This window comes from Lactuca sativa, chromosome 1 (assembly GCF_002870075.4).
Source record: "Lactuca sativa cultivar Salinas chromosome 1, Lsat_Salinas_v11, whole genome shotgun sequence".
Lineage (NCBI taxonomy): Eukaryota > Viridiplantae > Streptophyta > Magnoliopsida > Asterales > Asteraceae > Lactuca > Lactuca sativa.
The window spans coordinates 202078848-202223026 of record NC_056623.2 but is presented as its reverse complement, the minus strand read 5'-3'; positions in this window follow the sequence as shown (position 1 = coordinate 202223026).

Sequence of the window (144179 nt, the reverse complement as noted above, 5' to 3'; positions counted from 1 at the left end):
TAGAAACTTGTATGATTAAGCTTAGGACCACAAAAACACGAAGTGGATGATGCGCTAAAGGGTTTACGGCCGTAAACCCTAGTGTTTACGACCGTAAACTCCCAAGGAGTGGTCCAAGGACCGTAAACTCCAAGGGAGTGCCCCATTTGAACCCTAAACACCCCTCAAGCCTTGGATTTGAACCTAGAACCCTTCCTAGTGATACAAGAAACCTTAAGGCACACAAATATACTCCTCCCATGAGTTTACGGCTGTAAAATCATGGGGGAATTGGTCCCTCAACCGTAAACTCCATAGTGAGGCCTTACACTAATTCCTTGCAACCTAATAGTCTTCTAGCATTTAAAAAAAAGCGTTTTCATGCATTAAGGTGTAATTACTTACTTATTTAGTGATTAGATAACTAATTAGACACCATTATGTGTCACTATGTGTTTCATAGGATCCGTGTGAGTGTTCATATTCTCATTTGGCATCTAGCATTCTACTCGACAACTACACCCACTAAACTCACTGCAGGTGAGTTCATACCCTTAATGAATCTTTTCAAATGTTTTTACATGCTTTAGGGGGGGATACAAGTTAAATGCAACAAGTGTTAGTATCAAATCATATGTGATTTACAACTTGCAACTAAAAAGGTTCTTCTATACTTTTAGCTACTTATCAATAAAAACTGTTTTAAATAATTATCAAACGCATTTTCAAGGTTAGATTGTTGTTAAACTATTTTCAAACTGTGTTTAAACTACTTTTCTTTAAACTATATCTACACTAATACATTTATATAAGTAAGACTTGAAGGACTTAGGACCAATAGCTCGCCTTATTTCCTGTTCTTGTTTGATTGTGGTCTTAGGGTATATTGTTATCCGTCCGACTGTCGTTGATTTCTTAGTTATATATCATATATATCAATACCTTTGAAAATCAAAGGCATGCAATCCCACACTCTATTTAACTATAATAGGTATAGTTAAGACTACTGCTCGTTGCCTCTATTACTACTATACTCACTATAATTACTACTATTACAAGTTAAATGCACCTTAAAGAGAACACTCTATGTACTATACTAAAAGTTTACTATACTATAACACAAGAGAATACACTAATCCAGAGTATAACACACTATCCCTCTATACGACACTCTACTGCGCAAATACCATGTAACCAGAGCTTCCCGGAAGGAAAGCAACACTACATGTATAGATCTATACAGGACGGACGCTATTACATCCCGATTGTTAACTACAGTCCGAGCCGACTGGACCCTCTATTATTATTTCAGTTTGGTTACATGAGAAATCACATCCATATCTAAATTAACACACTAAGACTTAAAGTCTAAGCTAACTTCCCGAAGTAAAGAAATATATATTACTAATTGAAGTTCGCAATACTACTACAGCCAACCGACAATACTTTTCCTCATTTACGTTACTTGAAGGAAATTCATTACCTTATTTTTATGACTGAAAGTTTCAATGGAAATACTTTTACACACACGAAGGATTTAACTTAGAAATGCTCAATTTTGGAAAATATAAGATTTTCTAGGGATTTCTTCTATTCTCAAACAGTTATTACAGCTTTTACATTACATGATTCTAAACACTTTTATATAAATAACGACACTAAATTCTTATGAACTCACCAGCTTTATGATGATACTCGTTTTCAAAATAACTTGTATCCTCATGTCAAAAATAGACAGGTACTGGTGCAGCTTTTGAGAAGATGGAGCATATACAAGATTCATCTTTTATTTTTATTTACACTTTTGGGTGTCTATTAACTGTGCAAAACACGTTTGTAATTATAATCACTATATTAAAGAAATGGTTGTTGTCGCTTGTTTTTACTATTATGCAATTGTTATGATACTGTATATATAACGTCCTCCACCCCAGAACGTATTCCGCCGTTCTCGGTCTTGGGGTGTGACACAAACAAACGTATGCATCATTAAAAACTATATATATATATATATATATATATATAATAAATAAAAAGCTATATATGTTTCTCTTTAAGCCACAAATAACATCATTAAACAAATACACGACATACTAAACATAGTACATACATATGGTGTGTATGTAAATGTGTGTACTTATTTCTATTTGTGTTTAGAAAATAACTTGGATTTAAATAAATAAATAAATAAAAACTTTTAAATGAGTAATGGGTTCTAATGGTGCATATGTTTGTATGTAATTTTATGTTATGTATAACTCGATCAAAAGAAATCAATCAAATTATAATTAAGTTGTGAAAAAAGAAACGAAAAAAAACGACATTAGATCCTCGAAAAATAGAAAAAAAACCGTAGGTAATCTGTAGGTATATACCTACGAATTCCCTACAGATAAAGGTAATCTGTAGGTAATCCGTAGGTATTTACCTAGAGATTACCTACGGCATTTTATTATTTTTCAACTTTCAAAGGTCAAATATCATTTTTTTCGTTTCGTTTTTTTTCACAACTTAATTATATTTTGATTGCTTTGTTTTAACTAATTTATTCATAACATAAACTTACAAAAAAATGTATGCATCATTAAAAACCATTACTATATCTAAAATAAACAAAAAACTATCTATGTTTGTCTTTAAGCCACAATTAACATCATTAAATAAATACTTGATGTACTAAACATAGTACATACATATGTTGTGCATGTAATTGTGTGTACTTATTTCTATTTGTGCATAGAAAATAACTTGGATTAAAAAAAAAAAAACAAAAAAAAAACTTCTAAATGAATAATAGGTTCTAATGGTGCCTACGTTTGTATGTAAGTTTGTGTTATGTATAACTCGGTCAAAACAAAACAATCAAAGTATAATTAAGTTGTGAAAAAAAGAAAATGAAAAAAACAAAATTTGATCATTGAAGAATAGAAAAATAAAAAAAGACCGTAGGTAGTCTGTAGTTAATAACTACGGATTGCCTACAGATAAAGGTAATTTGTAGCTAATCCGTAGGTATTTACCTATAGATTACCTACGGTATTTTTTTTTTATTTTTCAATTTTCAAAGGTCAAACATTGTTTTTTTCGTGTCGTTTTTTTCACAACTTAATTATACTTTGATTGCTTTGTTTTAACCAAATTATACATAACATAAACTTACAAACAAACGTATGCATCATTAAAAACCATTACTATATATAATAAACAAAAATCTATCTATGTTTGTCTTTAAGCAAAAATTAACATCATTAAACAAATACATGATATATTAAACATAATACATACATATGGTGTGTATGTAAATCAGTGTACTTATTTAAAAAAAACACTTCTATATGAGTAATAGGTTCTAATGGTGCATACGTTTGTATGTAAGTTTATGTTATAAATAACTCTGTCAAAATAGAGCTATTAAAGTATAATTAAGTTGTAAAATAAAAATAAAAGAAAAAGACGACATTAGATCCTAGAAAAATATAAAAATAAAAAAAAGACCGTAGGTAATCTGTAAGTGAATACCTACGGATTGCCTATAGATAAAGCTAATATGTAGGTAATCGGTAGGTATTTTTTCTACAGATTACCTATGGTATTTTTTTATTTTTCAATTTTCAAAGGTCAAATTTTGAATTTTTTTCACAACATAATTATATTTTGATTGCTTTGTTTTAACCAATTTATACATAACATAAACTTACAAACAAACGTATGCATCATTAAAAACTATTACTATATATATAATAAACAAAAAGCTATATATATTTTTCTTTAAGCCACAAATAACATCATTAAACAAAAACACGATATACTAAACATAGTACATACATATGGTTTGTATGTAAATGTATGTACTTATTTCTATTTGTGTTTAGAAAATAACTTGGATTTAAATAAATAAATAAAAAAAACTTCTAAATACGTAACAGGTTCTAATGGTGCATACGTTTGTATGTAATTTTATGTTATGTATAACTCCGTCAAAACAAAGCAATCAAAGTCTAATTAACTTGTGAAAAAAAATAAAACGAAAAAAACGACATTTGATCCTTGAAAAATAGAAAAATAAAAAAAAAGACCGTAGGTAATCTGTAGATAAATACCTATGGATTGCCTACAGATAAAGGTAATCTGTAGGTAATCCGTAGGTATTTACCTACAGATTACCTATGGTATTTTTTTTATTTTGCAATTTTCAAAGGTCAAATATCATTTTTTTTTTCGTTTCGTTTTTTTCACAACTTAACTATACTTTGATTGCTTATTTATAACCAATTTATACATCACATAAACTTACAAACAAACGTATGCATTATTAAAGACCATTACTATATATATAATAACCAAAAAGCTATCTATCTTTGTCTTCAAGCCACAATTAACATCATTAAACAAATACGTGATATACTAAATATAGTACATACATATGGTGTGTATGTGAATGTGTGTACTTATTTCTATTTGTGTTTATAAAATAACTTGGATTTAAATAAATAAATTAAAAAAAAACTTCTAAATGAGTAATGGGTTCTAATAGTGCATACGTTTGTATGTAAGTTTATGTTATGTGTAACTCGGTCAAAACAAAGCAATCAAAGTATAATTAACTTGCGAAAAAATAAGATGAAAAAACAACATTTGATCCTCTAAAATTTGAAAATAAAAAAATATCGTAGGTAATCTGTAGGTAAATACCTACGGATTGCCTATAGATAAAGGTAATATGTAGACTGCAGGTAATCCGTAGGTATTTACCTACAGATTACCTACAATATTTTTTTATTTTTCAATTTTCAAAGGTCAAATAACGTTTTTTTCGTTTCGTTTTTTTTACAACTTAATTAAACTTTGATTGTTTTGTGTTAACCAATTTATACATAATATAAACTTACAAACAAACGTATGCATCATTAATAACCATTACTGTATATATAATAAACAAAAGCTATCTATGTTTGTCTTTAAGCCACAATTAACATCATTAAACAAATACATGATATATCAAACATAGTACATACATATCGTGTGTTTATAAATGTGTGTAGTTATTTCTATTTGTGTTTAGAAAATAACTTGGATTTAAATAAATAAATAATCTAACTTCTAAATAAGTAATGGGTTCTAATGCTGCATACGTTTGTATGTAAGTTTACGTTATGTATAACCCCGTCAAAACAAAGCAATCAAAGTATAATTAACTTCTGAAAAAAAAAGCAAAAAATACGAAATTTGATCCTTGAAAATTAGAAAAATAAAAAAAGACCATAGGTAATCTGTAGGTAAATACCTATGGATTGCCTACAGATAAAGGTAATTTGCAGGTAATCCGTAGGTATTTACCTAAAGATTACCTACGATATTTTTTTTATTTTTTGAATTTTCAAAGGTCAAATATCGTTTAGTTCATTTCGTTTTTTTACAACTTAATTATACTTTGATTGCTTTGTATTTACGCATATAAATTCTTGCACAATACTATACTATTCCTCATGTTTCCGCTAACGTTCCTGAGACGGATTTATGGTAGTGAGTATAAGTAGGTTTCGTGCGGGCGTTAAGCTTTTACTCATCTTAGAATCATGTTTGTCCGAACACGCTTGGCTGAGGAGTTTTGATGGGACCTGGTGATTTAGTGCCTGAACGATCACAGTCCATAGGTCTATGAAGAAAGCATCCCCTCAATCATAAGGGTTAAGGGGAGAGACGGTAACGAGTCTTTAGAATGGCTATACGTTGCGAGTTTTCTAACTAAGTTTATCGATCTCAGTTCAATTTATAACGTATTTCGGTTGTTAGGGGCTTTCTGAAAACTGTTCATAACGGGAGTCTTTATATGGTAAACCCATGAATTTTTAGTAGTTTAGTATCGAAGTGGAACCTTGTAACTTGACCCAAGCTAGGTCCTTATTATGACCAATTGATGTATGCTTAGTTATATAATTAAGGCTAAATAGACTTTCGAGTCTGTTAGGTATGTCCTAAGCCCATCTTGTTAATATGACTATAGTTATTCGGGTTTTGGTGAAAATTTTTGACCTAGATGTAGGTTTACCTCACATCTGTGCATGGAAAAGTTTTGATAGCAACTAGATCTCTTGTTTAGTATGATCGCTTAAATCACAGTGACATGCTTACGGCTAGAATAGAGTAGCACCAATGCATACTCACGAACCTAATTTACAAGGTCTTGTGAGCGGTATGAACTCTACATACGACGACCCGTCCCTTGCGATGCCTGAGGCAAAGTCGATGCACCTTGCAGTTCTGTCAATCGATGTTTGGCTGCAATCCTCCTCTCTTTGAATGCTGTGTGTCTACCCCGTTACTCTCTTGCCTCTGTCAATCGATGCTTCGATGCACCTTGCAGTTCCGAACTCGGGTTGTAGTCTACCTGCTTTAATCCCTGATGTTCGCGATTTGCCGAGTCTTCGCCGGGAGGGCTCTGTCAGTCGCCCCCCCGTGGTTGAGGTCATAGCACCCTCGTTGGTCTCCACATGGTGGTTGTTGTCATTGCTATCGACATTCAACCCTCGATCACGAATGCCCAACGGGGCACAGGTTCGATGTAGTCGAAACGGTTCGCGAGAACCCTTGCTATGCATGGAGGATTGATTACCTCTGGTTCCGCTTCTGATTCTCCTCATAACCATTCACCATTTCTCGGGTTCGGATTGGGAAAGTAGGGGTCGTCCAGTAAGTAGGATCTTGCTATGTTGTACTTGCGAGAATAAGAGTGGAAGGGATAATTACTAGGTGTCTAACTCTATAATTAATTACTTATAGGGGGTGATCCTTATTAGTTACTTCTATAATGACATAGTTCATACTAATTACATATAACAAGATATGATAGACCTTCGAATAAGTGATCCTACCCTAGATCCACATCCAAACAAGGAAAAGGAAGTAAGGCAATGACCACAAATTCTAAGTCTATGATTTCTAAGTTATATAATATCTTAGGGTATCCACTTAGGGACTATAGACCTATTATTAAGGATCTATGTACTTTTCATATAAGTTATGATATCACAAAATACTCCTATAGTATTTTAAACTCGTGTTCTGTTCTAATGTTCTCATTGTGGTAGTGTTGGTAAGTATTTAGACTTGTTGCCATATCACAACCATTCTTGGGCATGTGCTAATCACTCCTCGGACTAGCATAGTTGATCAGACTATGCCACTCCCAAGACTGACCATACATCCCCGAGCTTACCTGTGATATCCAACAATCATTACTTTTGTTTTGTTCTAGAATGATGCTGACCTTAGTATGTATGCATGCATGTATACTTTTAATAAGAAATTATTTATTTCTAAAAGTATAGTTGTTTTAAAAACTTTAATCAGAGACCTTAGTCCCAATGCATTTATAGTTTGTATATCTTATGTGGTTCGATATACTAAGTTCACTATAAACAATGCTCTGATATCAATGTGTCACACCCCCAAACCAAGGATGGCGGAAACGTCTGGGGGTGGAGGACTTCATGTAGAGTATCACAACAACGAGTATAATAATGCTCAAAGTTAATACAACCATCATAAATATAATTGAAAAAGTTACACCAAAGTATATGTTTACATGATTCAAATCAATTACATTATGATACAAAATGAACTATTTGACGATTTAGCGTCCCATCCTCAAAACGTTGTTGATTTCCTGTTTTCACTGAATTCCTGAGAATACAAGTAGTTTTGAAAAGTGTCAACACAAAGGTTGGTGAGTTCATAAGCTTTTGACAGTGAGAGTTTAAAAATCGATCTTTGTAAAGAGATGTTTGTTGCCAAGAAAAATCCAATATTTTCCTTATAAAAGTTATGTGGTCCTAAATGCCAGTACCGAAAAAGTACAAGTATTTGTCATACGTAAAGATATAAAAGTGGTTTCAAATTGGCGTAAAACCCTTTCTGAATTTGAGAAAAACTCTCGTAATGAATGGTGTGTAGTCTTAAATACTAAGACTAAAAATATACAACGATATTTGTAATTGATATAAAAAGTGATTTTAAATGAACATAAAACCCTTTTTAATATGAAGACGTAGAAGTATTTTTCCATACTTAAAGTAATTTCAGTGAGCTAAATAGACGTAACTTGCTATTTTGTAGTTAGAACCCGTAAATCTTATGATTTGTTAATACCACATGTGAGCTATCATAACCATACTTGACTTAGACGGCCTCGTAATTGCGACGTTCTTCAGGCGTCGCCGTTAAATGACACTTGTCACCACAGACCTACCGGTCTAGCTGTTGCAAGCAGCTCTGGTGTGGGTTTGTCAAACCCAATATAGATCTATACACAACTATCACGTTCTCCCTACAAGAGACTCTGGTTATAATTTACAGGACTTTTTGAATTGGTTACTTTGGAAGTAACCCGAAGCGAATGACTCACAAATTTATTCATTAACAGATTTACGTGATCTAAACTGAAAACCTTTGGTAAAAAGTTTGAGAAATAAATGATACATAAACTATACCTATTATAGTTTATCGAAAATGTTTGTAATGTATAAGAACTCTTTTATGAAACGCATTTGTGCTATGAATCCATAAACTATGCTTATTATAGCTTAATATACGTGTTCTAAATGAATGAATAATCTTATCATGAATGACTAAGTTTCAGTTTTTAATGATAAACTAACAAGGAAACACATTCAATATTTATAACTTATTGTTATACACTTTGCTCAACATAATACAAAGTGTCATGAAAGTTATAATGCTGTTAACTGAATTTAACCCTTCTGCGCTGTTTTAGAAAAGTCATAGAAAAATCATACGAAGTCGAAAACTAAATCCGTAAATTCTGGGAGTTCCCAAAATGTGTGTAGTTTACTCATAATTTTTATCATGATTTTTAATGGCCTCCAACTTGGGTGAAAAAGTCCATAATCACACACTGGTCCGGATTGGTGTTTGAAATGATAGGCAGTTTTGTAAAAATCACCATAAATTGTAGAAAAATCGTATGGAGATGTGCAAGTAGTCATTTTAAAGCTAAGAAATGGAAATAGTTACACCTAAAACAGTTTGTCAAACAAAAATGTGTAAGTTGTCCAAAACAGTCCGTGAATGGAGTCCAACTTTTCTGATGAAAGTTGTTAGAAGAATTTAGTTATGTTCTTGGTGTTTTAACTTGTATTCCCCCCCCCCCCCCTAAAAACTTGAGAAAACATGAAAATGTAGGGGTATGAACTCACCTTAAGTGATTTCAGTAGATGATTGTTGAAGAATGGAAGTGTTTAACTCAAGAACACTTGGAGATGCCTTGAAGATTTTTGAGAATCTAACATCATAGTTATGGAGTTTGTGTAAGCAATCAATGATTTCAGTAGAATGAAGTGCAATAATCACAAGGAGGGTGAATTATACTTACCAAGAGTGGAAGAACACTTGATGATCAGCCTTGGGATCTCGAATTAGAGAGAAAAGTTTGAGGGAAAAGTTGGAGTTGGATGTTTGGTGAAATGAGAGTAATTGAAAGAAAATGAGGAGAGAGGTTGAGTGACCAGCCCTAAAAACGTGGGGATGGCTTGTGAGAGAGGTAAAAAGTACAAGGAAGTGACAAGGTAAGATGGTGAGGAGTGTGGGTTAGCCATGGAGTGGGTATGGGGTTGCTTGTGTCATAAAATAAAGGAAAGTCAACACTCTACCTTTGTACTTCACCTACTCTCTTGTGGATAAGGTTTTATCCTTAAAACGTGATTAATCATTAATTAAGGGGTCTTATATGTTAAAATAAAGTTTTGGGTGAATATCCCGTGTTAAAACAATTAAAAACGGGCCTAAAACGCAAAATTAGTCGAAAACCGAGAGAAAAAGGACTTCCAGCGAGACCTCTCGGTCCTAGGCCGAGGTTCGGTCCCTAGGCCGAGGTTCGGTCCTTAATGATGCAAGGCGCGAAGCGAAGGAAACGAAAGCAGCAAGAAGCGAAGGCTCGGTCCGAAGAGTCAGAACCGAAATGGACCGAAGCTTCGGGTTCGAGCCCGAGAGGACCTTTCGGGTTCGGTTCAGCAGCCTTCAGCTCAGAAGGGTTCGGTTCCTTAAGAGGGGTTTCGGGTCCTTAAGAGGGGTTTCGGGTCCTTAAGCCATTTTTGTCCGTTTTTGCCCCATTTTAAGCGGTTTTCGACCCTGTCAAGGGTCGGAATGACCCGAATGACTTCAAAAAGTTACGGAAACTTTTGAGAGAGATTTGGGAGAGATTTCACATACTTAGAGAGATTTGGGAGAGATTTGACATTCTTGGAGAGATTTCTCATACAAAGAGATATTTGGGAGAGATTTCACATACTTAGAGAGATTTGGGAGAGATTTGACATTCTTGGAGAGATTTCTCATACAAAGAGATATTTGGGAGAGATTTGACATAGTTAGAGAGATTTGACATTCTTGGAGAGATTTCTCATACAAAGAGATATTTGGGAGAGATTTCACATACTTAGAGAGATTTGGACAATAGAGAGAGATAGAGTGAAAACGACTGAGAGTGGTTTCATGTGTGACAATAGTGACTGTTTGGCTCCCCAACGTAAGGTCCATGAACCCCTTTAAGCCATGTTTTAGGATCTTACACAATCCTGATGATTATGCAAGATTGTTTTATTGTTCTTGTTCATTGTTTAGTACTGAGGTTAATAAAAATTAAACACACAAATTTTTCCAAGTGATGTTTTCTCATTAAGATAGTGAGTTATACAGTAATTACATAACACAAACCCTAATATACAAGGTTTAATTGAGTTGACCGGTTTAACTCATTGACTTTGTTTAGCTTAGACTTGACCTGAATTTGACTATTGTCACACAAAAAAACGTATGCATCATTAAAAACCATTACTATATATAATAAACAAAAAACTATCTATGTTTGTCTTTAAGCCACAATTAACATCATTAAACAAATACATGATATATTAAACATAATACATACATATCGTGTGTATGTAAATGTGTGTGCTTATTTCTATTTGTGTTTAGAAAATAACTTGGATTAAAATAAATAAATAAATAAAACTGCTAAATTAGTAATGGGTTCTAACGGTGCATACGTTTGTATGTAAGTTTATGTTATGTATAACTCGGTCAAAATAGAGCAATCAAAGTTTAATTAAGTTGTGAAAAAAATAAAACCAAAAAAACGACATTAGATCATTGAAAAACAAAAAAATGAAAAAACAACAGTAGATAATCTGTAGGTAAACACCTACGGATTGCCTACAGATAAAGGTAATCTGTAGGTATTTACCAACAAATTACCTACAATATTTTTTTTTATTTTACAATTTTCAAAGGTCAAATATCGTTTTTTTCGTTTCGTTTTTTGTTCACAACTTAATTATACTTTGATTGCTATGTTTTAACCAATTTATACATAACATAAACTTACGAACAAACGTATGCATCATTAAACAAACGTATGCATCATTAAAAACCATTACTATATATATAATAAACAAAAAGCTATCTATGTTTGTCTTTAAGCCACAACTAACATCACTAAACAAATACATGATATACTAAAAATAGTACATACATATTGTGTGTATGTAAATGTGTGTACTTATTTCTATTTGTGTTTAGAAAATAACTTGGATTTAAATAAATAAATAAATAACTTCTAAATGAGTAATGGGTTCTAATGGTGCATACATTTGTATGTAAGTTTATGTTATGTATAACTCGGTCAAAACAAAGCAATCAAAGTATAATTAACTTGTGAAAAAAAACGAAAAATACGAAATTTGATCCTTGAAAATTAGAAAAATAAAAAAAAGATCATAGGTAAGCTGTAGGTAAATATCTACGGAGTGCCTACAGATAAAGGTAATCTGCAGGTAATCCGTAGGTATATACCTACAGATTACCTACGGTATTTTTTTATATTTCAATTTTCAAAGGTCAAATATCGTTTTTTTTTCATTTTGTTTTTTTTCACAACTTAATTATACTTTGATTGCTTTGTTTTAACTAATTTATACATAACATAAACTTTTAAACAAACGTATGTATCATTAAAATACATTACTATATATAAAATAAACAAAAAACTATCTATTTTTGTCTTTAAGCCACAATTAACATAATTAAACAAATACATGATGTACTAAACATAGTACATACATATGGTGTGTGTGTAAATGTGTGTACTTATTTCTATTTGTGTTAAGAAAATAACTTGGATTTAAATAAATAAATAAATAAATAACTTTTGAACGAGTAATGGGTTCTAATGGTGCATATGTTTGTATGTAAGTTTATGTTATGTATAACTCGGTCAAAACAGAGCAATCAAAGTTTAATTAAGTGGTGAAAAAAATAAAACAAAAAAAACAACATTTAATCCTTGAAAAAGACAAAAATAAAAAAAACCGTAGTTAATCTGTAGGTAAAAACCTTCGGATTGCCTACCGATAAAGGTGTTGGGTCTATTAGATTGCGTCATGGGCATGGTCCTTAGCCTAGTTTTGATTGTCGGTATTGGGCCTGTCCAACCGTGCATGTTTTTTTACTAGGGTTTAGTATATAAGCTGCATGTATGTAGTCTTAGAAGTTATCGCTTTTATCATTTATTTTCTCTAAGTTATGTAAAACCTAGCTCGCCTCTACAACGGAAGTTCTTCATCGAGCTCTGCTGAGGCGTGACTTTATTTTGAATCATAAGCATACATTTGATTCTATTCTATGTTCATTCTCTTACTGTTTTTGACTTGTTTGATTTCCATAATCATACATGTGAAAGATCTAATCGATCTAGAGTTTAATTCTCATCAATTACTATCAGAGCAGGAGACTGTGTAATTCATACGCATCTCTTATGTCGAAGAAGTTATTAGGGTTTTCAATTCCGCATTGATTGATATTAATTGACTCGTCACTCTATATTGATGTATCTCATTAATTGTTGATGTAACCCTAACGATATATTACAAGTCTGATCTTTTACAGGTTATCGATCAAAAGTCTTTACAATGTCCATGGTTGATTCACAAACCAATCCAAGCAACATCTCCAACAGCATAGGGTCTACGACAAGAATACCAATCTTGTATACACAAGACTATGAAGTTTGGACGCATCACTTTGAAGATTACGTGATTGGATCGGAGGATAATGGATACTTAATCTGGGAAGCGATTACTATAGGCCCATTCGCTCACTCAAGCACTTCTAAGATTGTCAAAACACAGAAAGAGTACAATCAGCTTGTTAACGATGTCAAAGATATTCCTCAGGATGAAAAGGAAAAGTTTCAATGCAACATCAAAGCCTTGAGGATGATAGGGTTTGCGCTGTAGTCAGATACGTTTTGGTTGGTAAGCTCATGCGCCACGGCTAAAGAGATCTGCGATAGATTAAAAGAATTGTATTCCACTGACGAAGATTTGGAACATTCTATTCAAACTCTATTGCTGTCTGAATTTGGAGACTTTAAGCAGAAGCCTGAAGAGAAGCTTGTTCAAACCTTTGATCGCTTCAATCATCTTTTGAGTATGATGATAAAGCATGGGATTGAAAGGAAGGTTATCGAGCAAAAAGTTACTTTCATGAATGGTCTCAAACCCGAATGGATGGCTATTGTATCAACAGTTAAAGCTCATGAATAGTTCAAGTCATATTCTCTGGCAAAATTAGTGGGTATTTTGAAATCCCATGAGAGTGCACTGTCTAAGGAAACGAATGTGGTTTCCAACCTGGGTTCTTTAGCTCTCATCTCTAAAGGTAAAAGTTTGGTTGAAGAAGAAAAGGAATTGGATCTTTCCAATTATGATCTAACCGGTGAAGAATATGCCTTGATGGTGTCCAATCCCAGAAAATTCATTAAGAAGAAATTCCCAGCCAACAAGAACCGAAACTGGCAGGGTAGTTACAGCGCCGAAAAGATCAAGGAGGAACCGAAGATGGGGTCAAAGTCTGAAGAGTCAAAGAAAGCAGTGAAAGTTGGAGGAGACTCGGGATTCGACTGCCATTACTGTGGAGGCAAGAATCATTTTGGTAAAGATTGTATGCCGAGAAAGAAAGAAAAGAAGACAAATGAAGAAGATGAGGAAACGAGCCTCCTGAGAAGACTGGAGGAAATCAAGAAAAGAAAGTCTGCTGCTAACAATACTACCATGAATGCTTTAATTGTGCAGGATACAAACAACAGTGATGAATTTGGTGGTGTGGAAGTCTGGTCCACAGATTCTGAGGATGATGAAGTCAGGAAGCCCAATCATGGGAAGGCTACGCTGGCAAAAGAAGAACATGCAACATGAAGGTGCGTTGTGGTGACCGAAGATGTGTCCCAAATGAGAGGATATACAACTTACGGGGGAGTTGAAGACGAAAGGGAGCGAGAGGATAGGTGTTTTGCTGCCAAACTTGTCAGTGCACAGATCAACGAATGTGATCAGTTGATAAAAAAGATACACAATATTCTTGCTTCTCTAAAAATACCTGTTACTAATTATGAAAAAAAATTAAATAACTTAAAGTCAAAATTCTCGAGCATAAGTAGCAGTCTCACCCAAACCCGTGTCACAAATTCTAACCTAACTGATCAAATCAGCAGGATTTCATCAAAGAGTGAGGAATGAAGGATGTGGATCGAGCAAAAGGAAAAGGAGTTAATTAGATCTAAGGATGATTCAATTTATTTGCAAAGAGACAATCTTAAACTTCTTAAACAGCGAAATGTGTTTTGTTTAATTGCTAAAAGACTCTATTTTAACATCACTCAGTTGCATCTTCATTGTGAAATAGGACAGAAGATACATCGCATGATTTTACCCTTCCTTGAGTTAAAGGAGGATGAAATCGATGCTGAAGCCTACAACTGTGAAAACGTTGTATCTTCTGACGAAGTTTCTCCAGCATACAAAATAGGTCTGGACAAAATAGAATCCTATATAAAGTCCAAAGACCACAAGGACATGCTCAAAAATCTGTTAGATGAAAATGATAGACTGAAATTAAGAACCGAAACCGTACATAAATTTGACTCTCCGAATGCCAAATTAAGTTCAGAAAATAAAATTGATGTTGAAAATGCATCAGAACTTAATGAGGATGATGATCTGAGTGAAATCTCTGTAGAGGATTTGGTGGACTGTTCAGAATTTGTCAAAAGCAAACCTAAGTCACGCAAAAACCTGATTTCTGAAAACTCAGTTGAGTTCGCGCGCTCATCTACTAACAAAACCAAAGTTCTCAAAGCTAAAGCTGTTGTGTACCAAAAGGTACAAACCACTCCAAATCAAGTCTATACAGTTCCAAGTGTCACTCCACAACAAACTGCAGAATTAACATCTATGGTAGAAGAAGACAATGCTGGCGGATGTGACGAGTTTTTCTAGTTGGCCCCAATAGACAACGCTGATGAGACTAAGGGTCTATCTCAGAAAACTTCATGGAAAGTGAAAGGTAGGTATATATCCGGACCACTAAATGAGCCTACAAAATATGATGTGTCGAGCACAAGTGGCACTAAAACCCCAGTGGGCGAACCTATGCAAACCACTTGTGAAACATCATCGGCAAAAAGTGAATGTTGTGCTCATACTTCAAAAAGAAAGGCCAACATTCACAGAAATCCAAAATAGGTGGCTGATAGAAAGCATCAAAGAAATCTGAGATACAAGAAGAATCTCTCAGAAAGAAAACAGTTTTGGAATTCTCAAAATCCTCACTTTATAAGTATAGAAAGGAAGCACAAATCACAAGAGGAATCAAGGAACCGAAAGGGAAGTTTCGGTCCCATGACAGGAATGAACCAAAAGAGTAGTTTTGGTCCTCACCACAACACCAACCGCAAGGATGGTTTCGGTCCCTCCACTGAAATGAACCGAAAGGAAGGTTTCGGTCCCTCTAACGAAAGGAACCGAAAGGAGAAGTTCGGTCCCTCGATCGAAAGGAACTGAAAGAATAGTTTCGGTCCTCAATGTAATATCAACCGAAAGAACGGTCTCGACTCTTCATCCAACTACAACCGAAAGAGCAGTTTCGGTCCCCATCCATACAAGTTCAATCAGAAACACAGGGGATCCAAAGTCACTTCTGAATCTAACTCTTCCCATTCAAACTCTCGTCCTTCAATTACTTCAAAGGGAAAAGGAAAACTCTTTCCTGAAGATAGCAATCTTCCAAAAGAGAATCAAAAGAATGCTGATGTCAACACCACAAACTCCAATCCTACCAAATCAACTAAAATTAAAGTTTTCACCATTAAAAGAAAGGATGAAACAACTTTAGTTAAACGCACATACATGGTTGATATTTCTCTTACTATTCCCTGTTCTATAAAAGGCTCACAAGGACCTAAGAAACTTTGGGTTCCTAAATCTACTTAATATTTTGCAGGTTATTCGTGAAGAGCAGTTTGACGAAGAATGGCACATTGATAGTGGCTGCTCACGTCACATGACAGGAAGGAAGGAAGAACTGAGGGAGTTTCGGTCTCTCAAGGATGGTGGTATTGTGAAGTACGGAAACAACTCATTTGGTACTATCAAAGGCTATGGAATGATTACTAATGGCGAGTTCTCTATAAGAAAAGTGGCCTATGTTGAAGGGTTCCAACACAATCTTATCAGTGTATCACAGCTGGTGGTTGTCACTGGATTGAAAGTATCTTTTGACGATGAAGGCTCAGAGATTGTCGAGAAGAAAACCAACAACGTTTTGCTGAAGTCAAAGCGAAAAGGGGAAATGTATCCTTTGAACCTCAACCCAATTCGAGGTAAACCAACAGTTTGCTTACAACCAAAGGCTCACTCTGATGAAAGCTGGTTATGGCATAGAAGGCTGTCTCATCTAAATTTCAAGGATATCAACAAGTTGGTTTTGGGTGATCATGTTCGAGGTCTTCCAGTTCTTAAATTTGATAAAGAACATCTTAGTGCAACATGTGAAATGGGAAAGCAGAGTAGGCAAAGTCATCCCTCTATTATCAATACTAAGGTGATAGAACCATTGGAACTACTACATATTGACGTGTGTGGTCCATCGTCCATTGAAAGTATTGGGGAAACAAATACATTTTGGTTATAGTGGACGATTTCTCTAGATTTACATGGGTATTCTTCCTGAAACAAAAGTCTGAAGCCACTCCAAAGCTTAAGCTCTTTATTAAACAGATAGAGACACAACTAAGGAAGGTCGTTTGTAATGTGAGAAGCGACAATGGTTTAGAATTCAATAACAAAGAATTTGAAGACTTTCTTGCTGAAAAGGGGACAACTCACAATTTCTCAGCCCCTTATACTCCACAACAGAATGGTATCGTTGAAAGACAAAACCGATCTCTATATGAAGCAGCTCGAACAATGCTATACTTTGCATCGTTACCTTTGTATTTCTGGGGTGATGCAATCGCAGCTGCATGTTATACTCAAAACAGATCATATTTGAACAAGAGATTCTCCATTACACCTTATGAGATTTTGAACAATCGTAAACCAAATGTGAAATTCTTTTATGTGTTTGGTTCAAGGTGCTTCATCTTCAACTCAAGAGAGAATCGAAATAAGTTTGATGCTAAGGCTGATGAAGGAATTTTATTAGGGTATTCCTTGAACTCCAAGGCGTATAGGGTTCTCAATAAGCGCTCAAAGAAGATTGAAGAAACATACTATGTCACCTTTGACGATAGTTATGTCAAGAAGTTGAAATCCATAGAAAGTGCAATGCAAGAGAACTTTCCAAACAATGGTCAAGTTACGATCTATGTCTCGAATCTTTTCGAGCAATACATGCTTCTATTTGATGAGCCTCAAAAGGCGATTGATTCTGAATCAACTGCAAAAGACAACAAAGTTGATAATCTGAAACAAGTTATCGACGACGCTCCTCAAAAGATAGCTGATGATCAATCCAAGGAAACTGAAAGGCCATAAGGAAGCGAACCTTCATGTGACCGTCCTAATGTCCAGGGGGAGGGTCCAACTCTTCATCATGATCAATGTTCATCGTTCCAGGGGAGACCTCATCGTCTCATTCTACAAGTTCTACTGAAATTCCAATTAAAGAAGGGAATACCAATACTGGTCCTGAACAGGAGTCATTCTTCGAGGGGGAGAACACCAATGTCAATGATGATGACGTTATGTCTGAGTTAGAAGAAGAAATTAATGCTGAATTGAATCCGACTTATGATCCGAATTACCCTCCTCTTATCAAATGGACCAAAGATCACCCTCAAAGTCAAATTATCGGGGAATCATCATAAAAAGTGTTAACTCAATCTCAAAGCAAAGCGAAGCAGGCTGCACTATTTTCTCAAGTAGAGTTTTGCATGTTCAACTCCTTTGTTTCCAAAGTTGAACCGAAGACTGTTAACCCACCACTTGATCATTCAGGCTGGGTTAAAGCCATGTAAGATGAATTAAATTAGTTTGAAAGAAACAAAGTATGGCATCTTATTCCAACTCCAAAAGATGCTTCGGTTGTCGGTCTCAAATGGGTATTCAGAAACAAGATGGATAAGGAAGGGAATTCCATTTGTAACAAAGCAAGGATGGTGGTCAAAGGATACTGTCAGGAATAGGGAATCGATTATGAAGAAACCTTCGCTCCAGTTGCCAGATTAGAGTCTGTTCGTATATTTCTTGCTTATGCAGCGCATAAGAACTTTGAAGTCTATCAGATGGACGTCAAATGTGCCTTCCTCAACGGGGAACTTCAAGAAACTGTATATGTTGAGCAACCGTCAGGCTTCGTGAATGAGAAGTATCCAGATCACTATTATGTCCTTGACAAAGCTGTATATGGCCTAAAACAGGCTCCCAGAGCATGGTATGAAACTCTCACTCGTTTCTTAAAAATGTCTAAATTCAAACAAGGTTCGGTTGACCCAACCTTCTTTCGTAAGCGAGAAGGTAACCACATTATGATAGTCCAAATTTATGTTGATGACATCATCTTTGGCTCCAGGAATCCTAGCTTAACAGCTGAATTCAGGAAATTGATGGAAACTAAATTTGAGATGAGCTCAATGGGTCCAATTAACTTTTTTCTTGGATTGAACATTAGACAGGGACCCGAAGGCATTTTTATTAATCAGGAGGCATACACCAAGACTCTATTAGCTAAATTTGGGATGATGGGAGACTCCAAAGTGAAAGTACCTATGGCCTTTGGAACTAAGCTTACACCCTCATTGGAGAAACCAGCAGCTGATATGACGCTCTATCGGTAAATGATTGGGTCTCTGATGTATCTTACAGCCAGTAGACCTGACATCATGTTCTCAGTCTGTTACTGTGCACGATTTCAAGCCGACCCACGTGAACCTAATCTTCAAGTCGTGAAAAACATCTTTCACTATCTGAAGCGAACCTCCTCTCTTGGTCTGTGGTACCCAGCCAACTCAGGATTCTTTGTTCAAGCATTCTCAGATGCTGATTTAGGTGGCTGTGGATTAGATCGTAAAAGCACCACTGGAGGATGTCAATTTCTAGATGGTAAATTGGTCAGTTGGCAATTGAAGAAACAAACCTGTGTTTCGCTATCCACTACAGAAGCTGAATACACTGCTACAACACCATGCATGTCTCAAGTCGTATGGATACAAAGTCAACTTAGGGATTACAGACTAAGCATATAGCATTGAGGTACTACTTCATCAAGGATCACGTCGAAGATGGTAACGTAGAAATTCACTTCGTCAGAACGACTGATCAACTGACAGATATATTCACGAAGGCCTTACCTGAAGCAAGCTTCAATAAGATTCTACAAGGCCTAGGAATGATGCAATCCGAATCTGTACCAAAATCGCCTTCGCTTTCATAAAGGTAACAAGCGAAATAGAGCGAACCGACATGAACCGAACGTTCGGTCTATTTCGGGTGAAGTTCGACCATGAACCGAAATGAACCGAACGTTCGTCTATTTTGGGTTCGGTCCTTCTGAACTCGTTCGCTTCTTTTTCTTAACGAGGCACTTTAACTGTTTTCTAATGTACACCATTTTCATTACTTCTTTTCTACTTATAAAATCCCAAAAATATTTCTCTCTTTTATTCTCATAAAAATACTTATGAAATCCAAAAATATTTTTCTCTTTCGTTCAATTGGTCAATTCTCACAAAATTCAAAAATATTTTTTTAATTTATTTTAGTTATTTTAGTTATATATATATATATATATATATATATATATATATATATATATATATATATATATATATATATATATATATAAAGTTTTTCTTTTTGTTTAAGTGTGATTCTCGATGGCGAAACTAAGGCAGGTAAATGGTTTTATTAGTTAGGAGTCCCTAGAAGCATGTAGCTGTATGTTGACTAAAGCCTCGAAAGATTTTTGAGTGAAGCCTTAATAACATGATATACACCAATCATGTTTTCCCAATCCAGGCTGTCAAATTCACTCTAATCATGAGCTACCTTACTCTACTCAAATTGAGTTTAGAGTTTTCTGCTTGGTCCTTCTTTTCTTTAAAGCAGAGGTACATTCGCTTCTTATACCATCTCCATCACTTTTCTCCATTATACTTCGTTTCACCAATATAACCCCTGAGACTCTCAGTATTCACCACTGAGGTTTATGGTTATACAACATCTGCGTTCATGATCTTAGTTTCATGCTACTATGTACTAAGTGAAACCCAAAGTTCAACACCCCTAATGAGTTGACGGTGAATTCTAATATTCAAGATCTTACTTGTTACCTAATGAAATCTCTTTTTTTTTTCTTTTGAGTGATCTTTATGAGTTTTTCTTTCACCAAGGCTTCTCATATCCTAAAAGATCCAGTTTATTTTTTTTGAGATTTCCTTACTTCCTTTTGTCACTATAAAATTTATCCTACCTACTTGTTCAACAGATCTCAATGATCTCACAAGTACTTCATTCAGTTTCGGTTTTATGTCAAGTATCAAAATTATGAATTGAAGCGAAAGCCACCCTTTTTAACCTTCAAAAGATGCCTTTCAATACTTCTCAACAAGTTATTGATCGTTATTTAATGGGAAACCAAGCAAGCACTTTAATGTCTCTCTTGACTTTCAAGGAAGTACTTTATGCCCAGAATCCATTGTTTTATGTCTACTTAAGACATCACATATTATCCCTTAAATTTTGCTTTATTTCTTTATCTTTTACACCCTATGCACGAAAATTTTTAATTTTCCAAACTCTAGTTCTTTTATGATTGTTCAATAAATCGCTATAGGCAATGGAGATTCAAACGTATTATGAAGAGATGCTTGAGATAAAGTGAAAGTTGACTCAGTGGCTATCCAAACGGTTTGGTGATTTGAAAAAAGTGCATTTTATGGAATGGTGTGTAAAGAAGAAACGTCCTTTCTCTTTCCTGCGTCATCTTCGGCATGCCAAATGTTCATCCATCAAGTCAGGCGCTATTTTTGAGATAATCCAAGATCTCAGCCGGATTTCTCTCTCTCTTCCTTGTACGTATAAAAGGAATTGGAACGGTAATCTCTCATCTTTTATCACTTACCAATTTCTCTCAAAGAATACCGGCAATTCTTGCAACTGTTCATCATCTTCTCTAAGCTACTACAATGGCAGACTCTTCATTTGTTCATGATACTTCAGTTCGTCAACCACTTCTCACAATCAAACCCCAACAGAACCTGATCATCGATCTCACCCCGTTTATCTATGAGCCATACATGTTGTATGTTGTTGAGTGTCTCAAATACTCACCTCTCGTCGACGCGCTGACTAAAGTCGAAGTTGTTCCAATGTCTTGTCTGTCTCTTGTCTACTCTACTGCCTACTATGAGAAGATTAATGAAAGGATTCACTTCGAACTCCACGATGAGAAGACCTCTATCTCCAAGCATCGATTCTGTGTCCTAATTGGTTTTTCTCAAGAACAATCTCTGGTAAACACTGACTCAATCACCACTGGTCAATTGTTTTCCATGTTTTATTAGATGGGGTATACCGAAACCCTAACCACTATCACAAAATTCAAGAAGTCCTGCCTTCCTCCTCAATGGAATGGCCTTTTCACGTTGCTATTTAAGGGACTTTCTGAGCGAATCGCTGGCTCAAATGGTGCGAGCAAGTCTTTCATGACTGTGATGTATGGGTTGTACCATGGGATCAACCTAGATTATGGGTCTATTATCTGGCAGCAGTTGGTTCAAAGCTTGGTCTCTTCATCCACGCATTCTGAGATCTCATGTGGGCGCTTTTGGTCGATCATCACCAACTGGGCAATGGACCGCCTTCGTGTTCCAATAATGGCGGATTCTCTGCTCTCATCCATTGCTACCTTTCACACTACAAAAATCATTGTCACAGATCCAACCAATTACTCTTTTATTGGATCCATTCCTGAAGCAATGCTCGGTCGTATCTCTGCGTCAAGTAACGTTCTACAAAAATATAGGAAGCGTCCATCATCTGGTCCAAGGGAGCTTACGCCAGCCATGGTTCGCTCTATTGAAGAGGCTGATAAGCCAACCAAAAGGGGTAAGAAGCCTGATACATAGAAGGAAGGAACTGTCATTAAACCAGCTAAGTGGCAAACCCCTAAGAAGCGAAAGTCTGATAAGGCTGCAACTTCTCAGGCTCAACCGAAGAAGCAGAAGAAGCCTGCTAGGAGGCTTATACTTCAATCTACAAGTGATTCAGATTCAAAGTATGTCCCTCCTAAGCATAGGAATGCTCCTCCTTCAGAATCTTAGAGCGAAAGCTCTGATGAAGAGGCTTCGGGCCGAGGTGATACTCCGCCTCGCTCCCCTACCCCAGAAATTCCAGTTCGCTCTAATCCTCCTTCACCTCCACCTGTAACCATCCCAGTATCCATCCCTCCTATATTTCCTATTCCAACTACTCAACCATCTACTACAATTCCCATCCCTCCTCCCATTTTCACAGATACCACTACTACCACTACTACCACAGGAGCTTACTTTATTGCTCCCAATCCACCAGTAACCGAACCACCTGTCACAACCGACCCTCTAGCTACTTCAAAACCCTTATCATCCACTCAATCTACCGAAACAACCCCTATTCTAGGCGGTGAGGACTTGGAATTTGATTCCACGTATTTCAGTCCTTACTATGTGCAAAGCGATGGTGATGACGATGAGCCTGTCACAAAGCGTCATCTCAAGGCGGTAAATGAAAGGCTTGATCAATTGCTTTCATCCTCTTCCTCCGACGCTTATTCTGAAGCTGCATTGAAGCCCTTGTTCTCCTCTGTTGTTACAGAACATAGTGCCACATTGACGCTTCTACTAAGGAGTGAAAGGAAGCAACCACAAAAGTCGATAAACTAGTCTCTGAAGCTCACCTGTTTTTAGAATCCTTGTATGCTGCCACTGTAAAGAACGCTCAAACTATCAATGCTTCAGTGGAGAACCTTCAACAGTCTCTTCAATCTGAACGATCAAACCTTGAAGCTGCTCGACAGGCCATTAAAGCTGCCAACGAAACTCTACACGCTAACGTCAATGACCGATTGACTCAGCTGGAGGCAGATTTAACTGTAGAGAATCGTATTATGGATGAGCTGGACAGGCACACCTCACAGCTCAAATTGCAAACCAACAAGCTGCGTACTGCTAATGCTGAGGTTAGTGACCTAAAGTCAGAAAGGGAGGTCATTAGGAGTTCTGCTGCTGATGTTCACTCCATCCTCCTTCATCTCATTGAGGCCCACGATCCGATCATTACCATAACCATCAGGTGTCATCTGGTAGACAAGCTCAGACCGGCATTGGACATCCTTAGTCGTATCGAGGGTGTTCCGGTGACTGGGGTCCAATCAAAACAAGGGGGAGAGAAGGTGACAACTCAACCTCCTTCTGGACTAAAACCATCTACTAAACCGAAGGGTAATGAAGCTTCGGTCAGTAACAAGGAGAAAAAGAAGAAGAAAATTGGCAAGGACGAAACAGACAATGAGGATGATGTCTATGCCGAGAATCCCAACAATCCCTTCAAGAAGGTAAAGACCTCTGAAAAGGAAATGGAAGAAAGTTTCAAGAAACAACGAGCTGAGCTAGAGCAGAAGCGAAAGGAAGCGGAGCTCCTAGAGAAGAAAAAGTCCATGTTTCTTGTCTGGACCATAGACTCACTTCAAAGATGTGCAATCGATGAGCCAAGCATTCTCTGGCTTGAGCCAGTAATGTCCTTTGGACTTGACAACTCTAAGGATGCACAGTTCGATATGCCAATCACACGAAAGGTATTTATCTTACATTGCTTCAATTCGACTGCTACTATTCCATCCCCAGATCCGAAGGTAGATAGGGATATGTTGGAGTTTTACTTGGAATTTGCTCAACCTTAGTACCTAACATGGAGTTCCAAGAAAATTACCACTGTCAAGGTTATGAAGCCCTATTCAGCGGGGAAGTTTATTAATGTCAAATTCAGGGTGACTCGAGGAACCGAAGGCTCAGTCTACCACTTCACCCTTGCTGATCTACCGAAACTTAATCCCCATGACTAGATACTCCTCAACAACATTCTTCTGTCAACTCCTCAGGAGTACCAGCCAATAATTGATCATGTGAAGTGTATGCTTGTATGCTACATTCACGAGGTAGCAAAGATGGACCAGGAGATTGCCTCTGCCATTCACAAGCGAACGGCGATAAAGACTATGAGCAGAGCATGCAACGTCAACACTATGGTCAAGGGGAAGATAGATTCAAAGTACCACACCGTTATGTTCATGAGAGGTGAAGGTCAGAAATGCTTGTTCGCTCTTGTTGACAAACGCCTCTTCTCTACGTCTTGTCTGGAGCATATCTTGGAAAACATTCACAGGTGCGATCAGAACAGTGCTGCTGATAAGAAATTATTCACTGACATGCTGAGATGGTACATACAGTTTAGACAGACACTTCTCGCAATAATTCCTCGTCTATTTAAAGTAATAAAGACAGTGAAGACAACTCAGAAGAAATGATCTCTCGCCTCACTTGACGCAAAGGGGGAGATTATTGGGTCTATTAGATTGCATCATGGGCTCGGTCCTTAGCCCAGTTTTGATTGCCGGTATTGGGCCAATCCAACCGTGCATGTTTTTGTATTAGGGTTTAGTATATAAGCTGCATGCATGCAGTCTTTGAAGTTATCGCCTCTATAGTGGAAGTTCTTTATCGAGCTTTGCTGAGGCGTCACTTTATTTTGAATCATAAGCATACATTTGATTCTATTCTGTACTCATTCTCTTACTAATTTTGACTTGTTTGATTTCCATAATCATACCTGTGAAAGATCTAATTGATCTAGAGTTTAATTCTCATCAAAAGGTCATCTGTAGGTAATCCGTAGGTATTTACCTACAGATTACCTACGGTATTTTTTTTTTATTTTTCAATTTTCAAAGGTCAAATATCCTTTTTTTTGTTTCGTTTTTTTTTTCACAACTTAATTATACTTTGATTGATTTGTTTTAACCAATTTATACATAATATAAACTTACAAACAAACGTTTGCATCATTAAATCCATTACTATATATATAATAAACAAAAGCTATCTATGTTTGTCTTTAATCCACAATTAACATCATTAAACAAATACATGATATACTAAACATAGTACATACATATGGTGTGTATTTAAATGTGTGTACTTATTTCTATTTGTGTTTAGAAAATAACTTGGATTTAAATAAATAAATAAAAAATAACTTCTAAAAGAGTAATGGGTTCTAATGGTGCATATGTTTGTATGTAAGTTTTTTTATGTATAACTCGGTCAACACAAAGCAATCAAACTATAGTTAACTTGTGAAAAAAATGAAACAAAAAAACGACATTTGATCCTTGAAAAATAGAAAATAAAAAAAGACCGTAGTTAATCTGTAGGTAAATACCTCCGGATTGTCTACAGATAATGGTAATCTGTAGCTAATCCGTAGGTATTTACCTACAGATTACCTACGGTATTTTTCTATTTTTCAGTTTTCAAATGTCAAATATCGTTTTTTTCGTTTCGTTCTTTTTTCACAACTTATTTATACTTTGATTGCTTTGTTTTAAACAATTTATACATAACATAAACTTACAAACAAACGTATGCATATTTAAAAACCATTAATATATATAATAAAAAAGCTATCTATGTTTGTCTTTAAGCCACTATTAACATCATTAAACAAATACATGATATACTAAACATAGTACATACATATGGTGTGTATGTAAATGTGTGTACTTATTTGTATTTATGATTAGAAAATAACTTGGATTTAAATAAATAAATAAATAAAAACTTCTAAATGAGTATTGGGATCTAATGGTGCATACGTTTGTTTGTAAGTTTATGTTATGTATAACTTGGTCAAAACAGAACAATCGAAATAATCTGTAGGTAATCCGTAGGTATTTACCTAAAGATTACCTATAATATTTTTTTATTTTTCAATTTTCAAAGGTCAAATATCGTTTTTTTCGTTTCGCTTTTTTACAATATAATTATACTTTGATTGCTTTGTTTTAACCAATTTATACATAACATAAACGTACAAACAAATGTATGCATCATTAAAATCCATTACTATATATATATATATATATATATATATATATATATATATATATATATATATATATAAATAATAAACAAAAGCTATCTATGTTTGTCTTTAATCCACAATTAACATCATTAAACAAATACATGATATACTACACATAGTACATACATATGGTATGTATTTAAATATGTGTACTTATTTCTATTTGTGTTTAGAAAATAACTTGGATTTAAATAAATAAATAAAAAATAACTTAAATGAGAAATGGGTTCTAATGGTGCATATAATTTTATTTAAGTTTTTTTTTTATGTATAACTCGGTCAAAACAAAGCAATCAAACTATAGTTAACTTGTGAAAAAAACGAAACAAAAAAACAACATTTGATCCTTGAAAAATAGAAAATAAAAAAATACCGTAGGTAATCTGTAGGTAAATACCTACGGATTGTCTACATATAAAGGTAGTCCGTAGCTAATCCGTAGGTATTTACCTACAGATTACCTATGGTATTTTTTTATTTTGCAATTTCCAAAGGTCAAAAATCGTTTTTTTCGTTTCGTTTTTTTTTTCACAACTTAATTATACTTTGATTGCTTTGTTTTAAACAATTTATATATAAAATAAGCTTACGAACAACGTATGCATCATTAAAAACCATTAATATATATCTAATAAACAAAAGCTATCTATGTTTGTCTTTAAGCCAGAATTAACATCATTAAACAAATACATGATATACGAAACATAGTACATACATATGGTATGTATCTAAATGTGTGTATTTATTTCTATTTGTGTTTATAAAATAACTTTGACTTAAATAAATAAATAAAAAAAACTTCTAAATGAGTAATGGGTTCTAATGGTGCATATGTTTGTATGTAACTTTATGTTATGTATAACTGGGTCAAAACAAAGCAATCAGAGTATACTAAAATTGTGAAAAAAAATGAAACGAAAAAACGACATTTGATCTTTGAAAAATTGAAAATAACAAATACCGTAGGTAATCTGTTGGTAAATACCTACGGATTGCCTACAGATAAAGTGAATCTGTAGCTATTCCGTAAGTATTTACCTACAGATTACCTACGATATTTTGTTATTTTTAAATTTTCAACGGTCAAATATCGTTTTTTTCGTTTCGTTTTTTTTCACAACTTAATTATACTTTGATTGCTTTGTTTTAACCAATTTATACATAAAATAAACTTACAAACAAACGTATGCATCATTAAAAACCATTACTATATATATATATATATATATATATATATATATATATATATATATATATATATATATATATATATATATATATATAATAAACAAAAGCTATCTATGTTTGTCTTTAAGCCACAATTAACATAATTAAACAAATATATGATATACTAAAAATAATACATACATATGGTGTGTATGTATATTTGTGTAGTTATTTCTATTTGTGTTTATAAAATAACTTTGACTTAAATAAATAAATAAAAAAACTTCTAAATGATTAATGGGTTTTAATGGTGCATATGTTTGTATTTAAGTTTATGTTATTTATAACTCGGTCAAACCAAAGCAATCAGAGTATAATTAACTTCTGAAAAAAAAATGAAATGAAAAAAAGACATTTCATCCTTGAAAAATTGAAAATAAAAAATACTGTATCTAATCTATTGGTAAATACCTACGGATTGTCTACAGATAAAGGTAATATGTAGCTAATCCGTAGGTATTTACATACAGATTAGCTACGATATTTTTTTATTTTTCAATTTTCAACGGTCAAATATCGTTTTTTTCGTTTCGTTTTTTTTTCACAACTTAATTATAATTTGATTGTTTTGTTTTAACAAATTTATACATAAAATAAACTTCCAAACAAACGTATGCATCATTAAAAACCATTACAATATATATATATATATATATATATATATATATATATATATATATATATATATATATATATATAATATATATATATATATATAAAATAAACAAAAGCTATCTATGTATTTAAGCCACAATTAACATCATTAAACAAATACATGATATACTAAATACAATACATACATATGGTGTGTATGTAAATGTGTGTAGTTATTTCTATTTGTGTTTATAAAATAACTTTGGTTTAAATAATTAAATTAAAAAACTTCTAAATGAGTAATGGGTTCTAATGGTGCATACGTTTGTATATAAGTTTATGTTATGTATAACTCGGTCAAAACAAAGCAATCAGAGTATAATTAACTTGTGAAAAAAAATGAAACGAAAAAACGACATTTGATCCTTGAAAAATAGAAAATAAAAAAAGACCGTAGTTAATCTGTAGGTAAATACCTACGGATTGTCTACAGATAATGGTAATCTGTAGCTAATCCGTAGGTATTTACCTACAGATTACCAATGGTATTTTTTTTATTTTTCAGTTTTCAAAGGTCAAATATCATTTTTTTCGTTTCGTTTTTTTTTCACAACTTATTTATATTTTGATTGCTTTGTTTTAAACAATTTATAGATAACATAAGCTTACGAACAAACGTATGCATCATTAAAAACCATTAATATATATATATATATATATATATATATATATATATATATATATATATATATATATAATAAAAAAAGCTATATATGTTTGTCTTTAAGCCACTATTAACATCATTAAACAAATACATGATATACTAAACATAGTACATACATATGGTGTGTATGTAAATGTGTGTACTTATTTGTATTTATGATTAGAAAATAACTTGGATTTAAATAAATAAATAAATAAAAACTTCTAAATGAGTATTGGGATCTAATGATTAGAAAATAACTTGGATGTAAATTTATGTTATGTATAACTTTGTCAAAACAGAACAATCGAAATAATCTGTAGGTAACCGTAGGTATTTACCTAAAGATTACCTACAATAATTTTTTATTTTTCAATTTTCAAAGGTCAAATATCGTTTTTTTCGTTTCGCTTTTTTACAACATAATTATACTTTGATTGCTTTGTTTTAACCAATTTATACATAACATTAACGTACAAACAAATGTATGCATCATTAAAATCCATTACTATATATATATAATAAACAAAAGCTATCTATGTTTGTCTTTAATCCACAATTAACATCATTAAACAAATACATGATATACTAAACATAGTACATACATATGGTATGTATTTAAATGTGTGTACTTATTTCTATTTGTGTTTAGAAAATAACTTGGATTTAAATAAATAAATAAAAAATAACTTCTAAATGAGAAATGGGTCCTAATGGTGCATATAATTTTATGTAAGTTTTTTTTATGTATAACTCGGTCAAAACAAAGCAATCAAACTATAGTTAACTTGTGAAAAAAATGAAACGAAAAAAAGGACATTTGATCGATGAAAAATTGAAAATAAAAAATACCGTAGGTAATCTGTAGGTGAATACCTACGGATTGTCTATAGATAAAGGTAGTCCGTAGCTAATCCGTAGGTATTTACCTACAGATTACCTATGGTATTTTTTTATTTTTCAATTTCCAAAGGTCAAAAATCGTTTTTTTCGTTTCGTTTTTTTTTCACAACTTAATTATACTTTGATTGCTTTGTTTTAAACAATTTATATATAAAATAAGTTTACGAACAACGCATGCATCATTAAAAACCATTAATATATATCTAATAAACAAAAGCTATCTATGTTTGTCTTTAAGCCACAATTAACATCATTAAACAAATACATGATATACGAAACATAGTACATACATATGGTATGTATCTAAATGTGTGTAGTTATTTCTATTTGTGTTTATAAAGTAACTTTGACTTAAATAAATAAATAAAAAAAACTTCTAAATGAGTAATGGGTTCTAATGGTGCATATGTTTGTATGTAACTTTATGTTATGTATAACTCGGTCAAAACAAAGCAATCAGAGTATAATAAAATTGTGAAAAAAAATGAAACGAAAAAACGACATTTGATCTTTGAAAAATTGAAAATAAAAAATACCGTAGGTAATCTGTTGGTAAACAGCTACGGATTGCCTACAGATAAAGTGAATCTGTAGCTAATCCGTAAGTATTTACCTACAGATTACCTACGATATTTTGTTATTTTTAAATTTTCAACGGTCAAATATCGTTTTTTTCGTTTCGTTTTTTTTCACAACTTAATTATACTTTGATTGCTTTGTTTTAACCAATTTATACATAAAATAAACTTACAAACAAACGTATGCATCATTAAAAACCATTACTATATATATATATATATATATATATATATATATATATATATATATATATATATATATATATATATATATATATAATAAACAAAAGCTATCTATGTTTGTCTTTAAGCCACAATTAACATAATTAAACAAATATATGATATACTAAAAATAATACATACATATGGTGTGTATGTATATTTGTGTAGTTATTTCTATTTGTGTTTATAAAATAACTTTGACTTAAATAAATAAATAAAAAAACTTCTAAATGATTAATGGGTTTTAATGGTGCATATGTTTGTATTTAAGTTTATGTTATTTATAACTCGGTCAAACCAAAGCAATCAGAGTATAATTAACTTCTGAAAAAAAAATGAAACGAAAAAACGACATTTCATCCTTGAAAAATTGAAAATAAAAAAAACCGTATGTAATATGTTGGTAAATACCTACGGATTGTCTACAGATAAAGGTAATCTGTAGCTAATCTGTAGGTATTTACATACAGATTAGCTACGATATTTTTTTATTTTTCAATTTTCAACGGTCAAATATCGTTTTTTTCGTTTCGTTTTTTTTTTTTCACAACTTAATTATAATTTGATTGCTTTGTTTTAACAAATTTATACATAAAATAAACTTACAAACAAACGTATGCATCATTAAAAACCATTACTATATATATATATATATATATATATATATATATATATATATATATATATATAAAATAAACAAAAGCTATCTATGTATTTAAGCCACAATTAACATCGTTAAACAAATACATGATATACTAAATATAATACATACATATGGTGTGTATGTAAATGTGTGTAGTTATTTCTATTTGTGTTTATAAAATAACTTTGATTTAAATAATTAAATTAAAAAACTTCTAAATGAGTAATGGGTTCTAATGGTGCATACGTTTGTATGTAAGTTTATGTTATGTATAACTCGGTCAAAACAAAGCAATTAGAGTATAATTAACTTGTGAAAAAAAATGAAACGAAAAAACGACATTTGATCCTTGAAAAATTGAAAATATAATATACCGTAGGTAATCTGTTGGTAAATACCTAGGGATTGCCTACAGAGAAAGGTAATGTGTAGCTAATCCGTAGGTATTTACCTATACATTACCTACGATATTTTTTTTATTTTTAAATTTTCAAAGGTCAAAGATTGTTTTTTTCGTTTCGTTTTTTTTCACAACTTAATTATACTTTGATTGCTTTCTTTTAACCAATTTATACATAATATAAACTTACAAACAAATGTATGCATCATTAAAAACCATTACTATATATATATATATATATATATATATATATATATATATATATATATAATAAACAAAAGCTATCTATGTTTGTCTTTAATCCACAATTAGCATCATTAAACAAGTACATGATATACTAAACATAGTACATACATATGGTGTGTATGTAAATGTGTGTACTTATTTCTATTTGTGTTTAGAAATTAACTTGGATTTAAATAAATAAATAAATAAATTCTAACTAAGTAATGGATTCTAATGGTGCATACGTTTGTATGTAAGTTTGTGTTATGTATAACTCGGTCAAAACAAAGCAATCAAACTATAATTAACTTGTGAAAAAAATGAAACGAAAAAACGACATTTGATCCTTGAAAAATTTAAAATAGAAAAATATCGTAGGTAAACTGTAGGAAAATACCTACGGATTGCCTACTGATAAAGGTAATCTGTAGCTAATCCGTAGGTATTTACCTACAGATTACCTACGGTATTTTATTATTTTTCAATTTTCAAAGGTCAATTATCGTTTTTTTCGTTTCGTTTTTTTTTCACAACTTAATTATACTTTGATTGCTTTGTTTGAACCAATTTATACATAACATAAACTTACGAACAAACGTATGCATCATTAAAAACCATTACTATATATATAATAAACAAAAGCTATCTATGTTTGTCTTTAAGCCCCAATTAACATCATTAAACAAATACGTGATCTACTAAACATAATACATACATATGGTGTGTATGTAAATGTGTCACACCCCAAAACCGGGAACGGCGGACTACATTCTCGGGTGGAGGATGTCATGTACAGTATGATAACAATTGAATAATAGTAAAAACAAGCGACAACAACCATAACATTAATATAGTAATTGTGAATACAAGCGTGTTATGTACAGTTTTTGATAAACACCAAAAGTACAAACAAAAATAAAAGATGGGTCTTGTATATGCTACATCTTCTCAAAAGGCTGCATCAGCACCTGTCTATTTTTGCCCTGAAAATACAAGTTATTTTGAAAACTAGTGTCAGCATAAAGTTTGTGAGTTCATAAGAATTTAGTGTCGTTGTTTGTATAAAAGTGCTTACAATCAGGTAATATAAAAGCTGCGATTAATGTTTGAGAATAGTAAAAATCCCTAGAAAATCCTATATTTTCCAGATTTGAGCATTTGTAAAATTAATTCTTCGAGTGTGTAAAAATATTTCCATTGAAACAGTCAGTTATAAAAATAAGGTAATAGATTTCATTCAAGTAAAGTTTATGTAAAGATATTGTCGACTGGCTGTAGTTGTGTTACAAACTTCAATTAGTAATATATGTATATGTATTCACTTCGGGAAGTTAGTTTAGCCTTTAATTCTTAGTGTGTTAATTTGAGTACGAATGTAATTTCTCATGTAACCAATCTTAATGATAGTAGAGTATCTGATGACCTTCTCGGTCATACGTAGTGTAGTAATGTTTCGTCACCCCTGGGCCTAGTCGGCTCGGACTGTAGTTAGCAGTCGGGATGTAATAGTGTCTGTCCTGTATAGATCTACACATGTAGTGGTTGCTTTCCCTTGGGGAAGCTCTAGTTACACGGTGTTTGCATAGTAGAGTGCCGTATAGAGGGATAGTGTGTCACATTCTGGATTATTGTATTCTCTTGTATCATAGTATAATGAACTTTTTAGTATAGTATATAGAGTGTTCTCTTTAACGTGCATTACTCGTAATAGTAGTAATTATAGTGAGTATCATAATGATAGAGGAAATGAGCAGTAGTCTTAACTATACCTATTATAGTTAAATAGAGTGTGGGATTGCATGCCTTTGATTTACAAAGGTAATGAATAAGATGAAGACTTTCATATCTAACACAAATATATATATATATATATATATATATATATATATATATATATGTATATATATATATATATATATATATATATATATATATATATATATATATAACTAAGAATTCAACGACAGCCGGACGGATAACAGTATACCCTAAGACCCCAATCAAACAAGAACAGGAAGTAAGGCGAGCTATCGGTCCTTTTTGATTTCAAGTTATCAATCACATATGATTTGATACTATAACTTGTTGTATTTAACTTGTATTCCCCCCTAAAACATTTAAAAGAAACATTAGAAAGGTTAATTAACGGGTATGAACTCACCTGTAGTGAGCGGATCGGATGAAAGTCTCGGTTGAGCGTTTGGTGTCAAGTTAAGACTTGAACACACTCTACGACCCTAGTAACATATGAATACATATGTTTACATATAATTAGTGATTAAAACACTAATTTAACACGTATAGGCATCCTAAAGCAAAGAAAAACGCTTTGGTTAAGTGCTAGGATGCTATTGGGTTGCATCTAAGGAGTATATGACCTCACTATGGAGTTTACTCCTCAAATACCCACCTTAGGCGAGTTTACGGTTGAGGGACCCTTTCCCACATGAGTTCACGACCATAAACGCATGGGAGGAGTGTATTTGTGTGCCTTAAGGTCTCTTGTATTGCTAGGAAGGATTCTAAGATCAATTCCAAGGCTTGAGGGGTGTTTAGGGTTCAAAAGGGGCACTCCCTTGGAGTTTGCACTCCTAGGACCAGTCCTTTGGAGTTTAAGGTCATGAACCCCATGGTTTACAGCCTTAAACTCTTGGACACACCTTATACTTCGATTTTGAGGTCCTTAGCTCACTCCTACAAGTTTCTAGGTGAAGGTATAAGGCTAAATAGGGGGTTTAGGGCTCGATTTGCATAGTTTGAGGGAGTTTACGGCCTATGAATGTTCTTGGGCCGTAAACCCTCTTCCAAGCCTCCAAACATAATGTTTAATGTCTAAAACACTTCAAGGTTAAGTTCTAAGCTAGTCTCTAAGCCTAAGGAAGGGATTTGTGGCATTTTTGGCACACTTTTAGGGGTTTACGGCCTAAGAGGGTTTTTGGGCCGTAAACTCCTTGTTTTTGGCATTCATGGATGATTTTCAAGATATATAGACATGTAATGAGCTTTAGAACAATCTAGGGTACGAGAACTTACAGTTTGGGAGCTAAAACTTGCGGATTTTTGGAAGAATCGAGCTTTGAAGAGAGAGAGAGAGAGAGAGAGAGAGTAAAGAGAGAGTGACTAGAGTGGTAAAAAGTTTAAGTTGGTGATCACTCAACCCTTATATAGGGCTTGAGTTGGTGGCCAGGTGGGGATCCACCCCATACCGACATTAAACAGAATTTAAATTTTTACCCGATTAAATGGTCGTAACCCGGCTTAGTCGTAAACTATAATTTTTCTAAATAAATTTTGAGGGTATCACTCGTGTTTTATTTGTTTCATATCGACACTAAAATAAAATAAAATATTAATTGGTTTGTCTAACCCAAATGTTAACGGAATCTTAATAATAAAAATGAAAATAAAAATATTCTATTAACGGAAACGGGTTACAGCGACGGAATAAATTTCGTGTTGTCACATCATCCCCCCGTTAGAGGAAATTTCGTCCCGAAATTTAGAATTCAAGCAGCTAAGTTATTACAACACGACTAAGCGAAGAGATGAGGATATTTAAGTTTCATTTCATCATCGCGCTCCCAAGTGAACTCCGGTCCTCGTATAGCACTCCAGCGAACCTTCCCAATTGGGATGCGGCTTAGTTTTGTTCATTTGACCTCTTGGTCCATGATCTCCGCAGGCTCTTCCACGAAGTTGAGGCCCTCTTTGACCTGGATCTCGTTGAGTGGGATTACGAGAGTCTCATCGGATAGGCACTTCTTCAGGTTTGAGACATGGAAGGTAGGATGTATGTTACTGAGTTTGCGAGGTAGATTGAGTTTGTAGGCTACGGGGCCGATTCTGGCGAGAATATCGAAAGGCCCTATGTACCTTGGGTCCAACTTTCCACACTTTCCAAAGCATATCGTGCCCTTCTAGGGTGAGACTTTCAAAAGGCCCTATGTACTCATGTCCAACCTCGTCCCTAAGGCGCTTTGTAGCGATTGCCAAAATGTCGAAGTGAACCTACTATCTCTATCGGAGATTATAGATATAGGGACACCATGCAGTCGTATGATTTCCTTAATGTATGTTCTTGTGAGTTTCTCCATCTTATCTGTCTCTTTGATGGGTAGGAAGTGTGCGGACTTGGTCAATCTGTCAACGATGACCCATATGGTATCAAGCCCTCCTATTGTCTTGGGTAGCTTGGTTATGAAATCCATAGTGATTCGCTCCCACTTCCATTCAGGTATTTCCGGTTGCTGTAATAACCCTGATGGATTTTGGTATTCGACCTTGACCTTGGCGCAAGTAAGCCATTTACTTACGAAGGTAGCAATCTCTGCTTTCATGTTAGGCCACCAATATGACTTCTTGAGGTCCAGATACATTTTATCTGAACGTCGGTGAACGAAATATCGGGTGTTGTGTGCTTACTTCATGACCAAGTCCCTGAAGCCACTGTGACGTGGTGTCCAGATTCGGTCCATGAGATATAAGTCGTCGTCACCCTTGATTTCCAAGTTCTTATCCATTCCTCGCAGGGATTCTCCCGTCACATTTTCAGGCTTCAACGCTTCGAGCTGAGCTTCCTTAATATGTGCGGAGAGATGCGAATGGATAGTCATCGTTAACGACTTGACTCTTCGACCAAAATGTTCTTTCCGGCTTAGGGTGTCCGCTGCCACATTGGCTTTACCTAGATGATAGCGAATCTCGCATTCGAAATCATTGAGAAGCTCGACCCACCGTCGTTGTCTCATGTTGAGCTCCTTTTGATTGAATAAGTTTTGTGGACTTTTGTGGTCGATGTATATCGTGCCCTTCGTACCGTACAGATACCGTCTCTAGATTTTTAGGGCGAACACAACCGCTCCTAAATCGAGGTGGTGCGTGGTGTAGTTGACCTCGTGTGTCTTCAGCTGCCTTGAGGTGTAGGCAATGACCTTACCTCGTTGCATCAGAACACTACCAAGCCCCTGGTTTGATGCATCGTAGTATACCACGAAATGTTCTGTCCCTTCGGGAAGGGATAATACTAGCATGGTGCATAGGGCTCGTTTCAAGGTCTGGAATGCCTTCTCCTATTTCTCTCCCCAGTCGAAGGTCATGCTCTTCTAGGTCAATGTGGTAAGAGGTTTCACGATCCTAGAGAAGTTCTGAATGAATCTGCAGTAGTAGCCAGCGAGGCCTAGAAATTAACGAATTTCTGTAGGCGTCTTCGGTGCTGACCAGTTCTCGTTAGCTTTAATCTTGGATGGGTCCACGTGGATTCCTTCCTTGCTAACCACGTGTCCTAAGAATTCAACTCTTCGGATCCAAAATTTGCACTTAGAGAACTTCGAATATAACTTCTCTAATCGTAGGGTTTCTAGGACTTTCCATAGGTGATCGCTATGCTCCTCCTTGCTTCGAGAGTAGATGAGTATGTCATCAATGAAGATGATGACGAATTGATCCAAGTAAGGACGACACACCCTATTCATTAAATCCATGAATACTGCGGGCGCGTTGGTCAGTGCGAACGGCATTACTACGAACTCGTAGTGTCCGTAACAAGTTTGGAAGGCTGTTTTTGGAACATCCTCGTCAAGCACTCGTAACTGGTGGTACCCGGACCTAACATCAATCTTGGAAAAGTAACTCGCCCCTTGCAGTTTGTCGAATAGGTCGTCTATACGGGGAAGAGGGTAGCGATTTTTGACTGTCAGCTTGTTGAGTTCTCTTTAATCGATGCACATATGGAATGATCTGTCCTTCTTCTTTACGAACAAGATCGGTGCTCCCCAGGGTGAGAAGCTTGGTCTTATAAAGCCCTTGTTGAGCAGATCATTAAGTTGATCGGATAGTTCTTGCATCTCAGCAGGCGCTAGACGATAGGGCGATTTAGCTACGGGGGTAGCCCCTAGGATTAGGTCGATTCTGAACTCAACCTGACGTTTGGGAGGTAAACCTAGGAGCTCCTCGGGAAAGACGTCAGGGAAATCGCATACGAAGGGGGAGTCTTTTAGATCTTTCGTTTTCTGGATCGTGTCAACGACGTGTGCAAGGAACGCGCGATATTCCTTACGTAAGTACTTCTGGGCTTGAATACTCGAGATGATACGAAGGCTCGTACTGGGTTTGTCTCCGTAGATTAACAGAGTCTCGTTATCCGATAGGTTTAAGCGGATGGCTTTGTCGAAGCATAGGATATCAGTACGATGGAGACTCAAGCAGTCCATGCCCACAATGACATCGAAACTCTTGATCGATACTGGTATGAGGTCGATTGGGAATGAATGATCATCTAGCGTGAGGGTGCAACCTATGTAGATTTCGTTACAGCTCTCTGTCTTTCCGTTAGCCATTTCAACGACGAATCTTTCTTTTAGTGGTTGTGGGGATTGGTTAAGTAAGTGTTTAAAGTTTCTGTTTATGAAGCTTCTTTCTGCACCATTATCGAATAAGACGCAACCATAAGAGTTGTTGAGAAGAAACGTACCTGTGACTACTGTGCGGTCCGCTACCGCTTCATTGTGGCCAATAGCAAGTAGTCTTCCTGTTCCTCCTGGGTTCCCGGCCTTCGGACAGTTTTTCTTGAAATGACCTACCTCACCGCAGCCATAGCAGGCCTGGCTCACTCCCGAGTTGGGGACTTTAGAGATAGGTTTGGGTTGGGATCTACAAAACCGGACGGTATGACCCTTCCGGTCGCAGTTGGTGCAGTGCAATTCACGGCAGGGGCCGTTGTGATGGAAGGGGCACTTGGGACACTTGGGCAGGTTTCCAACATAGGTTTTTGCTGGTACAGGGGTAGCAGGAGTGGTGGCAGCATGGACAGCCACTATCTGTTGGTTTTTGGAGGAGGATTGAGTTTTCTTGCCCTTCTTCTGATCCCAACGCTTCCTCTTGTTGTTAGTTGATTTGGGTGGTGCAGTGGTAGTCGCCGTGGTTGTTGATGGGGTGGAGGGAGTTTCATGATCAATTAACCTCTGGGCCAATTCCTTGGCGCTATCAAAGGTCGTAGGACGTGATGCTAACACGTTCCCTCGATACGGGGGCACTAAACCCCAGATGTATCGTTCTATCTTCTTGTTTTCAGAAGGGATCATGTTGGGGCACATAGCTACCAGGTCGCACAACCTGGTAGTATAAGCTATTATGTCGGTCCGCTTCATCTTGAGGTTCCAAAGTTCTTCTTCGAGTTTCTGAACTTCGCCCATAGGGCAGTACTCATTCATCAGTAGGTCCTTCAGTGTATCCCAACCCATGGCGTTGGCTGTTACCAAGGAGAGTGATTTGACATGGCCATTCCACCATGTCAAATCCCTCTCAGTGAAAGTGGCAGCAACGAACTTTATTTTGCTTTCTTCGGGGCATGAGCACATTTCGAAGACAGCTTCAGTCCTTTCGATCCATTGGGACAAAGCAAGGATTCCTCCGGTTCCATTGAAGAATGTCGGTTTGCAGTTCATGAAATCCTTATAAATACACCCCTAGGTACGTGAGGGAATTTCACCATGTCTGGAGTTGATGCCCATTCTAGCTCCACTGGCATCACCAGAATGCATTTGAGTCATAGTGGCCGCTACAGCCGCAGTTACAGCTGTGTGAAACATCACATGATCGAACTGTGGAGGAGGAGGTGGAGGTGGGGTTTGAGTCGTAGGTCTGCCTCTGTTCGGGCGCTTGCGAGGAGGCATATTTTACTGAAAGTTCATAGAGGTGATGAAAATAGTAAGAGTCTATTGCAAGTATGATAAGAGTGTTTCATGGACTAAATCAACATAGCCCAATAATCAGAGATAGTTCTACCAACGGAGTAGGTAACTTCCAGTTTTACTGGTATTAACGATGTAATATAAGTTCGGGAAAAGTGACCTAACAGTAGGCCTTACATCAAACTATAAGGGAAAATGTTGGCAGTCTAGGAGCGTAGGTAATGTACTTTCAAAGTTAGGAATGTTTACACACAAGTGCTCTACCGAGCATAGAAAAGAAAAGGATAGTCCTTAAACAAAAGAGGGAGATAAGTGGACATCTTTTACTGGCAACGGGTATCCCTTGGGCGAACCCTAAGATCAGCCAGTTGGCGCACAACTTCTTGAAGATCTCTTTCTTGTGCTCTCTGACGCACCCGTAGTTCCCTGACTTCGGCTCGGGATGCAACTAGCTGTTGCTGTAGAGCCTCATTGGTCCTCCTCGTCCTATCCATAGCTTCTTCCAGTTGGCGGATGCGAACAGTGTTAAGGTTAGAGTTCGCATCAACTTCCACAACTCAGCCAATAGCTACTTGACCTTGCTCGACGTTCCTAGAAATCCGTCGGACCTTGATGGGCAAGACTCAGTCCACTAAACCTCCCTCGCTTATGTTGTAGAAGCTTCGGTCTCTATTGAAAGGAAAAGGCTGACCCTGCTCATCGCTCCATCAGTTTAAGGTTATCGCCCACAAGGGAGTGGGACCTTGAAATGTCGGACGGGGGTTGGGTTTGGAGCTACAGGGGGTAGGTTGTTGACTTCTGGCTTGGAGTTGGAGCTATCCGAAAATCCTTCTGCATGGTGATCATCCAAAGGGATCGGGTGGTCATCTTCTGACTCCTCATCGAGCCATCCCCCATTGCCTTGGTTTGGATAGTACGGCTTGTCGGGATGGTGGAAGCCAACCATGCTATCTACGCGAGAATGGGGAAGGAAAGGTTAATAGACATACTAATCTAGGATACTTATAAGATGGTCATGATTAGTCGACCCAATACGTGCATAGTGCATACCAATTACATGTAACCGAAGCAAGATAGTCCTTCGAATAAGAGACCCTAACTCCAGATCCCCAATCAAACAAGAACATGAAATGAAGCAAAGGTCACAAATTCTAAGTCTATAGCGCCCTAGTCACATGTAACCGTGGTGTATCCACTTAGCAACTATTGCCCTACTAGTAACGACCCTTTTAGTTATCACATATGTAGTTAGTAGAATGCAGAATACTCCTATAGTATTCTTGTTCTAACATTCTTGTGGTAGTGTTGGTAAGTTTTTAGACTTGTTGTAACACCACAATCAGTCTTAGGCACATGCTAGTCACTCCTAGAAAAATGTAGTTGATCAGGCTACATCCATCCAGATGTGACTATATGTCTCTAAGCCTAATTGTGTTGTTCAACAATCTTAATGCTTTTGTTCTGTTCTAGTGTGATATTGACCCTTGTATTGGTGAATGTATTTATATACTTAATTAAATATTTTAGCATTTAAAAGTATATATTCTTGGTCAGAGTGTTTTAGTCCCGAAGTGTTTATAGTTCGTATATCTTTTATGGGTTGATACACTTGATTCACTATAAACAATGCTCTGATACCAACTTGTCACACCCTAAAACTGAGAACGGCAGAATACGTTCTGGGGTGGAGGACATCATGTACAATATCATAACAATTGCATAATAATAAAAACAAGCGACAACAACCATAACATTAATATAGTAATTGTGAATACAAGCGTGTTCTGTACAGTTTTGGATAGACACCAAAACTATAAACAAAAATAAAAGATGGGTCATTTATATGCTCCATCTTCTCAAAAGGCTGCATCAGTACCTGTATATTTTTGCCCTGAGAATACAAGTTATTTTGAAAACGAGTATCAGCATAAAGCTGGTGAGTTCATAAGAATTTAGTGTCGTTGTTTGTATAAAAGTGCTTACAACCATGTAATATAAAAGTTGTGATTAATGTTTGAGAATAGTAAAAATCCCTAGAAAATCCTATATTTTCCAGATTTGAGCATTTTTAAGATTAATCATTCGAGTGTGTAAAAGTATTTCCATTGAAATAGTCAGTTATAAAAATAAGGTAAAATATTTCATTCAAGTAAAGTTTATGAGGAAAGATATTGTCAACTGGCTGTAGTAGTGTTACAAACTTCAATTAGTAATATATGTATATGTATTCACTTCGGGAAATTAGTTTAGCCTTTAATTCTTAGTGTGTTTATTTGAGTACGAATGTGATTTCTCATGTAACGAATCTTAATGATAGTAGAGTATCTGATGACCTTCCCGGTCATACGTAGTGTAGTAATGTTTCGTCACCCCTGGGCCTAGTCGGCTCGGACTGTAGTTAGCAGTCGGGATGTAATAGTGTCTGTCTTGTATAGATCTACACATGTAGTGGTTGCTTTCTCTTGGGGAAGCTCTGGTTACACGGTGTTTGCACATTAGGGTGCCGTATAGAGGGATAGTGTGTCACATTCTGGAATATTGTATTCTCTTGTATCATAGTATAATGAACTTTTTAGTATAGTATATAGAGTGTTCTCTTTAACGTGCATTACTCATAATAGTAGTAATTATAGTGAGTATCATAATGATAGAGGAAATGAGCAGTAGTCTTAACTATACCTATTATAGTTAAATAGAGTGTGGGATTGCATGCCTTTGATTTACAAAGGTAATGAATAAGATGAAGATTTTCATATCTAACACAAATATATATATATATATATATATATATATATATATATATATATATACATATATATATATATATATATATATATATATGATATATAACTAAGAATTCAACGACAGTCGGACGGATAACAGTAAACCCTAAGACCCCAATCAAACAAGAACAGGAAGTAAGGCGAGCTATCGGTCCTAAGTCCTTCAAGTCTTACTTATATAAATATATTGGTGTAGATATAGTTTAAAAGAAAAGTAGTTTAAAGACAATTTACAAATAGTTTAACATCAATTAAACATAGAAAATGCGTTGATAATTATTTAAAACAGTTTTGTAGACAAGTAGCTAAAAGTATAGAAAAATCCTTTTTCATTTCAAGTTATAAATCACAGATGATTTGATAATATAACTTGTTGTATTTAACTTGTATTCCCCCCCCCCCTAAAACATTTAAAAGAAACATTAGAAAGGTTAATTAAGGGGTATGAACTCACCTGTAGTGAGCGGATCGGATGAAAGTCACGATTGAGCGTTTGGTGTCAAGTTAACACTTGAACACACTCTACGACCCTAGTAACATATGAATACATATGTTTACATATAATTAGTGATTAAAACACTAATTTAACACGTATAGGCATCCTAAAGCAAAGAAAAACGCTTTGGTTAAGTGCTAGGAGGCTATTGGGTTGCATCTAAGGAGTATATGACCTCACTATGGAGTTTACTCCTCAAATACCCACCTTAGGTGAGTTTACGGTTGAGGGACCCTTTCCCCCATGAGTTTACGGCAGTAAACTCATGGGAGGAGTGTATTTGTGTGCCTTAAGGTCTCTTGTATCGCTAGGAAGGATTCTAAGATCAATTCCAAGGCTTGATGGGTGTTTAGGGTTCAAAAGGGGCACTCCCTTGGAGTTTGCTGTCCTAGGACCACTCCTTGGGAGTTTACGGTTGTGAACCCCATGGTTTATGGCCGTAAACTCTTGGACACACCGTATACTTCGGTTTTGAGGTCCTTAGCTCACTCCTACAAGTTTCTAGGTGAAGGTATAAGGCTAAATTGGGGGTTTAGGGCTCGATTTGCATAGTTTGAGGGAGTTTACGGCATAAGAATGTTCTTGGGCCGTAAATCCTCTTCCAAGCCTCCAAACATAATGTTTAATGTCTAAAACACTTCAAGGTTAAGTTCTAAGCTAGTCTCTAAGCCTAAGGAAGGGATTTGGGGCATTTTTGGCACACTTTTAGAGGTTTACGGCCTAAGAGGGTTCTTGGGCCGTAAACTCCTTGTTCTTGGCGTTCATGGATCATTTTCAAGCTATATAGACATGTAATGAGCTTTACAACAATCTAGGGTAAGAGAAATTACAGTTTAGGAGCTAAAACTTGCGGATTTATGGAAGAATCGAGCTTTGAAGAGAGAGAGAGTAGAGAGAGAGAGAGTGTGTGACAACCCGTAAATTATTCCGTCGCCGTAACCCATTCCCGTTAGTAAAACCCGTTTGTCTTTCAATTTTCCCATTAACATTTTGGATTAGGTCATTTAATTTAAGACTTTTATTATGACCTCGTGAATATCCAAACCCATTAGAAACACATTAAAACATCCCAAGTTATTAATTAGAAATTTTTTAGTTTCAACCACGTCGGGTTACAACAACTAAATCGGGTACGACCAAAAGCCTTGTTTAACGTCGGTATCGGGTAGATTTCCCCCGAGCCTCAAACTCAAACCATATTTAAGGTTGAAAGGACCTCATTTGAAGCCTTTTTCCTCTCTCTCACTACTCTCTCTCTCTACAAACTCAACCTTTGATCCAAAATCACCTATTTCAAGCTCCAAATAGGTATTAAATCCATCCTAGCTCATAGTGTATCATCTTTAGCTTTCAAATTTGTGTTTAAATCATGAAATAAGACCAAGAACATGTGTTTACGGCCTAGGAATAGCCCCAAACCGTAAACACACATAAATGGGGTTGTGGAGCCCCAAAACCCTCCCAAATCACTTCTAGTACTTAGATATGACTTAGGGGCTTACAAGATTGGACTTAGAACACCAAAACCTTAACATTTGAGGGGTAAACATGAGTTTATGGCCCAAGTACATGCTTGGACCGTAAACACCCTTTCTTACGCCGTAAACACCTTTTAAGGTGTTAAGATGCCCCTTAAACACCTCCTAAGCCTTGGAATAATGTATAGAAACAGCCACCATTGTGTTAAGGGCCTTAAGCATGAAAGAAACCATCCCCTTAGGAGTTCACGGCCGTAAACCCCCCAAGGAATAGTTCCTGGGCCGTAAACTCCTATAAGGTGGTCAAATGGTGCCCTAACTTTCTTCCATGGCTTGTACTTTGGACTAGAAACACTTATGCTTAACCTAGGACCACCAAAGCACGAAAGGAATGAGTATGTGAGAGTTCACGGCCATAAAATCCTAGTTTACATCCGTAAACTCCTTTATATGGTCCTTATGTTGATCAAACCCATTCCAATGCCTTAGAACTAAACCTAGCATCATCCCTAATTGTTGTAAAAACAATTAGCAACCAAGAACCCACCACCCATGAGTTTACGGCCGTAAACTCATGGAGATATGGTATTTGGCCATACACCCCCTTAGATACTACTCGGATCACTCCTAACACTTGAAAGTAAGTGTTTTCGCGCCTCGGAGTGTATATTCTTATCTAATTAGTAGTTCAAAGTCTAATTAGATACAATTATGTATCTATTCATATTACATAGGAACCTCGCACGTGTTCAAGCCCTGAACTGATACTTAGCATCCTAGCCGACACATTTCTCGACCGATGAGTTCATACCCCTACACCTTTTTCCGTGTTTTTCAATGTTTTTAGGGGGAGTACAAGAAAAAGTACAAGGATATCTTGTACTCAAACTTATTATTTCATTTGAAATGTTTCATATTCCACATGCTTTTAACAATCGAAACCGTATTAACCAATAGTTTGACTTGCAGAGTTACTTTTCAAATCTTATTATATATTGTTATATTATATATTTCTCAGATGATTTTCCACTTTATTATTGTTAAAGGCATTAGTTTAGTACTTTTGATTCGTCCTCTGTAACACTCCACAAAGATACGCGAGTGGAGGACCGCCCTTTGTAATTAGAATCTAAAACAGGATTTTGCGCATTATTACTTGTAAATTCATTAATCTTAATAATTGGAGATACGCCGTCTGTAACACTCCACAGAGATACGCGAGTGGAGGACCGCCCCTGTAACTAGAATCTCCTGGAGGGAGAGCGTAACTTGAGTGTATAGATCTATACGGGGCTGACTACCTCGCACCTGGCCGCTAGCTACAGTCGAACCGAAAGGTTCAAGGGTGACGAAAGTCATAAAATGATATTGGACTTCTTATTGCCATATCTAGTCTATCGTATGGTTATAGAACTCGCAATTTAGATAACGGAGATTTACTTGTTGGTAATAATGAATTTGGTAAGCTAATAACCTTAAGAATTAGTTTACTTTCCACACAATAGTTTTATATACATGTTAAAACTAACATACATTTCAAGGATAACCGGACTTTCAGGAAACTTCACAAAAATACTTTAAGTATGGAAAATACTTGTACATTACATTCAGAACCAGTAACCAACCACAAAATTTTAAGGAAAATAAGGGTTTTTCCTAGGATAACAAAACTCGTTTTAAACTAGATCGTGTAGTAACGAGATAACAAACTGTTTTTAACTAAACCGTGTAACAAATGGATAAACTAACTTTACTTATAAGAAAATATGGGATTTTCTTGGATAACAGTTTTTCAGAAAACCAAAGGAATCTTGTTCATTTTCAGAAACAAATCGCTTATGAACTCACCATCTTTATGTTGATTTTCAAAATGCTTGTATTCTCAGGTTCTCCTTAGACAGGTATCCTGCGTTCTTTTGCAGAAGACGGAGCATATAGAAGTCACGTCTTTACTTTTGTTTAGACTATTATATCTATAAAACATGTATTACCTTACTTCAAACAAATGTAATGATTCTATGTAATGTAATGTTTTGTGTTTACTATGCTTACTATGTACATTGGTTGTGATACTTTACATGACGTCCTCCGCCCAGGAACGTTTCCGTCATCGGTTTCGGGGTGTGACAGATTGGTATCAGTGCCCTTGTTTATAGTGAACTAGTATACCAAACCTTACATGGTATAAGACTATAAACATTAAGGGGCCGAAGTGCTCTGAACTAAAAGTATACATTAAAATATAAGTATTTTTCAAAAGTATACAAGTATACCTAACCGTCGGAATCCGTAACCTCGAGTAGAACAAAACATAAGTAATTGGGTGTTGTACGCTGCGGTTAAACCTTGGGAGTTATGTAGTCGTGTCTAGGGTCAATATAGCCTAATCAACTATATTCATTCGAGACACGGCCAACATGTGCTTGGGAGTGACTGTGGTATGCAGCATGCCTAAAACTTACCAAATATCCAAACAATGAGTCGTCATCGCAACAAACCATAAAATACTATAGGAGTATTTAGACAAAGCCAATTACGTTGTAGAAATTCATTCCAAGTGTTGCTACTTATTCTTTCTTTAGTGATAATTCCCTTGTTTTGGTAGTTTTCCTATATATTATCGCTTAGTAGCACACTTTACCTGTTATAATGAGATATCTTTTGTTTCATATATCAATATTCAATTCAGAGGACTTACCATCCTCTCTTTCCTAATCATTCTAGATCATCATGTCACCAAAGAAAGGACCCAACTCAAGGAACAACAACTCCCCGCCACCGTATCCTTCTCAATTTGACCCTGTCCTATTTCATGCAACTGTTACTGCCGCAGTGACGACTGTAATGGCACTCTTGAACCCCGATAGGTCCAGTGGACTAGGAAGTAATGCCTATCCCCAAAACCATGAAGATAATCAAGAGCACCAGAATGAGCGTAATGAGAGTAAGAAGGTTTTCTGGAAAAAGCGAAAGGGTCAGAGTTCACAAGGACCCTCCAAGAAGCACAAAACGGTGGCAGTCAAGCTGCTACTACTCCTGTCGCTGCATCCACAACTCAAGCACCTACCACTAGGTATGCTGGTAACCTCCCTTGGTGCAACAGGTGCAATTATCACCATCGTATCCCTGGCCCGTGTCGTGAAAAGTTCTGCAATAACTGTGGCAAGAAGGGCCACCTTGCACGAAACTGCAAAGCACCAGCTCAACCAACCAATCAAGCTTTCGGATCGAGTACCGATTATGCCTGCTATGGTTGTGGAGAAGTCGGGCATTTCAATAGGAACTGCCCCAAGGCAGCAACAACTAGCAACCCCTGGATAGTTCTAGCTATAAAGCAGGAGGAGGCAGTCGTCGACCCCACCGTCATCGCAGGTACGTTTCTTCTCGACAATTCTTATGCTCGCATCCTTTTCGAATCTAGTGCCAAAGAAGTTTTATTAATCTTTCATTCAAACGTTTTCTTAAACATGGTCCTTGTCTAATAACCGAAACATATACCGTTGAGAGGGCTAACGGTGAGAAAGAATACACCAACGATAGATTCATAGGTTGTACCCTTACCCTGAACGATCATTCCTTTCCCATCGACCTAATGCCAGTTTCCATAAAGAGCTTTGATGTTATCATTGGCATGGATTGGTTGAGTCCCAATAATGCAGATATCCTTTGTTGCGAAAAAGCCATCCGTCTTAATCTCCCCTCTGGTCAGACTCTCATGATCTACGGCAATAATCTTAGTTCATATCTTCGCATCATTTCTTGCATCAAAGCTCAAAAACTTCTGCGAAAGAAGTGTCACGCATTTCTAGCTCATGTAATCAACAAGAAACAGGAAGTTAAAGACCTCGAGAGCATCCCTGGAGTTTGTAACTTTCCTGATGTCTTTCCCCGAAGAGCTTCCATGAATTCCTCCCGAACGTCAAGTCGAGTTTCGCATCGACCTAATTCCTAGAGCTACCCCCGTAGCCAAGTCCCCATATCACTTAGCTCCAACAGAAATGCAGGAGTTATCCAGCCAGTTCAGTGAGCTATTTAGTAAAGGAATCATTAGACCGAGTTCCTCACCTTGGGGAGCCCCGATATTATTTGTGTAGAAGAAAGATGGATCCTTTCGAATATGCATAGACTACCGCAAGTTGAAAAAATCGACAGTCAAAAACCGATATCCTCTTCCTCGAATAGACGACCATTTCGATCAACTTCACGGAGCGAGTTACTTCTCGAAGATAGACCTCAGATCAGGGTACCATCAGCTTCGAGTTCATGAGAATGATGTTTCCAATACAGCATTCAGGACTAGATATGGTCACTACGAGTTCGTAGTGATGCCCTTCGGTTAAACCACTTTCCTTGGTCATGTGGTAAGCGAGGAAGGTATACACGTGGACCCGTCCAAAATCAAGGCGATAGAGAATTAGTCAGCATCGAAGACACCCACAGAAATCCATCAATTCTTGAGTCTCGCTGGCTACTATCGCAGGTTCATCCAGAAATTTTCCAGAATCGTCAAACCCTTAACTACTCTGACATAGAAAGACTTAACATGAGGCAACAACGATGGGTGGAGATGCTCAGTGTTTATGAGTGTGAAATCCGCTACCATCCCGGGAAGGCCAATGTGGTAGCATATGCCCTGAGCCGAAAGGAGAGTTCAAGCCGCAAGGCGAAGATATAAAGAATGACCATCCATTTCCACTTGTCCACTCAGATCCGAGAAGCCCAGTTGGAAGCCCTAAAACCAGAAAACGTGTTGAATGAAGCCTTGAGGGGAATGGATAAGAAACTCGAGATCAGAGGTGATGGAGTTTACTGTTTCATGGATCGAATCTGGACCCTAAAGGTTGGAGGTTTCAGGGAAGTTGTTATGAACGAAGCTCATAAGACCAAATACTATGTGCACCCGAGTTCGGACAAGATGTACCTGGATCTCAAGAAGCACTACTGGTGATTAAACATGAAAGCCGAGGTCGCTACCTTCGTGGGCAAGTGTCTGACTTGCGCCAAGGTAAAAGTCGAGTATCAGAAGCCCTCAGGTCTGCTCCAGCAGCCTGAGATACCCGAATGGAAATGGGAGATGATTACCATGAATTTCATCACCAAGTTACCCAGATCTCCGAGGGGGTACGATACCATTTGAGTAATTGTCGATCGTCTGACAAAATCCGCTCATTTCATTCCGATTAAAGAATCATTCAAGATGGAAAGACTCACGTGAACCTACATCCAAGAGATAGTCCGACTACACGGTGTGCCTGTGTCCATTATCTCCGACCGAGATAGCAGGTTTACCTCAAGGTTCTGGCAGTCCCTTCAGAAAGCTCTTGGAACTAAGCTGGATATAAGTACAGCTTATCATCCTCAGACAGAAGGACAGAGTGAGAGAACTATTCAGACCCTAGAAGACATGCCGGGAGCATGTGTCATCGATTTAGGAAAGTCTTGGGACACCCATTTACCCTTGATCGAGTTCTAGTATAACAACAGTTACCACACCAGCATCATGGCAGCCCCGTTCGAAGCCCTTTATGGTCGTAAGTATAGATCCACTATGTGTTCAGCCGAGATAGGGGACACGCAGCTAGCCAAGAGTCAAATCTCCGATAGTGCTCTCACTAGTACTGAAATCATCCGCGAAACCACCGAGAAAATCATCTAGATCCGAGAACGATTGAAAACTTCACGAGACAGACAGAAGAGTTACGCCGATAAACGACAGAAACCCTTAGAATTCCAGGTTGGAGACCGTGCCCTGTTAAAGGTCTCACCCTGGAAAAGGCATAATACGCTTTTGAAAAGCGTGGAAAACTTAACCCGAAGTACATAGGACTTTTCGAGGTCCTCGTTAGGATCGATCTCATAGCCTACAAACTCCGACTACCTTCAGAACTTAGCAGCATCCATCCTGTATTCCATGTCTCAAATCTTAAGAAGTGCCTAGCTGATGAAACCCTAGTAATCCCTCTGATGAGACTGAGATCAACAAAAGTCTGCACTTCATGGAAGAACTAATCGAAATCATGGATAGAGAGATTAAACATACGAAACGAAGCTGTATCCCGATAGTGAAGGTTCACTAGAATGCCATGCAAGGACCCGAGTTCACTTGGGAGTGCAAAGACTTGATGAGACACAAATATCACATCTTTTCAATTATATGATTTGTATTTTAATTCTAAATTTCGGGACGAAATTCCCTCTAATGGGGGGATAATGTGACAACCCGTAAATTATTCCGTCGCCGTAACCCATTCCCGTAAGTAAAACCCGTTTGTCTTTCAATTTTCCCGTTAACATTTTGGATTAGGTCATTTAATTTAAGACTTTTATTATGACCTCGTGAATAACCAAACCCGTTAGAAACACATGAAAACATCCCAAGTTATTAATTAGAAAATTTTTAGTTTCAACCACGTCGGGTTACAACAACTAAATCGGGTACGACCAAAAGCCTCGTTTAACGTCGGTATCGGGTAAATTTCCACCGAGCCTCAAACTCAAACCATATTTAAGGTTGAAAGGACCTCATTTGAAGCCCTTTTCCTCTCTCTCACTACTCTCTCTCTACAAACTCAACCTTTGATCCAAAATCACCCATTTCAAGCTCCAAATAAGTATGAAATCCATCCTAGCTCATAGTGTATCATCTGTAGCTTTCAAATTCGTGTTTAAATCATGAAATAGGACCAAGAACATGTGTTTACGGCCCAGGAATAGCCGCAAACCATAAACACACATAAATGGGGTTTTGGAGCCCCAAAACCCTCCTAAATCACTTCTAGTACTTAGATATGACTTAGGGGCTTAAAAGATTGGACTTAGAACACCAACACCTTAAAATTTGAGGGGTAAACATGAGTTTACGGCCCAAGAACATGCTTGGACCGTAAACACCCTTTATTAGGCCGTAAACACATTTTAAGGTGTTAAGATGCCCCTTAAACACCTCCTAAGCCTTGAAATAATATCTAGAACCATGCACCAATGTGTTAAGGGCCTTAAACATGAAAGAAACCATCCCCTTAGGAGTTCACAGCCATAAACCCCCCAAGGAATGGTTCCTGGGCCATAAACTCCTATAAGGTGGTCAAATGGTGCCCTAACTTTCTTCCATGGCTTGTACTTTGGACTAAACAAACTTATGCTTCACCTAGGACCACCAAAACACAAAAGGAATGAGTATGTGAGAGTTCACGGACGTAAACTCCTAGTTTACAGCCGTAAACTCCTTTATATGGTCCTTATGTTGATCAACCCCATTCCAATGCCTTAGAACTAAACCTAGCATCATCCTCTAATTGTTGTAAGACCATTTAGCAACCAAGAACCCACCACCCAGGAGTTTACGGCCGTAAAATCATGGGGATATGGTCTTAGGGCCGTAATCTCCTTTAGGAGTTTACTCTTGAAGAGCAAACTCCATATTTAGGCCATACACCCCCTTAGATACTACTCGGATCACTCCTAACACTTGAAATTAAGTGTTTTCGTGCCTCGGAGTGTATATTCTTATCTAATTAGTAGTTCAAAGTCCAATTAGATACAATTATGTATTTCTTCATATTACATAGGAACCTCGCACGTGTTCAAGCCCTGAACTGACACTTAGCATCCTAGCTGACACATTTCTCGACCGGTGAGTTCATACCCCTACACCCTTTTCTGTGTTTTTCAATGTTTTCAGGGGGAATACAAGCAAAAGTACATGGATATCTTGTACTCAAACTTATTATTTCATTTGAAATGTTTCATATTCCACATGCTTTCAACAATCGAAACCGTATTAACTAACAGTTTGACTTGCAGAGTTAGTTTTCAAATCATATTATATATTGTTATATTATATATTTCTCAGATGATTTTCCACTTTATTATTGTTAAAGGCGTTAGTTTAGTACTTTTGATTCGTCCTCTATAACACTCCACAAAGATACGCGAGTGGATGACCGCCTTTGTAATTAGAATCTAAAATAGGATTTTACGCATTATTACTTGTAAATTCGTTAATCTTAATAATTGGAGACACGTCCTCTGTAACACTCCACAGAGATACGCGAGTGGAGGACCGCCCCTGTAACCAGAATCTCCTGGAGGGAGAGCGTGACTTGAGTGTATAGATCTATATGGGGCTGACTACCCCACACCTGGCTGCTAGCTACAGTCGAACCGAAAGGTTCAAGGGTGACGAAAGTCATAAAATGATATTGGACTTCTTATTGCCATATCTAGTCTATCGTATGGTTATGGAACTCGCAATTTAGATAACGGAAATTTACTTGTTGGTAATAATGAATTTAGTAAGCTAATAACCTTAAGAATTAGTTTACTTTCCACACAATAGTTTTATATACGTGTTAAAACTAACATACATTTCAAGGATAACCGGACTTTCAGGAAACTTCACCCAAATACTTTAAGTATGGTAGATGTTTCTACATAATATTCAGAACTAGTAACCAACCACAAACTTTTAAGGAAAATAAGGGTTTTTCCTGGGATAACAGAACTCGTTTTAAACTAAATCGTGTAGTAACCAGATAACAAACTGTTTTTAACCAAACCGTGTAACAAATGGATAAACAAACTTTACTTATAAGAAAATATGGGATTTTCTTGGATAACACTTTTTCAGAAAACCAAAGGAAACTTGTTCATTTTCATAAACAAATCGCTTATGAACTCACCAGCTTTATGTTGATTTTCAAACTGCTTGTATTCTCAGGTTCTCCTTAGACAGGTATCCTGCGTTCTTTTGCAGAAGACGGAGCACATAGAAGTCACATCTTTCCTTTTGTTTAGTCTATTATATCTATAAAACATGTATTACCTTACTTTCAAACAAATGTAATGATTCTATATAATGTAATGTTTTGTGTTTACTATGCTTACTATGTATATTGGTTGTGATACTTTACATGACATCCTCCGCCCCGGAACGTTTCCGCCATCGGTTTCGGGGTGTGATAGAGAGAGTGACTAGAGTGGTAAAAAGTTTAAATTGGTGATCACTCAACCCTTATATAGGGCTTGAGTTAGTGGCCAGGTGGGGATGCACCCCATACCGACGTTAAACGGAATTTAAATTTTTACCCGATTAAATGGTCGTAACCCAGCTTAGTCGTAAATTATAATTTTTCTAAATAAATTTTGTATGTAAGTTTATGTTATGTATAACTCGGTCAAAACAAAGTAATCAGAGTATAATTAATTTGTGAAAAAAATGAAATAAAAAAACCACATTTGATCCTTGAAAATTTGAAAATAAAAAAATACCGTAGGTAACGTGTAGGTAAATACCTACAGATTGCGTACAAATAAAGGTAATCAGTAGGTAATCCGTAGGTATTTACATACAGATTACCTACGGTATTTTTTTATTTTTCAATTTTCAAAGGTCAAATATCGTTTTTTTCGTTTTTTGTTCACAACTTAATTATACTTTGATTGCTTTGTTTTAACCAATTTATATATAACAGAAAATTACGAACAAACTTATACATCATTAAAAACCATTACTATATATAATAAACAAAAAGCTATCTATTTTTGTCTTTAAGCCACGATTAACATCACTAAACAAATACATGATATACTAAACATAATACATACATATGGTGTGTATGTAGTTGTGTGTACTTATTTGTATTTGTGTTTAGAAAATAACTTAGATTTAAATAAATAAATAAATAAATAACTTCTAAATGAGTAATGAGTTCTAATGGTGCATACGTTTGTATGTAAGTTTATGTTATGTATAACTCGGTCAAAACAAAGCAATCAAAGTATAATTAAATTGTGAAAAAAAAAATCAAACGAAAAAACGAAATTTGATCTTTGAAAAATTGAAAATAAAAAAATACCGTAGGTAATTTGTAGGTAAATACCTACAGACTGCCTACAGATAAAGGTAATGTGTAGCTAATCCGTAGATATTTATCTATAGATTACATACGGTATTTTTTATATTTCAATTTTCAAAGGTCAAATATCGCTTTTTTCGTTTCGTTTTTTTTCACAACTTAATTATACTTTGATTGCTTTGTTTTAACCAATTTATACATAACATAAACTTACTAACAAACGTATGCATCATTAAAAACCATTACTATATATAATATAAACAAAAAATTATCTATGTTTGACTTTAAGCCACATTTAACATCATTAAACAAATACATGATGTACTCAACATAGTACATACATATGGTGTGTAAGTAAATATGTGTACTTATTTTCTATTTGTGTTTAGAAAATAACTTGGATTAAAAAAAAACTTCTAAATTAGTAATGGGTTCTAATAGTGCATACGTTTGTATGTAAGATTATGTTATGTGTAACTCGGTCAAAACAAAGCAATCAAAGTATATCTAACTTGTGAAAAAAATGAAACGAAAAAACAACATTTAAAATAGCGTAGACAATCTGTAGGTAAATACCTACGGATCGCCTACACATAAAGGTAATCTGTAGCTAATCCGTAGGTACTTACCTACAGACTACCTATGGTACTTTTTTATTTTTCAATTTTCAAAGGTCAAATATCGTTTTTTTCGTTTCGTTTTTTTCACAACTCAATTATACTTTGATTGCTTTGTTTTAAGCAAATTATACATAACATAAAGTTACAAACAAACGTATGCATCATTCAAAACCATTACTATATATATATAGTAAAAAAAAAGCTATATATGTTGTCTTGAAGCCACAATTATCATCATTAAACAAATACATGATAATATACTAAACATAGTACGTACATATGATGTGTATGTAAATGTGTGTACTTATTTTTATTTGAGTTTAGAAAATAACTTGGATTTAAAAAAATAAAAAGAAACTTCTAAATGAGTAATAGGTTGTAATGGTGCATACGTTTGTATGTAAGTTTATGTTATCTATAACTCGGTCAAAACAAAGGAATCAAAGTATAATTAACAAGTGAAAAAAATGAAACAAAAAAACGACATTTGATCCTTACAAACAAACATATGCATCATTCAAAACCATTACTATATATATAGTAGACAAAAAGCTATATATGTTTGTCTTGAAGCCACAGTTATCATCATTAAACAAATATATGATATAGTAAACATACTACATACATATGATGCGTATGTAAATGTGTGTACTTATTTCTATTTGTGTTTTGAAAATAACTTGGATTTAAAAAAAATAAAACAACTTCTAAATGTGTAATGGGTTCTAATGGTGCATACGTGTCTATGTAAGTTTATGTTATGTATAACTCGGTCAAAACAAAGTAATCAAAGTATAATTAACTTGTGAAAAAAAAAATTAAACGAAAAAACGACATTTGATCCGTGAAAAATATCAATTAAAAAAATATCCTAGGTAATCTGTAGGTACATACCTACGAATTGCCTACAGATAAAGGTAATCTATAGCTAATCTGTAGGTATTTACCAACAGATTACCTAAGGTATTTTTTTATTTTTCAATTTTAAAGGTCAAATATCGATTTTTTCGTTTCGTTTTTTTTTCACAACTTAATTATACTTTGATTGCTTTGTTTTAACCAATTTATACATAACATAAACTTACAAACAAACGTATGGATCATTAAAAACCATTACTATATATATAATAAACAAAAGCTATCTATGTTTGTCTTTAAGCCACAATTAACATCATTAAACAAATACATGATATACTAAACATAGTACATATATAGGGTGTGTATGTAAATGTGTGTAGTTATTTCTATGTGTGTTTAGAAAATAACTTGGATTTAAAAAAAAAAAAAAAAAACCTTCTAAATGGGTAATGGGTTCTAATGGTGTATACGTTTGTATCTAAGTTTATGTTATGTATGACTCGGTCAAAACAAAGCAATCAAAGTATAGTTAAGTTGTGAAAAAAATAAAATGAAAAAAAATGAAATTTGATCTTTGAAAAATAGAAAAATAAAAAGACACCGTAGGAAAATACCTACGCATTTCCTACAGATAAAGGTAATCTGTAGGTAATCCGTAGGTATTTACCAACAGATTAACTACGGTATATTTTTATTTTTCAATTTTCATAGGTCAAATATCGTTTTTTTCACAACTCAATTATACTTTGATTGCTTTGTTTTAACTAATTTATACATAACATAAACTTACAAACAAACGTATGCATCATGAAAAACTATTACTATATATAAAATAAATAAAAAAACTATCTATGTTTGTCTTTCAGCCACAATTAACATCATTAAACAAATACATGACATAGTAAACATAGTACATACATATGGTGTGTATGTAAATGTGTGTACTTATTTCTATATGTGTTTAGAAAACAACTTAGACTTAAATAAAAAAAAAACTTATAAATGTGTAATAGGTTCTAATGGTGCATACGTTTGTATGTAAGTTTATGTTATTTATAACTAGGTCAAAACAGAGCAATCAAAGTGTAATTAAGTTGTGAAAAAAATAAAACCAAAAAAACGACATTAGATCCTTGAAAAATAGAAAAATAAAAAAAGACTTTTGGTAATCTGTAGATAAATACCTATGGATTGCGTACAGATAAAGGTAATCAGTAGGTAATCCGTAGGTATTTACCTACAGATCACCTACCGTATTTTTTTATATATCAATTTTAAAAGGTCAAATATCGTTTTTTTCGTTTCGTTTTTTTCTTAACTTAATTATACTTTGATTACTTTGTTTTAACTAATTTATACATAACATAAATTTACAAACAAACGTATGCATCATTAAAAACCATTACTATATAAAAAATAAACAAAAAACTATCTACGTTTGTGTTTAAGCCAGAATTAACATTGTTAAACAAATAAATGATGTACTAAACATAGTACATACATATGGTGTGTATGTAAATGTGTGTACTTATTTCTATTTATGTTTAGAAAATAACTTGGATTTAAATAAATATATAAATAAAAACTTCTAAATGAGTAATGGGTTCTAATGGTGCATACGTTTGTATGTAAGTTTATGTTATGTATAACTCGGTCAAAACAGAGCAATCAAAGTTTAATTAAGTTGTGAAAAAATAAAACGACAAAAACGACATTAGATCCTTGAAAAATAGAAAAATAAAAAAAAGACCGTAGTTAAACTGAAGGTAAACACCAACTGATTGCGTACATATAAAGCTAATCTGTAGGTATTTTCCTACATATTACCTATGGTATTCTTTTATTTTTCAATTTTCAAAGGTTAAGTATCGTTTTTTCGTTTCGTTATTTTTCACAACTTAATTATACTTTGACTGCTTTGTTTTAACCAATTTATACATAACAGAAAATTACGAACAAACTTATGCATCATTAAAAACCAATACTATATATATATATATATATATATATATATATATATATATATATATATATATATATATATATATATATATATAAACAAAAAGCTATCTATTTTTGTCTTTAAGCCACAACTAACATCATTAAACAAATACATGATATACTAAACATAGTACATACATATGGTGTGTAGGTTTGTATGTAAGTTTATGTTATGTATAACTCGGTCAAAACAAAGCATTCAAACTATAATTAAATTGTGAAAAAAAATGACATGAAAAAACGACATTTGATCCTTGAAAAATTGAAAATAAAAAAATACCGTAGGTAATCTGTTGGAAAATACCTACAGATTATCTTCAGATAAAGGTAATCTGTAGCTAATCCGTAGGTATTTACCTACAGATTACCTACGGTATTTTTCTAAATTTCAATTTTCAAAGGTAAAATATCGCTTTCTTCGTTTCGTTTTTTTCACAAATTAATTATACTTTGATTGCTTTGTCTTAACTAATTTATACATAACATAAACTTACAAACAAATGTATGCATCATTAAAAACCATTACTATATATAATATAAACAAAAAACTATCTATGTTTGTCTTTAAGCCACATTTAACATCATTAAGCAAATACATGATGTACTAAACATAGTACATACTTATGGTGTGTAAGTAAATATGTGTACTTATTTTCTATTTGTGTTTAGAAAATAACTTGGATTAAAAAAAACTTGTGAATGAGTAATGAGTTCTAATGGTACATACATTTGTATGTAAGTTTATGTTATGTGTAACTCGGTCAAAACAAAGCAATCAAAGTATAACTAACTTGTGAAAAAAATGAAACGAAAAAATGACATTTGATCCTTGAAAAATAAAAATTAAAAAAAGAACGTAGATAATCTATAGATAAATACCTATGGATTACCTAGAGATAAAGGTAATATGTAGCTAATCCATAGGTACTTATCTACAGAGTACCTACGGTATTTTTTAATTTTTCAATTCTCAAAGGTCAAATATCGTTTTTTTGGTTTCCTTTTTTTGACAACTCAATTATACTTTGATTACTTTGTTTAAAGCAAATTATACATAACATAAACTTATATATAGTAAAACCATTACTATATATATAGTAAACAAAAAGCTATATATGTTTTGTCTTGAAGCCACAATTATCATCATTAAACAAATACATGATATACTAAACATAGTACATACATATGATGTGTATATAAATGTGTGTACTTATTTTTATTTGAGTTTAGAAAATAACTTGGATTTAAGATAATAAAAAAAAACTTCTAAATGAGTAATGGTGCATACGTTTGTATGTAAGTTTATGTTATATATAACTCGGTCAAAATAAAGCAATCAAAGTATAATTAACATGTGAAAAAAAATGAAACGAAAAAACGACATTTGATCCTTGAAAAATATAAAATAAAAAAAGACAGTTGTTAATCTGTAGGTAAATAACTACGGATTGCCTACAGATAACGGTAGTCTGTAGCTAATCCGTAGGTATTACCTACAGATTACCTAAGGTATTTTTTTATTTTTCAATTTTCAAAGGTCAAAAATCAATTTTTTCGTTTTATTTTTTCACAACTTAATTATACTTTGATTCCTTTGTTTTAACCAATTTATACATAACATAAACTTAAGAAACAAACGTATGCATCATTCAAAACCATTACTATATATATAGTAAACAAAAAGCTATATATGTTTGTCTTGAAGTCACAGTTATCATCATTAAACGAATACATGATATACTAAACATAGTACATACATATGATGTGTATGTAAATGTGTGTACTTATTTCTATTTGAGTTTAGAAAATAACTTGGATTTAAAAAAAATAAAACAACTTCTAAATGTGTAGTGGGTTCTAATTGTGCATACGTGTGTATGTAAGTTTATGTTATGTATAAATCGGTCAAAACAAAGCAATCAAAGTATAATTTACTTGTGAAAAAAATCAAACGAAAAAACGACATTTGATCCGTGAAAAATATCAAATAAAAAAATATCGTAAGTAATCTGTAGGTAAATACCAACAGATTGCCTATAGATAAAGGTAACATGTAGCTAATCCGTAGGTATTTAACTACAGATTACCTACGGTATTTTTTTTTTTCAATTTTCAAAGGTCAAATATCGTTTTTTTCGTTTCGTTTTTTTTTCACAACTTAATTATACTTTGATTGCTTTATTTTAACCAATTTATACATAACATAAACTTAAAAACAAACGTATGCATCATTAAAAACCATTAGTATATATATAATAAACAAAAGCTATCTATGTTTGTCTTCAAGCCACAATTAACATCATTAAACAAATACATGATATACTAAACATAGTACAAATATATGGTGTGTATGTAAATGTGTGTAGTTATTTCTATTTTTGTTTAGAGAATATAACATGGATTTAAATAAATAAATAAAAAAACTTCTAAATGAGTCATGGGTTCTAATGGTGCATATGTTTGTATGTAAGTTTATCTTATGTATAACTTGGTCAAAACAAAGCAATCAAAGTATAATTAACATGTGAAAAAAATAAAATGAAAAAAAATGAAATTTGATCTTTGAAAAATAGAAAAATAAAAAAAGACCGTAGGTGATCTGTAGGTAACTATGTAGGCATTGCCTATAGATAAAGGTAATTTGTAGGTAATCCGTAGGTATTTACCTGCAGATTAAATACGGTATTTTTTTATTTTTCAATTTTCATAGGTCAAATATCATTTTTTTCACAACTTAATTATACATTGATTGCTTTGTTTTAACCAATTTATACATAACATAAACTTACAAACAAACGTATGCATCATTAAAAACCATTACTATATATATAGTAAACAAAAAGCTATATATGTTTGTCTTGAAGCCACAGTTAACATCATTAAACAAATACATGATATACTAAACATAGTACATACATATGGTGTGTATGTAAATATGTACTTATTTCTATTTGTGTTTAGGAAACAACTTGGATTTAAATAAATAAATAAAAAAAAACTTCTAAATGAGTAAGGGGTTCTAATGCTGCATACATATGTATGGAAGTTTATGTTATGTATAACTCGGTCAAAACAGAGCAATCAAAGTGTAATTAAGTTATGAAAAAAATAAAACCAAAAAAACGACATTAGATCCTTGAAAAATAGAAAGAAAAAAAGACCTTAGGTAATCTGTAGGTAAATACCTACGGATTGCGTACAGATAAAGGTAATTAGTAGGTAATCCCTAGGTATTTACCTAAAGATTACCTACGGTATTTTTTTATATTTCAATTTTAAAAGGTCAAATATCGTTTTTTTCCTTTCGTTTTTTTCTTAACTTAATTACACTTTGATTACTTTGTTTTAATTAATTTATACATAACATAAACTTACAAACAAACGTATGCATCATTAAAAACCATTACTATATAAAAAATAAACAAAAAACTATCTATGTTTGTGTTTAAGCCACAATGAACATCGTTAAACAAATAAATGATGTACTAAACATAGTACATACATGTGGTGTGTATGTAAATGTGTGTACTTATTTTATTTGTGTTTAGAAAATAACTTTGATTTAAATAAATAAATAAATAAAAACTTCTAAATGACTAATGGGTTCTAATGGTGCATACGTTTGTATGTAAGTTTATGTTATGTGTAACTCGGTCAAAACAAAGCAATCAAAGTATAACTAACTTGTGAAAAAAATGAAACGAAAAAACGACATTTGATCCTTGAAAAATATAAATTAAAAAAAGAACGTAGGTAATTTGTAGATAAATACCTACGGATTGCCTACACATAAAGGTAATATGTAGCTAATCCATAAGTACTTGCCTACAGATTACCTACGATATTTTTTTAATTTTTCAATTCTCAAATGTCAAATATCGTTATTTTCGTTTTGTTTTTTTCACAACTCAATTATAGTTTGATAGCTTTGTTTTAAGAAAATTATACATAACATAAACTTACAAACAAACATATGCATCATTCAAAACCATTACTAAATATATAGTAAACAAAAAGCTATATATGTTTGTCTTGAAGCCACAATTATCATCATTAAACAAGTACATGATATACTAAACATAGTACATAGATATGATGTGTATGTAAATGTGTCTACTTATTTTTATTTGAGTTTAGAAAATAACTTGGATTTAAAAAAATAATAAAACTTCTAAATGAGTAATGGGTTGTAATGGTGCATACGTTTGTATGTAAGTTTATGTTATCTATAACTAGGTAAATAACTACGGATTGCCTACAGATAACGGTAGTCTGTAGCTAATTTGTAGGTATTACCTACAGATTACCTAAGATATTTTTTTTATTTTTCAATTTTCAAAGGTCAAAAATCAAGTTTTTCCTTTTATTTTCTCACAACTCAATTATACGTTGATTGCTTTGTTTTAACCAAATTATACATAACATAAACTTACAAACAAACGTATGCATCATTCAAAACCATTACTATATATATAGTAAACAAAAAGCTATATATGTTTGTTTTGAAGCCACAATTATCATCATCAAACAAATACATGATATAGTAAACCTAGTACAAACATATGGTGTGTATGTAAATGTGTGTACTTATTTCTATTTGTGTTTAGAAAATAACTTGGATTTATAAAAAAACCTTCTAAATGAGTAATAGGTTCTAATGGAGCATATGTTTGTATGAAAGTTTATGTTATATATAAATCGGTCAAAACAAAGCAATCAAAGTATAATTAAGTTGTGAAAAAAATTAAAATGAAAAAAAAAACGACATTTAATCCTTGAAAAATAGAAAAATAAAAAAGACCGTAGGTAATCTGTAGATAAATACCTACGCATTGCCTACAGATAAAGGTAATCTGTAGGTAATCCGTAGGTATTTACCTACAGTTTACCTACGGTATTTTTTTATTTTTCAATTTTCAAAGGTCAAATATCGTTTTTTTCGTTTCGTTTTTTTCACAACTTAATAATACATTGATTGCTTTGTGTTAACCAATTTATACATAATATAAACTTACAAACAAACTATGTATCATTAAAAACCATTACTATATACAGAATAAACAAAAACGTATCTATGTTTGTTTTTAAGTCACAATTAACATCATTAAACAAATACATGATATATACTAAACATATTACATACATATGGTGTGTATGTAAATGTGTGTACTTATTTCTATTTGTGTTTAGAAAATAACTTGGATTTAAGAAAAAAAAAAAAAAAAAACCTTCTAAATCAGTAATAGGTTCTAATGGTGCATACGTTTGTATGTAAGTTTATGTTGTGTATAACTCGGTCAAAACAAAACAATCAAACTATAATTAAGTTGAGAAAAAAATAAAAAGAAAAAAAAACGACATTTGATCCTTGAAAAATAGAAAAATAAAAAAGACAGTGGGTAATCTGTAGATAAATAACTACGCATTGCCTACATATAAAGGTAATCTGTAGGTATTTAACTACAGATTACCTACGGTATTTTTTTGTTTTTCAATTTTCAAAGGTCAAATATCGTTTTTTTCGTTTCGTTTTTTCCCAACTTAATTATACTTTGATTGCTTTGTTTTAACAAATTTATACATAACATAAAATTACAAACAAACGTATGCATCATTAAAAACCATTACTATATATATAATAAACAAAAAGCTATATATGTTTGTCTTGAATCCACAATTAACATCATTATACAAATACATGATATACTAAACATAGTATATACATATGATGTGTATGTAAATGTGTGTACTTGTTTCTATTTGTGTTTAGAAAATAACATGGATTTAAAAATCAATAAAAAACTTCTAAATGAGTAATTGGTTCTAATGGTGCATACGTTTATATGTATGTTTATGTTATGTATAACTCGGTCAAAACAAGGCAATAAAAGTATAACTAACTTGTGAAAAAAATGAAATGAAAAAATGACATTTGATACTAGAAAATTTTAAAATAAAAAAATACCGTAGGTAATCGGTAGGTAAATACCTACAGATTGCCTCCATATAAAGATAATCTGTAGGTAATCAGTAGGTATTTACCTACAGATTACCTACGATATTTTTTTTATTTTTCAATTTTCAAAGGTCATATATCGTTTTTTTCATTTGGTTTTTTTCACAACTTAAGAATACTTTGATTGCTTTGTTTTAACCAATTTATACATAATATAAACTTACAAACAAATGTATGCATCATTAAAAACCATTACTATATACAGAATAAACAAAAATCTATCTATGATTGTTTTTAAGCCACAATTAACATCATTAAACAAATACGTGATATACACTCAACATAGTACATACATATGGTATGTATGTAAATGTGTGTACTTATTTCTATTTGTGTTTAGAAAATAACTTGGATTTAAGAAAAAACCTTCTAAATGAGTAATAGGTTCTAATGGTGCATACGTTTGTATGTAAGTTTATGTTATCTATAACTCGGTCAAAACAAAGCAATCAAATTATAATTAAGTTGTGAAAAAAATAAAATGAAAAAAACGACATTTGATCCTTGAAAAATAGAAAAATAAAAAAGACCGTAGGTAATCTGTAGATAAATACCTACGCATTGCCTACAGATAAAGGTAATCTGTAGGTAATCCGTAGGTATTTACCTACAGATTACATACGGTATTTTTTTATTTTTCAATTTTCAAAGGTCAAATATCGTTTTTTTCATTTCGTTTTTTTTACAACTTAATTATACTTTGATTGCTTTGTTTTAACAAATTTATGCATAACATAAACTTACAAACGAACGTATGCATCATTAGAAACCATTACTATATATACAAAATAAACAAAAAGTATCTATGTATGTCTTTAAGCCACAATTAACATCATTAAACAAATACATGATATACTTAACATAGTACATACATATGGTGTGTATGTAAATAAGTGTACTTAATTCTATTTGTGTTTAGAAAATAACTTGGATTAAAAAAAAACAAAAAAAAAACCTCTAAATGAATAATAGGTTCTAATGGTGCATACGATTGTATGTAAGTCTATGTTATGTATAACCCCGTCAAAACAAAGCAATCAAAGTATAATTAAGTTGTGAAAAATATAAAACGAAAAAAAAACGACATTTGATCCTTGAAAAATAGAAAAAAAAGGCCACAGGTAATCTGCAGGTAAACACCTACAGATTGCCTACAAATAAAGGTAATATGTAAGTAATCCGTAGGTATTTATCTACAGATTAGCTACATTATTTTTTTATTTTTTCAATTTTCAAAGGTCAAATATCGTTTTTTTCGTTTCTTTTTTTTCACAACTTAATTATACTTTGATTGCTTTGTTTTAACCAATTTATACATAACATAAACTTACAAACAAACGTATGCATCATTTAAAAACATTACTATATATATAATAAAAAAAAGCTTTCTATGTTTGTGTCTAAGCCATAATTAACTTCATTAAACAAATACATGATATACTAAACATAGTACATACATATGATGTGTATGTAAATGTGTGTACTTATTTCTATTTGTGTTTAGAAAATAACTTGGATTTAAAAAAATAACCTTCTGAATGAGTAATAAGTTCTAATGGTGCATACGTTTGTATGTAAGTTTATGTTATGTATAACTCGGTCAAAACAAAACAATCAAAGTATAATTAACATGTGAAAAAAATGAAACGAAAAAACGACATTTGATCCTTGAAAAATATACAATAAAAAAAGACAGTAGGTAATCTGTAGGTAAATACCTATGTATCGCCTACAGATAAAGGTAATCTGTAGGTAATCCGTAGGTGTTTACCTACAGATTACCTACGGTATTTTTTTATTTTTCAATTTTCAAAGGTCAAATATCATTTTTTTCGTTTCATTTTTTCACAACTTAATTATACTTTGATCGCTTTGTTTTAACCAATTTAACATAATATATACTTACAAACAAACTTATGCATCATTCAAAACCATTACTATATATATTGTAAACAAAAAGCTATATATGTTTGTCCTGAAGCCACAGTTATCATCATTAAACAAATACATGATATACTAAACATAGTACATACATACGATGTGTATGTAATGTGTGTACTTATTTCTGTTTGACTTTAGAAAATAACTTGGATTTAAAAAAAATAAAAAAAACTTCTAAATGTGTAAGGGGTTCTAATGATGCATACGTGTGTATGTAAGTTTATGTTATGTATAACTCGGTTAAAACAAAGCAATCAAAGTATAGTTAACTTGTGAAAAAAATTAAACGAAAAAACGACATTTGATCCTTGAAAAATATCAAATAAAAAAATATTGTAGGCAATCTGTAGGTAAATACCTACGGATTGCCTACATATAAAGGTAATCTGTAGCTAATCCGTATGTATTTACCTATGGTACTTTTTTATTTTTCAAATTTCAAAGTTCAAATATCGTTTTTTTTTTTCGTTTTGTTTTTTTCACAACTTAATTATACTTTGATTGCTTTGTTTTAACCAATTTATAGATAACATAAAGTTACAAAAAAACTTATGCATCATTAAAAACCATTACTATATATATAATAAAGAAAAAGCTATATATGTTTGTCTTGAAGCCACAATTAACATCATTATACAAATACATGATATACTAAACATAGGATATACATATGATGTGTTTGTAAAAGTGTGTACTTGTTTCTATTTGTGTTTAGAAAATAACATGGATTTAAAAATAAATAAAAAAAACTTCTAAATGAGTAATTGGTTCTAATGGTGCATACGTTTATATGTAAGTTTATGTTATGTATAACTCGGTCAAAACAAAGCAATAAAAGTATAACTAACTTGTGAAAAAAATGAAACGAAAAAATGACAATTGATCCCTGAAAAATATAAAATAAAAAAATACCGTAGGTAATCTGTAGGTAAATACCTACAGATTGCCTCAATATAAAGATAATTTGTAGGTAATCCGTAGGTATTTACCTACAGATTACTTACGGTATTTTTTTATTTTTCAATTTTCAAAGGTCAAATATCGTTTTTTTCATTTGGTTTTTTTCACAACTTAAGAATACTTTGATTGCTTTGTTCTAACCAATTTATACATAATATAAACTTACAAACGAATGTATGCACCATTAAAAAGCATTACTATATATAGAATAAAAAAAATCTATCTATGTTTGTTTTTAAGCTACAATTAGCATCATTAAACAAATACATGATATATACTAAACATAGTACATACATATGGTGTGTATGTAAATGTGTGTACTTATTTCTATTTGTGTTTAGAAAATAAATTTGATTTAAGAAAAAACCTTCTAAATGAGTAATAGGTTATAATGGTGCATAAGTTTGTATGTAAGTTTATGTTATGTATAATGTCACACCCCAAAACCGGAACGACGGAAACGTTCTGGGGTGGATGACGTCATGTTAAGTATCACAACACATGCATTATAGTAACCAAAGTACAACAAAACATTGCATTAATAGAATAATTTTACATGGTTACATTACACGGTATCAAAGTAGTACAAGTAATAGAATAAATACATCATGGTACTAAGCTATCTTCATCAACAGCTCCGGGGGTGTACCTGTCTAATACTAACCTGAGAATACAAGTTATTTGAAAAGCGAGTATCAACATTTTTACAAATGTTGGTGAGTTCATGAGCATTTAATGACATTTTCATACAAATAACTTTAATGAAAGTAGTAGTTTAAGAGATTTCAGTGTATTAGAGTTCCTTCCAGAAAATCCTATATTTTCTTTAATAATAGCAGCCTTCTACCAAGACTGGTCAGTGATGCGTGGTAAAAAGTAGTTTTCCCTAAGTTGCTATCATTATCAAAATACTAAATTTAATTATTGAGGAAAGCGGATGACATCAGGGAATAACATATGCCTCAGCAGTGAGGACTGCTGACTAAGACAAGGAATCATAGACTCCAGGAGAGTATCGAACGAACGACACGCCTGGTTTAGTCTAACAAATAGAGACATAGACCCCAGAAGGTGCCAAATGAAAGGTACAGCTGGTAAGGTCCAAAACAGTGAATACAGCAGATTCTGTGAATACAGTGGACACAGACCCCAGACAACATCAAATGAAAGATACGTCTTGTAAGGTCAAAACAGCGGAGACAGACCCCAGACAGTATCATATGAAAGATACGTCTTGTAAGGTCAAAACCGTGTGACTCTGAAAATGAGTTACCAGCATATAGTGTAAATTGCTGGCGAAATACCGTTACCTTAAGGCCATGAATTATAAGGTAACCCGGGATGCTCGTAACCATACTAACCGACACTAGAGTACCAGACGCCCTACAAGCGTCTATATAATGTGACATTTGTCACCCGTTGGCTTGGTGAGCCATGGACTGTAGCTAGCAGTCAGGGTGCGGGGGTGTCAATCCCGTATAGATCTATACACACAATGTCCGATCTCCCTTCAGAAGACTCTGGTTACCAACTAGACGACGAAGAAGACCGTGTCCTGAAGATGCATCCCAAATAGTGGGTAGAGACTTCCAACTAGTAGGTTTCTAATGAAAGTGTAGACTAGAGATAGAGACTCTAAACTGAATTGACTGAAGAAAACTCATATGTCTATGCTCGTGTACATAATATATAATACTAATGAATCGAACGACTTTCAGATGGACATCCGATCCCACCAGACCACGTCTCAACGAAGAAAAGGAAATAGGGCGGACAAGCCTTCCTAAGTCCTTCAATCATTATTTATATACATCCATACAAGCATAAACATACATCTAACTACGCTTGAGTGCGTATTAAGTGGAATCATACAGTGAAGTATAAGTGTACAGTGAAATATCCGAGTCGTGAAGTATAAGCGTACAGTGAAATATCCGAGTCGTGAAGTATAAGCGTACAGTGAAATATCTGATTCGTGAAGTATAAGCGTACAGTGGATCATCCGAGACGTGAAGTATAAGCGTACAGTGAAATATATGAGTCGTGAAGTATAAGTGTACCAAGTATAAGTGTATTACGAAGCAGAGACGACAATAAGTGAAGTAAGAACGTCTATCAAGTATAAGAGGCTACAAGTATAAGCGTTATAGAGGCAAAATCCGGTATAAGCGTATCGCGAAGTGAAAGCATTATCGAGTAGGAATTTAAATAACTAAAAGTGAAGCAGCAGTAACTAACAAGAGAAAGCGTTCATGAAAACCTTGGAAAAGCTTATTATTCAGGAAAATCGCATTTGTATCCTTTGATAAAATAAGTGTGAAAGCCTTTAGAAATCTTTGGGAATCTTTTATAAATCAGTTTGAAAATGGATCTTTGATAAGCAATAAAAGTAAGAACTTGAACAAGTGAAAAACCCTTTTTGAAAGCCATTTATAGTGTCCTACTCGGTAAAACAGTGTACAGTGGTAAAATCTTGTGCATGCGGGTTATCAATCACATGTGATTGATATGATAACTGGCATGTTTAACTTGTATTCCCCCCTATAAAACATGTAAAAACATTTAAAAGGTTCATTCAGGGGTATGAACTCACCTGGTGTAAGTAGGTCCGACGAAGGCGCCGTTTGGGCGTTCGGTGTCACGCAAGGACTTGAACACACACAATGACCTATTTTAACATATGATAACATATGTTCACATACAATTAGCATATTATATACAAATTAAACAAATATACACGCTCACAGGAGCGGAAAACACTTTGGTTAAGTGTTTGGGTGTCCCGTGTAGCGTTTAAGGGTGTGTGTGGCTAAGAAATGGTGTTTTCCATGCGAGAGTAAACCCTTATCACCTAGTTTACGGCCCAGGGACTACCCACCATGAGTTTACGGCCGTAAACTCATGGTGATGGGTTCTAGGGTGTTTTAAGGCTTCTACTAGCATCATAGAATTATTCCAAGCACTTTTCCTAAAAGGCATGAGTGGATTTGAGGCTTCTAAGGGCTTTATAATGGAGTTTACAGCCTAGGAACAACTCCTAAAGGAGTTTACGGCTGTAAACTCTAAATCATTGAGTTTTGTGATGTTTCAAGCCCCTATTACCTTTCTAGTAATTTCTAATGAAGTGTGATGCTATTTTGGGGGATTAAATCTAACATTTGCATGAGTTTTGGGGAGTTTATGGCCTAGGTACTTGCTTGGGCCGTAAACTCCAAGTCACCCCATATTTCCTTGTGTTTAAGTCCTTAAATCCTTCCTAGCATTTTATAGAAATAGCCTATGGTCATTTGGGGGGGGGGGGCAAAAACCACATTTTGGGTATGTTTTGGGGAGTATACGGCCTTGGTATAGACCTGGGCCGTAAACTCCTTTTTGTCCTTCATTTTGATGTGTTTAAGTGTTCTAAACCCAAAGTACTAAGTCCCCAATTTATGTGTTAAGCCCTAGGGAGGTTTGGGAGTGTTTTTGGGGCCTTTATACAATATTTTGAGGTGTTTACGGCCTAAGCTTGTGCTTGGGCCGTAAACTCTCCTTTGTCCCCTAAATCCATGAGTTTTAATGTTTAAACACTCCTAGGCTAGATCCTTAATTATTTTCCAAGCTTAAGGGCAAGTTTAAAGGCATGTTTGGCACCATTTTAAGGGTTTACGACCCTAGAGTGTTCCTGGGCCGTAAACTCCTTATCCCATGCCTTCTTGGATGATTTTTGGGCTATAAACATGAATCACTATGTTTAGAATAAGTTAGGGTAAGCGGACTTACAGTTTGGAAGCGTTTGGTTGCGGATTCGGGGCGAAAACGGGACTAGAGAGAGAGAGTATATATAGAGAGAGAGTGTAAAAAGTCTCCAATGGACTCCACTCACCCTTATATAGGTTTCACAGTCGGGGCTCAGTGGAATTTTACTAGATACTGCCGTTAAACGGGGTTTTTGGTCGCACCCGATTTAGTGGTCGTAATGATAAAACTTAACATTTTCCAAATAAATGGAAATGTGTGTCCTGTGTTTTATTTCCTTTTATCACGACTTATCGGCATGCTAAATGTAACCCAAAGGAATGTTTATTAAATTGACGCCCTCTAATTAACTGAACTTTTATACAGTGGAATATTCCGTTAACGGTAACGGGGAAATGCAACGGGACAACTTGGGTTGTCACATCATCCCCCCGTTAGAGGGAATTTTGTCCCGAAATTCAAGTCTAGACAAGGAAGTAGGTATGAATGGCCGAGTAGGTGTAAGGGAGCACTTCCTATACAGTTGTCCTCGCATTCCCAAGTGATCTCTAGTTTGTGTTTGTCACTCTCACAGACCTTCACATACGGGATGCGGATTTCGTCTAGTGTAGCTAGTGGGTTCCAACTGGTGTATTTACATGGTTAGGGTTCTCGATGGTTTCAAACAAGATGATTGAGGCATGAAGAGTGTTGTCGGGAAACACATATCAAGTCTAAGAAGTGGATCGATCGGGTGTGAATCTTGCGGCATATCCGAAGGTAGTAGTGGCCTGAAAAGGGTTAGACCATGTCTCCATGAGTATTCTCGGATGGTCCTACGCTCTCGGAAGAGTAGAGCCTTTCAGTACTTAGAACATAGTGTACTTCTATGGCAAGATCATCACTGGTGTGATCGCTATTCCGAAGTTCCTAACATTCTCTCTCGTACTGGTAGTGTAGTCCTTCGGGTTGGTTCTTAGAAATCTCGAGGGGTCTTTGGTTTCGTGTTTTCTGTCAGCTGGCTGATAAAGACTTTCTAGATCGCAGCGTGGATTGCGTGACTATGGTTATCGGTTTGTTGTAGAGTGTCTATCTCAAGCTTGTGCAAAAGGAATCTACATTAACGGAACTTTTATACAGTGGAATATTCCGTTAACGGTAACGGGGAAATGTAACGGGACAACTTGGGTTGTCACATATAACTCGGTCAAAACAAAGCAATCAAAGTATAATTAAGTTGTGAAAAAAATAAAATGAAAAAAACGACATTTGATCCTTGCAAAATAGAAAAATAAAAAAGACCGTAGGTAATCTGTAGATAAATACCTACGCATTGCCTACAGATAAAGGTAATCTGTAGATAATCCGTAGGTATTTACCTACAGATTAACTACAGTATTTTTTTTTATTTTTCAATCTTCAAAGGTAAAATATCATTTTTTTCATTTCGTTTTTTTCACAACTTAATTATACTTTGGTTGCTTTGTTTTAACAAATTTATACATAACATAAACTTAGAAACGAACGTATGCATCATGAGAAACCATTACAATATATACAGAATAAACAAAAAGCTATCTATGTATGTCTTTAAGCCACAATTAACATCATTAAACAAATACATGATATACTAAACATAGTACATACATATGATGTGTATGTAAATGTGTGTACTTATTTCTATTTGTGTTTAGAAAATAACTTGGATTTAAAAAAACTTCTAAATGAGTAATGGGTTCTAATGGGGCATACGTTGGTATGTAAGTTTATGTTATCTATAACTCGGTCAAAACAAAGCAATCAAAGTACAATTAACTTGTGAAAAAAATGCAACGAAAAAACGACATTTGATCCTTGAAAAATATAAAATAAAAAAAGACCGTAGGTATTCTGTAGGTAAATACCTGCGGATTGCCTGCGGATAATGGTAATCTGTAGCTAATCCGTAGGTATTTACCTACAGGTTACCTACAGTATTTTTTTATTTTTCAATTTTCAAAAGTCAAATATCATTTTTTTCGTTTCTTTTTTTTTTTTCACAACTTAATTATACTTTGATTACTTTGTTTTAACCAATTTATACATAACATAAACTTAGAAACAAACATATGCATCATTAAAAACCATTACTATATATAAAATAAACAAAAAGCTATCTATGTTTGTCTTTAAGCCATAATTAACATCATTAAACAAATGCATGATATACTGAACATAGTACATACATATGATGTGTATGTAAATGTGTGTACTTATTTCTATTTGTGTTTAGAAAATAACTTGGATTTATAAATAAACCTTCTAAATGAGTAATAGGTTCTAATGGAGCATATGTTTGTATGTAAGTTTATGTTATATATAAATCAGTCAAAACAAAGCAATCAAAGTATAATTAAGTTGTGAAAAAAATGAAACGAAAAACGACATTTGATCCTTGAAAAATATAAAATAAAAAAAAGTCCGTAGGTAATCTGTAGGTAAATACCTACAGATTGCCTATAGATAAAGGTAATCTGTAGCTAATCCGTAGGTACTTTTGTGACAACCCGAAATTTCTAAATTATGCATTCTTCAATTTTATTAACTATAGCCTCGTTTTGCCATTTTGTAATAAGTTTTGGGTCTATTTTGGGTGCTTGACGCTTAGTATAACCTAAATCTAAATCTTAAGAAGGGTGAGAATGTGTGTAGCATCATAAAATCGGGCCAAACTTACCCAACAAGGTGTGTGCGTCCACACACCCGAGTGTGCAGCCAGCCAGCCGCACACAGCTAACCGCACACCCCCCTTAGCCTCACACTCCAGCCTATATAAAGGACCTAAGTCAACCTTACACCCTTTTTCACACTCTTTCATGTTGGAACATTCTCTCTCAAGAGTTCTTCAAGTTTTCCTCTCCAATCATCAAAACAAGTAAGTAAACACCCTTAGATCTTTACTAAAACAAGTAGGAAAGCCTTTGCCTTGAGTTGGACCCATGAAATCATCATTTTAGATGATCTTTATGTGTGTACGGCCGCACACACATCATGTGTGACCGCACACACATCTTTTGGCCCTAAAATGGGCTTAACATCGACCAAAACACCTTCTTAGAATCATCACAAAGCCTTGGAGAATCGATTTGGACAAGTTTGTAGGAGTGTGTACGGCCGTACACACCATGCGCAACCGCACACACCCTTTTTAGGGTCCAAAATGTCCCTAAACTCCCTATCCGGCCAATCAATTGTCAAAACACCTTCACTAGAATTCCCCAAAGGCTTCGAAACATGATTTTGACACACTCCATAATGAGTGTGTGGCCGCACACACGCTTGGCCGCACACTCTGGCCGCACACACACAAAAGCCATGCTTTTGTGGCCTTACACTCCAATATAGGGCTATACACTCCTTATGTGAAACGATATGGGTTGATGACACTTAATTCTAAGTGTTTTATGTCCTTAGTACATGTCCCTCTCGTCATTAGTGGCGATAACTACTAATGTATTCACATATATGTAATTATATGTTGAATAGGATTCACTTGCGCTCAATACTCCATTTGACACCAACAATCCTATAGCGATCTTTCATTCGAGTTACTCACTGCAGGTGAGTTCATACCCCTTAATTGACCTTTTAAATGTTTTTAAATGCTTTTATGGGGGGGGGGATACAAGTTGAATCCAACAAGTTATAGATTCAATCACATGTGATTTATGACTTGCAACCAAAAAGGATTTTCGATACTTTTAACTGCTTTGCTAACAAAACTGCTTTAAATGTTTATCAAAATCATTTTTCGTGTTAAATTGTTATAAAACTATTTCCAAACTCTTTTAAAACTTCCTTTGTTCCCAAACCATATCCACATCAATATATTTATATAAGTAAGACTTGAAGGACTTAGGACTGATAGCTTACCTTACTTCCTGTTCTTGTTTGATTGTGGACTTAGGGTATCTTGTTATCTGTCCGACCGTCGTTGAATTCTTAGTTATATGTCATATATATTTTTGTTGGATATAAAAGTCTTCACTTCAGTTCAATACCTTTGTGTATCAAAGACATGCATCTAATACTTCTATTTAACTATAATGGGCATGGTTAAGGTTTACCGCTCATTACTACTATTACCATGATTCTTACTATTATGAGTCTATACATGTTAAATACTATGCAAAGAGATTACGACATACTGTACAAGAGAACACTCAATAAACTATACCAAAAAGTACATTATACTATAATACAAGAGAATATACTAAAACAGAATGTGACATACTATTCCTCGATATGACACTTCACTATGCCATCGCCGTGTAACCAGAGTTTCCTGGTGGGAGAGCGGTCGTATTGTGTATAGATCTATACGGGACAGACACTCCCACATCCCGACGGCTAGCTACAGTCCGAGCCGACTAGGCCCAGGGGTGACAAAATGTCACCATACTACATGTGACCTGGAGGGTCATCTGTTATTTGATTGTCAAACAACATGGTTACATATGAGTTCACATTCAGACCTTTAATTAACACATTAAGAATTAAAGGCAAAACAGACTCCCCGAGGTGTATTGTACATTTAAATACCACCTGGAGTCTGCATTTTTATTATATTCAGCCGACAGTGACACGGCTGGGGTAAAACATTATTTTCCCAATTACCTTACATGATTGAAGTCTAAAACTATATTTTCATACTGATAGTTCCAATGGGAAAACTTTTACACTTTCAAAGGATCAAACATACAAATAACAGAGTCTTGGTAAAAGAGTACTTTTGCTGGAAAATATAGGATTTTCTAGGGATCACACTATTTTCAAACATTGATAACAACTATTATATTACATGATCGTAAACACTTTTATACAAGCAATGACACTAAATACTTATGAACTCACCAGCTTTATGCTGATACTCATTTTCAAAATAACTTGTATTCTCAGGTTATCAGTAGACAGGTACAGATACAACTTTTGAGAAGATGGAGCACATACAAGACTCCTTTTATTTTGATTATACTTTTGGTGTCTAATAAAATGTACATAACACGCTTGTATTACAATTATTATATTAATGCAACGGATGTTGGTTGCTTGTCTTTACAATTATGCATTGTTATGATACTGTACATGCCGTCCTCCACTCCAGAACGTATTCCGCCATTCTCGGTTTTGGGGTGTGACATATTGGTATCAGAGCATTGTTTATAGTGAATCAAGTATATCAACCCATAAAAGATATACGAACTATAAACACATCGGGATTAAAACACTCTGACCAAGAATATATGCTTTTAAATAATAAAATATTTAACTAAGTATATATATACATCCATTAATACAAAGGGTCAATATCATGCTAGAACAGAACAAAAGTATTAAGATTGTTGAACAACACAATTAGACTTAGAGACATATAGTCAAATATGGGTGGATGTAGCCTGATCAACTACATCTTCTTTCCTAGTAGTGACTAGCATGTGCCTAAGAGTGGTTGTGGTGTTGCAACATGTCTAAAAACTTACCAACACTACTACAAGAACATAGGAGCAAGAATACTATAGGAGTATTCTGCATTTCTGTAATTTACATATGTGAGAACTAAAAGGGTCGTTACTAGTTGGGCAATAGTTGCTAAGTGGATACTCTACAGTTACATGTGACTAAGACGCTATAGACTTAGAATATGTGATCTTTGCGTTACTTCTTGTTCCTTGTTTGGTTGTGGATTTAGAGTTAGGGTCACTTATTCGAAGGTCTATCCTGTCTCGGGTACATGTAATTGGTATGCACTATGCACGTATTGGGTCGACTAATAACGATTGTCTTATAAGTATCTTAGATTAGTACGTATATTAACTTTTCTTTTCCCATTCTCGTGTAGATAGCATGGATGGCTTCCACCTTCCCGGTGATCCGTACTATCCGAACCAAGGCATTGGAGGATGGCTCGATGAAGAGTCAGAAGATGATCACCCGATCCCTTTGGATGATCATCGTGTAGAAGGCTTTTCGGATAGCTCCGAGTCCGAACCAGAAGTCAACAACCTACCCCCAGTAGCTCCAAACCCCAACCCCCATCCAGCATTTCAAGGTCCCACTTCCATGTGGGCAACAACCTTGAATCGATGGAGCGATGAACAGGGCAAACCTTTACCTTTCTACGGAGACCAAAGCTTTTACAACATAAGCGAGGGTGGCTCGGTTGATCGATCCCTACCCGTCATGGTCTAGAGGATTGATAGGAATGTCGAACAAGGTCATGCAACCATCAGCAGAGTTGTGGAAATTGATGCCAACTCTAACCTTAACACTGTCCTTATCCGCCAACTTGAAGAAGCTATGGATAGGACTAGGAGGACCAATGAGGCTCTACAGTAACAACTAGCTGCATCCCGAGCCGAAGTCAGGGAACTCAGAGTGTGTCAGAGGGCTCAGGAACGACATCTTCAAGAAGTTGTACGCCAACTGGCTGACCTTAGGGTTCGCCCCAGAGATACCCGTCACTATTAGAAGATGTCAACTCATATTTCTCTTTTGTTTAAGAAATAACCTTTTCTTTTCTATGCTCGGTAGAGAACTTATCTGTAAACATTCCTAAACTTGAAAGTACTCCAACTAGGCTTCTAAGCTGCCAACATTTTCCTTTATGGTTTGATGTAAGACCTACTGTTAGGTAGTTTTTCCCAAACTTATTTGCATCAGTAATTCCAGTAATGTTGAAAGTTATCTAATCTATTGGACTATGGCGATTTAGTCCATGCAACACTCTCATCATATTCATGGTCGATTCTTACTGTTATCATCACCTTTCATAATTTTTTAGTAAAAGATGTCGCCTCGTCCTCGTCCGAACAGGGGCAGACCTGCAACTCCAACTCCACCACCTCCTCCTCCTCCTCCTCCGCAGTTCGATATGGTGATGTTTCAGACAGCTATAACCGCAGCTGTGACTGCAGCTATGGCCCAAGTAAATTCCGGTGATGCAAGTGGAGCTAGAATGGGCACCAACTATAGGCATGGTGAAATCTACCCGCGTACACAGTGGTGTACCTATAAGGATTTCTTGAGCTGCAAACCAACATTCTTCAATGGGACCGGAGGGATCATTGCACTTTCCTAATGGATCGAAAGAACTGAAGCTGTTTTCGAGATGTGCTCGTGCCCCGAGGAAAGCAAGATAAAGTTCGTTGCTTGCACCTTCACTGAAAGGGCCCTGACGTGGTGGAATGGTCATGTCAAATCACTCTCCTTGGTAACAGCCAACGCCATGGGCTGGGACACACTAAAGGACCTTTTGACAAGGGAGTACTGCCCTAGAGATGAAATTCAGAAACTTGAGGAGGAACTCTGGAACCTCAAGACGAAGGGGACCGACATAGTGGCTTATACAGCCAGGTTCTGCGACCTGGTAACTATGTGTCCTAACATGATCCCCACTGAGGGCAAGAAGATTGAATGATACATCTGGGGTTTAGTGCCCCCGTATCGAGGAAACGTTCTAGCCTCACACCCTACGACCTTTGACAGTGCCAAGGAATTAGCCCAAAGGTTGATTGATCATGAAGTTCCTTCCACACCATCAACAACCACAACGGTTGCCACTGCACCGACCAAGACAGGCGACAACAAAAGGAAGTGGTGGGCCCGAAAGATGGCAAGTCAACTCAATCTTATTCCAAAAACCAATAGATTGTGGCTGTCCATGCTGCCACTACTCCTGCTACCCTTGTACCAGCCAAAACATATGCTGGAAACCTACCCAAGTTCACCAAGTGCTCTTTTAATCATAACGGCCCCTGCCGTGAAATGCACTACACTAACTGCGATCGGAAGGGCCGTACCGCCCGGTTTTGCAGATCTCAGCCCAAACCCATCAATCAAGTTCCCAGCACCGGAGTGAGCCAAGCCTGCTATGGTTGTGGCGAGACAGGGCACTTCAAAAGAAACTGTCTGAAAGTTGGAAATACGGGAGGAATGGGAAGACTACTTGCTATTGGCCACAATGAAGCAATAGCAGACCCCACAATAGTCACGGGTACGTTCCTTCTTGATAACTCTTATGCTTGTATCCTATTCGATAGTGGGGCAGAAAGAAGCTTCGTGAACCAAAACTATAAACACTTACTTAAACAATCCCCACAACCATTAAAAGAAACCTTCATCGTAGAAATGGCTAACGGAAAGACAGAGAGTTCTAACGAGATCTACATAGATTGTACCCTCAAGCTAGATAACCATTCGTTCCCAATCGACCTCATACCAGTATCGATCAAGAGTTTCGACGTCATCGTGGGCATGGACTGGTTGAGTCTCCATCGTACCGATATCCTATGTTTTGATAAAGCAATCCGCCTAAATCTACCTAATAACAAAACCTTGTTAATCTACAAAGACAAACCCAATACGAGTCTTCGTATCATCTCCAATATTCAAGCTCATAAGTACTTGCGTAAGGAATATCGTGCATTCCTTGCACACATCGTCGACACAGGCCAGAAAATGAAAGATCTAAAAGACTTCCCCGTAGTATGCTACTTCCCCGACGTCTTTCTAGAACAGCTGCCAGGTTTACCTCCCCAACGTCAGGTCGAGTTCAGGATCGACTTAATTCCAGGAGCTACCCCCGTAGCCAAATCGCCCTATCGCCTAGAGCCTTCAGAGATGCAAGAACTGTCCGGTCAACTTAACGAGCTGCTCAGCAAGGGATTTATAAGACCAAGCTTCTCACCCTGGGGAGCGTCGGTATTGTTCGTAAAGAAGAAGGACGGATCGTTCCGTATGTGCATCGATTACAGAGAACTCAACAAGTTGACGATCAAAAATTGGTACCCTTTTCCTCGTATAGAGGATCTATTTGACCAACTGCTGGGGGCGAGTTACTTTTCCAAGATTGATCTGAGGTCCGGGTATCACCAGTTACGCGTGCTTGAGGAAGATGTCCCGAAAACAGCCTTCTGAACTCGTTACGGACACTACAAGTTCGTAGTGATGCCGTTCGGACTGACCAACGCACCCGCGGTGTTCACGGACTTAATGAATATGGTGTGCCGTCGTTACTTGGATCAGTTCGTCATCGTCTTCATTGATGACATACTTATCTACTCTCGAAGTAAGGAGGAGCAGAGCGATCATCTACGATAAGTCCTGGAAACCCTACGATCGGAGAAGCTATACGCGAAGTTCTCTAAGTGCGAATTCTCGATTCGAAGAGTCGAATTCGTAGGGCATGTGGTTAGCAAAGACAGAATCCACGTGGACCCATCCAAGATTAAAGCTATTGAGAACTGGTCAGCACCGAAGACGCATACAAAAATTCGCCAATTTCTAGGCCTCGCTGGCTACTACCGCAGATTCATACAGAACTTCTCTCGAATCACGAAACGCCTTACAACATTAACCCAGAAAGGCGTGGCCTTTGATGGGGGCGAAACAGGAGAAGGCATTCCAAACCCTGAAATGAGCCTTATGCACCGCACCGATACTATCCCTCCCCGAAGGGACAAAACATTTCGTGGTATACTGCGATGCATCCAATCAAGGGCTCGGTTGTGTTCTGATGTAACAAGGTAAGGTCATTGCCTACGCTTTAAGGCAGCTGAAGATACTTGAGGTCAACTACACCACACACGACCTCGAACTAAGAGCGGTTGTGTTTGCCCTAAAGATCTGGAGACACTACCTGTACGGTACGAAGAGCACGATATACACCGACCACAAAAGCCTCCAACACATATTTAACCATAATGAGCTCAATATGAGACAACGACGGTGGTTCGAGCTACTCAATGACTACGAATGCGAAATTCATTATCATCCCGGTAAATCCAATGTAGTAGCAGACGCCCTAAGTCGGAAAGAATATTCTGGTCGAAGAGTCAAGTCATTAACAATGACTATCCATTCGCATATATCCGCACAAATTAAGGAGGCTCAACTCGCAGCTTTGAAAGCTGAAAATGTGGCGGGAGAATCCCTGCGAGGAATGGATAAGAATTTGGAAGTCAAGGGTGACGGAGCCTTATATCTCATGGACCGAATCTGGACACCGCAACACAATGGCTTCAGAGACTTGGTCATGAAGGAAGCCCACAACACTTCATATTCCGGTCACCCAGGTTCAGATAAGATGTATCTGGATCTTAAGAAGTCATACTGGTGGCCTAACATGGAAGCAGAGATTGCTACCTTTGTGAGTAAATGCCTTACTTACGCCAAGGTCAAGGTTGAATACCAGAAACCATCGGGTCTACTACAGCAACCGGAGATACCTAAATGGAAGTGGGAGCGGATCACTATGGATGTCATAACCAAGCTACCCAAGACAACAGGTGGGCTTGATACCATATGGGTCATCGTCGACAGATTGACCAAGTCCGCGCGCTTCCTACCCATCAAGGAAATAGACAAGATGGAGAAGCTCACAAGAACATACATTAGGGAGATCGTACGACTGCATGGTGTTCCCATATCTATTATCTCCTATAGGGATAGCAGATTCACTTCGAGATTCTGGAAGTCATTGCAAAACTCCTTAGGAACGAGGCTGGACATGAGTGCAGCCTACCATCCGCAGACCGACGGACAAAGTGAGAGAACTATCCAGACTTTGGAAGATATGATACGAGCCTGTGTGATCGACTTTGGTAAGGCATGCGATACCCACTTACCCCTTGTCGAGTTTTCCTACAACAACAGTTGTCACACGAGCATCAAGGCTACTCCATTCGAAGCCCTCTACGGACAAAAGTACAAGTCCCCTCTATGCTGGGTTGAGGTGGGTGACACTCAGTTAGCTAAAGGACGAGTTCCTGACAGCACTCTCATGGGTCCGAAGATAATTCGAGAAACGACCGAGAAAATCGTTCAGCTTTGTGAACGATTGAAAGCCGCTAGAGACAGACAGAAAAGTTACACAGACAAACGGACGAGTCTCTTGTAATACCACTCGACGAGATTGAGATCAACGAGAGCCTCAACTTCGTGGAAGAACCTGTGGAGATTATGGATCGAGAAGTCAAACGAACGAATTAAAGCCGCATCCCAATTGTGAAGGTACGCTGGAACGCCAAGCGAGGACCGGAGTTCACTTGGGAGCGCGAGGACCAAATGAAACTTAAATATCCTCATCTTTTTTACTTAGTTATTTGTTTTAAACTTAGCTGATTGAACTCTAATTTCGGGACCATATTCCCTCTAACAGGGGGATGATGTAACAACCCGAAATTTCTAACTTGTGCATTCTTCAATTTTATTAAAGATGGCCTCGTTTTGCCATTTTGTAATAAGTTTTAGGTCTATTTGGGGTGCTTGAGGCTTAGTATAACCTAAATATAAGTCTTAAGAAGGGTGAGAATGTGTGTAGCATCATAAAATCGGGCCAAACACACCCAACAAGGTGTGTGCGGCCGCACACCCGAGTGTGCAGCCAGCCAGCCGCAGCTAGCCAACCGCACACCCCCCTTAGCCTCACAATCCAACCTATATAAAGGACCTAAGTCAACCTTACACCCTATTTCACACTCTTTCAAGTTGTAACATTCTCTCTCAAGAGTTCTTCAAGTTTTCCTCTCCAGTCATCTAAACAAGTAAGTAAACACCCTTAGATATTTACTAAAACATGTAGGAAAGCCTTTTCCTTGAGTTTGATCCATGGAATCATCATTTTAGATGATCTTTATGTGTGTACGACCGCAAACACATCATGTGTGACCGCACACACATCTTTTGGCCCTAAAATGGGCTTATACACTCACCCAAGCTTAACATCGACCAAAACACCTTCTTAGAATCATCACAAAGCCTTGGAAAATCGATTTGGACAAGTTTGTAGGAATGTATACGGCCGAACACACCATGTGCAACCGCACACACCCTTTTTAGGGTCCAAAATGTCCCTAAACTCCCTATCCGGCCAAGCAATTGTCAAAAAACCTTCACAAGAATGCCCCAAAGGCTTCGAAACATGATTTTGACACACTCCATAGTGAGTGTGTGGCCGCACATACGCTTGGCCGCACACTCTGGCCGCACACACACAAAAGCCATGCTTTTTTGGCCTTACACTACAATATAGGGATATACACTCCTTATGTGAAACCATATGGGTTGATGAGACTTAATTCTAAGTGTTTTATGTCCTTAGTACATGTCCCTATCATCATTAGTGGCGATAACTACTAATGTATTCACATATATGTAATTATATGTTGAATAGGATTCACTTGCGCTCAATACTCCATTTGACACCAACAATCCTATAGCGATCTTTCATTCGAGTTACTCACTGCAAGTGAGTTCATACCCCTTAATTGACCTTTTAAATGTTTTTAAATGATTTTATGGGGGGGGGATACAGGTTGAATCCAACAAGTTAGAGATTCAATCACATGTGATTTATGACTTGCAACCAAAAAGGATTTTCGATACTTTTAACTGCTTTGCTAACAAAACTGCTTTAAATGTTTATCAAACTCATTTTTCGTGTTAAATTGTTATAAAACTATTTCCAAACTCTTTTAAAACTTCTTTTCTTCCCAAACCATATCCACATCAATATATTTATATAAGTAAGACTTGAAGGACTTAGGACTAATAGCTCAACTTACTTCCTGTTCTTGTTTGATTGTGGACTTAGGGTATCTTGTTATCTATCCGACCGTCGTTGAATTCTTAGTTATATATCATATATATTTGTGTTGGATATAAAAGTCTTCACTTCAGTTGAATACCTTTGTATATCAAAGGCATGCATCTAATACTTCTATTTAACTATAATGGGTATGGTTAAGGTTTACCGCTCATTACTACTATTACCATGACTCTTACTATAAATAGTACTGTTATGAGTCTATACATGTTAAATACTCTGCAAAGAGAATACCACATACTGTACAAGAGAACACTCAATACACTATAACAAAAAGTACATTATAATATATTACAAGAGAATATACTAAAACAGAATGTGACATACTATTCCTCGATATGGCACTTCACTATGCCATCGTCGTGTAACCAGAGTCTCCTGGAGGGAGAGTGGGCATATTGTGTATAGATCTATACGGGACAGACACTTACACATCCTGACTGCTAGCTACAGTCCGAGCCGACTAGGCCTAGGGGTGACAAAATGTCACCATACTACGTGTGACCTGGAGGGTCCTCTGTTATTCGATTGTCTGCATTTTTATTATATTCAGACGGCAGTGACACGGCTGAGGTAAAACATTATTTTCCCAATTACTTTACATGATTGAAGTCTAAACTATATTTTTATACTGATAGTTCCAATAGGAAAACTTTTACAATTTCAAAGGAACAAACATACAAATAACCGAGTCTTGGTAAAAAACTACATTTGCTGGAAAATATAGGATTTTATAGGGGTCGCACTATTTTCAAACATTGATAACAGCTATTATATTACATGATTGTAAACACTTTTATACAAGCAATGACACTAATTACTTATAAACTCACCAACTTTATGCTGATACTCGTTTTCAAAATAACTTGTATTCTCAGGTCATCAGTAGAAAGGTACAGATGCAACTTTTGAGAAGATGGAGCATATAAGAGACTCCTTTTATTTTGATTATATTTTTGGTGTCTAAAAAACTATACCGAACACGCTTGTATTACAGTTATTATATTAATGCAGTGGATGTTGGTTGCTTGTCTTTACTATTATGGATTGTTATGATACTGTACATGATGTCCTCCACCCCAGGAGGTAATCTGCAGGTAAACACCTACAGATTGCCTATAGATAAAGGTAATATGTAGGTAATCCGTAGGTATTTACCTACAGACTGACTACGTTATTTTCTTATTTTTCAATTTTCAAAGGTCAAATATCGTTTTTTTCGTTTCGTTTTTTTTCACAACTTGATTGCATACGCTTGAGTAATGGGTTCTAATGGTGCATACGTTTGTATGTAAGTTTATGTTATGTATAACTCGGTCAAAACAAAGCAATCAAAGTATAATTAACTTGTGAAGAAAATGAAACGAGAAAAAGACATTTGATCCTTTAAATATATAAAATAAAAAAATACTGTAGGTAATCTATAGGTAAATACCTACGGATTGCCTACAGATAAAGGTAATATGTAGGCAATCTGTAGGTATTTACCTACAGATTACCTACAATATTTTTTTATTTTTCAATTTTCAAAGGTCAAATATCGTTTTTTTCATTTCATTTTTTTCACAACTTAATTATACTTTGATTGCTTTGTTTTAACCAATTTATATATAAAATAAACTTACAAACAAATGTATGCATCATTAGAAACCATTACTATATACATAATAGATAAAAAACTATCTATGTTTGTTTTTAAGCCACAATTAACATCATTAAACAAATACATAATATACTAAACATAGTACATACATATGGTGTGTATGTAAATGTGTGTACATGTTTCTATTTGTGTTTTAGAAAATAATTTGGATTTAAAAAAAAAACTTCTAAATGAGTAATAGGTTCTAATGGTGCATACGTTTGTATGTAACTTTATGTTCTGTATAACTCGGTCAAAACAAAGCAATCAAAGTAAAATTAAGTTTAAAAAAACTAAAACGAAAAAAACGACATTTGATCCATGAAAAATAGAAAAATAAAAAAGTCCGTAGGTAATCTGTAGGTAAATACCTACGAATTGCCTATAGATAAAGGTAATCTGTAGGTAATCCATTGGTATTACCTACGCTCTTTTTTTATTTTTCAATTTTCAAAGGTCAAATATCGTTTTTTTTGTTTCGTTTTTTTTCACAACTTAATTATACTTTGATTGCTTTGTTTTAACGAATTTACACATAACATAAACTTACAAACAAACGTATGCATCATTAGAAACCGTTACTATATATATAGAATAAACAAAAAGCTATCTATGTTTGTTTTAAAGCCACAGTTAACACCATTAAAAAAAATACATGATATACTAAACATACTACATACATATGGTGTGTATGTAAATGTGTACTTATTTCTATTTGTGTTTAGAAAATAACTTGGATTTAAATAAAAAAAACTTCTAAATGAGTAATGGGTTCTAATGGTGCATACGTCTGTATGTAAGTTTATGTTATGTATAACTCGGTCAAAACAGAGCATATGGTGTGTATGTAAATGTGTGTACTTATTTCTATTTGTGTTTAGAAAATAACTTGGATTTATAAAAAAAACCTTCTAAATGAGTAATAGGTTCTAATGGAGCATATGTTTGTATGTAAGTTTATGTTATATATAAATCGGTCAAAACAAAGCAATCAAAGTATAATTAAGTTGTGAAAAAAATAAAACAAAAAAAACGACATTTAATCCTTGAAAAATAGAAAAATAAAAAAAGACAGTAGGTAATCTGTAGTTAAAAACATACGGATTGTCTACAGATAAAGGTAATCTGTAGGTATTTACCTACATATTACATACGGTATTTTTTATTTTTCAATTTTCAAAGGTCATATACCGTTTTTTTAACAACTTAATTATACTTTGACTGCTTTATTTTAACCAATTTATAGATAACAAAAACTTACAAACAAACGTATGCATCATTAGAAACCATTACTATATACAGAAGAAAAAAAAGCTATCTATGTTTGTCTTTAATCCACAATTAACATCATTAAACAAATACACGATATACTAAACATAGTACATACATATGGTGTGTTCGTAAATTTGTGTACGGAAATGTGTGTACTTATTTCTATTTGTGTTTAGAAAATAACTTGGATTTAAATAAATAAATAAAAAAAACTTATAAATGAGTAATGGGTTCTAATGGTTCATACGTTTTTATGTAAGTTTATTTAATATATAACTCAGTCAAAACAAAGTAATTAAAGTATATTTAACTTGTGAAAAAAATGAAACGAAAAAACGACATTTGATCCTTGAAAAAAAAAACCGTAGGGAATCTATAGGTAAATACCTACGGATTTCCTACAGATAAAGGTAATCCGTAGCTAATCTGTAGGAACTTACCTACAGATTACCTATGGTGTTTTTTTATTTTTCAATTTTCAAATGTCAAATATCGTTTTTTTTTCGTTTCGTTTTTTTCACAACTTAATTATACTTTGATTGCTTTGTTTTAACCAATTTATACATAACATAAACTTACAAACAAACGTATGCATCATTAAAAACCATTACTATATATATAATAAACAAAAATCTATCTATGTTTGTCTTGAAGCCACAATTAACATCATTAAACAAATATATGATATACTAAACATAGTACATACATATGATGTGTATGTAAATGTGTGTACTTATTTCTATTTGTGTTTAGAATATAACTTGGATTTAATTTTTTTTTTAAATGAGTAATGGGTTCTAATGGTGCATACGTTTGTATGTAAGTTTATGTTATGTATAACTCGGTCAAAACAAAGCAATCAAAGTATAATTAACTTGTCAAAAAAATGAAACGACAAAACGACATTTGATCATTGAAAAATATAAAATAAAAAAGTATCGTAGGTAATATATAGGTGAATACCTACGGATTGCCTACAGATAAAGGTAATCTGTCAGTAATTCGTAGGTATTACCTACAGATTAGCTACGGTATTTTTTTATTTTTCAATTTTCAAAGGTCAAATATCATTTTTTTTTTTCGTTTCGTTTTTTTCACAACTTAATTATACTTTGATTACTTTGTTTTAACCAATTTATACATAACAAAAACTTACAAACAAACATATGCATCATTAGAAACCATTACTATATACAGAATAAACAAAAAACTATTTATGTTTATTTTTAAGCCACAATTAACATCATTAAACAAATACATGATATATACTAAACGTAGTACATACAGATGGTGTGTATGTAAATGTGTGTACTTATTTCTATTTGTGTTTAGAAACTAACTTGGAATTAAAAAAATAACTTCTAAATGAGTAATAGGTTCTAATGGTGCATACGTTTGTATGTAAGTTTATGTTATGTATAACTCGGTCAAAACAAAGCAATCTAAGTATAATTAAGTTGTGAAAAAAATAAAATGAAAAAAACAACATTTGATCCTTGAAAAATAGGAAAATAAAAAAGACCGTAGGTAATCTGTTGGTAAATACCTACGGATTGCCTATAGATAAAGGTAATCTGTAGGTAATCCGTAGGTATTAACCTACAGTTTACCTATGATATTTTTTTATTTTTTAATTTCCATAGGTCAAATATCGGTTTTTTCACAACTTAATTATACTTTGTTTACTTTGTTTTAATCAATTTATACATAACATAAATTTACAAACAAACGTATGCATCATTAGAAACTATTACTATATATCGAATAACAAAAAGCTATCTATATTCATCCTTAAACCACAATTAACATCATTAAAGAATACATGATATACTAAACATAATACATTCATATGGTGTGTATGTAAATGTGTGTACTTATTTGTATTTATGTTTAGGAAATAACTTTGATTTAAAAAAAACTTCTAAATGAGTAATGGTTTCTAATGGTGCATACGTTTGTATGTATGTTTATGTTATGCATAACTCAGTCAAAATCAAACAATTAAAGTATATTTAAGTTATGAAAAAAAAACGAAAAAAAAAACGTTTGATCCTTGAAAAATAGAAAATAAAAATAGTCTGCAGGTAATCTGTAGCAAAATATCTACGGATTACCTACAGACAAAGGTAATCGATAAGTAATCCGTAGGTATTACCTACATATTACCTACGGTCTTTTTTATTTTTTAATTTTCAAAGGTCAAATGTTGTTTTTTTTTTTCGTTTCAGTTTTTTAATAACTTCAATATATTTTGATGGCTTTCTTTTAACCAAGTTACATATAACATAACCTCACATACAAACGTATGCATCATTACAACCCATTACTATATACATAATAAACAAAAAGTTATCTATGTTTATTTTTAAGGCACAATTAACATCATTAAACATATAAATGATATACTAAATATTGTTATTTTTAAATGTTTGTGTTTTATATATGTAAAAAAAAGGATCAAAAAAATAGTTGTAATACTCAAATAATGAAACATAATAATAATAATAATAATAATAATAATATAAAATTATTTTATAGCTATTCTGTAGTCAATCTTTTCCGTCGATAGTCCGTAGCTAATCTATAGCGAATTACCTACAGAATATCGACGAAATTATTTCCGTCGTTATTCCGTAGCAATTGTGTAGCGAATTACCTACAGAATCTATGGATTTTTGTCTGTAACTATTCCGTAGCTATTTTGTAACGATTCTGTTACTAAATTAGGGTTTCGCATTCCGTAGGTATTGTGTAGGTTTTTCCTACGGAAATTTGCCGTAGCTATTTTCCTGTAGCAAAAGCCTTTGTTTTCTAGAAGTGTGTAAGACTGACCATTCTTTGTTCCTGTTATTTCTGTTTGGTGGATTTGGAAAGGAAACCAAGAAAGTATTGTTATTTACATGAAGTTTCTGATGAAGTTTGTGGTGTATAAAAATAACATGAATGATTTTCATGGTCTTCAGCATTGGCATGAATGTTGATGATGTGGTTGTAATTACAAGAAAGTATTTTTATGTTTATCATGTAATGGCATTCGATTACCCAATAGTTTAATTGTGTACACTCATGTGCATTTTTTCGGGGTATTGCTAATTCTTGTTGTAAATAGCAGACTTATGCTAACTTGGAACAAGCTGTTCTTGGGAATGACCTGAATGAGCTGCTTCGCTTTTACTTCTGCCTTACAAAACCTCTCATGTCACCACATCTTTATGAAGAACTCCAAAAATGTTTGTCATGAGGTAAGACGAAATTTAAATTTTCAAATTCATGCTTCCTGTGTGTACTTTCTTAATCATTTTAATTTTGTGCTTTTAAAAGAAATTATAAAATATTAGTATTTAAGAGAAAAATCAAAATGAAAAGTTGTTATATAATTAAATTGTTTGTTTTATTGTATTATAGGTCAGACAAAAATGATGTACCAAAAATTGGAATTTTTTTTCAACAAAAGTAGGATGCTATTACAAGCAAACAGAACAACCAAAACTTGTCAAAATCAATAAATCGACGAAACGACCATTTCTAAAGAATTTGTTTTGAGTTTTTCTTATCATTATAATGATTTTTGGTTCGGTTTAAAGTAACACAAATTGCAAAATTAAGAATTTGCACTTAGCAAAAATGGTCAAAATTAACAAATTGACCAAAAACCTAAAAACCGTTGTTTTTCATTAAAAATTAACTTTTTGTTTTGACTAATTCAATAAATTACAATTCTTTTTAATGCATTTAAAGTATGAATCAGCCATATACAATAAATACCAATATACTTTTAGTTTGCACACATAATCAAATAGCAATATATTTTTGTTTTTAATTATTTATAACCTCTTTCCCCAACTAAAAAAGTAAGAAAAGTAACATGATAATAGATGCGAAAACTACATTGGAAAAACAACATTGACCAAAAAGAACCAAAATATACAAAATGGTTAAATTTGACCAAAAAGGTTAAAATTGCCATTAGTTTAAAAAATAATTATATGCCATGTTGTAAGTCTTTCGTATCATTATAAAGTTATTTTTTGTATATTTGTAACTGGTTGAAATAGCAAAAAAGAACAAAAATTGTGAAATTTACCAAAGAGTCTAAAATGGTAATTTTTTTGTATATTAGTTAACCAAGGACAATTTATGTTAACTTATTTTATCATGCTATTAGATGCAAAAACAACAACCAAAACTGGTCAAAAACCACCAAATTAACCAAATGCTATTAGATGCAAAAACAACCAAAATTGGTCAAAATCCACCAAATTAACCTGATGACCATTTCTAAAGAATCATTTTTTGGTTTTTTCTTATAATTATAATGTTTATTTGTTTGGTTTAAAGTGACACCAATGAACAAAACTAAATAATTTATAAGTAGACAAAATGGTCAAAGTAACTAAATTAACCATAAAGGTAAAAATGGTCGTTTTCACTAAAGGAATTACTTTCAATTTTTGATTAATTCAATAAAGTATATTGTTTTTTAGTGCATTTAAAGCATGAATAAGTCAAATGCAATAATACCAATATACTTTTAACACACATAATCAAGTTCTTCCGAACCACCTCAACAACATAATTATATTTAATGTGATAAATAGGAATTTACTTTATAACATTGTAGATTATTTTGTATGAAAGTTTGTTTTTTTAACAAAACATAACTTTTTGTGTGTGTTTTACGTAAGGGGTAGGTACAAAAGATATCAATCTACTTTAAATAGAAGCTTCAACGTTATTTAATGCATTTATGTTGTGTATGGAGTAAATATAACAAATACCAATTTATTTTATAATAATCAAGTTTTTTTGTATACATTCTTTTAATATGTTTTTAGGCATTGTATAAAAACTTGTTTAACAAATTTATAAAACTATTTTTTTGGTATAACAAGATGTTTATAGGAACTAATACTTTGATTCATGATCCAATTGTTCTCATGTTCCAAACCAGGTATCCCAGTACAAAACTAAACTTCTACACTTCCTCCGAAAGAGATGAGAACGATTACAAGGAGTCTTTCCAAAAAAGGAGAATGTTGGTCTTGAGGCAGAAGAGATCTTTGGCCCTGATAACTCTGATTAAGGTCATGAGGAAGATAAAAAAAAATGATAGTGAAGAGTAAGGTGATGTTCCAACTTCCTCTATTGGCTTAGATGATCCACTTACAAATGAAGAGAAACAATAAAAAAGAAAATGAGGGAGGAAGAAAAGACTGGAGAACTGGAATCTTTGTTCGGTTCTAATAATGATACCGAACAATCAAATGAAGAAGAAACAATAGAAGAGATCGTGTTTGAAGCAAATGAAACCAACATAGAAAAAGCTCAAAATCCACTTACGAAGATAAAGTTTCTTAAACCCTCCTCATCCAAATCGTTCATGGATATTGATCTTCCATCCTCATCGGATGATGTTGAGGTTCGGACAACTGAAGATTCTTGGGATGAAATCCTGAACGAAGAGAAGAAGAATGAGAATACCAAAGTTTAGATAACCTGAGTCGGATACCAACTCCTCGGATGGGATTATTTTTTATCCATCCAAGTTCATCCACATGAAAGAGAAAGTCTACTCGGTCAAAAAAAAGTCAGATCCTTAGACTACAAGATCGAATTAGTTATCAAATCTTTGTCAAAGATCAAGTCTTTTCCCCTTCCATCCAAGACAGAGAGAAACAACTTGACGAGCTCATCTCTTTGTGGTTGAAGCACTCTATGGAAGAGTCAGAAGTTCAATATAATCACACCATCAAGCATCATGACGACACTGTTGAAAAGATGTTTCACATTTATGATGAACTAGTCAAAGCTACAAACAAACTTATCAAGCAGACCTATATTCGTCATGAGAAAAACATTCAAAGATTGGAGAGAGAAATTCATGCTAATGACAACATGAACCTTGTGCTTCATCAATTGCTAATCCGAACTATAAAATATGCCCAACACTATGTCCATATTCCAAACTTTGATTCCAACTAAGTTATCAAAATTATGGTGGATACCCTAGAAGAGTTAAAGCAACAAGCCCTAACTGCTAACACTTATGATAACCTGACAAAGGTCATAAATGCCAATTTCAAAAGGTTTTTGAGAAACTCAAACACCTCAAAGAACAAGTAGAAGGATTTAGTGGTTAGGCCCTCCAATTTAAGAGTGAGAGAAGAAAATTTTAGTGGTTGGAATCGAGAATACAAGCTCCAAGTTGAAAGAATGAATGAAGAAATGCAAGTTCCTCCCTCCAAAGAAAACGTCTCAAACGAGAAGGTTTTATCTAACAAAGAAAGGGAAAAATGGTCCACTATTCCAACATCACTATTGAGGTTGTAAAATGAAGCATTTAAGAAGCAAAGGTGAGGACATTGGAAAATGTTCATGCATTTAGAGCTTCCTAACCAACACCCTTTGTAAAGCCTCCTTGAAGCATCCCAAAACTACCAAGTGAAAATTTCATTTTTAATCATTCAAACCATTCATTCATTTGTTTCAAAAGAAATTGCAAATAGTCAATGCGGATTAAACTCTAGGTGATGCAGTGCGATCACGTCGGGCCCTTCCCTCTTGAACTGAAAGTACCTAAAAAATGTTTAAACCACAAACCGTAAGCAAAAAGCTTAGTGTTTTTCGCAAAATACCACACACTACAAATATAACAACAGATAACTATACTGGATCCGTATCATCCCCGAGTCCATATTACCTTTGAGTCCAGATCGTCTCCATCAGGTCCGCATCAATCTTAGGTCCATATCAACCCCGAGTCCTTATTGACTGCGATTTTAGTTCAACTCCATCAGGTCCGTATCAATCCCGGGTCCGTACCATCCCACATGCACATTACATACAAGCATACCAGAAAAAGTCCCGAAGATAACATGCACATAACGACACCTAGTGTCCTATAGTATAGTGAGAAGACTCACGTAACTCACGAAATCAGCTAAACCATATCTCAAAGCCCCGCAACAGATGCTATAACACTCATATCAAAACATATAAGGTCTAATCTTAATCTACACACTAGAACCATTAATCCTTTCCAAAAGTCAACACAAGTCAAGAAGTCAACGGTCCAAGGTCAACCTTCAAAGTCAATGGTAAAAACTAAAGCCAGAACTACCAATAGCGACCCTCCATGTCGTGACCTCCCTTGTCCACGCCATGGGCACAAAAAAGCCAAAACAGTCGATGATTCCCCAATCACCACACCTTGGGAGTCTAAGGCCATGTCATGGGAAGTAATCTGAATAGCTCAATTGAGCTTCATCTGTTTTCTTCCAATTTCAAGAGCTCTAAATCTCAAATCTAGTACACCCCAAGGTCTTAATAGATAAATTTTCCAACTTTATCCCTTAAGTCATCCCAAAAATCCAAAACTTAAAAACCTAAGTCCTTAATGATATCTAGAGGAATGAGTTAATCCTTTATGCTATTAATCACTAAAGCCACCCAATCAAACTTTCCAGAAGACTTTTTCACTCCATAAGCATCATAAATTTTCTAATGCATGTCTCTCCCAAACTAGGTCAAAACCATGGAAGAAATGAACTCAAACTTGTGCATGAGGCCAAATACACCAAGGGACACTAGATCTGAAACATATAAATTCAAATTGACATCAAGGATCCATAAAGTTGTCAACTTTATGGAATCCATTCATTCAAATTCTCACAATATGAAGAAAAGGGACAAGAAACCTATATATGGATACATAAACCAAAAAGATTGGAACTTGAATACTCACAAGGGTCCATAATATGCTCAAGATGGTGATGAAGAAGTTTTCTTACTGGATTAATCCACCAAAAAGACCTTCTTCTTCTTCTTCTTCTTCTTCTTCTTCTTCTAGTGCTTCTTCTTCTTCTTCAAGGATCCAAGAATATCAAAATGAGACAAAATTCTCAAAGGGAGGCTATGGTTTTGAGGCTAAAGAGGATTCCCTAATCCTCTAGATATGTTGCTTAAATGTGGTAGGAAACCCTAAAATTACAGGCTTAGGCCAGAACAACTATTACGTCATAGCCAACCTACTACCATGTCGTAGCACTCATTAAAACATGCATTCCATTTAATCAATGCCACGTTGTAGGCATCCTTGCACCATAATGTGACACAAAGTTTTTCCCAAAACATCATCTTTGGTCCTCGATAAATAGTTACCTTAACCACTCTAGAACACGGGTGTTACAACTCTCCCCCACTTAAAGTAGATTTCGTCCTTGAAATAAATCCTTACAACTTACTCAATTACACTGGCCAACCATGACTAAACTTTCTTGCAACCATAACAAAACCGAGAAATCATCTCACACAGACGGCTACCCTTCACCACTGCTACTGAACCAATCTTCGTAGGAACATATACCCTAACAGAGGAACGAAACCGAACATGCTTCCCTTAACCAACAAAGAGAAAACCCAACTACACCACCTGAAAACTGAAAACCTTATACTATGCGAGACTTCTAGAAAGACCGAACCATTCACACCACATCCATGCTGACTCTAATCTGCAACCCGAATCGAACAAGACTCCTCCAACCTTGAACATCTAACTGATAACTGATAAACAAAACCTTGACCATTCACCGATGCTGAAAATCTCTGACTAAAAAATGAAGGCGGCTCCCAATACGAATCTCAACCGTCGGCACCAAAACAATACAAACCTCACATCTTGTTAAACAAAATTTTGCAAATTCGATCTATCTGAGATCTCCTGATTGCGCGTTGAACTTTTTAATAAACGGGGATACAAAATCAATGTCCATTTTCTAAGACTGACAACCCTACACACAGTCACACAACGAAACTCCGACCATGAGTCCAACTGAAAAAGGGTACCCTAGCCTACGTGTCCCACGAATCCAACCCCCTGACCTCTGAACATTCCTACTCCAACTTGATCTAACGCGCCAACCATGCCTGACATTACTAGGTCCACCCTCATGAGTCATACACTGATTGATTCACGATACATCATGACACTATTTAATCTGCTTGAATGTTAAGATCATAGAACACCCTGATCTTGCATTCCATCACTGGCCTAGGGACTCACAACCAATACCACATGCCTTGAGCATAACCTCAAACATCTGAATGGTCCGATCACCCAAGATAGCATAACCAAACTGGCATCACCTTCAATTTAGAGCTACAAACCCCTACCTGAACATGGAGTAACTAAATATCAATAACAAGCATGACTCAGCCCAAACAAAGACTATGATCCCCTCACATTCTTACAACCATTCCTGCAATGGCGAACTCATCCTAGCATATACTTATTGGATTAGGTGTCTAAGAGCATAACTACAATTGGTATGTACTTGACCCAATAGTAGCATGGTCCTTTTGGGTTGCCTTCACCATAGCAATTTGATAGGATGAGTTTTAGAGAAAGAGGTTAATTAATGGTTTATTAATATACTATAAGAATAATATATTAATTGAGAAATAATATTATTTAATTAGTATTGATCAGAAATTAATTTGGAATTAACTTAGTGATAAAAAAACACTGATTAAAAGAACAAGGACTGAATATTAAAATCAATTATAGTTGTAGTTTGGGCTAATGGATCCTGTTGGTATAGGATGAATGAAACAGAGGAAGCCAGTAGAATTTTCGTCCAAGTCTTACCATGTGGGGGTCGATGTCTTTCTTAGGGCCTAATCAAGGGAATTAGGGTTTTTAGTTGAAACCCCTAGCAGCCTCAACTATAAAAGGAACCTCCGGCCTCATGAAATCGACCACTACTTCCCTAGAAGAAAAACTAGCCGATTTCTACCTCTGCTTCTCCTCATTCTTTTCTTATGTTGTTTGTGACTCCATTAGAGGCGCAATGCTTCAGGCACTAAGCTCTTGAAGGTCAACATCAATGAAAGGATTGCTTGTTATTACTAGTTAACAAGAAAGGTATTCTTCTAGCTGTTTTTTATTCATTAAATTAGAAAATTGTATGCCAGATTAGGGTTCATGCTTTGGAAAATTTCTTTGTATTTATAACTTGAGAAAAACCTAGATCCAAAGCAATTAGGGTTGCATGTGCACCATAGGAATGTTGTAATGCTCAATACCCATCAGTGGTATCAAAGCTTAGGGTGTTTTTCCATTATATTTGATGCTATTATGTTTTTCAAAGCAGGAACAAAAATCAATTTTTGGCTTCTGACTATAGAACTCGACAAGTCATAAGATGGACTCGATGAGTTGGACCTACTCGATGAGTCCATGCCCTGAGTCAACGAGTTGGTTCGTCAGATGGCAGATTTTTCGGATTTAAAGCCTAATTTAGATAAGGATCATTACCTTAAATTGTTTTAACTGTTAAAATTCGAATTTTATGTTATGGTAAGGATTATCCTCATTTAATTGGAAGATAGTGAACAAATTTTTAGATAATGTCCAAAATTATGTGATTAGTTTAAATTATTTAAAATTTGATCTAGAAGTTTTGAAAAGTTTCAAAATTTTCCATTGAGTTTTGGAATATAAAATTTGATTAAAAGTTTTAATTTTGAAATATTTTATTCTAAAACCCTAATGTTTTAAAAGATTAAAATACAACCCTTATACTATTATAATATTCAAAGCTTAATACTTATATGTATAAGATGAGTCAGTCTTACCGTTAGTAGGCCTCATTCATGAAGTTGGTCTATAAGGGGTGTTTAAGAAAGCAACCTGTAAAATGACCGCCATTGTGTATCCACTCTTACCCACCCCACTCTTGACTAGTGGAGGGTCGTTAGCCGATGTCACACCCCGAAACCGATGGCGGAAACGTTCCGGGGCGGAGGACGTCATGTAGAGTATCACAACCAATGTAGATAGTATGCATAGTAAATACAAACAATACATTACATAGGAATATTTACATTTGTTTGAAAGCAAGGTAATACATGTTATATATATATATACATCAGTATAACAAAAGTAAAGACGAGACTTCTATACGCTCCATCTTCTCCAAAATAAAGCGGGTTACCTGTCTAACGTGAACCTGAGAATACAAGCAGTTTTAGAAATATCAGCATAAAGCTGGTGAGTTCATAAGCGGTTTGTTTCTGGTAAAAGAACAAGTTTCCTTTGGTTTTCTGAAAGAGTTGATATCCAAGAAAATCCTATATTTTCTTATAACAGAAGTTTAGTTATCCATTTGTTAGACAGCCTGGTTAAGAGAAGTTAAGTTATCCCAGGAAAAACCCTTATTTTCCTAAAAGTTGGTGGTTGGTTATCCTTACACGAATGTCAAATATCTATTATACTTAACAAGAATTTTATTTTCGAAACTCTAATTTCGCTCAGAGGAGTATATTAATAGACGTATTTTTGAAACTCTGGCTTTACTCAGAGGAGGATATTAGACGAAATTTCGAAGCTCTGGTGACACTCAATGACGTACATTAGCTGTATTTTCGAAGCTCTGGTGACATCCAAAGGCGTATTTTAGACGTATTTTCGAAGCTCTGGTGACACTCAAAGACGTACATTAGCTGTATTTTCGAAGCTCTGGTGCCACCCAAAGGCGTATAGTGTTAGTAATAATCTTGTTTTATGATTAGCATGAATCCTTCGTAAAGTATAAAATATAACATAAATTATAACATTTTATAATGAGTTTCACAATTAGTCTGAAAGCTAACTCTGCAAGTTAAACGTTTGGTCAATACGGTTTCCAGTGTTAAAAGCATACGGAATATGAAACATTTCAAATGAAATAATAAGTTTGAGTACAAGATTTCCTTGTACTTTTGCTTTTATTCCCCCCCCCCCCCTGAAAACATTGAAAAACACGAAAAAAGGTGTAGGGGTATGAACTCACCATACGAGAAATGTGTCGGCTAGGATGCTAAGTGTCAGTTTTAAGGCTTGAACACGCGCGAGGTTCCTATGTAACATAAGTAGATATATATTTGTATGTAATTAGACTTTGAACTACTAATTAAGTACGATAAAATACTCCGAGGCGCGAAAACACTTAATCTCAAGTGTTAGGAATTATCTGTGTTGCATCTAAGGGGGTGTATGACCTAGATATGGAGTTTGCTCTTCAAGAGTAAACTCCTAGGGGAGATTACGGCCCATAGACCATATCCCCATGAGTTTACGGCCATAAACTCATGGGTGGTGTGTTCTTGGATGCTTAAAGGTCTCACAACATTAGTGGAATTAGGCTAGGTTCAGTTCTAAGGCAATGGAAGTTATTTAACCATCAATTGGACCATTATGGGTAGTTTACAGCTGTAAACATAGAGTTTACGGCCGTAAACTCTTACTTGCACTTTCCTATTGTGTTTTGATGGTCCTAGGTTAAGCACATGTGATTCTAGTCGAATGTACAAGCCATGGAAGGAAGTTAGGGCACCATTTGACCACTTTATAGGAGTTTATGGCCAAGGAACCATTCCTTGGGGGGTTTACGGCTGTAATCTCCTATGGACATGGTTTCCTTCAAGTTTAAGGTCCCTAACACAATGGTGATTGGTTCTAGACATTATTCCAAGCCATAGGAGGTATTTAAGGGGCAATTTAACACCTTAAATGGTGTTCACGGCCTATGAAGGAGGGTCTACGGTCCAAGAATGTTCTTGGGCCGTAAGATCATGTTTACTCCCCAAATGAGAAGATTTTGGTGTTCTAAGTCCATTCATGTAAGCCCCTAAGTCATATCTAAGCACTAGAAGTGATTTTGAAGGGTTTTGGGGCTTCAAAACCCCATTTATGGGTGTTTACGGTTTGGGATTGTTCCTGGGCCGTAAACACATGTTTTTGGCACATTTGGTTGATTTAAACACGGATTTGAAGGCTAAACAAGCTAATCTATAAGCTAGGATGGATTACTTACCAATTTGGAGCTGGAAATGGGTGATTTTTGGATCAAAAATGGCTTGAAGAGAGAGAGAGTAAAGAGAGAATGGGAAAAAGCTTCAAATGAAGTCCACTCACCCTTGTATAGGGTTTGAGTTTGAGGCCCGGTGGAAATCTACCCGATACTGACGTTAAACGAGGCTTATGGTCGTACCCGATTAAGTGTTTGTAACCCGACGTGGTCGTAACTAAAAATTTTCTAAATAAATTTTGGGGGTGTTTTCACGTGTTTCTAATTCGTTTGGACACTCATGAAGTCACAATAAAAGTCTTAATTCAATTACCGTAATTCAAAATGTTAACGGAAAATTTTAATACAAACGGGTTTTATTGGCAGAAACGGGTTATAGTGACGGGAAAATTTTCGGATTGTCACATTATCCCCCCGTTAGAGGGAATTTCGTCCTGAAATTTAGAATTAAGACACAAATCATGGATTTGGAAAGAGATGTGGATATTTCTGTTTCATCGAGTCTTCGCGCTCCTAAATGAATTCGGGTTCCCGCTTAGCATTCCATCGAACCTTCACTATCGGGATACGGCTTTGTTTCGTACGTTTGATCTGTTGATCCATGATTTCGATTGCTTCTTCTACGAAGTTCAGAATTTCGTTGATCTCGATCTCAGCAAGAGGGATCACGAGGGTTTCATCGGATAGACACTCTTTAAGATTAAAGACGTGGAAGACAGGATGGATGTTGCTAAGTTCTTGAGGTAGTCGGAGTTTGTAGTCTACGGGACCGATCCTAGCGAGGATCTCGAAAGGTCCTATGTACCTTGGTTAAGTTTTCCGCGCTTTCCAAAGCGTATCATGCCTTTACAGAGCGAGACCTTCAACAGGACACGGTCTCCAACCTGGAATTCCAAGGGTTTTCATTGTTTATCGGCGTAACTCCTTTGTCTGACTCGTGAAGCTTTCAGTCGTTCTCGGATCTGTGTGGATAAATGGGAATGGATGGTCATTGCCAATGTCTTCGCCTTGTTGCTTGAGCTATCCTTTCGGCTAAGGGCATCTACTACCACATTGGCCTTTCCGGGATGGTTGCGGATTTCGCACTCATAATCGCTGAGCAGTTCTACCCATCACCGTTGTCTCATATATAAGTCTTTCTGGTCGAAAATGTGCATAAGCGATAACCTTTGCTCTCTGCATAAGCACACAACCTAATCCCTGATTGGACGCATCGCAATAGACAACAAAATCCTCTATCCCTTCGGGCAGGGATAGGATAGGTGCGCTACACAAGGCTCGCTTCAATGTTTGGAATGCAGTGTCTTGCTTTTCACTCCAACAAATGGGCACGCCTTTCTGTGTCAGAGTGGTTAGGGGTTTGGCGATTCTGGAAAAATTCTGAATGAATCTGCGATAATAGCCGGCGGGACCCAAGAATTGACGGATTTTTGTGGGTGTCTTCGGTGCTGGTAATTCCCTATCGCCTTGATTTTGGACGGGTCCACGTGTATACCCTCTTCGCTTACCACGTGACCAAGGAAAGATACCTTCCGAATCCAGAATTCGCACTTGGAGAATTTCGCGTACAACTTCTCCGTTCTAAGAGTTTCCAACATTAACCTCAAGTGTTGTTTGTGATCTTCTTCGCTTCTGGAGTAGACAAGTATGTCGTCAATGAACACAATGACGAACTTGTCCAGAAAAGGGCAACACACCCAGTTCATCAGGTCCATGAACACAGTCGGTGCATTGGTTAGACCGAAGGGCATCACTACGAACTCGTAGTGTCCATATCAAGTCCTGATTGCTGTCCTGGAAACATCATTCTCATGGACTCGAAGTTGATTGTACCTTGATCTAAGGTCTATCTTCGAGAAATAACTGGCTCATTGAAGTTGATCGAAAAGGTCCTCTATTCGAGGAAGAGGATAACGGTTTTTGACGGTCAATTTGTTCAACTCGCGGTAGTCTATACACATCCGAAAGGATCCATCTTTCTTCTTCAAAAATAATATCGGGGCTCCCCAAGGTGAGGAACTCGGTCTGATGAACCCTTTGTCGAGCAGCTCATTGAGCTGAATGGATAACTCATGTATTTCTGCTGGAGCTAAGCGATATGGGGACTTGGCTACGGGGGTAGCTCCAGGAATTAGGTCGATGGGCAACTCGACTTGACATTCGGGACGAATTCCCGAGAGCTCTTCGGGAAAGACATCAGGAAAGTTGCAGACTTTGGGGATGCTCTCAAGGTCTTTAACTTCCTGTTTCTCGTTGATTATATGAGCTAGGAATGCGTAACATTCCTTTCGCAGAAGTTTTTGAGCTTTGATGCATGAAATGATGCGAAGATTGGAATTAAGTTTATCGCCGTAGATCATGAGGATTTGACCAGAAGGAAGATTGAGGCGGATAGCTTTTTCATAACAAAGGACATCAGCACGATTGGGGCTCAACCAATGCATGTCAATGACATCAAAGCTCTTTATGGAAACTGGAATTAGGTCGATGGGAAAGGAATGATCGTTCAGGGTAAGGGTACAACCTATGAATATATCATTAGCGTTCTCTTTCTCACCGTTAGCCGTCTCGACGGTAAATGTTTCGGTTACTAGTTAAGGACTATGTTTAAGAAGATGTTTGAATGAATAGCTAACAGATTTTCTTTCAGCACCAGAATCGAAAAGAATTGCAAGCATAAGAGTTGTCGAGGAGGAACATACCTGTGGCAATGGTGGGATCGGCGACTGCCTCATCTCGTCCCATAGTTTCAACTCTCCCAGTGTTGCCAGTTGTTGCTGTCTTGGGGCAGTTTCGCTTTAAATGCCCGACGTCACCGCAACCGTAGCAGGCATGACCGACACCCGCTCTGGAAGCTTGATTGGTTGATTGGGTTGGTGGTCTGCAGTTTCACGCAAGGTGACCCTCCTAACCACAGTTTTTACAAAACTTTTCACGAAATGGGCCAGGGATACGATGGTGGTAACTGCACCCTTTGCACCACGGGAGGGTACCAGTATATCCACTGGTAGGTGCTTGAGCTGAGGAACTGACAACAGAAACTGCAGTAGGGGTAGTAGCAGCATGGACTGCCATAGTTTGCTGTTTCTTCGAGGACTCCTGCGAAGACTGACTCTTCTTCTTCTTCCAAAATTTTCATTTCTCACCACTCCTCTTTGTCGGTTCAGGAGTGGTGGCTGCTTCCTCAAGGTCATCTCTGTGGTCGATCAAAGTTTGCGCTAGGCATTTGGTACTGTCGTAGGTGTCTGGATTTGCAGCCAAGACATTACCCTTGGTTGGCTAGGTCAACCCCTAAATGAACCTTTCAATCTTTTTGCTTTCCGGGGTAACCATACACAGACATAGAAGCGCCAAGTCATCAAATCTGGAAGTGTAAGCGGCGATATCGGAACCCTTCATCTTTAGGTTCCAGAGTTCATGCTCTAGTTTTTGCATTTTGCCCCGAGGGCAGTACTTCGCAAGCAGAAGTTCCTTCATGATCTCCCAACCCATAGCATTGGCTACAGGTAGGGTTAAGGATTTGACTCGGACATTCCACCAAGCCAGAGCTTTATCAGTGAACGTGCAGGCGGCGAACTTCACCTTATCAGTTTCAGAGCAGGCACAGATTTTGAAAACGGATTCAATTTTCTCGAACCATCGAGTTAGGGCAATGACACCTCCAGTGCCATTGAAAGGTGTGGGTTTCGTGTTCAAAAAGTCCTTGTAGGAACACTCCTTCTAGTGTCCCTGACTACTTTCTTGGTTTTGAGGCTGAGTACCACCTCCTGGCCCGCCTGAACATCCGGGTTCACTTGTGACATACCAGCAGCCACAGCAACAGTAACAGCTGCTTGGAACATGGCGGGATCAAATGGAGAGGGGGGTGGTGGTGGAGGAGGATTGTTGTTCTTTGAGCTAGGTCTTTTCCTCGGAGGCATCTTGATCTAAAATGATCAAGAAAGAGAGAATTATAATTCCTCTGAATTGAATCAAGAGATATGGAACAAGAGATATCTCATTATGGCAGATATAAAGCTCTACTTAAGCGATAAAACAGGAAAGAGTTATCAAAGTGGGTAAACTATCGCTAAGGAAAGAATGAGTAGCAACACCCGGAATGAATTTCTACAACATATTCGGCTTTAGCTAAAATACACCTATAGTATTTTATGTTTTGCTGCTACGATGACTCATTGTTTGGGTATTATGTAAGGTTTAGGCATGCTGCACACCACAGTCACTCCCAAGCACATGGTGGCCGTGTCTTGAATGAATATAGTTGATCGGGCTATATTGACCCTAGACACGACTACATAACTGCATAGGTTTAACCACAGTGCACAACACCCAATTACTTATGTTGTGTTCTATTCGAGGTTAAGGTTTCTGGCGTTTCGGTATTATTGTATACTTTTTGAAAATCCTTATATTTTAAAGTATACTTTTAATTCAGAGCACTTCAGCCCCTTAGTGTTTATAGACTTATACCATGTAAGGTTCGGTATAATTAGTTCACTATAAACAAGGGCTCTGATACCAATCTGTCACACCCCAAAACCGATGGCGGAAACGTTCCGGGGCGGAATACATCATGTAGAGTATCACAACCAATGTACATAGTAAGCATTGTAAACACAAACATTACATTACATAGGAATATTTACATTTGTTTGAAAGCAAGGTAATACATGTTATATATATATATATATATATATATATATATATATATATATATATATATAAACACACACATCAGTATAACAAAAGTAAAGACGAGACTTCTATACGCTCCATCTTCTCCAAAATAAAGCGAGTTACCTGTCTAACGTGAACCTGAGAATACAAGCAGTTTTAGAAATATCAGCATAAAGCTGGTGAGTTCATAAGCGGTTTGTTTCTGGTAAAAGAACAAGTTTCCTTTGGTTTTCTGAAAGAGTTGATATCCAAGAAAATCCCATATTTTCTTATAACAGAAGTTTAGTTATCCATTTGTTAGACAGCCTGGTTAAGAGAAGTTAAGTTATCCCAGGAAAAACCCTTATTTTCCTAAAAGTTGGTGGTTGGTTATCCTTACACGAATGTCAAATATCTATTATACTTAACAAGAATTTTATTTTCGAAACTCTAATTTCGCTCAGAGGAGTATATTAATAGACGTATTTTTGAAACTCTGGCTTTACTCAGAGGAGGATATTAGACGAAATTTCGAAGCTCTGGTGACACTCAATGACGTACATTATCTGTATTTTCGAAGCTCTGGAGACATCCAAAGGCGTATTTTAGACGTATTTTCGAAGCTCTGGTGACACTCAAAGACGTACATTAGCTGTATTTTCGAAGCTCTGGTGCCATCCAAAGGCATATAATGTTAGTAATAATCTTGTTTTATGATTAGCATGAATCCTTCGTAAACTATAAAATATAACATAAATGATAACATTTTATAATGAGTTTCACAATTAGTCTGAAAGCTAACTCTGCAAGTTAAACGGTTGGTCAATACGGTTTCCAGTGTTAAAAGCATACGGAATATGAAACATTTCAAATGAAATAATAAGTTTGAGTACAAGATTTCCTTGTACTTTTTCTTGTATTCCCCCTGAAAACATTGAAAAACACAAAAAAAGGTGTAGGGGTATGAACTCACCAGACGAGAAATGTGCCGGCTAGGATGCTAATTGTCAGTTTTAAGGCTTGAACACGCGCGAGGTTCCTATGTAACATAAGGAGATACATATTTGTATGTAATTAGACTTTGAACTACTAATTAAGTACGATAAAACACTTCGAGGCGCGAAAACACTTAATCTCAATTGTTAGGAATTATCTGTGTTGCATCTAAGGGGGTGTATGACCTAGATATGGAGTTTTCTCTTCAAGGGTAAACTCCTTGGGGAGATTACGGCCCATAGACCATATCCCCATGAGTTTACGGTCGTAAACTCATGGGTGGTGTGTTCTTGGATGCTTAATGGTCTTACAACATTAGTGGAATTAGGCTAGGTTCAGTTCGAAGGCAATGGAAGTGATTAAACCATCAATTGGACCATTATGGGGAGTTTACGGCTGTAAACATAGAGTTTATGGCCGTAAACTCTTGCTTGCACTTTCCTTTTGTGTTTTGATTGTCCTAGGTTAAGCACATGTGATTCTAGTCCAATGTACAAGCCATGGAAGGAAGTTGGGGCACCATTTGACCACTTTATAGGAGTTTACGGCTAAGGAACAATTCCTTGTGGGCTTTACGGCCATAATCTCCTAAGGACATGGTTACCTTCAAGTTTAAGGTCCCTAACACAATGGTGGTTGGTTCTAGACATTATTCCAAGCCATAGGAGGTGTTTAAGGGGCAATTTAACACCTTAAATGGTGTTCATGGCCTGTGAAGGAGGGTCTACGGTCCAAGAATGTTCTTGGGCCGTAAAATCATGTTTACTCCCAAAATGATATGATTTTGGTGTTCTAAGTCCATTCATGTAAGCCCCTAAGTCATATCTAAGCATTAGAAGTGATTTGGAAGGGTTTTGGAGCTTCAAAACCCCATTTATGGGTGTTTACGGTTTAGGATTGTTCCTGGGCCATAAACACATGTTTTGGCACATTTGGATGATTTAAACACGGATTTGAAGGCTAAACAAGCTAATCTATATGCTAGGATGGATTACTTACCAATTTGGAGCTTGAAATGGGTGATTTTTGGATTAAAAAATGGCTTGAAAAGAGAGAGTAGAGAGAGATTGGGAAAAAGATTCAAATGAATTCTACTCACCCTTATATAGGGTTTGAGTTTGAAGCCCGGTGGAAATCTACCCGATACTGACGTTAAACGAGGCTTATGGTCGTACCCGATTAACTGTTTGTAACCCGACGTGTTCGTAACTAAAAATTTTCTAAATAAATTTTGGGGGTGTTTTCACGTGTTTCTAATGAGTTTGGACACTCGTGAAGTCACAATAAAAGTCTTAATTCAATTATCCTAATTCAAAATGTTAACGGAAAAATATGAATACAAACAGGTTTTATTGGCAGAAACGGGTTACAGTGACTGAAAAATTTTCGGATTGTCACAGCCAAACAGGTAGGATAAGACATTAATTCCTCATTAAGATGTATAATTAAAGTTATTAAGTTACTAAATGTTTTTATAAACTCCCAATCTTAGTTAGTTTAGGAAAATGTGAAAATGATGCTAGTCCATGAAATTGCACTTTGGACCTTGCCAAGTTGTTAGTGGAGCATGTGTGGTTAACCAACACACTAAATTGGACTAACAAGGGTGCCATAGGGTTGCTCGAGAATTATCATAGATCAGTGGAGCGTGTGTGGTTAACCGGAAGATTGATTGGGTGGTAAATGACTCGAGAGTGCCATACTAATTTGCGTGGTTATTCACACCTTGTTTGTGATCCTCGATATCACAGTCACAAACTTGAAGGGCATAATCGAGATTAAACATGCCATTGAAAAGTTCAATGAATCTCAAAAGAGTTTTAGGAATTTCATTTCATTTAAAACCTATTTTTTGTTTCCATTTTTCATTGTAGAATTGGTAAATCGTCATTTACCTACCTTTAAATAAATGGCAATTGGATTAAGGCATCCCTCTTCTGAATTTTGAATAATTGTGTTGGGTCCTAGCCTTGATATTTCATTTGGGTGTTATATTAAGCATTCTTTATCTAATCAAAACTTTTTTCTCTTTCCTTTTCAGATGTCTGGCTCAACCAACGCTTCTGTCTTGAACTCTAACTCCTCAAGCTCCTTTTATGTTTTGAACATTTGTGGTAGGGTCACCTTTGATGAATCAAATTTCAATGATTGGATTTGCAACATTCATATGACCTTGCGATACGAGGAGAAATAATATGTCCTCGATAGAGAGCTCAAAGATACAGATGAAACCAAAGCTTCTGGTGAACAATTGTTGAGTATAGGGCTCATGAAAAAGACATGACAAAGGTGTCATGTATAATGGTAGCCACTATGACTCCTGAGCTACAAAGATTCTACGAGGACTACTGGCCTTATGACATTTTCCAAGATTTGATGGAAAAGTACCATAAAAGCGCGCATCAGGAAAGGTATGAGATTATTGCCTCACTGATAACTTCCAATATGAAGGATGGAGAGTCCATCACGAGCCACTTGCAAAGGATTCAAAGGTATGTGGATCGGTTTCATAAGTTGAATGTCAGCTTCGAAGAAGATTTGGCAGTTGATATATATCATTCTCCACTATTTACCTCCATGTTATGATTAGGTCAAGATGACTTATCATATGAACAAGGATGAACTCAGCTAGAGAAAACTTCAAGGATTGTTAAGAACTGCTAAAAGTGGACTCAAAGGCAAAGCTATCAAGTCCACCCCTACTACTGTTGCCCGCGTCCTCATTATAGGACATGGAAAAGGGAAGAAGAGGAAAGCTCCCTCAAAGATTCACAAGGGAAATTCCCATGATGGGTCCTTCGGATCCAAGGTAAAACCAGCTCTACTACTCCCTCATCCGATCCTAAAGAAACAACGTGCTTCTACTATAATGACAAGGGACATTGGAAAGAAGTTGCCCAAAATACTTGCAGGGCATCAAGGATGGGAAGACAAAGCCCTCCTTCGCAGGTATTTATACTATTCAATCTAATAACTCATCACATGCTAGTTCTTGGGTCGTTGATACAGGATGTGGTTTTCACACTTGTTCTTATTTGCAGGGGCTAAGAAAAAGTAGGGATGTGGAGCATGGGAAGGTGAACCTGATAATGGGGAATAGGAAATCGTTGCCTGGCACTTCGATCGAGATTTATTCTTTAGTGCTTAGTAGTGGGTTAGGATTAGAGTTGAATGATTGTTACTACTCGTCAAAGATGACGAGGAATATTATGTCTTTTCATGGTTTGTACAGACAAGTTTATAGATTTTCATTTAATAATGAAATTGGTTCTATTAATGCTTTCTATAATGGTACTTTACATTTTGAAGCATTTCCTTGTAATGGTGTATATGAAATTATGATGATTGTAGATAACTTAGAAAATAATGTGTTGCACATCGATTCATCTAATGGTTTAGACAAGGCATGTTTGTGGAATTTTCGTCTTGGACATGTAATTAAGAAGCACATAGCCCAACTCCAAAAGGATGGAGTGTTGGAGTCGTTTGACCTAAATTCAGATGACATGTGTGAATCTTGTTTGCTTGGAAAGATGACTAAATCACCTTTCACTAGTACTTGTGAAAGAGTTGAGGGATTGTTTGATCTTATACATATAGATGTGTGTGGGCCCTTCATATCCACCACAACGGATGCTAACCACTTCTATATGACTTTTACCGATGATTATAGTAGATATGGGTATATCTACTTAATCAAGCACAAGTCGGAAACCTTTGAAAAGTTCAAAGAGTTTAAGGAAGAAGTGTAGAATCAATTAGGCAGGAAGCTAAAGATGCTTAGATCCGATAGGGGTGGTGAGTATCTTAGTATCGAGTTCCACGGCTATCTTAACGAATGTGGGTTAGTTTCATAATTGAGGCCACCTAGGGCAATGCAACTTAATGGTGTAGATGAGAGGCACAATCGAACCTTGTTGGACAAGGTTTGTTCCATGATGAGTCGAGCTTCGTTACCTATCTCATTTTGGGGGTATGCCTTAGAGACTACCGCCCATATTCTTCATCTAGTCCCAACTATGAAGTTTGCCAAAATACTTCATGAGATGTGGACAAGGAAGTTTCCCTCGTTAGCATATATCAAGGTTTGGGGTTGCGATGCTTTCATTAGACACGAGACTGACAACAATCTTGGAGCTCATAATGAGCAGTGTATTTTCATCGGCTACCCACAGACATATTTTGTACATATTTTTTATAGACCTAGTGACAACGTTGTCTTCGTAGCAAGGAGAGGGGTTATCCGCAAAAGAGAACTCATAGACCAAGAGGACAGTGGGATGCAAATTGATCTTGAAGAGCTTCAAGAATCAAGCGATGAAGGAACCTCTACCACTAGCGCTCCACCTGAGGAAGAGATTCCTTTTGAACCGATTGACGATTCATTACCTCTAAGAGGTTCCTATCGAGTAAGGATGGCACCGGAGTTTTATGGTTTTCAAATTACTATGGAAGGTGATACGTTTATCAGTGATAGTACACTAGTAAATTTGGATGAGCCTACCAACTATAAGGAAGCCATGGCAAGCCCGGAGTCTGCAAAATGGAAAGAGGTAATGGACAGTGAGATTCATTCCATGTATGATAATCAAGTTTGGAAATTGGTTGACAATGTACTAGGTCATAAGATGGTCAGGTGCATTTCATGATTATGAAATTTAGCAGATGGACGTCAAAACCGCTTTCCTTAATGGGAAGTTGGCTGAAGATGTTTACATGTTTCTGATGGGTTTGAGCCATAAGAACTTTCCTATGTGCACATGCAAACCCTAATGCTTGGATCTAGGTTTCTCTAATTGAACATGCATTGTATCCAAGGCTTACAATTCTAGATCTAGTGTATACAATTGAATCTTATCATATGAAATCGGATCTAGAACAATACCTTGAGTTACTTGCTTGAAACTTCTTCTTATTGGAGCTCAGAGTCACAATTGTCACTCCTCTAATGGCTTACAAACACCAACTAGCAAGAGGATGATCTTGAGAGAGAGAGAGAGGAGGGTGAGAAATCGGCTCTAGGGTTTCTTGCCTTGCATGAGTGCCGATTTCCCTCACCCAAGGGATCTATTTATACTATGAGCTACTAGGGATTCACCTTTAACCCTAATTGAATAACTTAGGCCCTAAGCAATCCAAGATCCTCCTAGATATTAGGCTTGGACGATTTTATGGTCTCCCAACCCTGAAATTCGTCCACCCTTATATCCATAAGGATACATAGCCCAAAACACAACTATCACACATTTGACAGTTTATGCCCCTTTATTCAATTAACCTCTTTAAGTCACCAAATTAATTCTTAATTAATATATGACTTATATTAATCAAATAATATTATTATTACTTCAATATATTATTCTCATAATATATTAACAATAGTATCTCTTCTCTCTTTACAAATCATCCTGTCAAGTTGCTATGGTGAAGGCAACCCAAAAGGACTATGCACAATCAGGTCAAGTACTTACCAAATATAGTTACGGCCTTAGACACTAATCCAACAGTCTCCCACATGGATAAGTCTATTAACTATATATGCAAACACAATCCGATTAGCAATCATAGCTCTCAAAGACGTTGTCAAACTCTGATCTTATCAGTATCCTGTCCTTTAGATAAGGGATCATACAGTCCTCTGTTTAGATATTGCGCGAACAATCTCATGGAAATTATTGTCCAGCAGTTGGTTTCTCGATCTCAGATTCATTTGATATAGAACTTAATTGAACACATCAATTCAGTCCTGATCGGGCCCGGAACATAAGTCAAATCAAATCATCGAGGGGCCCTGATATCGCTTTTACTCTCTTAGGATAAAAGTAACAGATAAACTTCGATTTATATGCATTTACTATTTACTAATCAACCGCACACGACAATGCGTTTTATGACATCAATTTACTGATGCGGTTTCGCATTGTCAATGCACAACCAATTAATAAACAATAAACCATATATCTTGGTTTTAAGACCATATGATATTTTCGTCTTGCGATCACTTGCGTTACGTTCCATATTGTGATTCCAGCAAGCATGGGTTTATTCCAATGCTCAAAACTTGTTCATAAGCACTCATGAACGTTGCAACAAACCTTTGCTATGTCTAACACCTTTTAGACAATCTACACACCAATTCATGACAATCTTCATTCATACCTACTTCCAACATATGAACGATTGTGGACCATTTGAATAATTTGATTATTCTTAATAACTCAATTATTCAGGAAGTCAAAACATGCAAAGTGAAACAATAGTTACACAATTAACATAAGACAATAGCTTTACTTATAAATAATACTCCTTTATTTAATCATCAAATGTCAATTACATTTATCTATTACATGTTTCCAAAACTATCTAATCTAAACTAATATCGTCTTTCAGCCCAATGCTCCTAGCGTGCTACAAATGCTTAACCCTACTCAATCCCTTCGTAAGGGGATCTGATGGGTTATCCTCTGACGATACCCTCTTTACTACGAGGTGTCCTTCTTCTACTCGATGTCTAATAAAGTGATATATTCTGTTGATATGCTGAGATCTACCATGATCCCTCGGTTCCTTGGTCAAGGCAACCGCTCCTTCATTATCACAGAAAATTTCCATAGGCTCCTATATGGTAGGCACAAATCCAAGATCACCAATGAAGTTCTTCAACCGCATCGCCTCCTTTGACGCTTCGCTCGCTGCAATCTACTCTGATTCGCACGTTGAATCAACTACAGTTTCTTGTTTGGAACTTTTCCAATTCACTGCTCCTCCATTAAGGGTAAAGACCCAGCCTAACTGCGAATGTTAGTTGTCCCTATCGGTCTGGAAGCTTGCGTCACTATACCCTCACACCTTTAATTCATCACTCCTTCCAAGGACTAAGAACCATTCCTTGGTCCTACGAAGGTACTTAAGTTTATTCTTAACCAAAATCCAATGAGATATGCCAGGGTTCCCTTGATATCTACTGACCATGATCAAAGCAAAGCCACATCAGGGCGAGTACAAGTCATAGCATACATGATTGAGCCAACTACGGAAGCGTAGGTTACTCGGCTCATCTCAACTATCTCGACTTCTGTACTCGGACTTTGAGTCTTACTTAATTTGACATTACTCTGTATCGGTACTTCTCCCTTCTTCGAGTTTTCCATACTAAAACGTTTTAGTACTTTATCCAAGAAAGTATTCTGACTAAGTCCTATTAGTCTCTTACTTCGTTCTCTCACTATCCTTATTCCCAAAATATAGGAAGCCTCTCCGAGATCCTTCACAGCGAAGCACTTCCTGAGCCAGGACTTAACCTCCTGCAGAGTCGGGATGTCGTTTCCTATGAGTAGTATGTCATCGACATACAAAACAAGAAAGATAACTATACTCCCACTGGCCTTGACATATACACATGATTCATCTTCACTTTGTACAAATCCAAACTCTTTGACTTTCTCATCGAAGCAAAGATTCCATCTGCGAGATGCTTGCTTAAGTCCATAAATGGACTACTCAAGCTTGCACACTCTATTGGGATGCTTCGGATCGACAAAACCTTCTGGCTGAGCCATGTAAACATCCTCAGCCAACTTCCCAATAAGGAAAGCAGTCTTGACATCCATCTGCCATATCTCATAGTCATGAAATGCAGCAATGGCTAGCATCAACCTAATAGACTTTATCTTAGCAACTAGTGAGAAGGTCTCATGATAGTCAACTCCGGGAGTTTGAGTAAAGCCCTTTGCCACCAATCGTGCCTTATACATGTTCACATTCCCATCCACGTCGATCTTCTTCTTGAAGATCCATTTGCATCCAACTGTCTTGCGTCCGGGCACATTGTCAACCAAATTCCAAACTTGGTTGTCTTACATGGACTGAATCTCGTTGTCCATCGCCTCTTTCCATTTTACAGACTTTGGGCCTACCATGGCTTCCTTATAACTATTAGGTTCATCTATATTTATTAGTGTACCATCACTAATATACGTGTCCCCTCCGGTAGTAATATGAAAACCATAGAACTGGCGGTGAACTCTAACTCTTTCGGAACGTCTAAGAGGTAAGGAATCGTCAATCGGTTCAAGCAGAGTTTCCTCCTCGGGTTGAGCGCCAGCGTTAGAGGTTCCTTCATCGCTCAACTCTTGAATCTCTTCAAGATCGATTTGCCTCCCACTGTCTCCTTGGCGTATGATTTCTCACTCTCGGAAAACCCCTCTCTTCGCAACGAAGACAACATTGTTACTCGGTCTATAGAAGAGATATCCAAAATATTTTTGCGGGTAGCCGATGAAAATACACCGCTCACTACGAGGTTCAAGCTTGTCGTGAGTTTCTCGTCTTACGAAAACTTCACAGCCCCAAACCTTGATATGTGCCAACAAGGGAGCTTTCCCTGTCCACATCTCGTGAGGTGTTTTGGCAACCTTCTTCGTAAGGACTCGGTTAAGGATATGGGCGACAATGTCTAAGGCATACCCCCAAAATGAGATAGGTAGTGAAGCACCACTCATCATAGAACGAACCATGTCTAATAGAGTTCGATTACACCTTTCTGCCACACCATTCAACTGTGGTGTCCTAGGTGGCGTCAATTACAAAACTATTCTGCATTCCTTGAGATAGTCGTGGAATTCAAGACTTAGGTACTCTCCTCCTTGATCGGATCGAGACATCTTGATTTTCCTGCCCAATTGATTCTCCACTTCATGCTTGAACACTTTGACCTTTTCAAACGTTTCTGACTTGTGCTTGATTAAGTAAATATGCCCATATCTACTATAATCATCGGTGAAAGTTACGTAGAAGCGGCTCCCATCCTTTGTGGTGGATCTAAAGGGCCCACACATGTCGGTGTGTATGAGATCCAATAAACCCTCACCCCTCTCACAAGTACCAGTGAAGGGTGACTTGGTCATCTTTCCAAGTAAACAAGATTCGCATGTGTCATCCTCCCTAAGGTCCAATGACTCCAGCACTCCAACCTTTTGGAGTTGGGCTATGCACTTCTTCTTGACATGTCCAAGACGACAATGCCACAAGGATGCTTTATCCATACTATTAGAAGAATCCATACACAACACATCATTTCCTAGGTTATCTACAACCATAACAGTTTCATAAATTCCATTACAAGGCGTAGCTTCAAAATATAAAACACCATTTAGATAAGCATAAATCGAACCATTCTCATTATTAAACGAATATCTAAATCCTTGTCTAAATAAACCATGAAAAGAAATGATGTTTCTTGCCGTGTATGGCGAGTAGCAACAATTATTTAAATCTAAATTCAATCCATTACTAAGCACTAAAGAATACACTCCAATCTTGGTAACAGGCGACGATATTTTGTTCCCCATGATTAGATTTATTCTTCCAAGCACCACATCCCTATTTCTTCCTAGTCCCTGCAAATCAGAACAAATGTGGTAACCACACCCTGTATCAAGAACCCAAGAAATAATATGAGATGAATCATTAGGTTTAATTGTGTAAATACCTACGAAAGATGGCTTGATCTTCCCATCCTTAATGGCTTGCAGATATTCCGGGCAGCGTCTCTTCCAATGCCCTATTTTGTGGCAATGATAGCACTCTGCCTCCTTTAGGTTTGGGTTGGGCTGAGTAGGACCAACCTTGGTCCCACTAGAAGAGGAACCATCTTGGGAGTTTCCCTTGCGTTGGTTCTTTGAAGAAGCCTTCGTATTCTTGCCCCTTCCCTGCCCAATAGCCAAAACAAGAGCAGCGGGTGGATTGGGAGTTAGTGCAACAGACTTGTCCTTGAGGTTGCTCTCACCAGTCCTTAGGAGCCCTTGGAGTTTGATTAGGGTGACCTCTTCCTTGTTCATGTGGTAGGTCATCCTAAATTGTTTGTAGCATGAGGGCAAGGAGTGAAGAACAATGTCGATAGCCAAATCTTCCCCAAAGTTGACATTCAACTTGCGAAGACGATCAACATACCTTTGCATCTTTTGCAAGTGCACGGTTAGAGACTCTCCACTTCCCATTTTAGAAGTGATCATATTCATTATGATCTCATAGCGCTCTTGCCTCGCGCTTTTGTGATATCTCCCCATCAAGTCTAGATGCATCTCATAAGGATACATGTCCTCATAGGACTTTTGGAATTCGAAGTTCATCGTGGCTAGCATGATGCAATGGACTTTCGTTGCATCACACTCATGGGTCTCAAAGACAGCCATTTCTTCGGGAGTAGCAATTTCTGGATTGATCTTCTCGAGCTTCTCATCGAGAACATACTCTTTGTCCTCGTAACGCGCAATCGTGCAAATGTATCTTATCCATTCGCTAAAGTTCGATCCATCAAAAGTCACTTTTTGACAAAGGCTCATTAGCGTGAATGAGCTAGCAGCAGCGTTGTTCTCGTTAGACATCTACAAATAGAAAGGAACAAAGTTTGATTAGAGTTAAGTCCCTAATTAACACCCAAAATGAAAATTAGGGCTAGGACCCAACAACATTATTTACACATTAGAAAAGGGATGCCGTAATCCAACATGCAAATAATTTGGAGGTAAGTGAATGACGATTCACTAATTCTTCATCATGAAAACCATAAGCTTTAAGTTTTAAATGTATTGAGAATTCCTAGATTTCTTTGAGATTCATTGAACCTTTCAATGACATGTTTAAATCTCGATATGCCCCTCTAGTTTGTGACTGTGATACCGAGGATCACAAAGTGGGTGTGAATAACCATGCAAATCTACATGGTGCCTTCATTTTTTAATCACCTATTCGATGTGCCGGTAAACCACACACGCTCCACCGGACTATGACAAACAATGAATCACCTTTTGCCACCTTTGCTTAGAACCAATTAGCGTGCTGGTTAACCACACACACTCCACTAACTTCTCAGCAAGGGTGCAAAGTGTAATTTCATGGGATTGCATCAATTCATATTTCCTAAAGTAACTAAGATTGAGAATTTTATGAAACATGTTTAGTTACTTTATATAGATTCATTATACTTTTTAATGAGAGGAGGTTTTCCCTATCCTACCCGTTTAGCTAACGACCCTCCACCAGTCAAGCAAGCGGTGGGTGTGAGTGTACACCCATTAAGCGCCATTTTATAGGCAACAACCTTACACCCACCTTATAGACTGACTTCGTGAATGAGGCCTACTAACGGTAAGACTAGCATTTTTAAATATATATATATATATATATATATATATATATATATATATATATATATAAAGCTTGTAATAATATATTAGTATAGTGTTGAATTTTAAACTTGTAAAATTCTAGGGTTTGAAATTTAAATTATTCAAATTAAACTTTTAATCACTAAACTTAAATTTCAAAAACTTGAGGAAAAGTTTTAAACTTTTTCAAAACATAAGGATCAAATAGCAAATAATATAAATCAACTAATTAGATTATCTCAATTTGATCTTATTCAATATTACTTGCAAGACAATTCACCAATTGAATTCAAATAATAATTATTATCATATAAGGAAATTATATGATTAAAATCAGATTTGAATGACCCAAAACAGTTAAGACAAGTATCCTCAAGTAAAATAGCAAGAAATCCCGAAACTACCTCCTTCTGACGCTCGAACTCGCCGAGTTCCACTATGGACTAGCCAAGTTGGAGCTACTCGCCGAGTCCACAGTGGAACTCGTCGATTTCATCTAGCATAATCACAAAAAACGAATTTTTTAAGCAGCAAGCAATCAATGAATGCATCTATTCAGTAGAAATCAATCAAAGCTCTGATACCACTGATGGGTTTGAGCCATAAGAACTTTCCTATGTGCACATGCGAAACGTAATGCTTGGATCTAGGTTTCTCTAATTGAACATGCATTGTATCCAAGGCTTACAATTCTGGATCTAGTGTATACAGTTGAATCTTATCATATGAAATCGGATCTAGAACAATACCTTGAGTTACTTGCTTGAAACTTCTTCTTCTTAGAGCTTAGAGTCACAATTGTCACTCTTCTAATGGCTTACAAACACCAACTAGCAAGAGGATGATCTTGACAGAGAGAGGAGGGTGAGAAATCGGCTCTAGGGTTTCTTGCCTTGCATGAGTGCCGATTTCCCTCACCCAAGGGATCTATTTATACCATGAGCTACTAGGGTTTCACCTTTAACCCTAATTGAATAACTTAGGTCCTAAGCAATCCAAGATCCTCCTAGATATTAGGGTTTGAGGATTTTATGGTCTCCCAACCCTAAAAGCCGTCCACCCTTATATCCATAAGGATACATAGCCCAAAACACAACTATCACACATTTTACAGTTTATGCCCCTTTATTCAATTAACCTCTTTAAGTCACCAAATTAATTCTCAATTAATATTTGACTTATATTAATCATATAATATTATTATTACTTTAATATATTATTCTCATAATATGTTAACAATAATATCTCTTCTCTCTTTACAAATCATCCTTTCAAGTTGCTATGGTGAAGGCAACCCAAAAGGACCATGCACAATCGGGTCAAGTACCTACCAAATTTAGTTACAGCCTTAGACACTAATCCAACAGTTTCATCCAGAGGGTTTTGTGGATGCTAAATACCCCAATAGAGTGTGCAAGCTTGAGAAATCCATTTATGGATTAAAACAAGTATCTTCCAGATGGAATCTTTGTTTTGATGAGAAAGTCAAAGACTTTGGATTTTCGAGAAGCGAGGATGAGTCCTATGTGTATGTCAAGGATAGTGGGAGTACAGTTAGCTTGAGAATGTTTTGCTATGAAGGATCTAGGGGAAGATGCTTATATTATGGGGATAAGGATATTGAGAAACAGAAGTAGGAGACTAATAGGACTTAGTCAAAGTACTTACTTGGACAAGGTACTGAAACATTTTAGCATGGAGAATTCCAAGAAAGGAGAACTGCCAATCCAAAGAAATACCAAGTTGAGTAAGCAAAGTCGGAGTACAGATGCTGAGATAGCGGAAATGAGTCGAGTGCCATATGCTTCTACTGTTGGCTCGATCATCTATACTATGACATGTACTCGTCTTGATGTGGCTTTTACGCTGAGAATGGTTAGCCGATATCAAGCGAACCCGGTTAGAGCTCGTTCGATAGCATTTAAGAACATTCTTAAGTACATGCGTAGGACTAAGGACTGGGTCCTTACACTTGGTGGGAGTGATGACTTGAGAGTGGCAGGGTACGGTGACGCCAGCTTTTAGACCAACAGAGATAACTTCCACTCTCTTTTGGGCTGGGTATTTACCCTAAATGGAGGGGCAGTTACTTGGAAAAGTTCCAAGTAAGAGACAATGGCTGATTCAACGTGCGTATCAGAGTACATAGCAGCAAGTGAAGCGTCAAAGGAGGCAATATGGTTGAAGAACTTCATTGGAGACCTTGGAGTTGTACCAGCCATAAAGGAGCCTATGGAGATTTTCTGTGAGAACAAAGGAGTGGTTTCTTTAATCAAGAAACCAAAGGATCATGGTAGATCCATACACATCGACAAAAAATACCACTTCATCAGACATCGACTAGAAGAGGGACTCATCGTAGTCAAGAGGGTATCGTTAAAGGAAAACCCAACAGATCCCCTCACAAAGGTTCTAAGCAGGGTTAAGCAGTTACAACATGTGAGGAGCATTGGTCTGAAGGAGGATATTAGTTTTAGTGATTAGATAGATGTTTAGAAACTTGTAATAGATAAATATAGTTGACATTTGATGATTAAGTAATGGAGATTTATTTATGTGTAAAGTTTACTATCTTGTGTCAATTGTTTACTATTGTTTCACTTTTGCATGTTTTACTTCTAGAATAATTAGATTATTCAAATTATCCATAGTCAATCATACTTTGGGAGTATGCTGTGAGGTTAGACTGTCACGAATTCGTTTGTAGATTGTCTAAGTGCTTAGACATAGCAAAGGTTTGCTGCAACATTCCTGAGTATTATTGAAATAAGATTTGAGTATTGGATTAAACCCATGCTCGTTTGAATCACTTCATGGAATTTATCACGACTGATTGTGAGACGCTAATATCGTATAATCTTTAAACCGAGATACATGAGTTGTTGTTTACGAGTTGGTTGTGCATTAATAATGCATAAACACATCAATAACTTGATGTTATAAAACGTGTTGTTGTGTATTATTTGATGAGTAATTAGTACAATCATATAAGTCAAAGTTTATATGTTCCTTTTATCCTAAGAGAGTAAAAGCGATATCTTGGGCCCCTCGATGATTTTGTGTTGAATTATATGGTGGGCCTGGTCAGGACTAAATTGATGTGTTTAATTAAGTTATATGTCAAGCAAATCATATGTCGAGAAATAAACTGTTGGACATTGAGAACGATTATGTTCCATGTCATAGTCCACATGATATCTTGTAGAACAGAGGTTATATGATCCCTTATCTAAAGGGCACATCATTGACTAGGTTAGAGGTTGACAGTGGCTTTTGAGAGCTACAATTTCAAATCGGATTTTGAACTCGTACTTGCAGTTATAGTTATTAGACTTATCCAAGTGGGAGACTGTTGGATTAGGTGTCTGTGAACATAACTACAATTGGTATGTACTTGACCCAATAGTAGCATGGTCCTTTTAGGTTGCCCTCACCATAGCAATTTGATAGGATGAGTTTTGGAAAACAAGTTTAATTAATGGTTTATGAATATATTATAAGAATAGTATATTAATTGGGAAATCATATTATTTAATTAGTATTGATCATAAATTAATTTAGTGATCAAAAGAGACTGATTAAAAGAACGAGAACTAATTATGTAAATCAGTAATAGTTGTAGTTTGGGCTAATGGATCCTGTTGGTATAGGATGGATGATAATCTATGGGAAGCCCATAGAGTTTTCATTCATGGCTTACCATGTGGGTGTCCATGTGTTTCTTAGGGCCTAGGCAAGGGAATTAGGGTTTCTAGTTGAATACCCTAGAAGCCTCAACTATAAAAGGAACCCCCCAGCCTCCTGAAATCGGCCACTGCTTCTCTAAAAGAAATCCTAGTTGATTTCTGCCTCTCCTTCTCCTCATTCTTTGCTTGTGTTGTTTGTGACTCCATTAGAGGTGCAACGCCTGAGGCATTAAGCTCTTGAATGTCAAGATCAAGGAACGGATTGCTTGTTATTACTAGTTAACAAGAAAGGTATTCTTCTCACTCTTGTTTATTCATTAAATCCGAAAATTTTATGCTAGATTAGGGTTCATGCTTTGGACAATTGATTTACATGTATAACTTAAGAAAAACCCAGATCCAGAGCAATTAGGGTTGCATGTGCACCATAGGAATGTTGTAATGCTCAAAACCCATCAATACTACACGTCATCCCATCGTCTTTCCATACACCCATCACATGCATGGGCCCAGCCCATGGTCTCGCCAGTTATCATAAAACCCATCCGAAATTAACATGGACGAAACCACCGACCTGCTACACCCCAAAAAGGGGTTCGGGTCATGCTTTGAACCCCCAAGCCTTCGTTAAAAGAACATGTAGAGAGGTTCTAACAAAACTCTCAACCTGAACCTAGTCACGACCCCAAAATGTCCCACCACCAATGCTTTACGTCCTCGGACAAGATAACCTGAATTCTCAACATTTTCCTCCCTGATTATAACCAAACAATGAACATTATTCCACACATAATTTGCGACTCATGCCACAACCAGGATTGGATCTCCACATGGCCTAGAATTTGAACTTCCACATCGATTCTCACATGGAAATATTCCCATTAAGTTCTCCCTTACTTGGATTCAGCTGCAATCCACCAACCTCATAACCATTAGATCTCCAAACCTTCTTCTAACCTCTCTACTCCATCACTATCATCTCAGGCTTACAAGAACCATGATTTGAACACCACACAATCAAGGTTACACCCACCCAAAAACTAGGTTTAACACTTCGCTGCTCTTGATGAAAGAGTGTTGCATCTAAAGAACCTTTTCCTGATACAATCCCAAATCCTTAAACACACTCAACCAATGAAAAGGAATGAATAAACCCATTATTGGAACAAAATTATCACCAATCCTAAAACTCACTTTCCAAACGATCAAGGCACCCCAAACATTGTCAACTGATACAACTCAAACATTCTCTAATAATCTCAGAACCTGAACAAATCCATGACAAAATGGATAACCCACACCCATAATTTAATAGGTCACAAACACTCTTACCCTACTAGTGATAACGAAATGTTCAACAAGCTACACAACCACCAACTAACATCCAAAATAATCTACACGAATACCTCATAACTTTTCTTTGTTTTCCCAGAAGGGACAACCGACTACCACGATATCTTTTCTTAGAAACTTTCGACGTGAGGACCACATGCACATCCCTGAAATATGAAACTGACTGCGACTCACCCTGCAATCGCGCTCTAACCAATCCATTACACCTCTGAACTAGGGAAATTCTTAACCATCTCAAATTCCAATAATCCACTTAACTTACACTGCGACTTCCTCCAACCCATTGCGCCGGAACCATCCAAATCAATTTGAATGTTGATTCTCCAACTAGAATAATTGGCTTACTCCAACCTAGGTCTCACGCCCTTACTGGCCATTGCCTCCTGAACTAACGCCTACAACTCACTCATCCAGATATCCTTCATCCATGATCCTCAATATGCAAAATGAAATATGATAAATCCTAAATTAAGATAATTGTACAATTGTAGAGAGACTTTGATTCTTATGTGGAGACTTAAATATACCAAACGTAATGTCTCAAAAACACAATTACATAAGCAAAAACAATAAAAGCATGAAGGAATTCATACTCGCAAGGACTTTAGTTCTTGACTCTTCCTCCAGAAAGACTACGAATGATGGGGTCTGAGCTGCCCCAATCGACAAATGTGGGGAATTTGAAGTAATGTGTGTTGGATTAGTGTCTAAGTCCATAACTATTTTGGTATGTACTTGACCCGATGGTGCATGGTCCTTTTGGGTTGCCTTCACCAAAGCAAGTTGATTGGAGAAATAAATAAAGAGAGAGGTTATTATGATTTATTAATATGTTATAAGAATAATATATTAAAGGAGAAATCATATTTGTTTAATTAATATTGGTCAATAATTAATTAAGAATTAATTTTGTGATCAAGTGTAATTAATTAAACTAGAGGGGCTGAATTGTAATTATGTGATAGTTACAAAATAGGGCAATGGTTATCCTTCTTAAAGGATGGACGAATTCAAGGATAAGGATATCCTTAAAATCGTCCAAGTTCCAAAGGATAGGGATTTTCAAGGCTTATCTTATGGTTGCTTGATGGGCAAGTAACTAGATAAGGATAAGGACTGAAACCCTAATCCTAACCCTATATAAAGACCCCAAGGCTCATGAATTCGTCTATGCCTTCCCAAGAGGTCCTAGAAACGAATTCTTGTACCTCTCCTCTCTCCTTATACCTTCTCCATTTGCTCTTGGTGTTTGTAAGCCATTAGAGGAGTGACACTTGTGACTCTAAGCCTTCCAAAGTCAATTCAAGGAGGAATTGGGATTGTTATTGCTACATAACAATCAAGGTAATATCATAAACCTAATTATATGTTGATATTGATTTCTATATGCTAGAATTAGGGTTTATAGTCTTGGATTCAAAGCATGTAGAATAGAGAAACCTAGATCCAAGAATTAGGGTTTGTATAGCACATAGGATGTCTTATGACCAAAACCCATCAGTGGTATCAAAGCCTTGACTGGTTTCTATTGTAATGATATGTTTGAAAAAATTCGATTTTTGGTGTTCTGCTTGATGGACTCGGCGAGTCCCACTGTGGACTCGACGAGTTGCCCCTACTCGGCGAGTTCCAGAGGGTGACTCGGCGAGTCGGTGCGTCAGACAGAGGTATATTCGGGATTTCTTGCTGTTTTTGCTTATGGATGGTTACCTTATCATGTTAGATCAATATCAATCCGATTATATGATATATTTGACTATATTTTGGATCTAATTGAAGATATTTATCAATTAATAAGATAATTGTTTCCTTATAAGATAATTGATTAATTATTTTGATTAAATTGATAAATTGTTTTGCAAGAAATCATTAAACAAATCAAATATGGATAATTATGTGATTAAATGTTAATTTAAATGATTTGTTATTTGATCCTTGTTGTTATGAAAAGTTTCATATTTTGCCCTTTAGGTTTTATAGTTTAAATTTGAACCCAAAAGTTTTGTTGTTTTGAAATTTAAATAAACCCTAATGTTTTGAAAAAGGTTTCAAAACATGCCCTCAAGTTTTGGAATTTAAATTTTGATTAATAGTTTAATTTTGATGTGTATTTAAATTCTAAACTCTAATATTTGAAATGTTTCGAAACTTGCCCTCAAGTTTTGGAATTTAAAAGTTGATTAAAAGTTTAATTAGGAATGTTAAATTCTAAAACCCCAGTATTGTTTTGAAAAAGTTCAAATCACACCCTTATGGTTTTATTAATTAATTAAGGTGTATAATTAAAAGAGGTTTAATAAATCCATAAAAGTTTAGGTTTACAATTTAATTGAATTAAAAGTATAATTGTTAAATTAGACCACCTAGTATTTTGAAAGTGTAAAATACATCCTATACTATATATATAACATTAAAAGTCTAACATTATATATATGTATGAGTAAAAGTCAGTCTTACCGTTAGTAGGCCTCATTCACGAATCTAGTCTATAAGGGGTGTTTAAGGAAATTGCCTATAAAATGGCTATTGAATGGGTATCCACTCTTACCCACTGCACTCTTTAGTAGTGGAGGGTCGTTAGCCGAACGGGTAGGATATGACGAAACCTTCCATTATAAGTATAATGAATTATAAAAGTAACTAAATGTTTTTAAAATTCCCAATCTTAGTTACTTAGGCAAAAGTGAATTGATGCAATTCCATGAAATTACACTTTGCACCCTTGCAAAGACGTTAGTGGAGCATGTGTGGTTTACCGGCACACTAAATGGTTCTAAGCAAAGGTAGCAAAGGGTGACTAAATGTTTCTCATAGTTCGGTGGAGCGTGTGTGGTTTACCGCCACATCGAATAGGTGACTGTAACATGTGAGGGCACCATGTAAGTTTGCATGGTTATTCACACACGCTTTGTGATCCTCGGCATCCCAATCACAAACAAGAGGGGCGTATCGAGATTTAAACATGCCATTGAAAGTTCAATGAATCTAGGAGTTTTCATAGATTTAAAACTTAAATTCCTTTTCGTTTTTCGTGGTGGAAATTAGTGAATCGTCATTCACTTACCTTCAAATATTCTGCAATTAGGGTTACGACATCCCTCTCCCGAGTTGTAGAATATTGTGTTGGGTCCTAGCCTTAGTATCTCATTTGGGCGATTTACAAAGGACTCAATCTATCAACTAACTTGAATTTGTTTTTCTCCCGTTTTGTAGATGTCAAAGTTCGACAACTATAGTTTTCCCAAATCCCGTGGAACAAGCTTTCCACATGAAGATGGTATTCCACGATTCAATCGAGGAACAAGAAATCATGCTTCACTTCCTCCTCCTCCTCCTATTGTTCTCCCCAACCCACAAGATCGAAGAATTGAAAGGTTCAATATCACTAAAGCCCTATTGGAAATGAAACATGAAGATGGTAAACCCGTGTGTGCCCACGTTCTAGGAATGAAATCACACATTGATAGGTTGATAATGTTGGGTGTGTCATTCCCAGATGAGTTGGCTGTGAATTGGGTTTTGCAGTCACTTCCTGAATCATATAATGAGTTCAAAAGAAAGTATTATATGTTGGATCATGACAACAACCTCATTGACCTAACATACATGCTCATTGCTGCTGAATCAGAAATGATTTGGCGAAGCAATGGAGCGCATTTGTTGGGAAAGTCAACCGACCATGCTTCCGAGGACGTTCTAGGAGAACTGACCTGCGTTTGCTACCAAAAGAAAGGGCGTTGGATACAAGTCTGCCCAAAGAGCCTGAAGAGTCCAGAAGATGGGAGAGTGAAAGAGTATGGCTGCGCTTTAGGTAAAATCCACTAACTCCATTAAGTTCCTATTCATTAATTCTTAATACAGAATGTAATAAGATTGCATTTGAATGTTTTACAGGATCGGTGAAAAGAAAGGAAGCTTGGTGAAAGAGCAAGATGAAGATTAGATTAAGTTCCTATTCAATAATTCATTAATTCTTATCCAAGTGGGATACTGTTGGATTGGTGTCTAAGTCCATAACTATTTTGGTATGTACTTGACCCGATGGTGCATGGTCCTTTTGGGTTGCCTTCACCAAAGCAACTTGATTGGAGAAATAAATAAAGAGAGAGGTTATTATGATTTATTAATATGTTATAAGAATAATATATTAAAGGAGAAATCATATTTTTTTAATTAATATTGGTCAATAATTAATTAAGAATTAATTTTGTGATCAAGTGTAATTAATTAAACTAGAGGGGCTGAATTGTAATTATGTGATAGTTACAAAATAGGGCAATGGTTATCCTTGTTAAATGATGGACGAATTCAAGGATAAGGATATCCTTAAAATCATCCAAGGTCCAAAAGATAGGGATTTTCAAGGCTTATCTTATGGTTGCTTGATGGGCAAGTAACTAGATAAGGATAAGGACTGAAACCGTAATCCTAACCCTATATAAAGACCCCAAGGCTCATGAATTCGTCTATGCCTTCCCAAGAGGTCCTACAAACGAATTCTTATACCTCTCCTCTCTCCTTATACCTTCTCCATTTGCTCTTGGTGTTTGTAAGCCATTAGAGGAGTGACACTTGTGACTCTAAGCCTTCCAAAGTCAATTCAAGGAGGAATTGGGATTGTTATTGCTACATAACAATCAAGGTAATATCATAAACCTAATTATATGTTGATATTGATTTCCATATGCTAGAATTAGGGTTTATAGTCTTGGATTCAAAGCATGTACAATAGAGAAACCTAGATCCAAGCATTAGAGTTTGTATGAGCACATAGGATGTCTTATGACCAAAAACCATCAATGTGACCACACTGATGACAACGATGACATAATTCTACCTCCAGGGTGCAATCTTGGTGAACATGACACTTTCGTCTGCACCTCCCACATTTGAACATGTAGCGTATAGGCTCGTGGGTTCCCTTACCCTTAGCGAAAATGTTGTATCCCTTTTGGCCTCCAGTACTAGGCATGGCAACATCAAGCTTCTTATATGTTATTAGCAGTGTCGGTTCATCAGTCTGCTTCCTCTTTCCCCGTTGCATCTCCAAAACAAGCTCCCTCTCCTAACTCACCTCGATAATCCCATCAGCTGTCTGAATGGCGGTAATCTATTCCGTGAACTTGGAGACCAACCTGTCAGTGATATGGACAATAATTCAAGGAAATTCCTCTTGCAGGGTCTATAAAACCTCAACAACAATCCAATCATGGGTTTGATCCCTCTGAAGGCAAGATGCAAATCCTACCTTTGATCCCTTAGTGTAGGAACTAGTCCATTGATCATTCTCCATGTCAGCAATCCTCCATCTACTAGTAATGCAGTCCTTCTCCCTGAAGAACTTTGGGGCTCTGCAAGCCTTGAACTCCCGAAAAGAGAGTGTTCGTGCTCCGATCTGATCAGCTGCAATCTCTACACGAAAATCCACAAGTCGCTCATCCAACAACTCCATGACCCCCTCCTTGATGATGCTAAACATCATAAGAGTCGCATCAAAAATACCACAACTGATCTCGGACATTACAAAATCGCATATTGTTTCATTAATTAGGTTAGCACCAGTACCTAAACCTGAGCTAGAATCTACTCCACGAGTGCTCATCACCACACTGAAAAGCAACCACACAATGATTATTACATACCCAAAGAATCCTCATCCTCCAGGCTTCTTAGAATCCTCACGACTTTCCTTGATTCGAGTAAAACTCATGTGCTTTCAGTAGTACAGTCCCAATACCTTCCACACCTATCCATACTTTCCTTAAGAATCATCCCGGATCCTTTAAGTCACCTTTCTCAAATCAGTATTCCCAAAACCTGCTAAACAATGCATCATTCTCACTAAAGCACATCCTAGGCTCCCCTAGAATCCACACCTCACCATATCATCAGCTACTGAAGACATCCTAAAAATGGAAACTAGCTACTACATGAATACATTTACATGCAAGAAAACTTAAATAATCTTTCAAACAAGAGTTACACAATAGGGACGAATCAATCATTCTAAAATTACTTAGCCTTTTCAGCATGTAACTCAACACATTCACATAATAGTTAACTCGTATCAATAAGAGCCCCACAAATCACAAAGAAAGCAACATTCGTGCAGTAACACCCAAAAGCCACACAACATCCAAAGGGTATCCCAAACTCACTTGCTACTATGATCCTAAGAATTTACAGTAATGTTGTCGGTTTCCTTATGCGTTAAAATTATACACAATATGGGATAAAATAGACCGTCGAATAAATTATTCTACCCTAAGACCATAACTAGACGAGTAATAGGAAATAAGGCTAAATCAATCATTCTAGGGTTATATGATCCTAATCATATACAATTTTGAAACAGAAACTTAGTAATAAATTCCACCAACATAGGTTTAACATCTAACATAGCATTCAAGTCCTCCTAGGCTACAAGACTTCACAAATCAGGCCATTCTATCATGCAATTGCTTAATGTATGCTTAGCAATATCTTAGCATGCAAACATTCCATATCATATAACATATCAACATGTATGAGTATTATGTGAATCAATTAATTGAGCTCGGTTGATTGCACGCATCATACCCCTTTCCTTGTAAAATCTTTTCATATTTTTTTCCTTAAAGAAGATTACGAATTCCTCAATTTGAGTTCAGATACGCCCGAGAGTGTTCCTGAATCCCTCAAACCAAGACTCTGATAATAACTTGTAACATCCCAAAAATACCAAGTAGAAATTTCATTTTTAATAAGTCAAACCATTCAATCATTTTTCCAATTAATAATAAATATAGTAGTATTCTCCAAAACATTAGAGTGAAATCACAAATAGTCAATGCGGAAGAAACTATAGGGTTGCAGTGCAATCACGCGGGGCCCTTCCCTCTTGAACAGGAAGTATAGGAAAAGTGTTTAAACCACAAACCATTAGCATAAATCTTATTGAGTTCCCCAAAATACCATATACCACAAATATAATATCCCATAGCTATAACGGTCTGCATAAACCCCGAGTCCATATTGACTCTGAGTCCATATCGACTCCATAAGGTCTGTATCAACCTCGAGTTCGTATTGACTCCGAGTCCAAATCAACTCCATCGAGTTCGTATCAACCTCAGGTCCATACCAACCCACATGCAGATAACATACAAGCATACCAACAAGACGTATGAAGACAACATGCATAAAACGACACCTAGTGTCCCATAGTGTAGTGAGAAGACTCGCTTGACTCATGAAATCAGCTAAACCACAAGTTAATACCCTTTAATAGATGTTATAACACTCTTATTAAAACATACAAGGTCCAACCTTAGTCTGCACACTTGAACCAACAATCTTGTCTAGAAGTCAACCCATGTCAACAAGTCAATAGTCCAAGGTCAACCGTCAAAGTCAACGATCAAAACTAAGTTCAGAATTGCCAACAACGACCCTCTACGTCTTCGATTCCCTTAGCCACATTGCGGGAACAAAAAGAAAAAATAGTCGATGATTCCCCAATCGCCACATCATAGGAACTAGTCTGAACAGCTCAATCGAGCTAAATATTCTCTTCCGATTTCAAGAGCACTAAAGCTCATATCTGGTACACCCCAAGTTTTGGATTAGGTTTCTAAACAATTAAATAAATTACTATATACTTAAATTATTAGCAAAGTCCTTTTGGGTTGCCCTCAGACCTAGTAAGAGACTAGAATGTTATGTTGAGAGAGAGACTGGTTTATTAATATGTTTTGAGATAAATATATCAATTCAAAATTATATTTTTTAGTTAGAATTTAATTGGAATTAATTTTAGGATTAATTGGAATAATTAAAGTGGAAGGCATAAATGCGACAATGTTCAAAAGATAGAGCATTGACCAATTCTAGAACCTCCCATAAGGGTGGACAGCTCTAGGAAGGGTTCTGGATAGATTCTAGAGCTTTTGAGGAAATTTATATGACTTATCAAAGGAAACCTGCTTTATCCCTAGATCCTTTGATCACTTGTATAAACCCTCCTTGGGTCTCATATTTTTGGCCATCATACCTCTCAAAAAGAATTCTGAAAATTCCCTCATCTCTCCTTTCTCATCAATAGCCTTCAACCGCTAGGGTTTGGGTGTGAGCCATTAGAGGCACCAGATTTCTGATGTTTGTTTTCTAATGTTCTAAAAAGAAGGATTACTGGTTTGTTTACAATAATAAAATAAAACGTGATTTCTATTGTTCATTCTCCTAAATCGAACATACAAATGTACTTTAGGGTTCTTGAATTCAAATTGTTGTTTTCATATCATAGTAAGAATATAGATCCTTAGGGTGTATGAAAATTTAGGGTTTATGTTTTTCCGCCAAAAAATAGTTTTTTGCAACATATAAAACCCATCAGTGTTATTAGAGCGATTGTTCTCTATGATCATGCACAAAGTTGAATAAGATCAAAAACCCTTTTGATGACTTTCAATTTGAGCAAGGGTTTTTGGAAACCCTAGCCTCCTTCTTCATTTTTTAAATTGCTTGGGTTTTTGGTAGGGTTTAGTTGTTTTGATAATTATTAGTTTTAAATGCCTTGAATTTATATAATTATTATTTGCTAAATCCCAAACCATAATTTCAAAATTAGAGGGTATTGGATTAGGATTAAAATTTATTTCAGTAATTGGTTAATCATAAATAAATTATTTAATCCTTATTGGTTTAATTTAAATTGAATAAATTTTATTAATTTCGAATTTTGTAAATTAAACCTATTATTTTTGAAAAAAGTTTTCAAATACATCTAATACCTTATATACATATATATATATATATATATATATATATATATATATATATATATATATATATATATATATAGATATATAATAAAAATAATAATAATAATAATAAAAGTTAATGACTATATGTATAAGACTAAGTCATTCAAATCTCTATTATGCATCATTCACGAAGCTAAACTATAAGAGATGTGTAAGGAAATCTCAAGTAAAATGTTAGTTGAATGGGTGTCCACTCTCACCCACCGCTTCCTTGTTTAGTGGAGGGTCGTTTGCAAAACGGATATGATAGGAAATTAACTTCATTAAAAGTTTAATATTATTAAAGTAAATAAACCACCTTTTAAAATTCCACTCTTTGTTACTTTAGGAAAAATATGAAAAGTATGTTAATCCATAAAATTGAACATTATACTTTGTAGTAGTTAGTGGAGCGTGTCTGGTTAACCGATACTCTAATAGTAATTATAAAGAGTAATAATGGCATCTCGAAAAATTATCATTGATTAATGGAGCGCATGCGATTAACTAACACATTAGTATGATATGATAAATGACGACGAGAGTGACAAGGATATTTGTATGGTTATTCACATCTTGTTTGTGATCCTCGGTATCCCAGTCACCAATAGAAGAGCATAATATAAGATTAAACATGTCATTGATAGAGTCAATGAATCTCAAAAGATGTAGAAATTTCATAGTTCGAAATTGGTAAATTGATTTTACCTACCTTTATAAAATTTACAATTAGATTATATCATCCCTCTTTAAGAATGTGAATTGCATAGTTGGGTCCTAGCCTCAAATATTTATTATATTAAAATATTAAGGATTATTGTCATCTAACTAAAATTACCTTATTTCTTTATAGATGTCTACTCCAGCTGATGCTTCTACTCCATCCTTGTCTACCCACCACTCGGGTTTCTCCTTAATCTCCATCGTGTCCAAGGTGACCTTTGATGGCACCAACTACAATGATTGGATGCATAATGTCAAGATGATTCTTCAATTCGAGGGCAAAGAGTATTTCATTGAAGAAAAGCTTGTTGACATCGATGAAGCCACTGTTACTCCTAAACAACTAACCCTCTACAAGAAATACTACGACGATGCAACAAAAGTTTCTTGCATCATGGTCTCTATAATGATTCCCGTATTGCAGACATTCTATGAGGACTATTAGCCATATGAGATGAACAATGACCTTGTGGAAAGTACCATAAGAGATCTCATCAAGAGAAATATGAATTAGTCAAAGCTCTCATGGCTTGAAAGATGAAAGAGGGAGAGTCTGCGTGCAACCACGTGTAGAGAATGCAAAGGTACGTGGAACGCCTTGTTAGGATTAATGTGCAGTTCACCGAGGAGTTGTCTGTTGACATGGTCTTGAACTCTTAGCCAAGTTCTTATGATCAGTTCATATTGGCCTATCATTTGAACAAGATGCATGGTCATTTAGCAAAGGCCCACATGCAAGGCCCCACTCAGACATTCTAGATGTTAGTAACCCAAAAGAGACCACTTGTTACTATTGTAATGACAAAGGCCATTGGAAGAGGAGTTTCCCCAACTACTTGCAGGACATCAAGGATGGCAAGTTGAAGCCATCTATCACACCCCAAAACCGATGGCGGAAACCTCCCAGGTTGGAGGACGTCATGAAGTATCGTAACCAATGTACATAGTAAGCATAGTAAACACAAAACATTACATTACATAGATTCATTACATTTGTTTGAAAGTAAAGTAATACAAGTTTTGTAGTTACATAAGTTTAATCAAAAATAAGACGAGACTTTTATACGCTCCGTCTTCTGCAAAAGAACGCGGGATACCTGTCTAAGGAGAACCTGAGAATACAAGCAGTTTAAAAATCAGTATAAAGCTGGTGAGTTCATAAGCTGTTTGTTTTAGGTAAAAAGATCATATTTCCTTTGGTTTTCTGAAAAGTTGTTATCCAATAAAGTCCCATATTTTCTTATAAAGACAGTTTAGTTAAGCTTCTGAATTCCGTTCGGTACAACATTAGATAGTTTAATACGTAAAACTATATATTGAAAAACCCTAGATTACCATCCAGTACAACAGTAGGTAGTTTTAATATATAAAACTATAGATTAAAGGAAGATATAAAATCCGTGAACAAAATTTATATTAATACGTATTGTGAGTCGGATAACCATGCTAATATGACACGAGACCTCCTTGACGTACTTCAGGTGCCGAACGATATCTAGAATTTGTCACCCCAGGCATGCCCGCCTAACTGTAGTTAGCAGTTAAGGTGTGGGATTGTCAGTCCCGAATAGATATATTCACAAATTCCACGCTCTCCCTCCAGGAGACTCTGGTTATACTTCCGGGGAGGATTTACTAATAACTTGAAGGGTTTAATGAAGACAAATATCACAAGCTAGTATTAAATTATTCACGGTGTACTCGTTCATTATCAAGCATCGTAATTGTTTTGAAACATAATACAGTAAAAACCATTGAATACAAAGAAATTATCTGGCATGATACTCTAAATTAAACAGGGATAAATTCAATCAGACATAGTTTATCTATTAACTTTGCATGAGATCTGTTTTCGTAAAACAAGAACTGAATATCCCAAATTATTCCCATAATAATTTGATTGTTTTGATTGTTTCTTACACTGTAATTGAAATCTATTTAGTTATATTTAGAAAAACATCCCTTATGCTCCGCATGATACAAAAGGGGTAAAGATATCTAAAAGTTTGCCAGATATTTATAGAATTACATAAGTTTTATGTTTCGAAAACATTTATAGTTTGCTTGTATTCCCCCCTGAAAACATTGAAAAACACTGAAAAAAGGCGTAGGGGTATGAACTCACTGGTCGAGAAATGTGTCGGCTAGGAAGCTAAGTGTTAGTTCGAGGCTTGAAAACACGCGAGGTTCCTATATAATATGAAGAGATACATAATTTTTATCTAATTAGACCTTGATCTATTAATTAAATAAGAATAAACACTTCTAGATGTGAAAACACTTCAATTCAAGTGTTTGGAATGACTCGGGTGGTGTCTACAAGGGTATAAGGCCTAGAAATGAAGTTTGCTCTTCAAGAGTAAACTCCTAAAGGATATTACGGCCCATAGACCATATCCCCATGAGTTTACGGTCATAAACTCATGGGTGGGGTGTTCTTGGTTGCCTAATGGTCTTATAACACTTGTGGGGTGATGCTAGGATCAAATCTAGGGCATAGGAAGTGATTTAACTATCAAAGAGACCATTTAATGGAGTTTACGGCTGTAAACTAGGAGTTTATGGCCGTAAAATATCTCATACCCAATCTTTATGTGTTTTAGTGGTCCAAGATTAATCACATGTGATTCTAACTCATTTTACAAGTCATAGGATGAATTTAAGGCACCATTTGACCTATTTATAGGAGTTTACGACCCAGGAACCTTTCCTTGGTGGGTTTACGGTTGTGAACTCCTAAGGGAGTGATTTTTATCAAATTTAAGGTACCTAACACATTTGTGGTTGCTTCTAGACTTTATTCCAAGGCTTAGGAGGTGGTTAAGGGGCATTTTAACACCTAAAAAAGGGGTTTATGTCCTATGATAGGGTGTTTATGGTCCAAGCATACTCTTGGGCTGTAAAATCATGTTTACCCTTCAGATGATAAGTCTTTGGTGTTCTAAGTCCAGTTTTGAAAGCCCCTAAGTCATATCTAAGCTCTAAAGGTGGTTTGGAAGGGTTTTGAGGCTCAAAAACCCCATTTGTATGTGTTTGCGGCCTAAGGCTGTTCCAGGGACGTAAACACATGTTTATGGTCCTTTTTCATAATTTAAACACGAATTTGAAGGGTAAAGGTGTTATACTATGAGCTAGAATGGATTACATACCTAATTGGAGCTTGAAAGGGGGTGATTTATGGATCAAAAGCTTAGATATGTAGAGAGAGAGAGTAGAGAGAGGTTGAAAAAGCTTCAAATGAAGTTCTTTGAACTTTATATATGGGTCGAGTTTGAGACACAGTGGAATTCTACCCGATACTGACGTTTACCGAGGCTTTTGGTCGTACCCGATTAAGTGTTTGTAACCCGACGTGGTCGTAACTAAAAATTCTCCAATTAATTATTGAAAGTGTTTTCACGTGTTTCTAACGTGTTTGGATACTTACGAGGTCATAATAAAAGTCTTAAATTAAATGACCTAATCCAAAATGTTAACGGGAAAATTGAAAGACAAACGAGTTTTACCGACGGGAATGGGTTACCGCGACGGAACAATTTACGGGTTGTCACATTATCCCCTCGTTAGAGGGAATTTCGTCCCGAAATTCAAAAATTATGATACAAATTACAGAATTGGAAAGAGATCCGGGTATTTCTGCTTCATCAAGTCTTCGCATTCCCAAGTGAATTTGGGTCCCCACTTAGCATTCCAGCGAACCTTCACTATCGGGATGCGGCTTTGCTTCGTACGTTTGATCGCTCGATCCATGACTTCAATTGGTTCTTCCAGAAAGTTCAGGTTTTCGTTGATCTCGGTCTCATCAAAGGGATTACTAGGGTTTCATCGGGTAGGCACTTCTTAAGAATAGAGACGTGGAATACAAGATGGATGTTGCTAAGTTCTGAAGGTAGTCGGAGTTTGTAGGCTACAGGATCGATCCTAACGAGGATCTCGAAAGCTCCAATGTACCTCGGGTTAAGCTTTCCGTGCTTTCCAAAGTGTATCACACCTTTCCAGGGCGAGACCTTCAACAGGACATGATCTCCGACCTGGAAATCTAATGGTTTTCGTTGTTTATCGATGTAGCTCTTATGTCTGTCTCGTGAAGCTTTCAGTCGTTCTCAGATTTGGATGATCTTCTCGGTGGTTTCATGGATGATTTCGATACTAGGGAGTGTACAGTCGGGAATTTGACTCTTGGCTAGCTGCTTGTCCCCTACTTCAGCCCAACACAAAGGGGATATGTACTTACGACCGTAGAGGGCTTCGAACGGAGCAGTCTTGATACTGGTGTGATAGCTGTTGCTATACGAGAACTTAATCAAAGGCAAATGTGTGTCCCATAACTTTCTGAAATTAATAACACATGCTCTCTGCATATCATCTAGGGTCTGAATAGTTCTCTCATTCTGTCCATCTATTTGAGGATGATAAGTTGTACTTATATCCAACTTAGTTCCAAGAGCTTTCTGAAGGGACTGCCAAAACCTTAAGGTAAACCTGCTATCTCCATGAGAGATAATGGACACAGGTACACCATGTAGTCGGACTATCTCTTGGATGTAGGTTCGCATGAGTCTTTCCATCTTGAATGATTCTTTAATCGGAAGGAAGTGAGCAGATTATGTCAAACGATTGACAATTGCCCAAATGGTATCGTACTCACTCGGAGATTTTGGGTAACTTGGTGATGAAATTCATCGCAATCATTTCCCAATTCCATTCAGGTATCTCGGGCTATTAGAGCAGAATCGAGGGCTTATAATACTTGACTTTTACCTTGGCGCAAGTCAAACACTTGCCCACGAAGGTAGCGATCTCGGCTTTCATGTTTAACCACCATTATTGCTTCTTGAGATCCAGGTACATCATATCCGAACCTGGTGATCAGAGTATTTAGTCTTGTGAGCTTCGTTCGACACGTTTTCTGGTTTTAGGGCTTTTAATTGGGCTTCTCGGATCTGTACGGACAAGTGGGAATGGATGGTCAATGTTAATGTCTTCGCCTTGCAACTTGAACTCTCCTTTCGGCTTAAGGCACCTGCTACCACATTGAATTTGTCGGGATGGTAGTGGATTTCACACTCATAAACACTGAGCATCTCTACCCATCGTCGTTGTCTCATGGTTAAGTCTTTCTGTGTCAAAGTGGTTAGGGGTTTGGCGATTCTAGAAATTTTTTAGGATAAACCTATGATAGTAGTCAGCGAGACCCAAAAATTGACGGATTTTTGTGGGTGTCTTCGATGCTGACCAATTCTCTATTGCCTACATTTTTGGGACGGGTCCACGTATATGCCTTCCTCGCTTACCACGTGACCAAGGAAAGTGGTTAGACCAAAGGGCATCACTACAAACTCGTAGTGACTGTATCGAGTCCTGAATGATGTCTTGGAAACATCATTCTCATGAACTCGAAGCTGATGGTACCCTGACCTAAGGTCTATCTTTGAGAAATAACTGGCTCCCTAAAGTTGATCGAAGAGGTTGTCTATTCGAGGAAGAGGATACTAGTTTTTGACTGTTAATTTATTCTACTCGTGGTAGTCTATGTATATCCGAAAGAATTCATCTTTCTTCTTCACAACAATACTGGGGCTCCCCAGGGTGAGGAACTCGGTTTGATGATAACTCACTGAGCTAACTGGATAACTCCTGCATTTCTACTAGGGCTAAGCGATATGTAGACTTGTTTACGAGGATAGCTCCAGGAATTTGGTGGATGCGAAACTCGACTTGACGTTCTGGAGGAACTCCTACAAGCTCTTCGGGGAAAGACATCAGGAAAAATTGCAGACTTCGGGGATGCTCTCGAGGTCTTTAACTTCTTGTTTCTCGTTGATTACATGAGCTAGGACTGCATGACACTCCTTTCACAGAAGCTTTTGAGCTTTGATGCAAGAAATGATACGAAGATTTGAACTAAGATTATTGCCGTGGATCATGAGAGTCTGACCAGAGGGGAGATTAAGATGGATAGATTTTTCATAACAAAGGATATCAGCATGATTGGGACTCAACCAATGCATGCCAATGATATATCAAAGCTCTTTATGGAAACTGGCATTAGGTCGATGGGAAAAGAATGATCGTTCAGGGTAAGGGTACAACCTATGAATCTATCGTTGGCGTATTCTTTCTCACCGTTAACCCTCTTGATGGTAAATGTTTCAGTTACTAGACGAGGACTATGTTTAACAAGACGTTTGAATGAACGACTAAGAAAATTTCTTTGGCACTAGATTCGAAAAGGATGCGAGTATAAGAATTTTCGAGAAGAAACGTACCCACGACGTCGGTGGGATCGGCGGTTGCCTCCTCGTGCTTTATAGCCAGAGCTATCTCAACGTTGCTAGTTGTTGCTGCTTTGGGGCAGTTTCTCTTGTAATGCCCGACATCGCCGCAACCATAGCAGACCTGATCGGTACTCGATCCGGAAACTTGATTGGTTTGTTGAGTTGGTGTTTTGCAATTTTGCGTAAGGTGACCTTTCTTGCCACAGTTGTAGCAAAACACCTCACGGCATGGGTTGGAAGTGAGATGATGGTAACTGCACTTATTGCACCAAGGAAGGTTACCAACATACCTAGTGGTAGGTGCTTGAGCTGTAGGAGCACAGACAGGAGTAGTAGCAGCTTGAACTACCACTGTTTTGTGCTTCTTGGAGGATCCTTGTGAACTCTGACCCTTTCGCTATTTCCAGAAAAACTTTTTACTTTCATTACGCTCATTCTGGTGCTCCTGATTATCTTCATGGTTTTGGGGGTAGGCATTACTTCCTAGTCCATTGGACCTGTCGGGGTTCAAGAGCGCCATTACAATTGTCACTGCGGCAGTAACAGCTGCCTGAAAAAGGACAGGGTCGAATTAAGAAGGATACGGTGGCGGGGAGTTGTTTTTCCTTGAGTTGGGTCCTTTCTTTAGAGGCATGATGATCTAGAATGATTAGGAAAGAGAGGATGGTAAGTCCTCTGAATTGAATCAAAAGATATGGAACATGAGATATCTCATTATGAGAGATATAGGGTTCTATAAGCGATAAGTAGGAAAGAGTTATCAAAGTAGATAAACTATCGCTAAAAAAGGAACGAGTAGCAATACTCGAAATGAATTTCTACAACGTACTTGGCTTTGGCTAAAATACTCCTATAGTATTTTATATTTTGCTGCGACGATGACTCATTATTTGGGTATTGGGTAAGTTTTAGGCATGCTGGACACCACAGTCACTCCCAAACACATCTTGGCCGTGTCTCGAATGAATATATTTTATTAGGCTATATTGACCCTAGACATGACTACATAACTGCCCAGGTTTAACCGCAGTGTACAACACCCATTTACTTATGTTTTGTTCTACTCGAGGTTACGGGTTACGGCGATTAGGTATACTTGTATACTTTTGAAAAATACTTATATTTTAAAGTATACTTTCAGTTCAGAGCACTTCGGCCCCTTAGTGTTTATAGTCTTATACCATGTAAGCTTTGGTATACTAATTCACTATAAACAAGGGCTCTAATACCAAATCTGTCACACCCCAAAACCGATAGCGGAAACGTTCCGGGGCGGAGGACGTCATGAAGTATCGCAACCAATGTACATAGTAAGCATAGTAAACAAAAAACATTACACTACATAGATTCATTACATTTGTTTGAAAGTAAAGTAATACAAGTTTTGTAGTTACATAAGTTTAATAAAAAATAAGAAGAGACTTCCATACGCTCCGTCTTCTGCAAAAGAACGTAGGATACCTGTCTAAGGAGAACCTGAGAATACAAGCAGTTTAAAAATCAGCATAAAGCTGGTGAATTCATAAGTTGTTTGTTTTAGGTTATAAGATCATATTTCCTTTGGTTTTTTGAAAAGTTGTTATCCAAGAAAATCCCATATTTTCTTATAAAGACAGTTTAGTTAAACTTCTGAATTTCGTTCGGTACAACAGTAGATAGTTTATTACGTAAAACTATATATTGAAAAACCCTAGATTACCATCCAGGACAATAGTAGGTAGTTTTAATATATAAAACTATAGATTAAAGGAAGATATAAAATCCGTGAACAAAATTTATATTAATACGTATTGTGAGTCGGATAACCATGCTAATATGACACGAGACCTCCTTGACGTTCTTCAGGCGCCGGACGATATCCAGAATTTGTCACCCCAGGCATGCCTGCCTAACTGTAGCTAGCAGTTAAGATGTGGGATTGTCAGTCCCAAATAGATCTATTCACAAATTCCATGCTCTCCCTCCAGGAGACTCTGGTTATACTTCCGGGGAGGATTTAATGATAACCTGAAGGGTTTAATGAAGACAAATCTCACAAACTAGTATTAAATCATTCATGGTGTACTCGGTCGTTATCAAACATCGTAATCGTTTTGAAACATAATACAGGAATAACAATTGAATACAAATAAATTATCTGGCATGATACTCTAAATTAAACAAGGATAAACTGAATCAGACATAGTTTATCTATTAACTTTGCATGAAATCTGTACTCGTAAAACAAGAACTGAAGATCCCAAATTATTCCCATAATAATTTGATTGTTTTGATTGTTACTTACACTGTAATTGAAATCTATTTAGTTATATTCATAAAAGTCCTTTGGATACTTGTTCTACAAACCTAGTGAAAACATGCTCTTTATAGCAAGAAGAGCAGTCTTTCTCGAGAGACAGCTCATATGCAAAGAGGATAGTGGTAGCACAATTGACCTTGAAGAGATTCAAAAGTCCACCAATGAAGGAACCATAGAAGACACTAGCACTCAACTAGAGGAAGAAATTCCAGTTGAGCCAGCTGACAGTTCATTACCTCTTTTTCGTTCCAGTAGAGTTAGCATGCTACCTGAGTTTTGTGGTCTCTACATCACATCATATGGTGATATGTTTATCGGTAATCAAACACTGGAAAATTTGGATGATCCAGCTAACTACAACAAAGTGTTGATAGGCCTTAAGTGTTAAAAGTGGAAAGAGGCAATAGACAACGAGATCAAGTCCATGTATGACAACCAAGTTTTGAATTTGGTTGATCAAGAACCTAGTTAAAAGACATTTGGTTGCAAATGGATCTTCAAGAAGAAGGCTGACATAGATGGAAATGTGCACACATTCAAGGTACGACTGGTTGCGAAGGGCTTTACTCAAACCCCATGGATTGACTATGATGAGACCTTTTCAGAAGTGGCCAAGATAAAATCTAGTAGGATAATTTTTGCCATAGCTTCTTTTCATGATTATGAAATTTGGAAGATGGATGTCAAAACCGCTTTCGTTAATCGGAACTTGGTTGAAGATGTCTACTTGAGTCAGCCAGAGGGTTGATGCAAAGTTTCCCACTAGATTGTGTAAGCTTGAGAAATCCATTTATGGATTGAAAAAAAACATCTCATAGTTGGAATCTTTGCTTCCATGAAAAGGTCATGGGGTTTGATTTTTTTAGAACTAAGGATGAGTCCTATGTGTATGTCAAGCTAGTGGGAGTATAATAACTTTTCTAGTATTGTATTTTGATGACATACTACTTATGGGAAGCGACTTTCAAACTTTACAAGAAGTGAAATTTTGGCTTGAAAAGTGATTTTCTATGAAAGATCTAAGAGAGGTAGCCTATATTATTAGGATAAGAATTTTGAGAGATAGAAAGAGAAGACTAATTGGACTTAGTCAAAGTACATACTTGGAGAAGGTACTAAAACGGTTTAGTTTGGAATATTCCAAGAAAGGAGAGTTACCTATTCATAGAAATGCCAAATTGAGTAACACTTAAAGATCAAGCGCAGATGAAGAGATAGTTGATATGAGTTGAGTCCCTTACACTATAGTTGTAGGATCGATCATGTACGTTATGCCATATACTCGCCCTGATGTGTCCTTTGCTTTAAGAATGGTCAGTCGCTATCAGGGAAATCCTAGCATAGCTCATTGGACAACAGTTAAGAACATTCTCAAGTATTTGTGAAGGACAAAAGATATGATTTTAATCTTTAGAGGCAGTGATACATTGATAGTGAATGCCTATAGTGACGCTAGCTTTCAGATAGATAAGGAAACTTTCATTCACAGTCGGTCGGGGTGTTTTTATTAAATTGTTGAGCAGTTACTTGCAAAATTTCCAAGAAAACACAATAGCTAATTCTACTTATGAATCAGAGTACATAGAGGCAAGTGAAGCATCAAAGGAAGCATCTTGGTTGAAGAACTTCATCGGAGATCTTGGAGTACTTCATACCGTTCAAGAACCAATAGAGCTATTATCTAATAATGAAGGTGCAGTTTCTTTGACTAAAGGACCGAGAGACCATGGAAATCGATACATATCTACAAAAAGTACCATTATATCAAACATACAGTAGAATAAGGTCACCTCATTGTGAAGAGGGTATCATCAAAAGAGAATCCTGCAGATCCTTTGACGAAGGCTCTAACTAGGGTTAAGCACAATTAACATGCAAGGAGCATTGGATTGAGAGATGATATTATTTTTAATAGTTAGATGATTAGTTTGAAAGTTATAACAAAATAAATGTAATTGATTATTGGTGATTAAGTAATTAAGATTATTTATTAGTTTGTTTATTGTCTTTGTTAATTATTTATTCTTGTGTTTCGTTTTGCATGTTTTACTTCCAGAATAATTTAATTATTCAAATTCCACAGTCACTCATGATTTGGGAATTTAGTAGTCAATTAAGAATGTCAAGAATTGATTTTTTGATTCTTTAAACAAATTAGACATAATAATTGTATTACTACAACATTCATGAGTACTTAGAAATGGAGATTTAAGTATTGAATAAACCCACAATCATAAAATTACTTCATGGATTATATAACGAGTAATTCTGAGACGATAATATCCTATATTCTTGAAACGGAGATATATGACTTGTAATTTACAATTCAATTGTGCATTGTTGTTTCGAAAACGCATCAGTAACATAATGTTATAAAACACAGTGTTATGTATGATTTGGTGAGTAAAGGACACAAGAATATAAGTCAAAGTTTATTTGTTCCTTTTGTGCTAACAGGAAAAGAGATATCTTTGGGCCCCTCCATGATTTGGTGTTAATTTATAGTGTTGGGCCAAGCCAGGACTCAATTGATGTGTACAATTTGAAGTCTTATGTCATCATCACAAATCTTAAATAGGGAAACAAAATGTTGGACCATGAGATTGATTCTAATCCATGTTTCATGTCTGTTTGATATCTAGTAGAGCGGAGGAATATTGGATCACTTATCTAACGACCAATGTCTGTTTAGATCAGAGTTCGAAAGTTGCTTTAGAAACCACACTTTGTTGTTTAATTTGTAAGTTGTAATTTAGTTATAGACTTATCCAAGTGGGAGACTATCGAATTAAGTGTCTAAGCCATTAACTAAATTATTATAAACTTAAATTATTTGCAAAGGCCTTTGGGGTTTCCCTCAAAACTAGTAACAGACTGGAATGCTATTTAGAGAGAGAGAGATACTGATTTATTAATTATTTATATGATTAATAAAATAAATAGAAATGAAAATAAATAATTTATTAGTAGGTTTTGAGAAAAATATATTAATTCGAAATTATATTGTTTAGTTAAAAATTAATTAGGAATTAATTGGAATTAATTTTGGGATTAATTGGAATATTTAAAAGTGGAAGGACTAAATATGACAATGTTCAAAAGATTGAGCTTTGAGCATTCTAGAACCTCCCTTAAGGGTGTACAGTTCTAGGAAGGGTTTTGGATAGATTATAAAGCTTTTCTTGGGTTCTAAGTAAACATGGGGGGGAAACAAAATGGATAAGGCTTATCCAAGGAAACATGTCTTATCCTTAGTTCCCTTGATCACCTATATAAACCCTCCTTGGGTGTCATATTTTCAGCCATCATACCCTACAAAATAAATTCCAAAATTTCCCACCTCTCCTCTATCTTCAATACCAAGGTCTTAATGGATAAAGTTTTCAACTTTATCCCTTAAGTTATTCCAATAAGCCAAAACTTCTAACTCTAAGTCCTTAATGATATCTTAGGGCATGAGCTCATTATTTAATCTCTTAATTACTAAAGCCAACCAATCAAATTTTCCAGTAGACTTTTTCACTCCATTAGCATCATAAAGGTCAGTGCTTTATGGACATGCATGTCCAATGCATGTCTCTCCCAAAGTATGTCAAACCATGGATGAAATGAGCTCAAACTTGTACATGAGACCAGATACCCTAATGAACACTAGATCTAAAACATATAACCTCAAATGGACCTCAAGGATCCACAAAGTTGCCAAACTTATGGAATCTATTCATTCAAATTCTCACAATATGGAGAAAAAGGACAAGAACCCTAGATCTAGAAGCATAAATTAGAAAGCTTGGAACTTGAATACTCACAAGGGTCTAGAATATGCTCAAGATGGTGATGAAGAAGTTTTCTTGCTCGATTAATGCACCAAAAACACCTTCTTCTTTTTTAAGGCACCAAGAATACCGAAATGAGCCACATCATGGGCATTCTTGCACCACGTTGTGGAACAAAGTTTTATCCAAAACACCATTTTTGGTCCTTGATAAATAGTAATATTAACCATTCTAGAACACAAGCATTACACTCCTCTTCTTCCTCTGATTGATCAATGTTCTCAAATCCGAACTAATGATGATTGTTCCTTCTCGTGTCCTTGATGAACCGATCAAGGAATTCTTGGTGACTCTTCCTGCCCAAAAAATTTATAAATCTTGCAACTTTAGGGTCTCCAGTAAAGGACAAAGGAAAAGAAAAGGTAACCAAACAGATTAGCCTAATAAAGTCACTAAACCAGTCTGAGGGATTTTCCAAAGAAGAATCGAGGGAGAAATTTGAAAAAGTTTAAATGCTCAAAACATCCTACAAAATCATGATCTTCTCCCTAGGATATCTCCACGGTATACATAAGGACTTCTTTTTTACAGTCATTATGCTCCCTACAATACCTTCACCATTCACTCATCTGACTTGTACAATCAGGCATACCTCTCTCACCGCATGGGAGATTGTACAAGAAGGTTGATAGGATAAAATAACTAACGTGAAGATCGATTAGATCTATGAAACAGGTATTACGATGAACTCAAAACACTAAATAAACACAAGAGTGGATCAAAGTATGTCGAATGATTAGATCAAACAATCCTCAGCAGAGCTCGACTAAGAACTTCCGCTGTAGAGGATTTAGGGTTACAAGAACGATAATAAACTTCTGAATAATGCTCTGATCGTTCTATTCTATCGTACTTCTAAGATGCATGCAAGCACCTATATTTATATACAACCCTACTAAACTCACGGTTGGACAGGCCTATACCGAAGATACAAAAGTGGACTACCTAACGAGCCCAATAGACGCAACACTTAGTACAAAACACGACCCAACAATCTCCCCCTTTGCGTCAAATTGGAGCGAGACTACTTCTCCTTCGGGCCAGCAGCGGGAGCCTTCTTGACAGTATCAAACAGACGTGTGATAAGAGCGAGAATAGTCTGTCTGAACCGAATGTACCATTGTATCATGTCATCGAAGTACTTGACATCATCCGCTGACTTCTGCTTGCATCTGTGGATGATCCCCAAAACGTGCTCTAAGCAAGCAGTGGTGTAGAGGTGTTTGTCAGCCAAAGCAAAAAGACATTTATGTCCTTCGTTCCTGGTGAAGATGACCGAATTCCTTCTCGAGTCAATTTTACCCATCTGCATTTGGTTGAGATCACTGGGAGAGCCAACAGGAGATATTTTTGGTTTCTTCTTAAACATGCTTGCAATCTCCTGATCCATCAGTGCAACTTCCATGATGTAGCACACGAGCATCCTCTTGAGATGGTCGATGATCGGACCATATTCAACTTCGTTGGTGAGAAGGATGTTGTGCAAGATAATCCAGTCATGGGGATTAAGGTTTGGAAGATCTACAAGGGAAATAGCATGTTTGGTTTTGGCAGATCCCCGAAGTACCTTGAACCG